Raw genomic sequence first — 144,179 nt, 5'->3', positions numbered from 1 at the left:
TGTTTTCCATTGCTCTCTTCCACTCTGTCACCATTTAAGAGCTGGAGCTCTAATGTAATTGCCAACCATATGGACAGATGGTCCCCTTATGCATGTTTATCATGTTACACTGCACGTTCAGCTATCTTTTAATTTGTGGAACCTCTGTCAGCATGCTCTGCATTATGGTTGAAGCGATCATGATTAGCTGATTGCTATCATAGCCACAATGTGCAGTCTGTTTTAGTGCTTTCAAAGGAGAGAAGCGGTGAAGCAATTACTGCTGTGCTTTTCTGAATATTAAAAAGTCATCTTGTCCCCCACCACACCCACCCCCCCTCTACCTCTTCTGTCCCTCTCAACCCGCCCGGCCAGCAGCAGATGGGTCCCCCACATAAAGAGCCGGGTTCTGCTTGAGGTTTTTTTCCCTGTTAAAAGGGTGTTTTCCTTGCCACTGTCGCCTTTTGCTCTGGGGGTCAGGCATATGGGTTCTGTAAAGCATCTTGAGACAATTTGACTGTAATTGGCGTTATATAAATGAAATTGAATTGCATTGAATTATTGAAGGTCCAGGCTGGTCAACCTTAAAACCACAAATGGGTTGTGACGTGAAATTTGAAAGAAGAAGAAGTGTACAGTATAAACATCGCCATTGACCTTTGCAGGAATATGTTTAAGAGTTGCATAATACCCCAATTACATACATTATTCAATAAAAATCTTTCATTTAAAATTTTGCCCCACAATTGTACTTTTAACATTGATTTAGTTAGGATTCAGGTCTGACAAAGAAGCAATTATAACCTATTTAACTGCACCACTAAATGTCTGCTGTGTCATAAGTAATACACACTGTGATATCACTGAATAAACTAGCCGAGTTATGACAGACTGTAACCCCTGTGAACACTCCAATAACACTGGAATAATTCACTGTATAACATGATGCATTCACTGGCATGGTGGTTTGTTTGGAGGTTCATCAGTCACGTCAGTTTCCAGCAGATTACTTCTTCTCAGTGGGAGCAAGATCTTATTACAGCAGACACACTGATTATGAGCTCTCCTGCCTCGCTTGTACCTTCAGTGTAATTACTTCTGCCACTGAGGCTACAGTATGTTTATGGTCCCGTTTGTCACTAGTTAGCAAAGTATCTCAAAAAAAAAAAGGAAAAAAAAAAGAAAAACTCTGCTTAGATTTAAGTAGGATTTGGTTTGGTCCTGGCCCATGAAAATAAAAATGATTGCTTTTTATGTGAGGTTCTGTATTTTTTTTTTATATAAATTGTTTCTTAATAATGCAGGGATTTTAGACCTTTTCTGATTTTTTTTTCTCCAAACACTGCACTTCCTGCTCATTTTCTTATTATTACAACTACAAATCTACAGGACTGTGCAGCCTTGGCTCTGGTGTTCACACTCGCTTTCTCATATTTGGAAGAGCTGCTGGCCCGGCACCGACTGCCGAGCAAAATGTAAGAAAATCTCCAATGAGCAAAGCAACAATAATGTATTTCACCACTGTTCCCACTTTGTTTGAGTGGATATCAGAGAGCTTTCCAGTGCATGACACCAGCAGGTATTATTGTTTTGTTTTGCTTAGTTGTTTGTGAGATAGCTGAAGTACATAATGCAAATGCATGCTGCATATGAACATAACATGCAAAGGAAAATGTCAAACGCAAAGTTGTTCTCATGTAATATGCATCACAGTGCAAACTCGCTCTTTATAAAAACTGATAGCAAAAGTGGATCAGCTCTTTTACTGCATTATTAGCAATTATCTAATGTAACTGTTTATAGATTTATCTTTGGATTCGACACAATACTGACAATGAACCACGGAATTGGCGGCAGGGTTGAGGTGTTTCTGGATGTGTGGGTGTGCCGAGTTTCCCCTCCTACAAGCTGTAAGCATGACTGCTGGAGGTGAGGAGTGGAACAAGCAGCCTCCATCGAGCCAATTCAAAACCGCACATATAGCCGACATGACAGCCAATCCTGTCAGCTGCTCACAGTGTCACGCTTCTCATCTGTGTTAACAACAAACGCTCGATCTCACTGCACAGTAGAGGAGGTGGACCGTGTCTAATCTGCCAAGTTAAAGCAATTATTGTAGAACTAGTTAATGAGCTCTTAGCACAGAGTAGAATGGACAAAATCAAACATCACAAGAAGTAAAAGAAAAAATGTGTAAATAATACCAGGTGGTGTTAAATGACATGGAGTGCACTGATAAGAAATGACTGTACAAATAGTGTCGATTCCCTCAATGTGTGATGAGTTACTGATTTGAATCGATAAGCTGTCCGAAGTATAGAGAGATACTGATTGTGACTTTTCTGGGGACAAGGCTGGGATGCAATCACATCACTGTGATGCCAAAGCCCAATACAACAAGTGTATTTTTTTTTAAATGTTTGTTTCTCACCATGAAAGGTCAGGAGGTCGAACCTGTTTTCAGGTCAGTGCAGCATCGTACCACACCTCCTCCCTGCCTCTCAGTCAGAAGAAAAGAAACTTCTCTTGCATCATACCAGTTTGTCAATAATTATACTGTATTTATACCATCACGTTTTATATTAAAGTGGTGAATAGTGCAGCAATGTGTAAAATCTGCCAAGCATGTCTTCCTGATAGCTGGTATCCAAGTATTAATCTTCCAAAGTACTCTCAGATGCCTGAAGAAAGAGCATTAGCTTTCTCTTTTCTCCTGCAGGACGGGCACTTATAAAGAGCTTCCATTTCTCACCACGCTGCACCATTTACGCCTTAAAAATGTAATTCATTCACAAATCTTTATTTCTCCCCTTTTTCCTTTTCATAAGCTGGTTCTATCTACGCATTATGTGGTGCTACTGCTTTGAATTGCAAAATGATGATACAAACCAGAAATGAAGAGTATTAGAACATTTTGGTTGCATCTGATAACGCACCAACAGTTACTGCAATAAACTGATGGTTTAAAATTTATTGTCACTGTTTCCTCCTACTGATTGAACCTGTTGAAACGCACTGAGCCATATTACTACAGCGGCACTCTGAGCGCTATATGAGCATCTCATACACAGACCTGCTGTACTAGCAAATACACACAATAGGGCCAAGTGAACAAAGTGGGAAAAGCAGTCTTCTGTGAGTGGGTGCTGACCATCTACATGAACAAATTCACACTAACAACCCACAAGGGGGGACAATAGAGAGGGGGAATGCAAACAGCAATAGACACAGTTGCTCTAATCAATATTTTCCTAGAGGGAGACAGAGAGTCAAACAGAAAGTTGATTTCAGGGAAGCAACTGTTTCTCCATAGGGTTCTCAATTGACACTCATTATCTGTTGGGCTAAAATAATCAATCCATACACAGATGGCTCCCCAAGTGGTTCAGCCTTCCCACAGTGTGTGGTGCAGGAAGAGCAGTAAAGCAATCTGCTGGCTCTCATTATATTGGTAAACCTAAAGGAAAAATCTTTTGCATCAAAAACCTCACAAGAGTCCTGCTTCGATACCATCAACAATGACCATAGACTGCACGAAAAGACGGCCGTGGACATCATTTACCACTGACTCACCAATGGCACACTCATGTAAATGTTATTACATGATCCACAGTAGCTCAAAAACGTTCATCATGTCTTCTTATTGATACTTTAGTCTCTAATTCTTTTGTTCAGACATTAGGTGAATGGATAGATGTTATTTACCTTGCTTGACAGTTTCGGCCAACACTCTCGCCTTCCTCAGAAGCGTCTCACTGACAGCATGACGTGTCAGCCGGCAGGTTTTGACAGCAGGCATTTGCGGCCCAGTAGAGTCGCCAGATGCGCTGGACCAACACGCCCACACCGTAATGGCATGTCATGGTGACCCCAACGGACCCGATCATCCCACCAGGCATGCTGCATCCCCCGCCGTCCTATTTCCTCTGGAGTATGGTGTCCCAGATGTGGGAGAGCATGAAGCCTCCCTCATCCCTGTTCATGGCTCTCTCCGCCCACCTCCTGATCTCCATCACCCACCCACACAGACCAGTACCTGCTTTGGACTTCAGAACATCCAACAACACACAAACTCTCAGTAGTCAGAACATTATATGAACGGACCACCATCATCACAGAAGGACAGGACAGGACAGGACAGGACAGGACAGGAGGAGCAACACATTCAACAAGCTCTCACACGCTGCCAGTACCCCAGGTGGGCCATCAATAAAGGAATCCAACAGGTAAAAAACAAACAGCAAAAAAAACCAAACAGGCATGACAACAATAAAACCATAGTCACATTACCGTATATCTGGGGGATCACAGAGCCCATCCAACGAACCATGAGAAAACACAACATAGGCACCGCCATAAAACCACACATGAAACTTAGACAACTTCTAGTGCACCCAAAAGACAATATCGAGCAGAACAATAAGTGCAATGTCATCTACAAAATACCATGCAACTCTTGCAATAACACATACATCGGGGAGAACATTTCACACAAGGAAAAAAGAACATCAGAAGGAATGCGAAAAGGAAACAGCAACACGACTCACAAGATCACAGAAAGAAAAGGCACTACAGGAAAATCTCAAATCTGCAATATCAGACCACTGCAAAAGGAACAATCATGTTATGGACTGGGACGGGGCAAGAATCATCGGAACAGAAGAAAACAAAGTGAAACACTGGATTAAGGAGGCGATGGAGATCAGGAGGCAGGCGGAGAGAGCCATGAACAGGGATGAGGGAGGCTTCATGCTCTCCCACACCTGGGACACCATACTCCAGAGGAAATAGGACGGCAGGAGATGCAGGATGCCTGGTGGGATGGTCGGGGTCTGTTGGGCTCACCATGACATGCCATTACGCTGTGGGCGTGGTTGGTCCGGCACATCTGGCGACTCTACTGGGCCGCAAATACCTGCTGTCAAAACCTGCCGGCTGACACGTCACGCTGTCAGTGAGACGCTTCTGAGGAAGGCGAGAGTGTTGGCCGAAACTGTCAAGCAAGGTAAAAACATCTATCCATTCACCTAATGGCTGAACAAAAGAATCAGAAACTAAATGATCCACAGTAGCCATCTAATAGTCTCTGCATGATACACCTGAAATCACTACTTTACTTAGGTTTTCTAGAGTAACTCGTTTGGCTGCACTCTTGGTGTTTTGGATTCTTTACATTGATCTTTTGTTTTAAAAAAAATCCTTGGAGGAATCACTGGCAGCTCCTTCAGATTTGAAAAATTGCCTTAATGGTCTAAATGAGCTTTTTTCAATTAAGACTTTTGCCAAGAAGAAGCCCCATTCTGTCTCTTAAAGACTGAAAAAAGTAATCATGCTTTTAACATCACTTTGTTAGATTTTTGAAATTCTTTGTGATGTGGGTGTAAAGCAGTTGTCTCTCAAAGCGTGACTACTCGTCCTGTAACAGGAAGAAAAAACACAATCACATTCTACCGGTATTGATCTCGCCTCCACTGGCTTCCTGCCCGTTGCAGGACTGATTTTAAAGATTCTAAGGTTTTAAATGAGTTGGCGCTGCCTTATTTAGCAGAACTTTGTTGCAGCCCAGTTAGAACACAGAGACCGACCAATCAGACGCTTGGGAATTTTGAGATCTTGGCAAAAAAAATAGAGGCAATCGAGCCTTTATAGTGGCAACTCCTAATCTCTGGAACATTTACTGCTCAGAACTTTAGTTCTTCTCTTTAGCATTTGATTTAAGTAGAGCTGACACCCTTATCATGTTGTATTGTTTGTTTTTATTGTATTTCTCTGTCTTGTAGCGTGCTCATTTAACTAACACTTGGTTTAGTAGTATTTTGGGTATTTCCTCATGAACCACTGCAAAAAAAAATTTAATATGGTTGATGTAGTATTTGTTTTTCTCCCTATTATTACATTTGCACATGAGGCAGAAAAAAGAGCCCATACTCAGAAATATTACTATGACAAATTGAACAGCTACTCCTTTAGTGCTGCCTGGCCAAAAAAAAAAAAAAAAAGTCACCACTTGGATTTAACTAAGCAAACAGGTAAGAACCTTCCATTGGATAATTACTGCAGTGATGAATATGTTTCACCAGCCAACACCTTATTCAACCCTAGCTGATGCGGTGAGGAACTTCTCATTTCTTAAACAACCATGCTGGAAGACATATCCTGTTGCTGTGGAAAGGATGTTCATCTGTTTCAGAAGGGTCAAATTTTATTCTCCTGCATCTAGCAAAGAAAACAACTAAGGAGATTTCTGAAACTACTAAAATCAGGTTAAGAACCATCCAACGCATTATTAAAACCTGAAGGATAGTAGTGAACCATCATCTTCGAGGAACAAATGTGGTCAAAAAAAATCATGAATGATCATAGTTGGCGAGCACTTAAACGTTTGGTGAAATCAAGTCATAAAAAAACAGCAGTACAACTTAGGGCAATGTTCAATAGTGAAGCAAGAGCATTTCCCCACACACAATGCGAAAGGAACTCAAAGTACTGGGACTAAACAGCTGTGTAGCTCTAAGAAAACCGCTAATCAGCAAGGCTTATCAGAAAAAAAGGGCTTCAGTTTGCAAGGTAGCATAAAGATTGGACTCTGGAGAAATGGAAGAAGGTCATGTGATCTGATGAGTCCAGATTTACCCTCTTCTAAACTGATGGGGGCATCAGGGTAAGAAGAGAGGCGGATGAAGTGATGCACTCATCATGGCTAGTTCCTACCAGCCTGTGGAGGTTAGGGTTATGATCTGGGGTTGGTCAGGTTCAGCAACGTTATGTTCCCAAAGAATGAAGTCAGCTGACTACCTGAATATACTGAATGAAAAGGTCTTTCCATCAATGGAGTTTTTCTTCCCTGATGACATGGGAATGTCCCAGGATGACAATGCTAGGATTCATGGAGCTCACATTGTGAATGAGTGGTTCAGGGACCACGAGGCATCACTTTCACACATGGATTGGCCTCCACAGAGTCCAGACCTCAACTCCATTGAGAACCTTTCGGATGTTCTGGAGAAGACTTTATGCAGCAGTCTGACTCTCCCATCATCAATGTAAAGTCTTGATGAAAAAATGAATCCAAATCTGAACAGGAATAAATGCTGTGACATTGCAGAAGCTTACCAAAACACAGCAAATGTGTGCCATAATCAAAGCTAAAGGCGGTCAAACAAAATATTAGTGTGTGACTTTTTTTTGGCTGGGTAGTGTATAATGTGGGTAAAAATCTAAATAAAACAAAACATTCTTTATATTCTTGACTTGAAGCACACCACAGTAGAGGAATTGCCCTTGTCAGGCTTTAAATGAGATTCAATTGAACACCAACTATGGAAAAATCTCATTTGTGCACATAGTGCTGCAGTCAGCTATAGTAACCAAACAGACTAGACAGCAAAGTTGGATTTTGTCTTGACCCAGTTTAAATCATGACATGAGGAGTAACCCAGTGGTTGTTTCTTAGATGTATACATGGTTCAAAGTGTAAGAAAGCAGCATCATTCATATTTACATTGCTGTATCACCAAATGACTGACCTTAGATGTCCCTTAAACATAAATATTAATGAACTTCTAGTATGATTTTTGTTGCATCTAAATTGGATCATAATATTCATTTGGGAGATCAGCGAGTCTCAACAAGCAGCTGGATTGCACCACCTGATTCAGTTCAGCAGCATCCGTCTCATCTCATCAGCAACCTCCCATCGTGATCCTTCCAGGCGACAACAAATAAATTCTGAAACTAATTAGTCATGAAGCTGGAAACATGGCTAATTTTCTCACAAAGCAGATCTCGTGATGTTTAAAAATTGTTCTAACTGTATGAATAATAAATTGCGACTACAAATCTCAAAAACTCAAACAAGTTGCAGTTGCTTATGGCTCATATCTGGTCCACTCTGTTAAACTTTAGTCATGGGATTCTTGCTCAGAGATGACAACATAATTACCTAGCTCCAGGCAGACTGCAGGCTTTTATAGCAGCGTGTGACAGCTACTCATTGACCATCCAAATTCCACTTGTTTTGCTATAACCTCAAACTTCAGTGATGACGGCTTCCTGATGGGGTGCTTTTATTTTTAAACAATCAGACCATTTTTTTTCAAAAACTCCTGCACCTCAAAGTTATATCAAGGGTATATTACTTCAGTTAGGTGATTCCAGCAGTGTTGTTCTCTTTGGTGAGCTCAAGCTTGCAATTTTCCAACATCCACCAATGTAAAGTTTTATAGCAACAATGCTTTTTTAAAATAAATTTAGCAAAACAAATAACTTTACAAACTTATTTGATCAAATATTAGAAATGAGATCTTATTGACATTTCATTAGCGGCGATGCCATCAGCATCCTCATGATCCAGGCCTGCTGTCATGCTACTTGGTACCACTTTGCTGCCTCTCTGTTTACTTTGACATAATTGCAAAAATCAGGCAAATTATTGTGAAATCAAGTTAATCAAATTCCAGCTGCTTCCTCTTCAGATTTCATCAGAAAATCAACACAAAAGATGCCAAGAGACAGCTGACTTTTCTGCTAATTTGTGTTTTCCCGACTTTAAAGGCAAGATGTAAGAGCAGAACTCTCCTTAGACACAAATGCAACACTCCCACAGTATTTTAATACATTAACACATACAGGATACGTTCTGCTGCAAACAGAAGTCAGAATCTTGACCTATGGCTAACTCTCACACCTCAACTACCAGGAAATTACATTTATATATTCCAAATCATTTTCCCCAGGTACATTGTTGGCAAACATTATCTCTCCCCGAGTTATGCTCAGAGGCATCATTTTAATGAAGGTTACATGCATCCTATACCTGCTCACTCTCCAGCCCTCTGCCTAAAGAAAATGCTTTGATAGCCACTGAAGGACACCATCTTCAGTGCACGGCCATACTGCCATAATTGTGATAGAATTGCATATGAAATCAACATTGCATTAGCAGACAATGTGCTGCTAAAACATGAAAATGAATATGCAAATTGGGCTTTTTAAATTTGAATTTAAAGCAGCTCAAGTCATGATGATGATGCCCAAACAAAGAATTGACAGTGAAAAAAAATGAGCCCAGCCAAGTGCACAGTACCTTCACTTTTAGGAGACACAGAAGCTCCAATATGTTCCGTAAGAGACAAACATGGGAACCTTGGACCAGACATCAATTGCTGAATGCAGTGCTTTTGATAAACGACATCGACAGGTTTCACAACAAATCAAATGTGGTCATTATGTTTGGAAAATGATGTTTTTACAAGGGATATAATGAAGTCTGAAGGAAAGTGCTGCTTTAAAATTCAGTGTTGGCAGATGCTGAATTCCCACAAACTCGTTAAATATCCACTCGTACATAATGCTACATTTAAAACTTGACACTTGTCATTCCAGTCCAATTTGGCCACCAAGAAGAGAACGACTCGAGGCAGAAAAAAGGCCACATTCCAGCAATTAAAAAGCTGATCTTCACTGATTATGCAGTTGGAATTCATGTTGTTTGTACCTTATGATCCAGATTTGCATTAGAATTCCTCCAAGCAGTGGCTTTGCACCAGACTTATTATGACTAAATCCATCTATACCACTGGGAAAGCTAACATTACAAGGCCGAAGAGAGCTTTAGCACAATATCCACATCTTTCCGATCTTAAATGGGCTAAGAGAGAGGAGAGATTGCTTAGATTTTGTCTAATGAACACAGCATGGCCTTAGAGTTCAGTATTGATTCTGCAAATCCCACTGAAACTTGAAACGGTAGCAATCAAATGAAAAGTGACATGGCTGGAAGACTCGGGGTGGACATACTGTACAACATGAGAATTTTAATGGGATTAGCTTGGAACAGACTCCCTCCTGCACATATCTGGAGGCAAAGTGAGAAAACCCCATTTCACAGTTTTTCTCAGGTTATTTCTCAGAGTTCTGAAAGCGAGGATACCTAACTAAAACAGCAACTTTTGTCTATGTGTGTTGTTTTTAAATATCTTGTTGGGTGCATCCAGGAAAGTCAGAGGGGAGCAAAATGATTTAAAAAGTTGAGTGAAGAAGAGGAACAAAAAGGATTTTTGAAAAAGACTCGACTCAGCTGGATGCAGTGATGGATTACCGTCTGTGAAACGAGCATTCAAGCAATTTCCAGGTGAAAGAATCATTGCCAAAATGAAGTATACCTTTACAAATCTAAAAAGGTCAACACTGAAGTGAGTGAGACAAAGTTACTGGGAGGCTCATTTGTTAGCAAATGCAGCATCTGGGCTGGACTGCCCCTCTGGATCGTCTACCTCTCTCCTCTGCTGCTTTGTCTGTTTGGCTTGTTGTACTTTGCAAACCACAAATAGACCTACAATCATCCATTCACTGCACACACACAACCGACTTACTCACCCTGTTATTAATTTGGTTATTCAGGTTCAACAAATTACTTTTTGCCTCAACTGTGGCCTCTCCTGTTGGTGCCAGCCTTGAGCCAGGTGGTAATGAAAGAAATTATCCCATCTCCTCTGCGTGATTATAAAATGATCGTCATGCAAACCCATATTTACAACTGTTTAATAGTGTTGCAGCATAGGGCTCAGATTAATAGCAGGAGATATAAGCCATTGATCATCACCTCGCTTCATTCAACATTCATATCAGCATAACCACTGGGTCATGAGTGGTGACAAGAGTGAAATATTCCTCAATGTTTTTGCAGTTTTAGTTGAGTAACTGGGTAATTCATCACTGAGAAAGTCTAAACTTACTGTACTTTACTATGGTTTTAATGCCAACCTACTTTGGCTGCGTTTCATAAAAAAAGGGGAGAAACAATAAGTTGAATATTCAGCACTTTCAGCGTTGCACCGAATCTAGACATTTATTTATAGTTTTGCCTTTGTGCTCTGTTCTTTTGTCCACATCCCGGTTTAACTATTGCAAGAAGATGCATGTGACATTTCAAATAAGCCGTGGGAAAACATCTCTAGAAAGTATTGGTTTGAGTAAGCACTGGAAAGAGTGAAAACGGGTGCAAACAGCTGTACTTTTTCCTATCTTTAACTATACTATTTTCTTTCTTTGCTGCGTTAGGCAGGCGACTGCAGGGGCTGTTGAGAGCCTCCGACTCCATTAATAACTTGTGCAGTGGGGACCTATTATGCAAGTCCTGAAACCCGAGAGCCAGTCACCTGTTCTGCTACCTGAGCCCGAGCCCTGGAGACGGAGGAGGAGAGAAGGACAGCCTCGCTTGAGCTGCCTGCCTGGAGGACTCTACTTGAATGAAGGAGGCCTTAAGGTACTGCTGGGAGCTCCAGACAATCCCTGGGGGCTGTTTTTTAACCAGCACAACTGAACCAGGGTCGTGTGTGTGGAGAATGAATGAACTGAGAAATATCAAGATTCACTCGAGCGTGTCCACCAGAGCCATCGCTGTTAAACTCCTACCAAGGACTCGCCTTCTCTTTCACTTGCACACTCAGCTTCTTTACTCTCCGGCAGACTAACTTGGGCTCACAGGGTAATTTGTATTAACATACTGAGCCAGTTGATGGGCTTTTTTTTCCACTTCTCTCCTAGAGGCCTTGTCAGCTGAGAGGAGTTTCCACTGGAGCTTGAGAAAAGACCACAGCTACCTGATGACTGCACTGATCTGTTATACTCCTGACTGAACGCAGGACGGCTCGTGTGGCAGAAGTTTGCTGGAAGAAGTGGTTATATCTGTTCCAATAAGAGGGGAAAAAGTTGATGCCTTAGCCTTCACACTGCTTTACAGGTAAGAAGTCTCCACTATATGTACAGTAATTGTTGGACAGTAGATTTTAGGTCAGCTTCTAACAATTTGATCTGCTTTTGACTGCAACAGTATGTCAAACTTACACTTTCTAAAGGAAAAAAATAGGAATAAATGTTGTAAGATGTGAGGACAATCTGCCAAATGGACTTTTCAGGACTAGTAGATGTTCATACTTTACATCATAGTCAATCTGTAGAACATTCACAGGTTGTTTTTACTGTTTTAGATGGGACAAAACACCCACAAATAAGCCTTGGCATAACTGGTATGTTTTCCTACCGCGACTTTAAACAGATTATGCTCCACGTGACCACATTCCAGTCACCCATTACAGCATGCTGGACTCTTAGTGACAAACTGCCTTAATAGAGAAACCGCTGTGTAACTGCAGCAGCTCAATACAAGAAGCACGTACTTCATGTAGTTCCTACGTCATCCTTGTAATCCAAGACTCACTGATCTATAGGTCATACGTGTTCAGAAAGCAATATGACTTAAGAGCCTGCTTGAGAGTGAAACATAAGGGCAACTATTTTTCATACCTGTGGTGATTTCAAGATCAGTAGGTAGTTCTTGTAAGTGGAGGTTTTTTCAAAAAGAAAGGGGCAGTGTGCAAAGGAAAGACTCTGTGTGCATATAATAAAAGGCTTGGATAATAACATGAGTCCACGACAAAAAATAACCTCAGCTAACGCCAGCACATATGACACATCAGAATACCAGCATTTTGTCCAAGAGCTCCCTCAGTGAGCCTCATTTCAACACTGTGCTGCTATGATGGGTTTATCTCTCATGTAGCCACAGCTCTGCACAGCCCGTCTGCTTCCTAACCAGCTGTAGGGCCCATGGCCTCCATCTATGTTCCTGGCACTGTCCGGAGCACAAAGGTTTACTCAATCACTGGTTTCCACACATGCAACAATAACAGCAACATATAGTTGCATCTGCCAAATACAAACCCTGTTGGCTGTCTGTGTGTTGTCAGTCCGTTGCTCACAAACACACATCCTGTTTCTGTTTTTCCTCACACATATTTGTCTCCATCTCAAACAAACCCACTGGTGGGTGCATGTGGTTCACTTTTAAAGGATAAGGCTGGGCGTATTCTGTATGTTATCTCAATAAATCCCATGACAAGACCAGAAACAACAATGTGCCTGTCTCTAATAATACTCCATCATGCCAAATTGTTTTCGGACCGGTCAGAAGTCACTCTTTAAAAATCTGACAACAAAAATGTTTTTATTTGCTCAAAAAAGTGTATTTTGTGAGACACTTTAGCACTTTAGATTTTAATAAACATAACCAGAGATGTTACAAGGGCCTCACCACTTAAAGAATCCTAAATAGAAATCTAAGGCAGACTTCTTTAACCCTAAACGTAGCAGGTGTGACACACGTTCCACGCCTTTGCCCAAAAAGTCAACTGTCTTCTTTGTACCAGTAAATATCACGCTAGTTGTGTTGCTGCACTGATGCAAGGAAAATTTCATGAAACTGCACTTTTGTAGAAGAAGTATAATCTGCTGGATAAAATGTCTTTCAAATCCTCTTTTGGAGCAAAGCCACCAAATATTTAAGCGCTTTCTGTCAGATTTAACTGATTGTGTACATACAATTTTTTATGTCCCATGCAATGACCACTGAAAGTGCAGTTACTTCTCTCTAACCATTATTTTTTTATAGAAGCATTGTCTTGTTCGCCCCAATAACCTCCAAGAAATGTTAGTAAGATGGCTGCCGAGTGGAGAGAGTTAAAAGTTAGGCGCTGCAAGCCTCAACCAAAAAAAAACCCACCAATACGATGAGGTTGACAGGAGACTACCACAAACAAATGCACCTCAGTCACTTTGTGCAAGCAAATCTTTACAACAGCCAACAACCTTCAAACAATCTCAACTTTATCACCTACCTCAGAGTCACAGAGAGGTGTCCATGTGGTAACCAGGAAGCACAGACAAAGGGCAGCTATGATGCCAAAAGCACCTGAAATACTTTCAATTAGAGGCTGGGTCATGGGAGGAGTCGACCCAGTTCTGTGTTGGTGTGTTCAAGAGCTATGAGGGAATACTGAATTCACCTGAACTCGTGTGTCCCTATTACACCTGTAAAGGAATATGACAAGCAGATGCAAATAGTGTCGTTGTAGATTTTTTTGTGCGATCCAGTCAGCTGGCAAGTATTTACAGCAGCAGAAAGATGTATTTAGTGGCTAAATTAACTTGATAGACAACAAAGGAACATGTCCATACATCTTAATTAGATCACTTGATTTTGGTATTTTCACCACCACAGCAGTTTCAAATGAACACCATTTTTTGAAACATATTCCTACACTTAGATTTCTGGTGAGGGCTATTGCATGTAATTCGCAAAATTTTCTTATTCACCAAACCATCCAGTGACCCTTTTTGTGCTGTATGTAATCTGCATTCCAGATGTTTCTCCAACAAAGGAAAAATATATATAGATATATACTAAACTCATTAATGCACATATAATGCATGCACTATTTAGCAATATATAGAAATAATATAGTACTCTTTTGCTGTCATATGCTGTTTAATGTTAAAAATAATCCATCTTTAGCTGAGGGACAGTTGTCACCCTTTGGGTCCATTGTTTCAGAGTTCATTTGAGATATTTATGTTTCATTTTTGAGCCACTTGTCCTTCAGAATGCCTGCTCATATACCCTCACACAAACAAAGTCCTCCCCAACTCTATTTTTGAAGGGTATAACATCGTAAAAATGTTCTTGCTCCTCCGATTACACTTGCTGGTGGAGAAAAAGATGAAATCAAAAAGAATAAATCAAAGGAAAAATTGTGTGAAACAGTGAATGTATAAATTTCTATTTCAGTGTTGTTGTTCAAGCTCTTGCTCCCGTCCCATGTGATTCACCTCAAAGTGGAGCACACAGGGTAAACACAATTACTTTCCTGTATTGTATGCACTGCAGCATTCATGCAAACATCTTCACAGGCCAATAACATGGTTTAAATGTGCAAGCTCTCCCTGTGATGCTGTATAATGCTGAACGAACACTCTGCATGCTTGACAAGTTCATTTAAATGGTAAATTATTCTTCCATTTTGTTATAATCTTGGTTTTATTGACCGTAATAACTACATTGGGCTTTTTACAAGCTGAATGGAGAGCAGTGCACTTGGTGTATCATGATTAAAAAACTAAATTATGTTCAGTGTTGAATAAAATGAGTTGATAAGCTGATTCCTTTGCGTGCTGAAACAAAAGGCCTAAACATTTAAGCTATTGTGCACTGTTAAGGAATTATCCAAAATATGCCAGGCAAGCACGGCAGATAACCACGTTAGGAGAGTCATCATCAGCCGAGCCGAGCAGCAGAGCGCCAGAGAGGGAGAGATTTTTCTTTAGGTGCTGATAGGTGGGAATGAACATGGCTCTGAGCATGGAATAAATGATGGAATGATAAAGTGGAGAGCATAATGCAATACTGAAGTGCTAGCAGAAATATTATATTCTGTGACAAGATAGGTGTACTTTTGTGATGAGTAGGTAAGTCTGGTAATTGTGTTTCATGTTGAGGAGTGTTCCTTTGAAGTGGACTTCTTTTTTATGTCATGCAGCCCAGTTAAAATCAGAAGCAGCGCCGCTCTAATGCTTTTCTTTCTGTTGGGAACTGACAGATGAAAAAGTAAAAGACAGCCGACCAGTGTCAGTGGGTTTCCACAGCTGGAGATTCCTAAGCCTTTCGACATCCAGCATCAATGAGGTAAACAGCTTTGGGTGTACTTGTCTGTTCACCCAAGGTCTCATGACCTGGAGAATTACTGACAAATTCTGACTGTACACATTGCTGCACTCATTACTATGTGCTTTTGCATTTTTTTTTTATTACTTAAATATGCAAATGGTTTTGCCTGAGGGGGGAAAAAATACATTGAAATAGATATTTAAATGCTTTTTAAAATGTTTGTAAAAATGATTTGAGCCAGAAACCTACTACACTGGCATCCCTGTTAACAAAAAATACATATTCTGCAACAAAAAATCCATATCTGACTATCTAACAAAATGCAGCTTCTTCCCTAATTGCATAATGTTGGATCTCTGATCTAATTAGATGATGTCCTCAGATTTCCATTTTCTCCGATTTACAGCAGCAATCAAGCAAGAGGCAAAGTCATTCATTAAGCTAAATTATATTTGTGTGAAACTCTCCTGGTATTTGTGTCTTGGGGATATGAGTCAACAAAAGAGTTGTTTGAGGATGATGTTTTATTGTTTGCCCTTCAAACAGAGAGAGTAGGAAAATGTTAACCAGCAAGATATCCTTACAAAGGAGGCAGGGAAGTGGGTTTAATTCAAGTATCTGTTTTTTTTTTTTTAACTGAAGTGAGAAACAAAAATAGAGCAGACAAACTGCTTTGTTTTGTTTTGTTGTGTTTTATTTTCCAGAGGACAAATCTGGATTGTTCATTTTAAATGTCATGGATAATTTGTCCCCACATGCTGTCCATCAAGTGACACATTGTCATGGCAACAGCAACAGCTAACGAAATAAGTCAGGTTGGAGAGCAGAGAATAAGTCCCACCAATCACATTATGGGAGCTAATATCTTTGTATTTGCAGTCTGTCTTGGTTTCATTTCAGTTTCACAATCTTTCAGTTTGTAGAAGACTCAATTGTACACTCAGAGCAAAACTGTGATATGAAGCTTTTTTTCCCCTTTCTTTTCTCTATCTTTTCATAGCCCTCAAGTAAAGACATCACCGCTTCACTGCACAGGAATGTCCTGTCATGGGGTGTGTGGTGGGGGCAAGAGGCGAAGGAGAGTGTGTCTCTTAGAGCAATAACACAGTCCGCCTACTCTCAGACTGCAGATAGTGGATCCTTCAGTGGAGTTTCCAACTTGTTTAAGACTGCAAGTGTCCCAGGGAAAGAGTGCACAGGCAGTGTTTTCTTCCATAACCATCACAGCCCGGAAGGTCCAACCATCACCTTCTATCTCAAAGGACTTTTTGTGTCCATCTGCTCCAACACGGCCTGTGAATGTATCAACTCTTCCAGAACTACCTGAAACCTTTGGAAAAAGAGCTGTATCCATACCCACCATGAGAGTCTCCAACTCCCAACCGGACCCGAGCAGACAGAATCCTACTGTCTTGAAGCCAAATGAGTTCAGACAGGCCTACTCACCAGCTGATGGATTGGCAGTGAGAGATCCAGGAAAGAGGAAAGTACAGCTTGTACAATGCAGAGTGAGCTGCACAGAGGAGGGCAGAAAGCAGGAAGCTAAAGGTGGCTCAGTAATGAACCTGTTTTCCTCACAGCCTTCTTACCGATCTTGTATCCATCATGAGGTGCCTCTGAGGTGCTCCAGCTCCGTTGTGTTTTTGGACAAGTCACTTTGTATTTCTCTTGACGAACTGGAGGGAAGAAGAGCAGGTCAGCCCACTTTGTATAGGTCTGCTTTGTCTGTTCGCCTTAGTGCCTCATCCTGCCGGAGATCCTCCACAGATAACAAACCAACCAAAACAAATGAGGGTTACAGGAGAACCAGAGCGGCCATGTTGGGCAGCAACAAACGCAATGGCCGAGAGACTACTTCGGGTCACTGCAGAGGCCCTCTATCAAAGCACTGGGGCCGCAAGGTCGAGCAAACAGCATCCGCTCGTGGTGTTAACAGCAAGGCTGATGCTGCAGACACGCAGCACCACAGCGCTACTTTGGGAATATTGGCATTCAGAGGGCCAAGTCCCTCAAACACAAAGGCTGGCAGGCAGAAGGGGAATGCAGATGAGGCAGGCTTCTCTGCTCGGAGCAATTTCAGGCGCAGGCAGAACACTTTCAATCCTGGCCCAGGTATGAATTTCATCACCTTGATTCAGAAGTGAAAATCTAAAGTACCTATGCCAATTGATCTGTATATTCCTCTCAGTGGCTCGTATATTTCGAAAGCTATTGTAGATAAGATCACATTTCCGAGGTATAAGAGCAAGCAGAATGTGCCACGGTGGTCTTAGAGGGAGGAAAGACCATTTTTTTTCACTTTGCTTCTCACCTTTCGATTTATACCTCATGCATTGTTAATAGATCCACACATAACCTCCACACTTCTCCTACTGTACATTTACATTGTTTAAAATAAATCCCAACTGGTATCAGCAGACACTGGATTCAGCTGCAGATTTAAATAAAGTGCAAACACTTTTATTCATCCTCCTCTGACTTCCTAAACTTCATATAGAATCTAAAGGTAAAAATGGCAACTGCGTATATTAATATGAGGCTGCAAAATCTGCAGAATACTTTATATTATTTTGAAGAGTCTTCCTCTGTAATCTCCCAGTATTTTGGTTAGGATGGGCTCAAGGTTATATGAAAGCTGCATAAGGAAGTATGATTTTGTTAAAGCCACATCAGAATTTGCTCTGTGAGAGGTTCTAATGTGTTAAAAGGGGTAATTAATGCAACATACTAGTCCTTATGGAACTGAAGTGGTATGATCAGCAGACATGACATTTTGCATGTTGTATTCCATGTTTTGGCTTCTAGAGGTGGCAAGAAGACTAAACATTCATATTAAAGGAATAGATTAGCGGTGTTTGCTTTCTTGGAAACAGTTAGTTCTCAATTTTGTTTGCAGAGTAAATAAGCAGCTACACATTGCAGTCAGTCAGCTTCTATTAGCTTGGCAAAAACAGCTCCTCTGGCTCTATGCTTACCAACACCTCTAAAGCTGACTTTATAGATGAAGTTGTGTCTCATTTCTCTTTTGCTCCACCAAGTATAATCTGTTTCTCGGTTTTCAGTCTTATTGCTCACCTGAGTTAACAAGTGCAGCTTGGCTATAGTTTAACAGAACAACAAAAGAGCACTGTATTGCATATCCAGTATTATATTACAGCCACAACATTAAAACCATCTACACTCAAATTGTCTAACTTGTGCTGCCAAAAGAGTTATGAACCAGCAGGCCATGGATAGAGGACTTCACGGCGTGTCCTGTGATGTGTGCACTGCAACATTGGCAGTGGATCCATAGGGTTCTGTAGGTTAAAACCAACACATCCCGCAGATGTTTATTTGGATTGAGGTGAAGGGAGTTTGGAGGTTTAGTTTAGTCTAAGTCTAACCCACAGTTTTCTGTGGGTTGGCAGAGCAGGGGTCGGGTGTGGACTTGATCTAGAGCAATGTTCATATGGGTGGTCCGTGTCAAAGCAGCATCCACACGAACGCCAGGACCTAAGGCTTCCCAGCAGACCATTGCAATGTAATGAGCTGATAAATGTGATTCACATCACCTGTCAGTGGATTTAATGTTGTAGCTGATGGGTGTGTATATGCAGTGAGGAGGCCTTTGCAGTACTGACAGTGGAGGTCACAGACGAAAGGACTCAAGAATGTCTTACCTGCCTGCTTTGGGCTACCACATGAGAGACAACTGCAACGCATCACTTTTTTTAATTATTTAACTCTCTCAACACATTACACGATTTATTTCCATCCCACATGTACCATCCAACAGTTTTTTTCTTTACAGTGCCATTCTGTTCACTGGACATTTATTCTGATGCCTGAAGGCCAAGACATATCCTCTAGCTAGAGCATGGCTAGTGACATTATATTGTAATGATGCTCTACATATATGCCACATGGCCGTTTCAGAGTATTCATTGGAGCTATATATTCTACAAATGGTAGAGGAATGGGGTTATGGGTGCAGGATGGATGCACTGTCATCTTTTACATTATTCATAGGCCACACTCATGTTCCCTTTCGGTGTTTTCTCTCTGTGAGTTGTGGGGGTAATGTCTGTGTGTGTGTGTGTGTGTGTGTGTGTGTGTGTGTGTGTGTGTGTGTGTGTGTTGTGTGTGTGTGCGTGCGTGTGTGTGTGTGTGTGTGTGTGTGTGTGTGTGTGTGTGTGTGTGTGTGTGTGTGTGTGTAGGTTCAACTGAAGGTCTGTTAATTTACTTCCCTCTACAGATGGTAAAAGCTTGGATGTAACTCAAACATATTGGGAAAACCGTAACTATAACTCAGTCTAAGATCTGAAGAAACTGTATAAAAAAATGTTTAAAAAAACTGCAGAAATCCGCTTTGAATGATAAGGCTTCCCAAATTAAATTTCGCTTCTCTTTGTGTCTTTCAAGTGGACTCCAGAACGAGTAGCAAGGAAGCAGAAAATGGAAAGAAAGACAACGGACGAGAAGAGGGCTGCTCAACAGAATCCCACACAGTTTCCACTTCAGATAAGACCTCTTGTTCCGACTCCCAACAGAGGACTGATCCTCTGGAAGGTGCACGCAAGACTCTCAGCCTCAAAGTAGGAGCCACATTTCTGTACTGTTTTCTAAATCACAGTCTTTTAAGGAATATGCTTCACACTAGCAAAAGGTTCTCAAACACAAAACTTCAAAATTGATGACAGTTTTGCTGGATGTATTAAAACCTGGATACTGGACTCAAACGTAGGTCCCGCCCACTTGAAGGAGAATTGCTCACCTGGTACAATACAATGATATTGCATTGTATGAATCCATGTTTTCTCCTAGTTCAGACAAAAACCTCACTTTTCAGTAGGCCTCAGAAGGTTTTACTTATCAGGAACTCATTTGAATTAAGAAAAATAATAAAAAGGAAAAAATAAACTTGTCATAGTAAGCCAGTCTTGTTTGCACTGTGGGTGTCAATACATTTCTTTTGTCATGGTAGTGAATGGTAGAAATGCTTTTTGGGCTGCAAGGATTTTTGTTTCATTGCAATACCACAAGTGTGCACTGGGAGAAACTGACAGCAAGTCTGTTCCCAGTTCTCTTAATACACCCATGCCATATACCTTTTCTTCTTCTTGTAGTCTTCATCCCTAACGAGCAGTTTCTTGGATTTTGCACTGCTCCCTCAAGCCACAAAGGGCTTTGTACCACTTTTTTCACATATGGAGTAGTACTGGGGCGGCACAGTGGTAAAGTGGTTAGTGTTGTTGCCTCAGCTAGAAGGTCCTGGTTTTAAATCTTGGCCCGGGATCTTTCTGTGTGGAGTTTGCATGTTCTCCCTAGCTTCCTCCCACAGTCCAAAAACATGCTGAGGTTAATTGGTGATTGTAAATTGTAGGTGTGATTGCAAGTGTGCTTGGTTGTCTGTTAGCAGTGGAGGTCATAGTCAAAAGGACTTACCTTGTTTTTGTGTTATCTCATGAAAAACATCTACAACAAAGCCCGAATGGACGGGCGACCTGTCCAGGGTGTAGCTTGTAGAGGCCCTACAGAGAATAAAGTGGCATATAGATGATGTATGGATGTATGGATGTATGGATGTATGGATGTATGGATGTATGGATGTATGGATGTATGGATGGATGGATGGATGGATGGATGGTTGGATGGATGGATGGACAGATGGATGTAGTACTCCAAGAACCAAGAGAGAATTTCCAGCAAGCAGATCTTGTGCTAAAAATGTTTGTTTTAGAATTTACTGTATTTGTATGTATTGGAACAAAAGGTTGGGGAAAAAAGCACCAAAACTATGAAGCTTAGTTTTCATTTTGGGCACATTTCAGACACTATTTCAGCTGTAGGAGGTATTAATTTATGCAAGTTCTAGCAGAAAAATGGATGAGAATATCCAGTGACAAATTGTACCGAGCTTCTTCCACAGCTTTTGCTCAGAGTTAAAAACCATCAAAGAATGACTAAAGCCAGTGAGGATGAAAATCCCCCAAATAATTGCTCCACAAAGTGCAGAACTATGACTGATGACATGAAGGTCATTTGTGGAGTCAAGAAAATATGACGACAAGCTGTTTGGTATTGTGCACAGTGCAACCAGGGAAGATGGAAAATTGAAAAGTGCAGTATATATGAGATATGGAACCTTAAAAACCTTGGGGAGTCAAGTCTAATATATCTTGACTATTTCAATTAAGGTTTCCCACACAGAGAATCTTAATGTGTTTACTGTTGGAATAAACATTATCACAGCAGCAGCAGCATCTCTTCAGGGGGGATTTTTACACTTGGAGAGATTTCTTACTTTAGTTTGTATTTGACAGAGCCTTTGCCAAATTGAGGGGGAATAAAAAATACAATCTTTAATGAATACACAATTTTCCCCTTTTTTCTTTTCTTCTTCCTTTTTGAAAATTTGATTTCAGCTTCTCTTTCTACTTAATTAATTTACCAAGTTTTTTGCAGCGTTGTGAGGATTTCTAAAGGATTCGGCTTTCCCCTGTGTGTAAAGCTCTCCTACCTTTATCTCCACTAAAGCTGAGCATAATATTTCCATGTTGCCTACACCTCCTAGCTATTACAAGGCTATGAAGAGGATTCTCCAAGGTTAAGGAATAGATTAAGGATATTTTCAGAATAGATTCTAACCCCGTGAAGATTTTTTTTTCTTTTCACAGGATTAGTGTCTATGAGTTATACTGTACTCTTCTCACCAACAAGCAGCTTACTGTATCCCCCACCTCTTCATCTCAGGAGGCTTTGGAGCTCTTCAGGCCAGACTTCATCAGCCGATCTCAGGGTCGGGTGAGGAGGTTGGAGCAGAGGGCAAGGAGAAGGAAAGCACTGCAGGACTCCAATGCAGACCTGGTGCAAGGCCTCAGGGAGGATCGAGGCACGCAAAAGAAGAACTGCACCACACCGGACCCACTTAGTGGTAAGTAGAGCTGAATAACTCAGCGTGAGATCTGGGGAAGCAAAGGGAAGGCAATTAAGTAGAATATAATGTCACCTCTCCCCCTGCCCAGTGGACAAGCAATCTGAATGTTTGGGTTCCTGCTGTCAAACCACCAGTGGTGACGGCAGTAAATCAGCAGCTGTAGGTCACATGATAAAAGACCTGTGAGTTGTGGTTGCAGAAGTGAGGCATCAACCCTGGTGGCGACAGCAAGCAATTCAGCACCATCAGATCAGATAGTCTCCCAGGAGCAGGTCCAAAGTGGGCCTTCGTCTTCTACATCGATCTTTTGCGACGTTTCCTATCTCTTGTTACGTCACTTCTTCTGAGACAGATGCATTGATTAAATCTGGACTGCTGGGATGAAGCGGCCCCACTGGTGGGTGTAGTTTTCTGAAAACAAACATATGTTGTAGCTGACCACACACACAGTGGGAACCAAAGGAAGAATTAAAGAACTTAGAGTTATTTTTCAAATCAAATTGGTATTTTAAGAGGCTATTTGTCAAAGCATAATTCATTTTAACTTAAAATCATCAAGGGAAAAAAGAACATTTTAACATGTTATTCCCTTTATATTGGCAGTGTAATGGCATTTATCCAACTTTGCTCTCTGCTGGTCATTATCTAGTACTGCAGATCAGTTCAAGCTCTATAAGCAGGGAAAACACACAAGTGCCGTTCTAAAGCAGAGAGAACATAATGATCCTTTTATTGCGATGTTGTTGTTGTTGTTGTTGTTTACATCTGCCCAACATGGTAGAATAAATGCAGCAGAAAAGCATCCATTCACAATGCCCATCAAGAGCAAGAAAACATACATCTATCTATCTCTATACAGATACAGACACAATTAAATGTAGAACTGGGGTCCACAAATAATGTAAAATTGAGATTACAGAGTACTGTTTGCATCATTTTTGTGCAAAAAGCCTTGCTTAAATCACGGTTTCTCAAAAATGTGATGTCTTCCCTATAATCATATGGAGATCAGTGAAGGTGAAGTAAACATTACATAGAAAACAACCAAAGGTAAACAATAATAGATCCATCTTGGTAGTTTTCAGAGCTGTTGTGTTATTGTAAGATATTCATAAAGATGCTGAAGTTTTTTGTATAAAAAATGTAGCGAAAGCACTTTTTTTCTCAGCAGTTTTAACTCAATAGTTTGTATCTGTGCTTTAGGAAGATGTAAGATTTTAAAAACCTGAACAGCAAATCGGACAAGTTCTCTACGTTTCTTAGATGTGTTTTGACTTTAACAACACAAACAGTTTTACTACTAATTTATCCCGCTGTATTTCTTTTATTTACGGAAAATCCAACCGTACTGGATGCCTGAAAGCCTCACCCTTTAGTCAGGCACAAATAGAGTCAGAAGGCATACTATTTCAAGTAATGAATGGGCTCCAATTTAGTTTGGGAAGGTCACTGAGGAGTCATGAAATTAGGAAGTGTGAATAGCTCACAGTGGTCTCTGACTGAAGTCTGAGGTCTAATTACGAACAAAGAGATTTGGAGCTGTTGACCTGAGCAGTGGCACTCTGCCAATTCACTTCAGTTCAATCTGTGAGAGACAGAAAAGTCAGACCAAATAGGTTGTACGTCTAAACAGAATATGTGTGTGTTTGATTTGTGTCCATGTATGTGTGTGTGTGTGTGTGTGTGTGTGTGTGTGTGGGTGAGTGCGTTAATACAGAGCTGTCTGAAAAAGAGAGATCACACGGCCCTCAGTGTTCATTTATATATGCAAGATTCATTTACATATTAATTCTTATTTGTTATTCCTGTGCGTTTGTGTGTCTGTGTGTCTGTGTCTTTGCATGTGTGTCCTAGATAACCTTTTCAAGCCTAGAGAGAGGTCTATATCAGGCAGAGAGATGCAGCTGAGGTCCAGACGGTGAGTTCTCTAGACCGAACCCAAGTCAGACGATGTCACTCTGCTTCTCCTCGCTCTTTGTTATTTTATTCATCACAATCCATCAAGCTTGTTTGTCATGTCTAGCATGCATGCACACAAAGCACATTCGCACATCCGCGTACTGTATGGATACAATAGATGTCTGACACCCAAATGTCTTGGCAGGAGATATGAGCTACCCTCTGTATGCCTTATCTCTTGCTTTTTCTCTCTCTTTCCTTATCTGGAAAGGCACACCTGATCAGATGACGGCTGCCCATTGTAATTTTTTTCCTCAAAAGCAACACTATCTGACTTGGAGGATCTCTTAACAAATTGGCTGTAGTTGTGGGAGTGAAAAAGGAGTCTGTGCAAGACCTGTTTATCAGTGGATCCAGGTTTTTTTGTTGTTTTTTTTTTTCCCGGCTGTGGTCTCGCTAGATAAAACCTCATCTGTGGTATGCCAATCTGCTGGCATGGCTCAGCCACCCTCAGACTTCTGATATTCCTCTGCCCTGTATGAATTTACCTTTTTTTGTGTGTTTGTAGAATGTACAACAAGCTGCCGGAGGTGACAAAGAAAAAGGAGGAGGAGAAAAAGAGGGCTGTGTCACAAACGAACAGACTGCGAGCAGAGGTCTTTAAAAAGGTAGAGTTGGGGTGATTTTGGTGCAAAAATTATTTCTGGATTCAGTGATTAGTGTAAAACCTGTCGACTTTAGAAACTTTAATTCAGAAGAACAGAAAATACAAACAAATTGTATAAGTTTCTATCACATTTCTTTACTATTTAACATCACACCAGGGCCTCGTTTTTAGCTCTGGATGCTCTTTGCGGAGCATTTGCCACCCAGCAGGTTTGAATTTAACATTTTTCTTTCAGTTTCCATGGTACACAGACAGCAAAACTGCACTTAACCTGAAATCAGGCTGAACCCATATCGTCAGCATAACATATTTTTTCAATGTTTTTGACTTGATTTGAGAACCATCTCAAAAATATATATGTATATTATTGCAATTGAATTGAAGTCTAGATGACATATTCATTTTGAGCAGATTACATATGAAGTGTCTGCGTTCATTGGGATAAAATGGTTTGATCAATGTCCAGCAGAGGTCACTGTTTGACTGCTAAAGCCAGCTGCTGTCATTTATCATACTGGACACACACCCAAATAAATACACATTCAGCATTCAAGCATTCAGGTCTACTTTAAACATAAATTCTCCATTTTTGCATGAAATCTGTTAGTTTTTCAAACTCAGAAAACAATAAAGAACATTCTTATCACTTCAACCTGAACCAAACCATCACTATGAAGCCCTTTCACTCCTTATAACACTATGGGATTTTATCTTTCATCAGAACAGAATCCTCACTGTACGCTATCTTATATTACTGATGTTAAATAATGCTGACATTTTACATAGGGGCCCCTTGAACAGGCAGTTTCCACATCCTCTTAGAGCGAGGGGCAAACGTGACAAATGAATGATATATTTAGGACATGCCGTGTCAGACACATTCATTCAGCTTCACCTGCAGGTGAGCCTTCACTCAGTCTCCCATTATAACCTAAACCAGAACAATGAAGTCGCTGTCAGTCAGGCGAGATGTGAAAAATGTGAAGAGATATCTCCAATCTCTTACAGATAATTACACAATCGTGGTGGGCTCACATAGTGTGGGTGGAAGAGAGAGAAAGGACATGTGTATTTCTTTTCTTTTTTTCCCACCATGACCTCTTTGAAGACGATCCGAAGCTGATTGGCTTCTCTCTTCTAGGTTAACTATGGACTGAACTTGCCTCAGGCCTCCTTTAATTTTTAAAGAAACGGTGAATCAACAATGAATCAACCTTGTATGGTTTACTGACTGTGTGACGTCAAATGGCTGCACGTAAGAATATTATATTTCTTTGTGAAATGGAGCAGTTATGATGCCGGTGTGACCTCACCACCTCCCAAATGAAGCCATTAGCTGGGCCCAACCACAGAAATTCAGAGAAAAGGAGTGTGTTCCTCCCCAAGAAAGACTGTGTACTATAGAGGCCTCATTTTTATCAGAAAGTCTCCACCACACACACACATATACAGAGAAGGAGCCTCACGTCGGGGTCTGATAGCGCCAGTTAGAGGGTGGGTGGGTTTTGAATGCTGGCTGAAATGAGATTCCAGCTGTTGGGTGGTACTGTAAGAGGAGGGTGATTGCATAGTGGGGGTGTATGGTCAGATAGCAAGCTAGAATTATACCCCCGCCTTGGCTTGGCCACCTCAGGGGTGAGGCTGATGGAAGCCGAAGCCAATTTAGCCGTGGGAGTCGCTCCTGTGTGACGCCGAGCTGCTCTTAAGAGGCTGATGGAAGGGAGGCGTGAGTGCAGATAGATGTGTTTCTGATCTATTTTTTATTTTTGGGGAGAAAGTCATCAATACCGTTTGTGTTTTTCTTGTCTTGCAGAGACTTCTGGACCAGATTCTGCAAAGATAAACTTGACGCTGAAAGGAAAATGAGGTCAATTCACTGATCAATCTTGGTCTTTTGATTTCTACATATGTATTAAAAATGGCATGTCATGTCACAAAGTTATTCATCTACCAAAATCAATGCCGTGCCTGTGCATAGGTATTTCACTAAGGCTTCATTTCTGTTTATACCTTGTTTGCACTTTACATATGGCAATTTTCTTTATTTGTAATATCAATATGATTTTGTTTGACATGTAACAGAGAGACTTATAGATTTCTGTTCATGACATGTTGACAGATTAATATTTTGTTGACCACAATCATGCTTAAAAAGTATTCTACTGATAAAAATTGTGTATGATGTGAAGGGCGTAATTATTAATTGCTGTTGTGTACAGATATTGACAAAGCCCAGCCTCCCACCTCCCACCCACATGCTCATAATTAAAAAACGAGATGGGCTCGCCACTTGAAATATTAGTCTTATTTTCCTGCTCAAGTTAACGCCAGTGATTAAATGGAGCACAGATTAATCATATAATTTAGCTAATTTCTTTCTCGATAACATCCTTCCTTATCAGCAATACTACTAATATATTGGCATAAGAGATAAAGGTATTCCAAGGGTATTCTGTGTTGAGGGGGTGTCATTTTCGTGGAAATTGAGTGTTAGGACTATGAGCAGAACACCTTGTCTGTGTCATTGGTGCAGTACTGTAGGTGTTCATGAAGTGCGATGGGGAGGCTACGTTTCGTCATTGGCTTCACGTCTGCCTCGAGGCCTCTGGAACCTCCCATCCGGAACAGTGGAATTTCAAGCTAATCGAACTCAGGAGACACGCGGCGCCTGTGAAAGAGGCCTTTGTCACAGAGCTCCAAACCAGAGATGACACTATAATAAGAGAGGAGACTCCTGAGCACAGCCGGGGACCACAGTCCACATATAGCCTGCAAAGGTGACTGACATCTCAGTGGCATTTAAACAGAGCCTGCTGGGACGAGGGGAGAGCGGCCAGAAGGACGTGTGCAGCACTTTCCCACGAAAAGCACACTCTGTAAACACAAACTGTTGTGGCAGACTTTTGCTGAACCGGTTGGTTTGGAGTAAATACAACTTTTTAAATCCCCGATAAAATGCTTGATTAAAAGTTTCATAAAAGTTGGTGTGTACTCCAAGGTTCTTTCCGTTCACAATGATCGGTTGTGGTGCACAGGTGTAGTAAACAGTGCTGATATCTACACACTGGGTCATTTAAAGGACTAATCCACATGGGAGAAGAGTTCTGCTGCCATGTAGGCTCGTTCCACATGGTGAGCAGGGGCTGACAGACGGTTGTATACAAGGAGACGGGCTGTTGTCTGTCAGCATCTCTCTCTGAGGCATCATGTGTCTGTATGTCACATCGCTATCTGTGCATAATGCCGACTGTGCTCTGAGGCCTCTTGACTGGCTTCCCAATGGCCTTGACTGACTCATCTGCCCTGAGCGTTCGACTGATACGCCTGGCTTAGAAAGAAAAACAGTGGCTAAGTTTACGAAGCTAATTGTATATGTTCTGAATGTTTTGTCATAAGGTATTTCCCTGGGACCTGTATTATCAGAACATCTAGCCTCATCGACATCTCTTTCTAGCAGGTGACCTGGGATTTAGTATGATTAAAATCTACCCAATTAAAATCCACATCGTGTTCATGTGAAGGCCTTGGAAAAAAAACAAAAAACCAATAATCCCGGCCCACCAGGACCCATGCACCAAGCCTCTCCTATGCTTATTATAAGTTTTCTTTTCACACTGTACCTTTTTGTACTTTTGTAATATTCTATTCTATTGTAAATGCCAGCAATTTAGCACCTTATTGTAAATACTAACAATTTTTATACCTTTTTTTGTAATTACCGGCATTTTATGCATCATATTTTCTATTTCTATTTCTTCAACCAGCACAATTTGCATGTTAATTGCACAACCATTTGTGCATTGTTTCCTTATTTCTCTTGAATGAAACATGTGAACTACTGGATACCTTGAATTCCCCACAAATACCTATCTATCTATCTATCTATCTATCTATCTATCTATCTATCTATCTATCTATCTATCTATCTATCTATCTATCTATCTATCTATCTATCTATCTATCTATCTATCTATCTATCTATCTATCTATCTATCTATCTATCTATCCAACAAAAAAAAACAATGAGTCATTCAAAAGGACAGAACTAAATCAACTCACTGTGTGTGAGACAACTAAAATCTCCAGATATACTGTGTGGGGTTTTAATGACCTAAGTCAAAGATAACTCAAGACAGCCCAAGCAAAGTAGTGAAGCTTTATGTTTTTTTTCTTTTAGTCTGTAGCCTCACTGGTAATGTGGAGTGAAATCACACCTGCACAGAGACATTTGTGATTTTTTTTTTTTTTTTTTTTGGCTGCAGCACATAAACACTAAAAAGATTAGACTGAACCAGACCAGGTAGCCTGCACAAAACACAGATGGGAACTGTGTAATGGCAGTTTGTTTGTGTATATGTGTGTTTCTGGGTGTGTGTCTGGACACAAAGATGGAGAAAAATTGGAGGCAATTTCTTCCTCAGGGTATATCAAAATGAGGAATGACTCTTTTTTTTTTTTTAAATAGAGTGCTCACTGAGATTGAATCATGTCAGTTCAATCAAAAGCTTATATTTGCCCTCAATCACTGCAAATGCAGGTTGTGCAGATAAGCACGGTGTAAGTAGTCACTGCTTTATTTCAAATCTTAGCTCAAAGTTTTCCCAAAGAAACATTATGGTTCAACAGGTTAAAAGCTTACCAGTTTTGAGATATCAGCTTGTAATCCCATCAGCGTACATGCATAGATTTCCACTCGTCACATCATTTCACACAGTATTTTCCAGCAAATTACATCTGAGGCTTTAGTCAAACTATCTAAGAGCCCAGGGCCCTGTTCTTAAGAAAGCTGTTTTTGTGTGTTTCTGAGGCAGTATCCATATTGTAGTGTTTAAATGTGCTACATAAATAAAGTTGACTTGACTAAAGTTGACTTATTTCTGCAAGAAATCAATACATGATCTAGTTTGAAGCCTTACCCACTGATACACCACTATCCTGAGGGGGTGGAGAAAAGCCACATATGTGTGTCCTGATAACACAGTGTAAGGAATACACACAAAAAACACTAATTACACACATCTTGTTTTAGAATGCTATGCAAATCTGGCTCTGTTTAGCTCTGAGGAGTCAAAGGAAGTTCAAGAAGGAGACACAAAAGATAATGAATCTGCAAAAAATTGTTCTAAACAGTCTTGCATACATCAACTAGAAGGGAATGTGCATTGTGCAAATTATTAAACTTGCTATATAGTCTCCATTGCTCTAATCTGTATTCATTGCATATTGCAAGCATTTAGTTTATTTTTCTTCTTCCATTGCTGATAATGGTAGTTATATATTTTCCTGCACACTCTGTTCTGTTGTTGGTCATGTAACTATATTGTTCTTTTAATGAAGTGAAGTTTAATACATTTCAAAAGGTGGACCTACTTCTGAGGTGACAACTAGCCAGTTAAGCTACAAGAACAACTTTACCAGTTGTCTATTTTTATTATCCAAGATAAATACATTTTTTAAACTGGTTTCCCGACTTAGGCCTCCATTTCGGCATCAAAAACATGATGGGAGCAGAGAGGTATCAAGTCAAAAAACGTGATCATGTGCCAAAAACTGATTTCTATTTGCGGTAGCATGTCGTTTATAATCCTGAGTTTATATATAGGTTAAACACCTCAGAAGGCATCTGGCTGTGGTTTGGGATTAATATTGATTCAGGTTTGCACTGTGATGAATTACTGTAAAAATACAGCCAAATTCTAACAATAGTGTTCTGTTTTATTTATAGTGTCAAAATTGTAAAATCTGATACTTATTTGGATTCAAATAGAAGAAGGACTTGATTTGTGCAGCTAAGAATATTATTGATAATTTTACACTTTGAGACAGGCCATATTTAAAAGTGTCAAGGAACAGCTGTGTGTAACATTTGTAAAGGTGAATTCAGAATTCCCTGATAGCGCTTGAACACATCACCATAGAATTGGGTCGACTCCTCCCATGTTCCAGCGCCTAATTGAGGGTATTCAAAGCACCTGTGGCATTATTGCTGCGTCCTGATTGCCGTATGGGCTCATGTCTGTGTCACTGAGGTAGGTGATAAAGTCAGGATTGTTTCAAGGTTGTTGGCTGTTTTAAAGATTCAGTGTCTTTGCGTTCATGTAGTAACTGAGGTGCATTTCTGTGCACAGACTGTTGACTTCATTGTCTCATATTTGCTTGGTTTAGGTTTCCAAAGCAAAAGTTTGTCTTCCTTTTGGGAATGTGGATGCTGCTAACCCCCTCACATCTGCATGGCAATACACCACAAACTTTCTGTAATATGTAGAAATTAAGACCTTTTAAGGGAAGACATCCCCATTGACATTTTTATTTTTCAAAACCCTAGCCATCTAGAGTCTGATAAATAATATAATTATCATTTAATACAGCAGCACAATAGCTAACCAGCAGTTTAAATATTAAATAAAGCAAGTGAATAACGCTATGCTACATTAGCTTGCTGTCGCACTAGCTAGCCAGCTAGCTAACCTGAATTCTCTGGTGCTATTGGCGAAACAGCTTTGCTGGAAAATTAAATTATCAATGGAAATAATGTAACGTTATAACTTTTGTCTGCAGCTCTCGAGTTATATATTAATTAGCAATAATAAAACTGTTAAAAAGAAAAACAAATTTCTGTGTGGTGTTTAGCATTCATGCTGCTGCTAAAGTCCGAGCAGCATCACAATTTGCGAATATAGTTAATGCTATGTATAAATAACACGTTTTTGTAGTTTTATTTTGTACATATCGCATTCATATTCAACATATGTTTATATTTTAAAGCAGAATAAATAGTTATATGGGGCCATCTTTCCCCTGTTTAGCCTATTAGCAGGGTAACGGTCGTCAGGCCTAACCGGCTTTAGGACCCAGCGGAATGTGAACGCACATGGCACGGTGTGGCTGCTCCGGTACGAGTGGAGATGGTGAGTCCGCTTCACTACACTCAACAACATCCTCTCATTCTGTCTGCTCTGTGGCTCCCTAACTAAACCTCACATGAGCGACACCCTCACAGAAATATTCCACCACCCCGTGTCTCTGCATCGCCAGACTAGTTTTCTGCCATGTGTTTGTAAGGAAAACTTTCTGACAGCCTCTCTCTCGGAGTGACAGCCTGCCGCATCTCGTTGGAGTCTGGGTGGTGGAGTCTGTTTGTGTTTTTCCACCTATGTGAACTGCTTTGACCCGCATCTCCATCCTGTCACCTGTGTCAAGTATCTGGAGGTAACGCAGCACGACCGGAGCGCTTTAACTCCCACTACCCGGTTTCCCCTCACCGATACCGGGCACGATGAGGAGCTGGAGGCGGCGGAGGAACTTTGCCTTTCTGATCTTCGCCTTCCGAGTCTGGTGCCTGTCCACGGCTGCAGAAAATGCTGACAACACGGTTTACAACAAGCAGGAGGGTAAGTAGACAATGCAACTGCTTACATTTCTGTCAGTCAAGTCAGTTGAGTGATTTTCGTGTTGTGCTGGAGATGCTGAGCACAAATCTGAATTAGATTTTTGGGTCTTGAAGACTGGATTTCATTCATTCTCTATGTCACTGGAGGATAGAAGCTCTGGGTTTATAGTAGGGATTCACACACAAACACACATTTCTCTTGTCTTAAAGCTCTGCCTCATTCTCATGCTGTGCAGTTCACACTTGGGGCAGGCAGCTGTTTATTTAGATCCATCTTTTGTGCTCAGATGGAACAATAAAAGGAAGTCAGGCTGCTGTCGGATGAACAGATGAGTTTAACATCCAGGAGGATGCAGCTTCAGCTGTGGGTTGTAAACATAAACCAAAACAGGAATGCTGTTTTTTTGTGTGTGTGTTCAGCTGCTAAATTTAATCTACTGGGTGAATAAGCCAGAGATAACAGGGTATTGTGTGTTTTTTGGGCAGCGCACGTGTCACAATATGAATGTGTTTGTGTGGCAGAAGCAAGATAAAGACAGAAAACAGAAGTACTATAAATACCATAACCTGGTAAAGCACAGGAGCCATTACTGTTAAACTGCCAGGCTAATTTCTGGGGTGAGTCCAACATAATTAAGGTTAAAAAAAAAACAGCTCTTAATAATTAATCTCTTCATTTAGGTCAGTAAAACACATTAGAAAAAAAGCCCTGCACAGTTGGAGAAGGTACTATAGATGCACAATGTTAACAAGGAAATAAAAATGTCCATATTTTCAAAAAAACAGAAGTTTGAGACTATCTTAATAATTTAAGACATTTCATCCATCAAAAGTCAAATGCAGTGCATGCCCACAGCTCTTCCCTAAAAATTGCACATACTGTTTATTGACTCTGTGCTAACAAACACGAAGCCTGGAGGTGCATCATTAATAGCACTGCACAAATTATAGCAAAGCTTCCCCGAAAATTACCCAAGCTTGCAGAGAAGTAGACGGATGCAGCTCGGGAGATGTTTACCGCTCACATCAGCTCAACGTGGGGTCATTAAAGCTCTCACTCACACGGGTTTGCTCGTATATAGATGCTGGAGGTAAAAATAGTTGTAAGGGGTAAGAGTGAGTGTTGAAATAGGGCAGCCTCTTTGATGTCAGCCCAGTATTGACTCCAGCCTCTGTCTGAAATGTTTGTCATGGCCTCCCCCTTACCTTGCTTCAATGTCCTTATCATGCTGCACTTTGTAAGTTGGTGTGCGTGGACTTTGACGTGAGGAAGAGTTTACTTTCAGGAAGACTCTCCTCCTTAGTTTATTTATTCAGAAATGGAGATTTTTTTTTTTTTTTTTTGCAGATTCAGTTGAAGTGCACTTAGTTTGGACACTAAATGTGACATATGCTGCACAGCTGGATTGGTATAACATGGAAAAGACCCAAGCAAATGTATCACAATAGATGGAGATCCTAACTTCTTGACAGCATTCGTGTTTTTTCCAAAAAGCCCCACAACATGTATTTCCGCTTGGTCACAAATCCCTCTATTGATTGCAGGAATTATGTTTGGATTAGTAGCACGAGGACAGAGTGAGATGTTAGAATCGAGCTACAAAGTCCACAGAGGAAGGATGTAAAGATGATTTGATGGGTTAAAGTGCTGGACTTCAATAGATATTTCAGTGTGCTTCCTACTGACAGTCACGTATAATTCTTCTAATCATTGCTCCCCAATGTTAACCAGTGAGTTGTTCTATTTCTAACCAAGGTGTTTTTGTACCTTCATCTGACTAAACTGTAACCATAGCCATGCTAGATCAGAAAACAGATTCAATGATATGTTTTGGAAGCCACTGTCAAAAGATCTTACCCTGAAGATGGGGTCATTGTGTTCTAAAACCTTTATTGTATATGTGTCATTCTGAAAATGAGTTTCAAATCATGCACTTTGTTGTTTTAATCCTGTCGGCAGGCTTGAAAGACATGTTTTCTTCTTAGAAATTTGCATAATTACCCAATTTTTCTGAGCCAGACACTGTAAAAACAGGAAGAATTGTGAAATTTTCTGCTTTCCTACAGACCCTGAACTGTGACGTGTGGGTGCATCCGTTATAATTCACCAAATCTCAGCTTTAAATTGTGACATTTCATCAAAATCACTTTATTCTACACATCTGATTGAAAAGATTACCAAAAACAACCCATTTTTGAATTCTCTCACCATCTAGCCATAGTTGCACTGCTTCCATAGATGTGCAAGGTTTTATGTTGCAGTAAGAGATAAGCCCACAGTGAATAGAAATATGACGGGAGCAAAAAATGCTCATAAACTGGGGTTCACAGAGTTAATTTGAAGGAGTAATACATTAAAGTAGAAGTAATGGAGAAAAATGTCTTTAGCTGAACAGAATTTTAATTCCATAAATATCCATTTAGCCAAAATGGTTTGGGTTAACTGTGCCCTAAATCCGATTCAACTAGTTACTTAACTTAAGCCAGATTTGTGAGTGACCTGCCAGAACCAGCCAAACTTGGGCCATTGCCATGAGTTGACACTTACCCAAAGCTAGCCTGAGTGCAGCTAAATGAAACAGATTCTTAGCCCAACTATGTACCCTCCAACACACTGCCACTGCTACATCTACTGCCAATTCAGGCAAACATATGTGAACCCGAGCTGACTGACATTTGGTCTTGCAGTGCCAGAACATTTCTGAGTGTGCCAGCACTCAGCTGCAATCAGCTACCTGGACAGAGTTCAAAAACTGTTGTGTTAGCAGTTACTGAAGTAACTGATGCATCACATAATAAGGACTTTCTGTGGAGGGATTTTGAAAGTGTCCTGCTGAGTATATTCTGGCATTGAAGTCAGTAATAATGTACGGCTGTGTATTGTTAAAAGAACTACTGTGCAAGTGAAGTGCTGGATAAAAAGCATCATTGTAGAATGAAAAAAAAAAAAAACAATCCTGCCTGAAAGGATACAATCAATTGTTAAGTACCACAGAGGAAAACAAGGTGATTAAGAGGTTTTATGCTATTGTAGCATTCAAATCTGCATTAATTTACTCCGTCACATTGTTCATCTTTCATACCTAGAACCTGAAAGAAAAGCTTTGTTTTTTCCTTCACACCTGTTATTTTAACACCAGAAGAACAATAGCAGTAAAAAAAAAGCTGACTGATTGCTCCTTCACTGATTTTAAGAAAACTAACTTATTTCTTGTTTAAAGCACTAGAGTTACCACTTTATAAACAAAATTTTTGACAAATGGTTAAGTCAAAAGTCAGATGATTAGTAGTTGCTCCATCCAGCCACTCATTAGCCTTCAAGTAAGTTGTTTATATTAGTGACTGGACTATTGAGTACATTTGAAAACCAGTTGTGTGTTCTCATGTGAAGTGCTATTGCCTTTCAGAGCTTAGCTGCCTTCTGAAGTTCTCCAGCAAAAATGAAAGAAGCCCCATAAGGGCAAGAATCAAGCAGACTATGTTTACAAATCTTTGATGAATCACTCTGTCTGTGGCTCACTAACTCTATCTGACTCTCTTTGTTTTGCTTCTGCAGATCAAACTGCTTTTCCTAATGGTCTGATTTATTTTTTTTCTTCTTCTTGTTTTCTGGTTGGAGGGAAGTCAATAAATAATTAGATGGAACCAAATGACCTGGATTAGATTTGAGGATATCATCTGGTCAGATTGAAGTGTCAGACAGAATTAATTAGAAAGATTAGAATGTCTGTGTTGTCTAAACAAACTGGTGGAGAGGAGAACAAAACCTGCCCCGAGTGCCCTGAAATACATGGAAATTCATGCACGCTCCCGTTGCTCTCTGAGAAGCATCACCCACCTTTCAGCACAGTTTCCTGGGAAGTAACTCAAACCCGCTCTGCAGTCTGTCGTGGAATGCTGACGTATGGCCGCCGTACGAGTTAAAACAACCCCTTTCTGCTAAAGCCATTTAGGAAATAACCTCACCCTGGTCTGTCTTTCAAACCCTTGGGGTGGCTGTCGCTTGACATTTTGAGGACAAGCTGGCATTGATTTGTTGGCCACGAGGGAAGGACAGACACCGTTAGAAACGTCTCCCTCTGTTAAGCATCACTAGTCATTATAGCCATCAGTGTGATTTAGCTTCCTCCCGCTATGCCTCGGGGTGACAGGGTTACAGATATAATAGATAAGCTAATGTTATGAGATGGCAACATACCGCGGCACGACATACAAAGCAGCAGCATGAACAACTCGGAATCTGAGGAGCTACACATGGAATAATGCTCTGAGCAGTTCCAGATGTCATTAGCGAGGAAGGGAAGATATAGGGGAGGAGGAAAGAGAGAAAGTATGTGAGAGGTGGATTGTGAAACTATGAGAAATCTGGGTGACAATAACAAAGCAGCAGACCGCCACCTACAGAGCGTTGACAGACAGCAGTCAGTCATGTGTTGGATGGTGGGTGCACTTTCCTCCTAATTTGCATCAGATTTCAGGGAACCAAAAAAAAAAAACAGACAGGTGTGAAGGCAGTCGCTTACCTTTACCACCGTGATTGAATGTCATACTGTCTCTGAAGCTCAGATATTTTTGTGGGACAATTTCTTTTGCAATGAAGAAAAAATATGACTTTATAGCAGAGCAAAGAGAGGCTGAAAGGAATAATGAATAGATAGAGTAGGAAGGGAACATGGAGTCACTCCTGTCACAACTTATCTTTGAACAGCACGCTGTTATTTATGCTAGAATGCAGAGCAAAGTTCTCACATTTAAAATGAATGAGTGACTGGATGTGCAGCAGAAGAAAAAGGGAGTGTTTTGGCTTGCAAAAAAAAAACCACGGTGAACATATGAATTCTTTGGAGCTTGTTTGTTTCTTTACCTTTCACAGACCACCTTCCTCAAGAAATATTAGGTTTCGCTTAGACGAGAGCGAGGACAGCAGAAGAAAGTGGACTGATGGAACTACATGATTTGAGTTTAGGACTCACGCAGTCGCACAGCAGGCTGGACCTCCAGGTCACCCTACATCAATAATTTCACAACAGAAAGGTCACCACGCCTCTGTGTCAGTGTATTTACCTTGAGATGTTGTTGATTGGATCCAGCCACGCTCTTCAACCATTGGCCTTTATGTTGTTTTGATGGAGGCTGTTTTGAGAAAATATAAGAAGTGCACACCTTTTGCAAAGAAAGACCGGTGAGGCAGAGGTTGGTTGTGGATTCCCTGCAGCATTTGGGGCCTCTTGATCCTTATTTGTGTTGAGGAGGTGGAGATACCTGAATTTTCTTCAGTGGAGAGCACAAAAGGTTTTGCTGTGCATGGTTGCATCTGTTTGAGGAATAAAATGACATAAATAAAAACAAGCCATGTTGGTAGCTCTGTTAAGCAGTGCTTTAGTCACATGCTACGTTAAGCATGCTAACACAGTGCAACAGGAAAACCAAAATCGGTGGGAATTATCCTCAGGGTATGATAAACATATGCAGAAAATTCCATTACAGTCAGTCCAATAGTCGTTGAAATAGGACCAAATTGGTTGACTGAGCAGCTGCCCGACTGACCAGCTCATGACATTGGCATCTATAGAACCATGAAGCTAGCATGACTGAAAATCCATACTTCGTTGAATCCCCTCACGAATGGCTGTTAGGTGACCCGACATGTGCGATAAGTTCCTGTTAATCCCCAAATCCTCCGAGCTCAAATCCCCATAACGCTGAGACATAATGCCCAAATCTGCACGAGACAAGACAGGAATTGGCTTTTCCACTGTTGCTCCCCCAGGACGGGAACAAGACACAGAAGTAAAGCTCACTAACTCGCCCTGGGAAGTCTCGTATTACCATTATTTCACCGTGAGCCGATGATTGCTCCATCAGGCCAATAATGGGGTGTTCTGTTTGGAATGGACCAGGGAGGTCCCACATCCAGGATTAACACCTTCTCAACTCACCACTAATTACTCCAGTGTGTCATCACCGGGAAAGTGAGTGATGTGGGAACCGATAGGAGGAGGGAAGTGCTGAAATGAGGCAATGAAGGAGCACTCGAACTCAACCCCTGCGAAAGGCTGTGGGATTGTCTGTTTTTCTGTGTGGTTCTGTCTCTTTTTCTCTGAGTCTCAGTACTGGCTCTCCCGCTGTGCATAAGAGGCTCATAATGTCAAATATTAAGCACCCTTGTTTTTCCTCTCTCCCCCTATCCGATTCTGCTTTAGACAACTTCTGTAGGCAGAAATCTGGAAAAGGAGGAACAAACAAGCATAAAGCACAAAATGTGCAAAGGTAGTTGAGGTAAAAGTCAGCATTCATTTGTGGTTTCACCCAGAATTTAAACCCTGACCTCTCGAGCGAAAGTCCTCTATCTAACCTTTCCCACCACATCCTGAGGGGAGCACTACGAAGCGAGATTAATGGGTTAGCATATTCAGCCTAAAGCCAGAATTTTCAATGTCATGAAAGCAATCCTCTTGTAACCTGGCTAGATCACCATGGTAACTTATGCTGCACTGCTAACCTGCTCTGGTGGAGGTTCTCTAACGTAATTTAAATCTAAGAAGTACCACCATTTCACCAATTCTAGTCCTGATGATATTCTGTACATTTTCTCTACAAATCTGTTGACCTGCATGTTAGAAAATCGACTGAATGAAGCCGTGCAGTTAGAGTAGTGCAGACTCCATGTCCTCTGTTGGCATGGGAACCGATAATGCATTCAGTTGGTGATGCAGAAAATGCCTAAATGGTTTAATCCTGGTTCATGATTTGCTGCCAGGCCTGTTTTACACTGCTGGCACTGCAGCTAATAGAACACAGATTAGAAAACAGATTATACTACTAGTATTAATCACAGACAATTTTCAGTCGGGTACATTCATTTAAATTTGATTTGGGCCAAATGTTTGTAAGTGATTTTTATATATCCTTTATTATGGGACAGTGTCAAACCTAGATGCGCTTGAGTATTTCGTTTAAATGTATAGGGTTCAAAACTTAAAACAGTAATGTGCAGCTGTCATGGTAAAACAAGAAAAGCACTCAGAGCACAGTACTCCACCAAGGCTGCTCAGTCGTTGCATCATTTCCGATGGATTAAATCTTTTATAAAAAATGACCTTGAGCTCAGCACAGGCGTGTGTTATGCGTGTGTACGTTATGTACGGATACCGAATCGCGTGACCTAACGATGTGGTGGGCGGCGAGTTGATGGGCCTCGGAAACACCTCCACAATTTAATTAATTGTTCCTTGTATCCTTTCCAATGGATAAGTCCGCAGCGGTCGATTTGTAGTAGGATTGCAATCGTGATCGTCAGCACGCAGCTGCCGCGGTTTTCATTTGTTGTCATAGTTACAGTGACACCGTGCTGCTATCTTAGAAAGATACAGAAATCTTTAACAAATCTGTGGATCCAAACTATAAGCTGCATCACTGCCAAAATCTAATCGCTTGGTCCTTGTGTCATTTCCGAACTTCCCTGAAAATTTCATCCAAATCCATTAGTCTGTTTTTGAGTAATGTTGCTAACAGACAGACAGACAAATGTAAGCGTATCGTCACATAACTGCACCGCGTTCCTCGGCGAAATAATAAGCAATAGACATGAAGTGCACTGAGTGGTAAAATAAATACATTAACATGCCTAATTAACAATTTTCTACCAGCGTTCCCTTCATGCATCATTTGCATTCACAACTCATTTTACAATCATTTATTTTCACATTCGTCATTGATCTCCATTATAACATGTTCCTCTTGATTGAAGTAGACCACACATGGTTGATCCATTTTGTGTCAAATTAAATGTCAAACGCACCCTTTTATGTTAGTGCGCACAGAGACTGATGAAGAAAACCAGGGTTAATAAAGAAAGTTGATATCTGCAGTCAAGATACCTTTTATCTTTGCTTGGGGTTTGAGGTTTTGTTAAGCCAGCTTACTAAAAGGAAGCCTGGCTATGTTAAGCTTGAGTTGCAGATCTTTTTGCTATTGATGAAATGCGAAATCTGAATGGTGACAAGCCCTGTGAATTGCAGAAATCTCCTGTCATGAGCTACATTTTCTAAAACCTGAAAATGGAGCCAGGAGGATGTGCAGAAGTTTAGTTTGCTCTCTAACCACTTGAAATACAAAATGCTGAATAGGTATTATGGATTTTTTGGTGCAATGAGGGTAAAAAGAAATGCGGCCTGTGCTCTAAAAACAAATGTTTGCATCAATCTTTTTGAGTTACGACAACTTCTAATGAAATTATGTTCAGCCAGCCGACCTTACTGAGTTAAGGCAATTAGTCTTTCCTTTACAATCAGTGGTATTTTAAATTACCAATTACCAAACAATTGGTGGCATAAACACACGTTTTTCAGGACTTTTTCAGGAAATCCTGAACTGAAAGTGGAGAAAAAGTAAGTTACTAAGCCAGTTTATTTCATTTACTACAACTTCAATTTTCTTTTATATAGATTAATGCAGAAATTCTAAATATACGTAGCATTATGTTGTAATTATTAGCATTATGTTAAAACCACCAAAACGGTGTTTGCAACGTAAAGGGTTAATATAAATCAATGAGTTTGATTTTTTATATTGCAACCATGCATTGAGTGAAGTTCAGGCAGCTGGTCTACTAAATTACTTCATAGAGTGTACTTTTGCTTTAAGTACAGTTAGAATTTTAGGTAAGTAGAAGTAACTAGTGGTGAAATGGAAGCTGCAGGCATGAAATGATTTAGTCTCCGATTAAAAACAACAAAATTGCTTGGAAAATAACTTCTTATCTTAAGAGTATTGGTTGTTGGTTTGTTAGTTGCTTACCACTTTGGTCCTGAATCAAATATCTCAACAGCAGTAGGTTTCAGGATTGCCGTAAAACGTTGCACAAACAATCATGGTCCCTTGTTGATCCTATGCCTTTTCCATTTATACTACCATCAAACTGGCTTGTCATTGGTTGCCATGAAGATGGTGCTTAGGCCAAAGTTCTCCATTAACCTGTGGACTTTATCTACATCATCTACAAGATACCTTTGAAATCAAAGTCTGTGCATGGTTCCCAGATGATGTGTGCTAGTGACTTTGGTGAACCTGCCTACATCTTGTATTTTGAATTTTGTGCTAATTAGAATACTAGAACACTCAAGTCAGAAGGTGAACATGGTTAACAAGAATGCCATGACCCAAATCTATGCTACTCACTGCTTTTTAATTATCAAATATATTCAAAGCAGACAGCATATATGCTAAATCCACCTGATTTTACTGTTGATGCACATTATTCCCCCACAGTGCAGTGCATTAATAGAAAATGGAGCTGAAGCTTAAAAAAATACCTAGAAGCTATGAAGTAGATTTCTACCACAGATATGGGGGGAGCCTGAAACTTGACTTTATTATTCTGACCCTCTAACATCATTTCCAGATAAAGCGCCTAAAAGATATAAAATATTTTTGAAGACGGCGTCTCCAAGTTTGCCTTTGAACGGCACGAGTGCCTGGAAATTGCATTTTTGGCCGGTGTTTTTGTTGAGTATCCTGCAATTTCCATGTTATTGCTGGACAACGTGAAGCAATGTAGTATAAGCTGGCCAGTTTGTTATACCTCTCAAGATGAAACGCGAAGATGAAAAACACATTTGTACATTTAGTCTCTACATAGAAGGGAAGGCTGTACATGTGTTCACGGGGAGATTTCTTTTCAGTTGAAAGTCTTTTGCTTTGAAGTTGCTTATAGCATCAAACAACATTTCATATGCAGCAAAGTAGCACTTCTGAGAGCTGCAGCTTGACTCCCTTTTTAAACAATGCTATTACTCCTTTTGAATGTCTTTTATCAGTCTGGAAACATCATACTGAAGAACTGTGTCAGCAGCAGGGCTTTTTTTTTCTCTTTTTTTGCTATTTAGAGAGGATTCATCAGGAGCCTTTTAACAGGAGGAATTGTAAAATGCTGTCTTTGATGTGCTGAGAGGAAGAGTGTCATTTGTGAAAAGAAACCCAATCTGTAGTCCTGAATTTCACACTGTGACGAGGCTTGCTGTAACAACCTGTAATATAGTAGACAGTCCTCAAGATTATGTTGGTGTTTGACTATTCCTTCGAGTGTCTCCGACTTGCTGCTAATTAAATAAATGCCAGGACAACCTCACAGGTATCACTGCCTAATTTATGCCGCGGGAGTAGTTGGATGTCACTTTTACTTCGAGGAACGGCTCAGTTAAGATAGTCACGAGCTGCACTGTGTTTGAAAGCGACCTCATTCACAATTCTCTTTGTTAAAGGCTCTTTATTTCTGAGGGCACAATGTAGGTGCAGCATCCGTTGCCATATTTAGGTCAGTGGTGTTTTCACACGGAATCAGTAATTAGATGTATGTAAAAAGCTCGAGTAAGGTGTTTGTGGAGCTTCTCCCATTTTTGACCTGAAATATCAAAATGTTTTAGCATCTTTTAATGTTCAGATTTAATGTGTAAGAGAATTTTGAACCTCCAGCACCTGAGGTAGAAGTAATAAAACACCAAAGACACTCGGATCTTCAGTGAATCTGAGCACTTGAGCACCGCTCTTCTTGTCCTTCTTTTCCTCTAATTCTTGGCTTTCTTCAGAAGCTTATTTCAAATACAACACATGTGACTGTGTGTGATGTGTAGATAAGTATAAATTGCTGCATTTGGAAATATAAATGTTATTGATATAGTGCCCATCCTAATAAGTTGTAATGGCTGTTAATTTCATGGATCAGTCCAACATTTAGTGCATCTTGCTTGCCAAAGTGTGGAATTTACTTACTCTACGCTCGCTTTCTTGCCAAGAGTTAGAAGTTCAGTACTGCTCTCATGTCTGTTTGTTTAAAATAAAGTTAGTCAGAACACGGTTAACTTAGTTTCACATTAAGACTTGAAGGAGGGAAAAAAGCTAATCTAGTTTTGTCGGAAGGTAACAAAATACACCTAAAACTCACAGTTGATAAGACATTCTATCTCATTTTTTATTCTGTATAAACACATCAAAAGTGCAAATAAAGTCAACATAGTTTTGTAGAGGGGTTACTTGACTGTGCATAGTAAATTCATGTGTAAGATGGTTGCCTGGCAACCTCATACTGATAACAAGACCACATGAAAACACTAGTCGGCTAGGAAAGAGTTCTGCAAATGGTACTTTGTAAAACTATCGTTTCTCATTTTTATTTTTTGCTGCGGCTAAAGAAAATATTAATTCTGAGCTGTAGCAGTATTTGTGTGCAATCATTTAAAAAAAATTTTTTTTTTACATCCAGCCCAGCAGTTTTCCCCCTATTTATGCTAAGCTAACTATTTGCCAGCTATATCTTCCTGTTTAGCAGATATTATAATTTTGTCATCACCTCTAACTTTAAGCAAGAAAGCAAACAAACTTATTTCCCAAATGTCCAAAAATTGATCCTTTGTAAATATACACCCCTAATATAAATACACAAGGGTTGTTAAAAATGCCGGAACGTAACTGAATGTTGAACAATGTATAACCTTTCAGTATGCAACCTTTTTTCAAAAAATGTATAATGTGTAATGTTAGTGGTTGTGTTGATTTGAAGTAGGGCTGAAAAATATATTGTTTCAGCATTGAGGTTGTGATGTTCACATTTGTTATAGGCAATGTGAAAAAGACAAACTAACTCAAGTGCATCCCACTACAACCTTTCTTTGCTGCTTGATACAAGCTAACTTGCATGTGTCTCTGAGTTAAGGTTTCTTGGATACGTAGTTTTCTTTTACTTGATATAAAAGACAGCATGCCCCACAAGTGCACAGAGAAATGAATTCACTGAAAAGAAAGATTTGGTTGCAAATAGAAAAGTAACTTATTTCAGCTACAAAAAGGATGATATTTACCAAAAACAGATTCTTTTTCAGCCACTAGAACGAATTTACACTACAAATTGCACCACAGAGGTCTGTTTGATGGGTGCAAAGCCAGGTCTGAATGTCATCCAAAGCAAAAAACTATTTTGGATGCCTTCACCAGGGTCACACCATAGGAGAGAGGATCCAAATGGTGTTCACAGCTATTTTTAAATCACATTTTGTTTTCAATGTAGATACACTACCCCTACAAAAGCAGTGCTTCCACTTTGTCAACATGTCAGTTAATGAATAAAACATTTAGGAAAAAAACAACCTGCCCATGTGAATAATAACACCTGTCCCATGTCCATTGCCATTTTGTGATCAGTATGGATGATCGATACAGCAGGCACTCTCAGAAGTGGTTCTGGGTTACATCCAGATTCTCATCGCATCCAATTGCAACAGTTGAACTCACCTCTGCTGTCTCTAGCTTATTAGCGTTTTGGCACAAGACCTGGTTCTGAAGCCATTTGTGCCTGAATAGATTCATGGTACCTCTGTCTTCCCTTAAAGCAGCTTTGTAGTGACCAAGATTCACCTTTCTGAGGTCAGATGCGTCACGGGGGGTCGACTGGAGGCTTTGAGGCTCGGTTTTGCCGCGCAGATATTGACCGTCAAAGCTTCACCATTATCAAATCCATAATGAGAGGTCTCATCCTCTGATCCGCTGGTATTAAAGATCTGATCGCTGCATTGAGAAATAGCTCAAGTTGTGTCTCCAGGGCTTTGTTGTGGCTTCTCGCTTTTATTTTTGGATCCTTTTTCGAAAGCTGCTGACACCAGATATGGTCAGGAGCCACTAAGATGGAGGTTAGCTGGCAGTTTGCAAGATAAATGACCCGATTCCACAAATTTTGCAGTGGGGTAAACCGCCATGACCTCCTCTTGCCCCCACTGTTTCTGCCCTTTCACTTTAAGGTTCTGTTTACATCACAAAGATTAAAGTTTATTACGTTATTTTACCATACATTATAGTGATTATAGTGTCACAGAGATGAAATATTAATTTTGTACGGTTTTTATTTTTAGAAATGTGAATTCTTGCTGATTTTTTATTTTTTTTGTTACAGTGTGATAATAAACTCACTCATTTAGATTTTTTGACTGCAGGTCAGACAGAAAAAGCTTTTCAATATTTCAACTCGAGCTCCAGGAAATTATGGTGGGCAATTTTCCACTGTTTTTTACTTTTTTGCAAGCCAAATGATTAATAGATCAGTCAGTTTTATCAGTTATGGTTTACATAATTATATTAAGTGTATCACTTTTTCTTTTCTGTTAAAAGGCGCAGGACTTGGTCTGTATGCAAATGTTGTTTTAGACTCTAATCAGATTGCAGAAGGTCTATGAAGTCCCACTGTGATGTACTCCCTGAGCTCTTTGCCTATAGATTGCCACGTCCTTCATCCACCTGTTCTGTCCTTGCTTCATTGTTCTGCTTTTCATCTCAAGAGAGCAACTCCATGATAATATGGCTGATTGAGCAGAAACAATAGTAGGAGGAAATAAAAAGCATTCTACTTTGGATGAAAGAGGATGCAGATAATTCTGCATATAGGCATTTTTCAACATACCATCTATGCATGCACAACCACAACACTGAACCCACTGACAGGTGAAGTTTATAAGATTGATCTTCTCATTACACTGCAATGTTCTGCTGGGAAACCTTGAGTCCTGATATTCATGTGGAGGTTACGTTGACATGTAGTCTTCCCCAGCATGACAATGTGAGCTGCCACACAGTAAAAACTGCTCAGGAATGCCTTGAGAAACACAACAAAAAGCCTCCATAGTCCCCAAATCCCAACCTGATCGAGCGTCCTCAGGATGTGCTGGAACAAGTCCAATCCGTGGAGGCTGCAAGGATCCACTGCCAGCAACACAATATCAGGCAGGGGTATTAATGTTGTGGCTCACCCTCAGAATACAAACACTGTTCACCACCACCAACAACAACAACAAAAGATAAATGGATAAATATGCAAAGTGATCAGGAAATGTCTGTGATGCATCAGGTAAAATACTAAGTGTACATAATGAGGTTGGTTTTTGTCTGGAGTCCAGCTGCGGCCTCCATTTGACTGAGGTAATTGTGGTCCATTTTGTTTGTTTATGTTGTTGGCTATGTCACTTCCCTGCTGAGTAAAGTGGACATCAGCCGCTGTTTGAATTCACATTACCTAACAGATAATCAGTGATGCAGTTCATGCTCGGAGTGGACTGTGAAAATGGCTTTGTTGGATCAAAATGGAGTTGGGTTTAAAAAGATATCTGGTCTGTGAGAGAAAGATGAACTTGTGTTTTTGAGATGTATGACCCGCAGCTCATTCTCCTTTGTGTCCAATATGGGGGTCAAGCTGAGACTGGCTTGGCAGTTATGCTGCTCTCCAGGAAACATATGGTATTAACCCAGTTTTAGTTTGAATGCAAAAAGTTCCCAAAGACTATAAAGCCCATGAGAACGATGATAAATATCATATTTCTTTGCGGTTTGAGAGGTAGGGCTTCTTTTTGGGTAGATGTTGCATACTGAGAGCTTGTACACACAAAAAGACATGCGCAGTACATGTACTGATTAGTTCACATATTAAAGGGGCCAGTGTGCTTCAAACAAAGCGCTTGCCAGAACATCAAACAGCATCTGAAACCTTCGAATTAGGGATGCTGCGCCAAACATCGAACACAGTGACTGGCCAGGTGTGTGGAGGAAAGAAAACAGGCAGGATTTGAACTTCTCTCTCAAATTTTCTTTTTTCAGACTTCACACAACTTCTTCTTGAATGTAGAAACAAGTTTAACATGATAAATGCCTTCAAGGAAAGCTCGTCTGAAAGCGAACGCTCGTATCCCCATTTGTTCATTCCACCACTCTGTGACAGCAGGCTTTTCACCACACTTTAGAGTTTGGCTCTTTAGAACAACTATAAACACTTTGTCATCCTCACATGTGGTCTGAACACACATTGGGCAAACCAGCTGGTTCTGGGCGCGCCCGGCTTGCAGTCCCCTCTCTGTATTTGTAACGTTTAATGAACGCAAACTTATTTAGCATGTGAGAGATTTAAATAATTTGTGAGGCAAACCGCTGGAAGTGTCAGTCTTTTATTAACAAGACGTCTGCCTGTTTTTTCCTTTTTATAGCTCGTCTTTAATGGCACTCTAGCCGCAGCCTGTGGTCTCAGTCATGCTGCTCCGTCTGTCTAACGTGGTTTTTCATGCACCACTAAAACCAACAAACTACCATCGGCACATGTTCAAATATCCCATTAAATGTAGGAGGTCCTTTTTATGCCCTTGTTAGCTTATTATGCGCTGTGAATAAATGGAGAGTCTGGGCCACACTGAGAGTGCGGCGCAGTCGCCATCCTCATATGTTTGAAGTCGAAGGAGTCGGCGCCAAATTTTGTCTTCAAAGACGAGAGACATCAGACTTTAAAAAGACAAACTGCTTGGAAATGAAGACACCTCCAGGCGGGAGGAAGGGTAAACAAAACATGTCTGATTGTAGCATCGCTACTGACTGTACCATCGTGTATGATGTTGCACATGCAAATGCAGACACACAGATGTTTTGCTGCAAATCTCCAGGGATTAGGAAACATGCCTAGACCTTAGATCTACAGTAAATAAAGACGCAGCCCTCGCTCTTCGTCTTACTTTGGGGATAGCGGGAGTGTGAAACCTCAAACAACCTCCTCCCCTCCTAACAATCTCCCTCTCCTCCATCTCCACAGCTCCTCTATGGGTCTATAGCATTTATTGGGCTTCACAGGAAACCTGCTGGGCCTGCTACAATGCAGACATGCTCAGTGAGGCCGTGGGAGCATTAGGGACAGTCTCAGTTGTCTGTGGGAGAAGAGGCAAGCGAGACGCTGAGAGAGCAGGGGGAATTGTGACTCTGGTTTTCACATTCTGCTTGAAGCACCGATAGGGTTTTGAGTCTTATGCTTTTGCTATATATACATTTCTCATTGTTTGCCTCCCAAATGAGCAGCCCTTTAAGAGCCAATTAGCATAACTGGCTTCTAACTTTGCTAATTTAACTTCAGTGAGAGTTTAAAAGAGGAGCAAAATGAGATGTTTGAGAGGAAATGGAAGTGGAGAGAAGCTGCTGTGCTCATTTCTGACCTACTCTATTAAGTGAAAGAGGGGAAAAAATAGAATATAAGAAGCGGTAAGGACAATTTCATGCTGCCAGTTGTTTTGTTTTTTTTAAAGACAACATTCCCATCTGGAAATATCGCAGAGTTGCTTATAAACTGCGTGAGAGCATCTATTATTGATGTTCTGTCTGCGGCTGTGGTCCTGTTGCTGAGGTCCTTAGGGGGCCGGCACATCTACTCACAGGAACAAGAGCGAGCTTTTATTCTTTCTCTGCAGCACTGTCCACTGTCTCTAACAGCTCTGTGAGGCTCCCCTGCCTTTGTTGCATTAATGGTGTCCTTAATTATTGAGGGTATCACACAGCAGCTTCCACCCATTTTGCTGACCCCTTTTGTTTGGTGTTTTTAGCGCTAAAATTTCATCATTTAGGCTAATCTACGCACATCATCTTTTCACAGGAAGTAGTGCAGACGAGGTCGAGCGACGAGGGGAGGCGACCAAACCACAACGCTATGGGACCACCGTACCTCTGATGCTGAAGGGCAAAGAGCACAGACCTCTCAGCCAGCTCACAGCCGGGGTAAATACACACAAGACCATTTAGCAGCACTAGCTTATTGGTAATAAGCTGGCTCGGATGACAACTGAGCTGGTGCCAGTTTGCTTCCAAGAGCTCAGCCAAGTGCAGATGTCTGGCTTTTTTTGTTTGACATAACAACAGTATATGATTCCCCCTCCTCTGTTGCCTGCTTGCTTGACTTCCTTCTGCAGAAAGTCCCTTCTTCTGCTCTGTTTATACTGCTCGTTGTAGTTCCTCTCCTCCCTTTGCTCCCTCGCCTTTGTTTTGAATATGTCCTCCTTTGTTTGTTGAACATGAGCTTGCCCAGTAGGCGATACATAATGGGAAATTGCTCCCGAAACTCGGTTTGTCAAGCTAGCATTTCACTAACCCAAAGCTGTGAGGAAGATTTAGGGTGCGCGAAGCCACCTCGATTGTGTAATGTCTTTCTGTAAAGTAGATTAAAACATGTATGTACAGTCAAATCATCCCTCTGGATTCTCAAGATGTGTGTTCTGAGGCAGCAAAAACTGGTCTGTCCCACTTACTACAGCTGGAAAAGAAAATGTTTCGAGACTCGGCATCCCCCACCACAACCTAAGGAAACTTTTCCAGAGGAGGGAAATGCGTAGGTGTTGAGAACTCCCAGAGCAATCAAACATTTTTCCTCATGCAGGGAAGTCACCATCTCAGAGAGCTGTTTTTTCCAGCCTTCTGCTTCCCTCTCTGTAAGGCCAATAATGTTAATTACATGACCGTCACATAGGCATGTGGGAAATGAAAATGTGCACTTTATGGTGTTAATTATGCAGCTACTTTCAGCTACAGTAGACATGGTTTCCGATCAGCTGCTGCTGACATACGGTGTTTTTGCAATAGTTACAATACAGTAATCTCCAAATTGACCCCTCCTAAATTAAACTGACCACAAGAGCAGCTGGCGATTGTCTTATCAGAGATTGCTGTGAGACTTAAACCTCCTAGGATAACAGATTTATGTAGCTGCTCCTTGTGCCAATAGAAGGTTATCAAGAAGTCGTAAAGTATTGCAGAGTCATTACTTACTTTCTTTGCTGGACGGGTGACGTGACACAGACTCTCTACACACACTACTTACTGCCACACTTTACACACAGACTGACTGACTCAGTGAGCTGCAGACCAGAAAGCAAAGTGTTAGCCCAAAGGCATCGGCCAACAGTCCCAAGAAACACTGCTGTGAAAGAGCGCAGTACATCTTGGATATCAACAGATGATACATTAATCTATATCTATTCCTCACTGTGCACTTGTCCGACCATTTCTGCCTCTCTGCTGGCTGGGACTCTTGAATCCTTTTTTAAACATGTTTTTCTTTGGTCTGATGAAACCACTGGGTCTCAAGTGTGTGTCCGTCCCGCCGCAAGGACACAGCTTCAGCCTGATAACAACTATTTTCTGAAAAGCATCAATTCATCTCAGGGCTATTTGTTGGGAAATTGCCGTTTTGAGATTTGACAGAGTATTAAATCTCCAAATGACATTTGACATTGTGAGCGAAATCTCCTGCATCGCCGTCACATCATGAGTTCCTGCAGCTATAAATCAGTGGCAGCAAAAATACTCGCATTATATCGTCATTACAGTTGTTCCTGCAGTGAAAAACATTCGCTCTGTCAAAGAAACTTCTCATATTGAACTTCTAGTTTAGGTTAGGTCTGAAATACTATCCATGAGGGATGTCATGTTCCATTTTTTTGCTCCCAAAAGATTGTGCTGATAGTCCTAATCTGGTACCATTTTCTTAGATAACACACTTTTAGTGAATTAATTTTTTTAAGAAAAGTCAGATTTTTTTAATAAAACACATTTAAAACAGGAGTTAAACCAAACCACGTTATAAGCCGATAAAACATAAACACAATGACTAAAAGACGAATCTGAATAAATAAAATAAACTGAAGAAAATTAAGACACAAGTCAAAAGATGAATTCAGTGGGTCAAGCTCTACTTGAATGGATTAAAATCAATCAGATATATATATATACTTGACAACTAGATACCTCTACAATTCATTAAGAAAAAAGACAGTTTTTGCAACCAAGCTATTCCATAGTGTTCCATAGGTGGTCACAAACCTTATTGAACAGCTCCGGAGGGCAGGGTCTGAAATGTTGCATTGAGAGCGTGTACAGTAGTGATGGGCTGCTCGTCAAGCGTGTTGAATTCAATTACCCTCTCTGTAATCTCTATGGCCTTGTCGCTGCGGAATTTTTACTCTCTCCTTTTAGAGTATCTTCCAGTGTGTTGTTTCGATTTTAAATCAAATTGGCTTGCTAGTACAAGAGGCAGTCGGGTTGTTTTTTTTTCAATTTAAAGTATTTTGCCACTGAAGACTTTTTAGCCATGTTGAATCACAGATTGTGCTCTACTTCCACATTCCAGTCATGTTATTGTCAGTAATGCTTCTTAACGTGGGTTGGTAAACTGCCAATCGAAGAAGGCTAAGAAGATAAAGAAGAAGAAAAACAACATAAAGATGAACAAGAGAATGATGATAAAGATGAAGTAGAAGCGTGCGTTCCTTATGCAACACCTGTGTGACAGTGGATTCAAGTGCTTAATAGAGCCGATAGCGATCACTTTAAAAAAATGCCATGATCAGCCCCAATCATTGTGATCAGCTCAGGACATTCTTATTATCCATATCCAGTATTTACTGTACCAGAAAAGGAAATTTAAAGTTGTTCTCCTAGTGGATTTCACTGCATCTTTGTCAAAGATATGACAGAAGAGCATCTGGTGTAGCTGTCAACCATGTAGCCTAACAATTTCAACCAAGAAGTTAATCAGTAATTGGCTGTTTCCATCATGTCATGGCGCACATCACAAGTAGTTCTCCCACACAACAGCTGTAGAATTGGTCACCTAACAGGAGTTGCAGGTGTGCAGCCAGTCATCTGACACCCTTTGGCTCACAGCTCCCTGTGGCGGCTGCTCCTCGTTCCATTTGCAGAAACGTTCGCTGCTTCCTTATGTGTGTCATGCGCCGACTTGGGAAGTGTAGTGTGGAAGCTCTCTTCCTGTTCCTCTAACACTATTGTGCATCGCTGCATCCTGCCTTTTTGTGCCGCCCGTGTCACAAAGTAAGGTGAAGCTTCACACGAATGCTGATCCAGAGACAGGATGGGTGAGATCCGAGCCCCACCTTAACACCTCTGATGTATTTCTGTGTTTCAGAGTTATCCTGCGTCACTCCGGCTGCTGCTAACTGCGGAGGGTGAACAGCTGATCTTGTTGCTGGAGAAAAATGAGTGAGTTTTCTTGTGATTCATTTTAATTCTCATTCCATATCCATTAATATAAACACCAGAACAGAGGAAGCTTTATATTTATTGTCTTAATCACACACAAAGCCAATAAATAAACCCATGTTCCATTCTGTGGAGGTATGAATGCAAGAGGAGGAGAAGTTTGTCTGGGGCTAGGCTATGATATAGTGTACTCAAGGAGGGAGAAAATAATATGTCCCCTAGTGATTGGACTCTTTTATGGTTCAGTCTCAGAAGGACAGGGAGATGAAAGCTGATAAAGAATAAGGCAGAGGAGAGCTCCGAGGACATGCTTGTCCTCCCCTTCTTTGCTTTCCCTCTCCTCTCATCACTTCCCTCCCTTCCTTACTGCGAAAAATCACATACTGAACTCTGAAACGAGGGGTGGGGATCATGTGGAGGTCATAAATATGTAGATACACACACATACTCACACACCATAGAGAAGAAATGTACATTGAGAAGAAGGATTGCCGCTACGCCTGGAAGAAAGGCCAAGTTACACATCCAGGAAAAAATTTGCAATACCACGAAAATGATGGTATTACTGATTCAGGTCCTGTTTCTGCCAATATTTCTTATTCAGAGAGAGTGTAGACATAATATTTTACCCGACTGCTTTGGGAGACAGATATTGACACTGAATTAATGGACTTGGTCCGTGAATGGTCAGATCTCCATCACTGGGAACTCAACAAACTCAAACCGGACTTCGGAGATTCAAAGTGCAGAACAGTGTGTGTCTGTTCTGTTCTCTATTTTACATTTGACAGCTGACGGTGCCGAAATCTCTAATCTCAAACTCCTAGAAAGAGTTTCAAGAGGTTATTTCAACAAAGAACCCTGTAAATATAAAACCCCTGTCCAGAGATGACACCCTTCTTAGAAAAACACTGTCCCGACTCACCCCCCCTCCATCCCTTGTTCTCCACGCGACCTCTTTTGACCTCAGCATCAGCTGTGAGTCATCTGTCACCACCCGTCACCAGCCCAGGAGCGTGCTGCCATTCTCATCCGGCCTGTTCGCTGTCAGGCCAGATGTGTCCTCTGATATCGCTTCACCAGTTCAGCCAACTCAGAACAGGTGGTCTCTGACCTCAGCGTGCGTCTGTTATGTCGAGTTGGCATCCGGTCAGTCTGGGGCAGAATGAAAGATAAGGGACGTATGAAAGAGAATTTTAAGGATGTAGAGATGCCTTGAGGTTTTTCAGAATATTTTATAGTGATATTCTTCTTTTGGCGACACTGAGACCTTTTCTGATGTATATATTTGTCTACATTAACCATCTGCCAGTTGCAGTACGTCAGAGGTGTGGTGCAAATTTCTTTTTTTTCCTTTGTCCAAAGCCGCCCTTGTGGCTTTGCTCGCTGGTGCTTGCTGTCAGTGCAGATTTCTTCATTGCATATTCCTTATAGCAACGTCTTTTTTTATGACGCTGCAGTTCATGGTTAATGCTGCAGGCCTGCATGTTTAGAAATTTTAGTTTTTTTTAAAGAAGCTTAATGGGAAGGTTCAAACTTTCCAGGTTATTATTTATTAAAAACTGCTTGATATTACTTCAGAACATGCCTGTTATAACATGTACCTCATTTTGTAGCAGCAGCAATCAAAGTCATTGTATAAAGGCCCTTTTAAGGAACCAAGCCTTTTGATTCTCTTCCAAATAATGACGTTTGGAACATAAAATTCTCAGGGCACATGCTTGAAATGGTGTCCAAGGCACCTGCAAGTTTCTGTTTGATGTAGTATTCCAAGGTAGCAGCTAATTTGTGAATACTTAACTCAAAGTAAGCATTGTTTTGCTTGGATGGCTCCATGCATTGAGGAGGTGAGGAACACAGAAGCATTACACAGTAGAAGTGAACTTCCATGCTGCTTTAGGGGAAATGTAGTGAAAATATTTAAGTTTTAGGGGGTGAAAAATGGCAGGATCGAGGGAAACGGAACAAATGACCACCGAGATGAATCTGAATGCAGAGGAGGCTTTGTGCTGGCAGGTTTTCCGTGAAGGCTCATCCTTTCTTTGCTTAAATCTGCTGAGCCCATGCAGTTTGCGCATTTGGCACCGCTGCAGAGCACACCTGTTCCAAGGCCAGTGTGAAATGATCTCGGTCCTCACCAGTATACACACCGTACCAGATCCAATTAATAAACTGCTGTTTGTTAGCCGCTTGGCACCGACCCAGGAAATCTTGGCTATAGCCAGACAAGTACAGATGTACTGAGAAAGGAAATCTGTGGGGGTCCTGTGTGTGTATCTCTGTGTGTTTTTAGGTGGTGTACATGAATGTGGAGTCTTTTTGTTTTTGGACACCTTGGAAATTTTATTGCACAAATGACGTTGAAGTTAATTTCCTTCGGTGGTAGAGGCCATCTCTTTTGTGTCATTGCTGCCCACTAGGATCAAAATGTGAGAATACAAAAAAAAGTAGCATAAGTGCAGTAGCTGTTTATGTATTTCACAGACTTTGTGTCGCTTTTACAATGTATAACCATGATGACAGCTGCCAAAACTAGAGGTCTGCAAAGCTCAGTTCAAAATGTTTGTGAATGTTGGTGCCAAAGAAGTCAGTTCAGGGTAAATGTTAGTACCGTTGCGCTCTGTTACTTCAGATTTTTGGCCGTAGTCAGCTCTGTACCTGAGCAGCACATTTGGAAGTGACTTAGGTCAGCCTCTTTTTTTTTTTTTTACCTCATTACATACTGACTTATATTTTCCATATGCCAGCTCTTTCAAAATTGGTACCTTGACATGGTTTAAAAGGAGAAAATGTTTGCCCATTTTCATAAAAGCAGTGGGAATGACCTTGTCATATGCGATATTTAAGACTTGACATGTTGTACAGTGCAAACAGAGCTGGACAGACATGCAGACTTGTGCCAGCAGCGGCTGCTTTGAAGTATAGCATTGATCAATGGCACAGTTGGCCGGCTTCAAATGATTAATGGTGGTCGTATGGGACATTCCGCATTAGTCTTGATTAAAGACTTCAATACGACTGTCTGGGGGACTAGGAGCCTTGTGTGTGTGTGTGTGAGAGAGAAAGTAAAAGAAAGAAGTGGCAAAGAAATACAGCTGTACCCATCTACTGAAGTATTCCACAGTTAATATTTTAATTTATGTTTTCTAAGACCCAGTATTTTTAGAGATTGTTCTTTACTAGAGCTGACATGAAGAGCCTTTTTCATTGAAAGAGATTGTATTCAACTTATATAATGATTAATAAATGCTTATCTACTGAATGTAAATCATTTATTTTGCATACTTATGTTTCACGACTAGAGAAGAAATCAAAAACCTAAGATTAGCCAATATTAGCCATGAGCAATGACAAAAACCTCTGAGTATATATTTAATTAAGTGACTGCATATTTTATAGTTTATTGTTTTACTTTTTCATTTGTAAGAGGAGCAATGTGTTACGTCTTAAGAAGGTTACATAGTCTTGGTTTAACAAAAGAAGCCGAAGTACTCAAATGTTCCATGTTGTCTAAAACCAATCAAATATGACCATATTTGTAATTTAAGAAACCACAATCTGCCAAAATTACAGTAAAACAAACATCGGGAACTCTTTACGGGGTGTAATAATAAAGTGAGATTAATAAGGTATGTTGAGCCTAAAGCTAAAGAGCTCTTCATCAGAAAGTGAAAGTGGCTCTCTCTTAACCTGGCTGGATCACTATGGTAACGTATGCTGCAGCTAACCTGCTCTGTAGGAGGTCATATTCTCTTCTCTTCCTGACCATATTCTCTATGAGCAATGCAGATTCTCCGGTGGGGGAAACGCATTATATTTGCAAACCTGTTGAGGCGTACATTAGTAATGTCACTCAAGGAAGCTGTGCAGTTACAGCAGCACTAACTGTATGCAGCGTAGTGCCACAGGAACGTACATGTATTCAGCTGGTGATGCACAAAAAGCATACATATATTATTATGTTTGTTCCTGATTTGCTGCCAAGTCAGTTAATTTATTCATTCATTTAGAGAATCGGTTTTAAAAAAATAATAATACAGAGAATTTGAAAAATGCTGAATATGGGATCCAATAATCAATCAGACCGATATTCTGTTGAGCTTGAATTTGAGCACTTGATAGTTTTGTAGTCAGTATTTTGTCATATTACTGCATTTTGAGTCATGCCAAAAAGTACTTAGGTTTGATGCCCATACTATAAAAAATAGGCTTCTTTTAATTGTTTTTAACCCCAAATTTTTGAATAACTTACTGTTATTTTACAGATGCTTCCTATTTTGTGAAATGACAAATAATACCTATTAAAATCACAGAAAAAAGTATCAAGTACTCTTAACCATTACTGTAACTGTAAACAATGTCCACATGAAAAGTATGTAAATCGCAATTTAAATTCAAATCTGCAAAAATATTTTTATATACAGATGTTTACTATTACTGGAAAAAAGAAAAGTATGTGAGCGACTTTTGGTAAATGACTGATACTATCTTATAAAATCCCAGAAAAAAAAAAAAAATATGTGTTGACTGTAAAAAACAAGCAAAAAAGAGCCAAAACTTTGAATATTGTCCATATCAGTTTGTGGCCCAAAAAAAATGCTATTTTGCTGTATTTAAATCTGCTAAAAATATCATTATTTTACAGATATTTGCTTTTATTTTCAGTTTTTACAGCTTTCTAACATTACATTTTTCCACTATCGTTTAACAAATTTGTTCTGACACCCTTGCTGTCAGTTTTTTTTTTCCCCAGATTGTTTAATTTTATTTCTTTACATTGTAGCATCTTCTTCTGAGCCTCCAGCTCTTGAACAGTGAACGCAGCAACATTAAATGCCACATAATACACGTTTTTTAATGTGAAAGCAAAAACACTTAATGGTTTGTTTCTCAATACAAATACATTTCTTGTTGTGAAATGCGTGCTACGGTTGCTGAATATAGTTTACTAAAGAAATACAATCTAAATCATCATTGTGATTTACCTCAATCCCATTCAAGCAAGTTGTTTTCTTTATTAAAATAACCCCTGTTTTAGCTTTTCTCCTTGAAACACAATGAGCTGGACGTGTTCGTCCTCTAACTAGCTCTCTGCACAGGACCATGCGTTTCCCGGTGAGAACATTTCCTTTCATTCTTCTGTGTGGCAGGAAAGAAAAGAGGAAAGAGCCGTTTTGAAACACATGGCCACATCTAAACAACATCATTATGTTTTCTGACAAAAAAAAAAAATCCCCATAGCAACATCCTTGGTGTGTTTTCCACGGGAAAGAAGATGCACTCCATTTCAATAACAGCTGACAATGCCAAGATCTCTCTCAGTGTGTGGCACCACATGGAGGTATATTATCACCCAGTCCATTCACGGAGGAGAGTCTTAGGCCAAACAAAGAGAAATCCCTTTAATTGGATCTGTCAAGAGTATGAGATAAGTTGAACTGTGCGTGACTCTGTCTTTCAGCCGCACTATTTATGTGGAAACGAATTGGCTGCTTCGCGTGTTTGACTGTCAGCTCCGATGCCTAATCAGGCTCGTAAAACAAAGTTTGCTTGTGCAACTAGTTATTAATAATGGGTTTCCGTGCAGTATAAATAAACACGTGCTGACCTAACCACCTGAAGCCTGTCAGAAACTAGGTGGACATTTGGTTTTGAGGACCAGCAACTTTACAAGCTGCACTTTTGACAGTCTTCTCCTCGTCTTCCGTCACTTCCTGTGCTCCTGCGTATCCGTGGTCAGGTTGTTGTGATGCTTTCTTCCTGTCACGTCTGTCTGTATTCAGATTTTTTCTATCCTCCTTTCCTCCCACGCTTGTGCTTTAGCCGAGCAGCTCCTCTGTCACCGCGCAACCTGAGATCCTGTCAAAGCCACCAGCGGGGAACATTGGACCTCAGGCTGCCGTTCGATGCCAACACATGTGTACTTGGACTCTGGTGCCAAGTCTCTGTATGATTTTCCTTTGGATTGCCAAGACAGTTTGTTGTGCCTGTCACAATCAGTTCACGCGTTATTAGGTTAAACGCCAGTTACCTACCTGCGAGGGTGGTTTGCATTGGCTGTTTTGCTGCACCTTGCTTCATTGTGTATGCCAGTTGCTCTCTTATTTCCCAGTATGATATGGCTTAATTTTTCAGATATGTCACTTAGATTCCCAACAGCACTACGTGAAAAAGCAGAGACTCCTCGCTGTTTTAAAGGAACAGTTCCACATTTTGGGAAATATGCTTCCTGGCTGAGAATTAAATGTGAAGATATCTGAGCAGCATCTGTGTGTTCATGTCAAAAATGAGGCACAAAGTAGTGATTGACTGATATGGTGTTTGTTTGTTTTTTATATATCCTTAGGGTTAATACAGGCCGATAACTGATATTTGGATCTGATATACATTAAATGTAATGTTTCAACAGCATGTGATGGCAGCGAACCTGTCATTCATAACTAGGCTTCTTCATTAGTAAGGGTGGCTGTAACTGAATATGTAAAATAAAAATAGGAGTGACTAAATTAGGAAGCTCAGTTTATCTCCTGCAGTTATTTCTGCTGTTCTACTCTATTTTCTGTAATCTTTTATTACTCACTAAGGTACATATCTTAAAGCATTATCGTTTATTGTTTTCCATACTCTCATCTCTAGTATGGATAATCAGGAAAATGCTAAATATCGGCCATGATAATTGGTACAAAGCACTAAGAGCGGATACAGAAAAAAATTTGCCTTGCTCTGTCGAAAGGTGACAAATTCAACCTTAATAATCAGTTTTTTGTTTGAATTAAGCAAATGAGATGTAGCATTTATAATTTATTTCTTCCTGGTTGCTTGACAGTGGATTGTCTTTTCAGACTACCCGTTTTTCTTTTTGCATGCAGGTTAACTGCTGTGACTAAAGGTCCTTTACCTGCTCTTGGCTTTTTGTCCGTCAGGTCGAAAAACAAACTAATTTGGCAGTCACAATTCCCTCAGTTCATGTGTGAGTGCATGTGTGCCAGAGACAATTCCCAGAACACAAAACACACATCTTGTCTGTTGGAGTATCGATCTGATTGTCAATTCCACCTCTTCCCCCCCTCCAATGACATTGTAGTTGTAGTTTTTGTTAAGCTCAGAGCACATAGTAATCGCATTTTGCCTCCTGCCATCTTTAATTAGTTGGCTGAAGAGTTTGTGGATAATGCAGAGCGCCCTTGGGGAAAGTTGCCCAGTCTTGAAGGACGGTAAGAAAAAAAAAGGAGAGAGAGAGCAGTCTCAGGTGTTGCTTGAGGAAAAGATTAGAGTGGTAGTTTTTTTTGACCAGCGGGATCAGAGCCAAGCTTGCTCAAAGTCTCTCTTATAGACTTCTTTTTTTTCTCTTTAAATCTCTCCCTATCCTCGGTTCACTTTCTCTTTGACTCCCTCATCCCATAAAAGTGTGATTGATTTTTCAGACTTATAAATCTGTGACAAGATTAGTGATAAGCCATTTTTTTGGCCAAATTATACTCTACGGTGATTTTGCAACAAAGAAAATCACATGCTTCAGAGTTTCTGTGTGCATGCATGTATTTTCTGATGCTTCATGGCGACACAAATGCATACAGTCTAGAATTTTGGGGAATGATTTTCTGAAATGTAATGCGTTCCGGGTATTGCTGTAATTGTGCTTTCAGTGAAACAGTTTAATGCATTAATGCACTGATGTCAGCACATGGCATCATCTATTTGTTCCCTGTACAGACCTATTTTTAGGGCTCTGTAGCAGCAGAGAGTATGGTGAGGGTGTTGTCACAGCACTTAATCAACATGGCGAGATTGTGTTTTGTAATTTTTGTTCCCTCTTTCGCTATATATTTTCATTTCTCTTTCATGCCTGGGAACAGAATGAAACATATCCCAGCTTTTAACTATACATATATTGTACACAGAGTGGGCCATTTGTCAAGGGTGCTAACAAGGAGAGTGCTTAGGATCATATGAGTGTAAGCGATTTAATGTAATGTTTCTGAGCACTTTCCAGACAGTAAGAGCCTCTAAATGTGAACGCAGATGGATGCATTTGCAGTCTTGTTCACAATTTCATTGAAAAAGCTGCACCTCACACCATGTGATATACTCAATATGGTGAATGAACTATTGCCTCGATGTAGGTGAGCAGAAAATCTATTATCTGCGTTGGAGTTTTCAATATGGTGGAGTGCGGTTATAGATGTTGATGATGCATAATATCCGTATTTATCCTGGGCGTCATTTGTCTCCATCAGGAGGAAACATGTCTTGAAGAGCGTGGTACATAAGTGATTGTGTTACCTCGCTGAGCAGTGGTTTCTCAAGATAATAAAATGCACGTGTGATCGGTGCATTGTCGTGCATGTTCACACAGCTGTTAGTGTGCTGTTTGTCATGAAATCACACTTCCTAGGCTTTCAAATCAGCCTGCAGTAGAGTATATCATAATGACGCTTCACACACAGCCTCCCAAACCCTTCGCTGTAAAAGCTTGTTGTAAAGGCTTTAATGAGAAATCCTTTCAAAGCAGAAATTGCTTTGTGTGTGATTCACATCCTTTTCTATATCTGTGTATGGCACAGAGAATGGGTCAATTGTAGTGGGCCCATGAGAAATAAGGACTGTTCTGCTTCAGACGGCACAGCTCAGCAGCTGCTTCACGCTCCGACTGGTGTTTATCTGATATGGTTAATACCAGCAGTAGTGCTCACCATGCCATCGTTCATATAGGTGATAGAAGATCCAGATTATAAGGATTGTTGCGATCACTGCAGATGTTCTTGAGCTAAAGCTACAGATCTGCAGCATTATCATGTATGTTGCACATCCATTCAGATAATAGTCTGCCTCTCTGAAATCATGTGTGCCAGCTAAACGTAGTACCACAAAGTGCCTTATGCATGCAATAACTCTAGCAGGTCACATACTGCAGATTTCTGCACAATATGATCAAGGGTTCACCTTTAAATCTAACCATTTACATAATGGGGACTAGCTTTTTGTCCCCCAGAATGGGACCTTATTCCACCTGCAATATACAAGTAACATGAGTAATTATCACAGAAGGCAGCTTTGTCCACACGTGAGGAAGTGTCGGTTCACAAATCCAGATGTGCCTTTTGTAAACAATGTAGACTGGAAGTAGATCATTACTGATATGACTAATAGAGGGGATTTTTTTGCTGTGTTGGCTCTATGTTAAATTTAACAATATAGTGAAAGCAGGACAATGTAAATGCAAAAACCAGTGGGGACTTTTTTGTGTGGAAAAATGCATTGACATACTTTTACTGTTTGGACAATAAATCAATACATAAAAAAAGTAAAGTGATTTTATTTTTGAAAAAGGGAATATAGGAGAAAACGACACATTTATGGCTCATATTTATTGTCTAATTTAATTGTAAAATGTGTTTTCTGTGATTGAACTGGTAAAAATCCATTTTTAAGTGTTAGAAGGTTTTTATATTTTTCATTAATAGTTGTACTGTGAACTGTGTTAACCCTGATTGTGATATATGATGTTTTCCTATATAAGCTATATTTTTCTACTCTTTCTACTTTTCTACGAGAATATATCCACACCCACATTCATTTTACTCACTCCCATTTTTGTACTATTTGCATATCATTATCCTGTAACCCACCTGTATAAATAAAGAATGACAGGGACCACCTCTTTGTAACTTACACTAGAAGTGTCTCGTTGCACTGAGTGGGTTACCCTTGCTGCAAGTACAGAGAAGCCTCCGTGTCGTTCATCACAGCGAGCGGTTCCTGGTTGGAGAGTGAGCCGCTTAATAGCGCTCCTCTCTGACATTAAGAGTAATTCCAATTCAGAATTTTGACATTTTTACTTTTTATCAGTTCTGATAATATTTTACCCCCCAGACTAATTGTATATAACAATCAGTTTGATAAGGAAAAAGCAGTCAAATGATCAGTGGGCTGACTACCCAGGTATAGGCAGCAGTTATAAGCCTACCATCGGCTGCATTTCATCTGGTGTTCTGCTCCCCTTCTGTCTAGAGGTTACTGTTTTCAAAATTCCCTTCTCTCTGGGAAACGACAACAACATCCAGATAACAACCTACTACCCTGAAAATTTCAAGTTTTGCCAAGTATTTGGATCATGCAGTCAGTCAGCCCTGCTAGTCTTTCTGTTTTGTTCTGTTTTCTTCAGTGAATTATCCTTTTTAATGACAGTTTTTGCTTCACCGGAACAATTCCCCCGTTACCATTTTGCAGGGACACCATCCTTGCCTTAGCTCCGCCAAATATGATTGGGATGGGTTTTTAAAAAACGCAATAAAAACTGCAAACAAGCCAATTTTCCCTCCTATAGCAGCATGATAATGAGGTCTCTCATTCGGCTGCTCATATTGTGCTGCAGAATGTTGTGGCTATACAAAACTAAATGATCAGCTGTAGACAAGCAGCAAAATCATCCAGAAAGTTGCCACTGCTGAAAACTTGTTCAGCCTTTAGAAATCAGAGTGAACCAAACTAAGGTTGAGTCATTTTTTCCAAAAGTGTATTGTGCATTTTAAAATGTCATTTAGCTAATTAAGGTCAATGAAACTATGATGTTAACCTGAACCAAGAACTCTTAACATGGCACAGGGCAATCCTCCATCCAGATATTTTCCATTCAGATATTTTCCTCAGAGTGTATGCATCCAAGGATATTTGCCATCACATACTGATCAAGTTTCTATAAAAACTCCCCCTAATAAATCATTTCAAGTGTAAAATCTGAAGTGGTCTGATAATACATTTTAGTTGAATTACCTTGAAGTTAATGAATGTAAAACGTATATATATACACTATAGTTCAAAAGTTTATGGTCACCCAGACAATTCCATGTTTTCCATGAAAACTAACATTTTTATTCATGTGCTAACACCATCAACACCATTAGCTAACACAATGTAGCATTAGAACACAGGAGTGATGGTTGCTGGAAATGTTCCTCTGTACCCCTATGGAGATATTCCATTAAAAATCAGCTGTTTCCAGATAAAATAGTCATTTACCACATTAACAATGTCTAGACTGGATTTCTGCTGAATTTAATGTTATCTTCATTGAAAAAAAACGGCTTTCCTGTCAAAAATAAGGACATTTCTAAGTGACCCCAAACTTTTGAACGGTAGTGTATGTCCACTGAATTCCTGTATAATGTTTTACATTTAGCAATGTTGCTGCTTTCCCAGCTCTCTGCAATTAATTTCGTCACTCTAGTGTTATTAGAAACAATAGAGAGCATTGCCAAACCTACAAAAATTAAATCAACTTTATTAGAATTAATCTTTTCAGGCTATTACTACCTCACATCTTGAAAATATAATGTAAAGTTTTGACCTTTTGGAAAACCAGTGACATATTTTCTAATCCTTTTACAGACCTTATTGAGAGACCGCTGGCTTTATGACTTCTACATTCTGTGGTCAGTGGGTGAATAAAAGTAGCGTGGCAAATATATTTCAGGCACTGACACATGACTGTTCACACTCCATAGGTATCAGTGAGCAACTGGGACCTAAAATTAAAGCTCTGATTAACTTAAAAGCGCTTTGTCGCTTCACCACCCGTGGCCTATCCAATAATCGACACCTCCTGCTCAATACCCAGCAACCACGATGACTTATGTTCCACAGCATCAGCATCACCAACAGATTGCTCACCCTGATCCTTATGTTAAAATGATACATCAGTGCCAAGTGCAAGTTTCCATCCACACTATGTTTGCGGGGTAATGGACTGGAGAATGACAGATTGCGTGCTATTATCTTATTGGAGAATCAGTGCAGCATCCATGAAAGTGTAAAGAGCAGGTTTAATGACGTGAGACATTTTTTAAGAGGAGGGGAAGAATGCCTCATGCCGTCTGGGACTGCAGAGATGATGGTCTGGGACGTGCAGTTGGCGGCGCAACAATATGTTATAATAAAGCAGTTGTCTTACGCTGCACAAGTGCTCCTTTGCAGTTTGAAGTTGTCCGTCTGTTAAGTTAGAGGATTTCAAACAAAAGTGTGGGATGGCATGCATGCATGTCACTGTGGGAGAGCAGGAGTTGATTCATCGTGATATGCGCCACTTATTTCATGGATTTCTTTTTTGTTAGGACAGAAAGTGATGACATAGGAAGACAAAAATAAAAGGGAAGAAAAATGAAAGACATCTTTAATGTCTTTTCTGCTCAGCTCTTAATTGCATATTTCCCCTGAAGACAAAAAAAGTATGGCTGAACAATGAGGCTGCCCAGGGGAACCACCATAGATTAATTGGACAGATAGAAACCCTCTGACATTAACATTTATGCATTTGTTTACTCTTTTTCAATGAATAATAATAGGCCACCTCCCTTGAAGATCCCTAGTCTCTCATTAGTTCCGGTGTATAGTTTGTTATGGATGGGAATATTAAAGCGGCAAAAGCAGAAAAAACTCTTCATTTCAGTTCTGGGCAGGCATACAAAAACTATTTCCAGAGGTTGTTTAGAGAACTTCTTTCTCTCAAAATTTAATGAAGATTTGATGCTTCTGCACGCACTTGTTATCTATATTATCAACGCTAGTGTGCCGATGAACATTAAAGAAGGTTAAATGGCCTTTTGTTGTGACAAATGGTGCAAAAGATACAATTTACTGTATGACATTTTTTCAGTAGTTTGTATTTTTCAGTGATTAAGTTTAGAAGATCTGTCAACTCGGCTTTCATTTTTAAATGAATTACTTATGGTTCCTCTTTTTTTTCCCCCCTGCTGTCGCTTCTTATAGTAAATGACCCACATTAACTGTAGATGATCTTTCAATTATAATTTTAATAATTTCAATTAGTTTTCCGAATAGAAGTAATGATGTAGTATGGAGGAGTTAAGTGACACCCATATTATCCTCTCAGCAAAACAACACGGATACAGCAGCTTCCTGAATCCGGATATTGTCATTTCTTTATTGTTAATGTGTATATATAAACATGTAAATGTAATAATACAGCAACAAATTTCCATTTAATCCAAATGCACTCAAACACAATAACTTCGAGAGATACTTTAAACCCTGCAACTATAGTTGACTCCTCCTCACAAGTTAATTAGTAGAGTTAATATAAAGAATACAATGAAAACAGCAACAAAATTTGCAAATTTATGGGTCAATATATAATTGCGGGACTTTTTGTGACATAGTTGACAGGTATCATAGTTGACGTTTTTGCTGTTTTCAAACCTAAAATCAACATAACTAAACACCACATGGCATTTTTAGAGAAAGGTTCTTCTAAAATATTATGTATACAATTGAGTAAAATTGAAATTGAAAGTTATTTATAAAGATATTGTAGTAAACCTGTTGACATGCCATAAATCCACACTTGACTCACACACTACTTTATATTAAATAAGTCAGAAAGCCTTGGAGTCTGGCCAGTCTTTTCTTCAGGAGGAAATGACATCATGTGGAGCAGGTCATGTGATCTGGAATTAACACATTTCCTGGAGAGGTGTTTTTTGTAATGGGGAACTTATGATATATTGATATATTGCCAAAAAAGAAATATCTGTCAGATAATCATCTCAACTTAATAAAAAGAACACAATCAAAACAGTTTTTGAATAAGCTCGTTTTATTATTGTTTTGCTAATTAGAAGGTGGTTGTTGTTAAATTCGGACGGTTATTTAGTTGACATTTTAGTGATGTCCAGTCATTTTTTATTAATAAGTGATTGTTTCCATTATAAATAATAATAAATAATTATTGTATTATAAATAATGATGTAATTTGTAAAGACATGATCATAATTAACATAAAAAAACACTTTAAAAAAAATTTGATAATGTATGCAAGATATATCCCATAGACTTCAAAATCATTATTTATTGACCCATATATATAAAAACAAATTTTAAGAAAGTTAAACAATAGAAATTCTAAATGGAATCTTTGAAAGTCAATTGTTTGTAAATGCAGACAACACTTCGTGTTGATTGAGGATTTCCTTAGTTTACTGGTTACCGCACTGATCAAGCACATATTTAGCGCTCTGCTGCCAAGGGCACATTTCAGTAACAGCTTATAATATAAAGAGTTTATGGTTCACTGCTTGTTAGTGGTGCTGATGTTGCCCTGCAGGCAATTCAAGCTTGTGCGATCATCATCTGGTGCCCAGAAATGTTTTTTCTGTACTTCTTTTGTTTGGGTAATAAGAAATTCATGCTCTCCTTCAGCCACACATTCCACATTAACAGCAGTCTAATGTTTAGCTTTGTACGCTCACAGCATTAATTACAACAAACGGCCTCGTGGTGCAATATGCGGACAGGATACAAATGCCAGAGGCTAATTCTGCACAAGATGGACAGGTTGAGCCTGCGTTGTAGCAGCTGACCAGGTCCAGAGAGAAGTTCGAAATCATGCACGGGGCTCACGCTTATTACCGTAGATGAGCGCATTTTCCCCCACACTGATTTGACCAACTATTCCCTTTAAAGGGAGCATGGGCAATATGGCATCATGCTCTTTTGTACAGTTACGAGGAAAAATATGTTTAGTGTGGGAATCATTTTATGGTGTTAAATATTCCGGACGTGTAAGCCAGCAGCTATGAAACGATTCATTCTTTAACTGCTCTGCTGTGCCTCGCTGCTGTTAGTTGTGGTGGTTGCCGTTAAATTCACACACACACACACACAAAAATGATATAGCTTCAGTACAAATTGCAATATTTCACACCCAAACTGAAGCGCGTTTTCATTAGTCATCCAAAAAGGTTTGGGGCTCGACATCACAGCATTTTTTTAATCCTCATTTTTGTACCTGCGGCCTTTCATTTTTATCAAAATCCTGTTATCAGTTGTTAAGACTCCATGGTAGTAAAAAAAAACAAAAAAACAGCAGTGCCAGTTGAAAGCAATGGAGAAGAAATATCTGAAAGGTTGCAATCACTGTGCTATAAAAGAAAATACAGCCTTTTGGAGATATAAAGAACGTACTGTATGTGAGCGAGAGAGGTGAAGGCATATTCAGAGGGAAGAAATTGACTCCCGTGATCTTTGAGACTTTCACATGCTGTACAGTGGCTCTGTCAGCTTTCACTCAAAAGCTGGAAAGTCATCAGGAGAGTGGTGGAAAGATACCTGCAGTGCATCAGTGTCATCAAAGTATCTCCTTTTTAGACGGATGCTGTCCATTTCCCATCAGTCACTGACCACCGGCTGCCTCCAATCCCTCCCTATGGAGAAAAATCATACCACCACACCGCCACATCCCATCATTTCCTCTTATTACTTCCTGTCAACCACCATATATAATCTTTTATGTCGCCTACATGCTCTGTTTTATTTCTTAATAGGTCATAGAAGAAATCCTATGCTCTGTGATGTGGTTTATGCAGGAAAATTTATGTTTTGCTTGTGGTTTTGTTGTTTTCAGAGGATGTGTGTGTGAGTTTTTTGAGAGAAACAGCCTCCACTAACTGTATCACTCTACTATGATTCATCATTCACCTCTGCTTTCCAGCGTAGGGAGCCTTGTTTCTCCCTCTGTGGGTTGTTTTACTGATGTGATGACTTCACTCGCCTTAGGCACCACATCACATACACAGCCGTGACGCCCGAGGTAAAGGACGCAGACAGGGAATGTAAAGGCAAGTTTTTATTTGGAGACAAACAACAAGAACGTGAGCACAACCTATGGCTCTTACTCATCACTGTAGCTTGTATGTTGCGGGCCGAAGTCATTGGTGCATTTGTGTCTGCAGGGCCGGTCTTTGTGTTTAATCATTCTAAAACAAATTTGGTGGAAATGTCTCAGGAAATGGTCCCTCCCGATTTAAAAGTGAACAAGCTGCTCTTTCTGTGACTTTTATCCAAGCAGGCAGGGATCTTGACTCATTAAGGAGCTATCTTTGCTTTGGTCAGTCAGTATTTAAATAGGCTTGGCACGCCAGCCTACTTGTTTAATATTCATCCGCTGCCTGCTGGAGCGTTTATATTAGAAAATTCTTCGTCTACTCTCACATGAATGTGACTTTTTAGTCTCGCTTATGGCTAAGGTGCGCGGCCAGTTGGTCAGCTGGTCAAGCAATTTGATCCCGGCTGAAGAGTCTCGACATGTATTGGATGGATTTGCAGGTAATTTGGGCCTCAGAAGATGAATGTTAATGACTTGAGGTTGATTAATACTTCCTGTGTTCAGATACGTGTACCATAAATGTGCCAGGAACACAAATGGAGGTAAAAACAAATGCATATTTTGAGGAGAAGCTGTCTGAGGAGATTATTCATCATCCCCACCTTGATAATTGATCATTAAAAGAATCGTAATTGAAGTAGTGCCGCTGGACGTAGGGGGTGCTTTCATTCATACATACTTTCCATCTACAACACAGCGGGAAATTCTCCAGATATCTTGTGCCGTGTCCACCCACTGTGCTCAGCACTCCTCAGGAATAATTGCACTGACACGGTGCTACAGTCGAATCTGTCATCTGCTGCTGCAATATATCCTGGAAAAAGTGCAAAGTCATAGCCAGACTTTCAGAAACATCCACAGGAGCCTTGTGTGCTTTTCTGTGTTTGAGACGAGGGCCAATGCGACATTTTTGGTCTAAACAAGTTGGTACAGATATTGTAGGTGCAGGGGAGGAATCGTTTTGGTGGTCTTGTGGTATCAACTTTCTACTGGGAAAAAAAACTCAACATCTGTGTGACGGACTGGAACAAAGTTTACCACAGATATTCATTCTTCCCTGAGGATAAATCCTCTTGACTTCAGTCATTTTTTACTCCAGTGTGAAATGTCTCCAAAGCTATTTCATTAAATTTGATACAGACAATCGTGCTCCCCAAGGAATAAATTGTAATAAGCTTGGTGTTTCCCCAGTGCTTTGTAATCCATCACCTGGGCCTCAGCTGCAAGAATCAAATGTTGTTATACCAACATGTTAAACTAAGATGGAGAAAATATTAGACATTATACCTGCTTCATATCAGTAAGTGGCACTGCCATTCTGATGTTGGCTGGTAAGTTAAAGCACCTAAATAGAATTCCACACCTTAAAGTTTACTTCCAAGCATTGATTAAACTCCAAAAACCTGTATCTGATCATCAAAATAACGTGAAAATTATCCCTCCATGCTTCTAAATGGTTTAGATGTACCTCCACATTTTTGTGCCTCCTTTTCCATGACTGAATGTAACAATTGCTCCCTGTCTCCATCTCCGTCCACCTTTCCACTGCTCGTTTGCAGCTCAGGCACACCAGTTTACCCTTAACTCTGCGTAAACACTGTCACACTATACTACTGTAGAAAAAAGCAAGTTGTAATATTGCAATAAAGTAGCCTTACATGCTCAAACCAGAAACGGATTCTGAAAAAGGACAGTAATACAGGTAGATCCACTCTGGAAATTGACAAGATTCTTTCCCTAGGTCTGTTTCTTATGAAACCCTGGCAATCTGAATCTGTGTTTAGTGCAAATACCATTACATTGGCTGCTTATTTTGCTCACGATGTGTCTTCCAGCATATAAAAAACACTCCACGGGTATGTTAACAAGGTAAAAAAACTTGATTTCCATCGGAGGGGTCTTTAAATTTTACTGAGATTACCTACTTAAACACAGATCGGACAACTGATAATACAGTTAAAATCATAAAACTGAGTTTTATCTGTGAAGAAAAGGTTCGCTTTGACTTTTACAGGCCGCAGTTGTAGCCAAGAAAAGCACAAATGGACATGATGACTCTTTTACTAAACCAGTGAAGTAGACTGACAGAAGGCACTCCTTTATTTCTGCAGTTCAGGGGATTTTTCTGTTTTCCTCCCTCGCTCCCTCATCCCTTCTCTCCCTAGTTTTCTCTGGCTTTGTACACCAGTGCACCCACCACAGCCAAGCCTAAGCTGAAGGGACACTGAGCTGTATGTAAATCAATTTGGAACGCAGCCGTATGTGGAAATAGAATTAGACTTGTCAGCCACACCTCTTTAGTTCCTCCTCTCTTCTTCATCTCCCTCTCCTTCTGTAGTAGTCCGCTCTTTTTTTTGGAGTTTGGCATATGCTGCCATAAGTGGCTGGTATAGGAAGGCTTAGGGTTAGGCTTGTGGGGGAGAAGGGGATTAAAAGAAATCACTGAAGTTAGCAGTCTTCAAAGGAAGCAGAGCAACTGCGAGAGGAACCACGTTCCTCTCAAATGGCTTCATGCTCAAGGGGATTTGTGTAATGGTGAATTATTACATGAGGCATGGAGTCACATATATGTAATTGAGTCGCAACACTTTAAAGTTGCACAGAACATTGTACTCTCGGCGCGCCTGAGAGAAAGGTGATATTAAAAAACTTTGATTCATGTAAAAGACGAATGCCTAGTTTCAGCTTCATCGATTAAACTTGGCGTCTGCTCGGTTTTATTTGTTCCTTTCCAATAAAACTCATCAGAACATGTTTGGCGCAGCGACAACAACACTTCTATCTGCCATAGTTTCCGATATGGCAGAAAATCAGATCTGCTTTTTTTTTTTTTTTTTTTTTATGCAGCAGAAAAAGACAGATTCTCTCTGGTCTGCTGTAATGAGTTTTTCTGCTTTTCTTGTTTGTATGGACCCAGCATTGTGCTTGTCATATCTCTGGCAGCTATTCATCGATTGCTGTGTAGGATAAACTTTATGTTTGGAATCCACTTATGTCTACAGATGGAACATGGATGCATATATGGTTGTCTGAGACATCAGAGATCAGAGGTTGGAGGTTAAAGATCAACTACTGCAGCAGCAGAGTGTGTGTTCTTGCAAAACACATGTAGGAGTCTCCTGATTGAGTTTCACTGGAAGGCTTCTTTTCAAATATCGAATCTTGTTGCCAATTATATTCCAACAATATAAGCATGAGCAGCATACTAGACTCAAAACGCAAGCGTTGAAAAGCTATTCATCCGGCTTTCTTGAAACAATCAATAATTCATGCAGTAAATTAATTTTCAGAGAAGTTAAATTAATTGTGAAAAGTTCCTAAATAAAAGAGATTATTTTTTAAGACAAATAACCTCCCAGAGGTACTGTTAAAGAGCCGTCATTCATCACAATTAACCAGGGCGACTATTAGTGAATTGTTAATTAGATGTTGGACTGTGTCTAATGAATTGCAACACACCCAAGGAGTGCTGAGTTGTATGGTTGCTGACTTAAGTAGTTAGAGGAGATTTATATAATATTTTAGAGCAATAAAATGTAACTTTTCTGTCAGTAATGTCTATAGTAACTAGTACTATGGCAACATCACACTTCATAAAGCATTTTACAACATATTCAACAACTACATCTTTAAAATGAACTCACAGTTTGATGCTAAAAACCTTCATTCTGAAGACACGTTTCAAAGACATGATTTTTGCACATCCATTAGCTGCTCTGCATTTCTGTTCCATTCATAAATTTCACCACCTGCCTTGTTGCTAAGAAATTAGGTATAATCACATTAAAATGTTGATACTCAGACAGAAACCGCTTCTTTTTTTCTCCTCTGTAACAGTTGTACGGGGAAGAATCACAGAAATGACAATCTGTTCTCAATGCACATATACTCAGGAGATGGTAAAACCAAAGGCTGTTTTTGAAGGGTTGTGTGAGTCCAACAGCTCAGATTTATTTCTCAGTGTTGGGAAAATAAAAGGCAAACAGGGAAACATTAAAGCACACCAGGAATGGGAACCAAAACGCGTGTGATCCTCAGCGTGGTCATTTTGGCCTGTGAAAGACACACTATCCCACACCACGGAGCTGAAAGGTAACCAGCGAGGGCAGAGGAAACTGTCTTCAAACACGCAGTAAACATTCGTGGCCTCATAAACTCTGTGTACTCCTGCCAAGGAGTTGATTACAGGGAGATTCCACCATGTAAATCCTTCAGCTTTTCTGCAGTATGTGCCGTGGTACCAGGGGCCACGCTGCCCTAAGCTGGCTTTCCCAACATGTCCCCAAAAATACGGCACGGGAGCATTTGCTCGGAATTACGGCTCACATGACACAAATCCCATCTTTTACTGCAAACAAGGCATTTGGAATTTGTTTCAACTCAAACATCACAGTGTTGTGATGTTGTCGTTGCACTGCGGCTGTTTATCAGCGTCACCTTTTAAACAGCTGCTTTTGCAAGTTCAGCATGAAGATACATATTTAGCGATTTTTCCATTAAGCATACACTACCCTCTGATGTGCCTTCCATTTTAATGAGACATACCGGGGCTCCTCAAAGTGATTACTGGCCGCTTGGCTTATCAGATTTGGTTTAGAGCTTGCTAATGGCATGATAAGGCACATTAAAGCGATAATAAGTATTTAATGAAGTTAAATGTGGTCAGGCTCAGGGCACAGAGGATTGATCCTTTTTTAAACAGGTCATAGAAAAATTAACTTTAAATATCCAGATAAGATGTTAAATGGTCCTGAAGTAGGCAAAAAAAAGTGCATTATTCGCTTAATTCGGTCTCATCTAATTCTGGTTTTCGGCACATGGAAGCTGTGTGGGATGGCACGGCTATATGGGGTATGTGAGATTCCCTCTGCGATTTGGCAAACACTGCATTCCACATTTTAATTCCACTCCAGCTCCTCTTCTGTCCTTATGACAGGGCAGTCCTGTGCTTAGCAGGTGAACTTAAAGTGAGTGTTTTGCATTAGAAATGTATGAAAAGTTCTCACCCTTTTCCAAAGTTACAGTTGTAGAAATAACTGTCACTTCTCTGGGGTTTTCACCTCCCTCACTCTCTTTCTGTTTCTAATACATGCACACACACTCACTCACATCCTGAGATCATCCTGCCTGATGTCAATGTGATTATGCAGCTGCAAAAGATGGGTGTTCCTGCTGCTCCTTTGCCAATGCTCGGGGTGGGGCTCCCTGTGTCCATCTGTTCATGGCCTGAGGAGGAAAACACATACACGGTGACACTCGGTTTAAAATATGTCCACCGACACGCAAGCCAATGCAGGAAAACGCACATGCACAAAATAATTACCTCAGCAGGGATTCGGCTCAGTCATGCTGAATGCCAGGGGATTCAAGGACACGTTCAAGTCACCTAATGAATTCACAGAAAATCAAGTCTCTCCTAGACTCAGAATGCAAAGCATCTCGTCCACATCATCCAGAAAATCCTTCCAAGTAACACAGAATCTGCATTAAAAAAGTCACCTAAGGAGTTTTCTTAGTGCCCATAAAACACAACCTGTTTTCAGTGCAGGTTTCCAGCGTTGCAAAAAAAAAGTGTTTGATGTGTCTGTTCCGTTTTTGTTCTCTTCTTCTTAGGGGTCTTTTCGCAAGCCATTACACCGAGACGCATTACCGGGAGGATGGAAGTGCAGTCACCGGTGCTCACAACTTCACGGTATGACGGCACTCAAGTGCTTTTGACATTTATGGTCAAGTTGGCGTGCAGTGGTACTCGGCTGTCACGTTGTAAAAACGGACCCTTTGAATGTGTTCTCCAAGACAGATGTTTTTTTCCTTTTACAGAGGATCAGGTTTTTGTATTAAAATATGCACTGCAACTCATGCATTAGTTTAGAATCAAATATAGGGTTGGAATGAGATAGAGTTTCGTTGTTTTTTTTCATTGCTTCAGGGTGATCCAGTGTGTATTTTAAAAGCCCCTCGCTGTTGCTGAGCAGGACATCCATCCTGTGGCCTACTTGATGATAAGCTGTCTTTTATGCCGGTTGTTTTTCAGCCAACATCGCCATCAGGATTTTATTATGGAATCCCTTTTAAGCAGTTGATGTATTCCTGACTGCTTGTTTTATTCTCTAGCTGTGTCAAAGTGCCTGCTACTCTTTAGAAAATGAAGAAAAGATTGTCGTTTTGAATTTCGAGTACCTGTCAAGGCCAGTCATTGTAGCACTTGAAGGACTGAAAACGGTTTGTGTGGCTCCCAAAAGCAAATCTAGGCATAACTGATTCTTCTCTGTGTGATATTTTTACTTAACATGACAGCAGGTTGATGTTTTTAGCAGCCATTGTGGAGGAGAGAGCCTTTTTTTCTGGTTTTGCAGGAATATGTGATATATGACTTAGCCAATCACCATGAAATCACAATGTTTAACTGATCAGCAGTGAGGACCGTTTGACCGCTTGGAAGAGCAGTGTTTGGTAATTCGGCCATGACTGACAAGTCAATTTCTTGCAAAGCTATGCAAACAATTTCCCAAACACTGTCTCTCTCCCCTTCAATTTTGCATGGGAGGATGTTACAAGCATTGCATCAGGCTGTCAAATAGACGTACTGTATTGTTTTAGATAATCTTCATGCTGCTGCACATTTTCAAAACCTCAAGTCTACAGTCAGACATGTGCTTATCACGGATCAGTTGAACTGTAAAAAACAAAACTGATTCTATGAATTATCTAATACAAAGGAATTACTGAAAATTTAATGGTTTTTCTGCTGCTTCTCTAACCTGAGCTGAACTGTAAATCTAGATTTAAATCAACTTCTTACAGGAAGCAGCTTTGCAGCAGGTCAGTAATTTATGCTGTGCAGACGAACATTATTCAAACCTCTACGGTCTTTGATTTGAGTATTTCACTCAGTTTAAGCATCATATGGCTCCAGAAAAAGAGTTGGAACAAGCCCATGCATGATATATAACACGTAATTCTTAAACTCTGCATGAAACAAGTGGACGTTTAAGTATTTAAGGGGAAAGAAAAGGAATAAATTGGATGCTGAGAGGTTAATCAAGATGTATTGTGTCTCTGTCCTGCTTTTCGTAGCTTCAGGAAATATTTCCAAACTAAATATTTCACTTGGAATGCATTTAACTACTGTAAAAAAATTCCAGACACGTCGTGGATAGAGAGAGGACGATCACTGTTGCTGGCTGATGTTTTCTTTTGTAAAAAGGTGAACTAATCTAGGTCAAGCACAGTCTAAGCACAGAGCCTTTGTCAGTGTTCTATTTTTACACTTAATCTAATGAATTTCAGTTCCATTACCACCTGGCTCAGCAGCTTGTACCGAATTTGTCATACAGAAGTTGTTGCAAATGATTGTGTTTTGCAAAAAAAAAAAAAAAAAAAAAAAACACAAAAAAAATCTCGCCCTAAATTACTTCCTCCTGGGGTCCAGTATCGTGGATGAGAAATGGTCAGCACAGCGACTATAGACGGTTGATTTAAGAGGACTGGAGTGCTGCTAGACACTAAATGGAAGTCTGTATTCCCTTTTAAGGAGAGTCATTTCCTCTGCGCTCCTTGTGCTCAGACAACAGTGATTTTACTGTTTCTGAGGAGCCCTAAATGTCCTCTTTTCCATCTAGCAGACCGCTCTGATGGAATAATGAATTTTAAACAATTACCATATTACTGTCACCTCCCATGCCTGTCAGTTTTCCTGCCTCTCCCTTCAACTGTGTAGGTTGCATTACTTTCAAATGGCCTGTTTGTATGACGAGGGAGAGCGGGAAACACTGCTCTACAGAGCATGCTAATTTAAATGAACATGAGTTGGGACAGCATCAGCACAGTTCCACTGTTTCTTGTCCTCTTCTGCTCTTTTGAAGTCAGGTAAGAGCCACGGGAAATGCGACAGTTTTTTTTCTTTTAATATAATACATTTTTAATCACATTATCCATTGGGTGAAGCTTTCATTACATAAAGTGTTTTCATCTCCAGCATGTAAAGGTTTTTCTTTTATTGAACAATCTCTTTTAGAATAACTGCTACTACCATGGGGAAGTGCAGGCGCATGCAAACTCTGATGTTACCCTCAGCGTCTGCTCGGGCCTTCGGTAAGGAACACTTGCATCATTTTGTATTCATGCGGCATCTCACGCTGCCCTTTAAGTGCTATTTGCCACTGCAATGTTTATATTTGTTTAAGTCACTCAGCACGGCGGCCCATCGCTCTTAAGCTCCTTAAGCGTCCTGTCAGTAAGTTGGTGTGTGACTCGCAGGAATTGGAGAAAATGTCACACCTCATTGTCTTTGCTCACACAGGCAACCACTAAATATCTGCACTCATTTCAGCAGTAATTGGCATCTTGCTGTTGCTAATGACCAATTTGAAGTTTGTTTTTTTTTTTAATTTAGTTTTTTATTGGGCATTAACCAAGTCTTAACATCCACAGTTTCATCTACTGCGTAATTAAACAGCAAGAAAACTGTTTAAAAATGTTCAATTTGCCATTAGGACCACACTAGTGGCTAATAATATAGAACATTTATTATTGTTACTAACAAAGAGATAAGATCATTTCAAAGAAAAAGTACAAACTAAAAGACAGGTATAACGTGGAGCCGACCTGTGAATATGAAATCACTTTTGTGCAGAAAGCCACAAGGAGTTTTAATCTTAACACCCTGTGACTTGATAAAAACATGCTCCATAGTTTCCTTTGGCTTCACTTAAAGTGTTCTTGTCCAAAAAGCAGCACCTCAGCTGTCACATATTCCATTAGAGAGAGCCACATTCAATCAAATTCTGCATTTGAGAAATTGGTCGTGCTTTGAAGCTTTGTGTTCAACCCTGCTGCCGCTGTCTCTGCAGAGGCTTCATCGCACTTGAAAACAAGACATTCATCATCGAGCCGATGTCTGGCCGTGACACCGGGGCCCACTCCATCTACCGGGTAGAAGAGCTCAGACTGACCCCAGGAGCCTGCGGCCACGGCTTCAACATGTCCTCCGTTGCCCCTGAAAACCACATCAAAAGCCCCTTCCAGTCTTTCCACACAAGGGTGAGACGAGCATAATGCCATTTTTAGTGCAAGTCTTGTATCAGAGCCACTGGATATCACAGTTCAAAGCCGTGTTATCATTGATTTGAGCCTTATAGTATTTCATTGTCAAATGTTTCCGAAGGGGAAGACCGACCATTCAAGCTGATGAAAGATAAATGGGCGTTTGACCAAAGATGAGAATATTGGCGAGCCTACCAGTTTGGATAGCGTCCCTCAGGGTGTCGCCTTGGGTTTGACACTCGTTTTTATCTGTGTTCAGAGTCCACAGTCGAGGGCCCATGCAGAAAGTTTGGCCAATGATTTGCATGGAGCAGGTGCAATATCCATCTGCTCCTAGTTCCAAGCAGTAAAACCTCGATTCATGTTGGGAACATACCTACATACAGTACTTGATGACCCCTGAGTAATACATTAGCTCGACTGTGAGTTTTTAGAAGAGAATTGGTTCTTGGGACATTGGAGAATTGGGAAATTGGAGTAAAAGAAGATCACTGAATGTGGCTGTAGGATGTGATATGTCTTTATATAATCATATATCCTGGCTTCTCTGAGCTCCTGTGTACAAGAGTGAAATCAGATAAAATTAGTGGCTGAGAAGAAACCTTCCCTTAAAGAAATAGGGTTTTGAAAAACTATTCACTTTCTTGCCAAGAGTTAGATGAGACAGTACCTCTTTTATAATAAGAATTTACAACTAGCAATTGCTAGACTTGGTGTAACAACTGGAAACAGGTGGAAATAGCTTGAGTAGTTTGATCCAAAGATAACAAAATTTGCCGACCAGCACCTCTAGCACTCATTTAAAACTTGTTGGTCTAACCCTCTGAACCCTAAAATGCACCAGCGGGTTTGAAAGGCATGTTATCTTTTAAAAATCGCCAGAAATCCACTATTTCATCACATTTTCAACTTTTCTACAGTCCTTGAACTACTCATCAGTGATTCTGTCGTGAGGCAAATCTAAGCTTAAAATCGTGATATTTCATCAAAATCATCTTTTTTTTTTTACAAAAACAGACAATAAAATAAAAAATTAACCATTTCTACTAACAAGATTCCATTAGAAAAGATGAAAAACTCTGTGCTCGTCGGCTCATTGGTGAAGTCATGATTGCCTCAGCTGCGACCACCAGTCGTAACAAAAATTCAAAAAATTTTCAGCTGAACTGCATGTTTTGTTACTACAGACAAGATGAGAGACAAAAGATATCTGTAGTGTGTTTTCATGTGTGCGTCAGAAAATAAGTGTAGTGCATGTTGATTCTGGACTTATTTTTTGCAAAATGAATAAAAAGAAAATCTGCTTTTTATGAGTCAATATATAATTGAGGGACAATGAAAATCTATGGCATATACCGTGCATACATTTTTATTAAAAGTAGAATTACTAACACTTTTTATGTTCATTATGATCGTGTCTTTACAAATTCCATAATTATTTATTATGGAAACAATCACTTATTAATAAAAAATGACTGGATATCACTAAAATGTCAACTAAATAACCGTCTGAATTTAATAACAACCACCTTCTAATTAGCTAAACAATGATAAAATGAGCTTTTTCAAAAATTGTTTTGTGTTCTTTTTATTAAGTTGAGATAATCAAGACAGATATTTCTTTTTTGGCAATATATCAAATTTTATAGGAAAAATAGCAAATTGTATCTGTGCCCGAGAAATCCCTTTCAACTAAGTTCCCCATTACAAAAACACCTCTCAAGGAAGTGTGTTAATTCCAGATCACATGACCTGCTCCACATGATGTCATTTCCTCCTGAAGAAAAGACTGGCCAGACTCCAAGGCTTTCTGAGTTATTTAATATAAAGTAATGTGTGAGTCAAGTGTGGATTTATTGCATGTAAACAGGTTTACTACAATATCTTTATGAATAACTTTCAATTTCAATTTTACTCAATTGTATATATAATATTTTAGAAGAATCTTTCTCTAAAAATACCGTGTGGTGTTTGACTATAGGTGGAAATGTTGATTTTAGGCCTGAAAAAAGCAAAAATGACAACTGTTACAAAAAATTGCAATTATGTGTTGACTCTTACGATTTATGGCAATATAGCAGTGTCATACTGCACAAAACACATTTTAGAATTCTCTTTAACTCTAGGTATGGTTTCCATAGAGATGTAAGACTTTATGTTGTTGCTTATATTGCAGTGAAAAATTAGCCCACAGTGATTTGTAAATGTGACAACAGCAAAGAAAAATAAATGTGTAGAAGCTGCTCAGGGGTCAGAAGGTTAATTCATACAAAAGCTGGTAGGTGGATTTAGAAAGAGCCAAAGTAGTTGTTTTCCTGTTTCCATGTGTATACGCTAAGCAAAGCTAACCAGATGCTGCCTATAGCTCATATTTACTGTACAGACATGAGACTAGTATTGATTTTCTCATCTAACTCTTGCCAAGAAAGCCAATAAGTACATGTCACAAATGTCACACAATTTTTCAGGAATTACAGGTTTGAAAGGGTACATCTGATGGCTTTTAATCCTGGAAAACAAGAAGCAATAAAAGAAGTGTACATCTTTGGAAAGAGCAAGTAGATTTTTATTTTCTGCCAATAGCAATACATTTCTAACATGCAATATCTGTGTTCTTTTTTGCAGCATAAGAGGCATACTCAGAAGACGACCAAATATGTGGAGCTGATCATTGTTGCCGACAACAGAGAGGTAATGCACCCGCCTGACTTCCATGCACAAATATGGTCTTTCACACAGCAAATCTTTATAGTGCGAGCAGAAAAAGCAGGGTAAGCTGTTGTAACAGTAGAGCGGGTCCCACTGGAGCTGCAGAATGAGGTGAGCGTGCAACAAGCGGTGTGGTCCTGTGGCTGCGGCTCTATTCTGACAGGAAGTTCTGTTTTCAATTCCTCAGCGGAGCAGGCAGGAAACAGGAAAAAAGCCGTGTGGATACAGAAGAGTCCTCCATAAGCACTGACAAGCTCATTGTGGGGTTTCCTCCTGACAGCCCTGCACTAATGCTGCTGACCTGAATGGAAAGAAAAGAAATGAAAAAAAAAAAGACGAAGGGGGATCAAGTATGTTGTTAGGCTCAGATTTGAAGTCCAACATCAACGCAGGTGGATACACAGTAGGGTGGAAATAGAACGTCTGACTTTGCTGCAGTTGGGATCCAAAGCTTTGCAAGCTGTCATATCTGCCAATGTACCTGCTCCCTGTGGTTGTGCCATTCGTCTCTCTAACACTGGGAGATTTTTCTACACCCAGATGGTCACAGCTTGACAACCCGCCTAACACACAGAAAAACATATTGCCTGTGAATAGTTTGAGCAGCTCATTCATACAAAATCCTGCCTTTTCTTGTGGCATTTTATGGTTTTTGTGTGTCTCATTTATGTCTTTGTGAAAACACCTACCACTGCTTGTGGGTGTAAATTCTCATTTCTGCCACTGATTACATGCAAAATTTTGTTTTCAGTTTCAGAAACAAGGGAAGGACTTGGAGAAGGTGAAGCAGAGACTGGCAGAGATAGCCAATTACGTAGACAAGGTAAAACATCCCCTCTCCTTTGCACAGGAGGGATAAATCACTTTTTAAAAATAGAAATATTGTTGGCAGCAGAGATTAATGGGATGACAGTGTGATATATTAATTTCCTACTGAAGCAGCTGATCTTAGTGTGTCTAAAACACTGCTAGAGCTGTGGATGTGGAGGTAGCAGACACAGTGGGCAGATGGATTTACTTTAGGGAAGCATGGAAAAGACACGCTCTGATCATATGAAAAACATGAAAAGACAGAGTCCCTCTGATGCTCACTGGAGAGAATTCACAGCTGCCATAATGAGGAATAAAATCATCCAGTGAACTGTAATCTGAGCTCTGTGTGTCTCTGAGTTTTTCTTTCCACACCGACTCTCTCTGCTTCTCTTGCTCCCCAGTTCTACAGGGCCCTGAACATCCGGGTGGCCCTGGTGGGTCTGGAGGTGTGGAGTGACTCTGATAAATGTCCCGTCACCCAGGATCCCTTCACCACCCTGCACGAGTTCCTAGACTGGAGGAAAGTCAAGCTGCTGCCTCAGAAGCCTCACGACAACGCTCAGCTCATAAGGTGGACTTTTTTTTTTTGTTTTTGATTTAACAGAAGAAAATTAGCCCAAAATAATCAAATAAATGTCCATCTTGACACTCTGAAACAGATCTTTAAAGGCTATAGTAGCATTTTTTGCTATTTTCTAGAGAATACTGTGTATTTTTATACGAATTTCCGATCCTGTCAGCTGTTTTCCATTAGATTTGCTGTTGTAAGTAAATCAGTTTGCAGAGACTTGAACATCTTGTATTTGTATCTTCAGCATACGGACCTGGATGGTTATGTTTTTGTTGCTTGTATCATGATCTTGGCAACTGAAACTACTTTTTCAGGAGGCCAAGTTAAGATATGCAGCATAGTCAGCAAATGCGGTACTAAAATCACACATCATATCAAACCAAACATTTCTAAAATACGTCAGAGTTTAGTGCTGTGAATTTTTAGTAAAAGAAGCTGCATTAATTAAAAAACAGTAATTAACAAGCTAAAATCTGCAGAATCACTGCTGTGATCATGACTGTTTCTTCTTTAACGTATTTTCTTCATTTTTTTTCTCTTTGCAGTGGGGTTTATTTCCAGGGCACCACCATTGGCATGGCGCCCATTATGAGCATGTGCACAGTGGAGCAGTCTGGAGGCATTGTCATGGTGAGTAATAAAACCTTCTCGCTGCCTCCACCCTCCTCTTCCTCTGTGCAGCCTGATTGTATCAGCGTGGACATTGTTCAGACTCGGCCGGCTAACACAATCCAGACGCGATTTACACAGTAAAGGTGTTCGTTGTTTGCTGGAAGGGCACTTATGGACAGGTCTGCCAGGAAGTCATGCTTTAAAACATAAAGATATTTATGCTGGCACTCCCTTAACGTTACCACAAATAGCCCCATGCATAACGCAGTATGTAAAAATATACTCTCAGAAGGACTGGGCTGGAAACGCGCACACACTGCGGCCATTTGAAGTCTTGCAGTCATGCAATCAATCCTTCATGTGGCCACTCGTAATACCTCATTCAGGCCCACACAATGATGCAAGTTAACCCCCTGAACCCCTAAAGTAACCAGTGAGTTTGAAAGGCATGTCATTTTATAAAACTTTACCAAAGTACACCATTTTTCAGAGCCAGAATCTGTAGAAGCTAACAAAAATCGACAGATTTTCAAACAGTACTTATGTTAATTGTGTGAGATGCAGTTCTGTTGGAAAAATTTACCAAATGTGACCTTAAAATTGTGACATTTTCTGTAAAGTCCAGCACTGTGTTTTGCATTTCTCATTTTAAAATTCATAAAAAACTGTTTGTAATACACTGATTCTATGAATATGTATAAAAATTGCCATAAGTGCGCCATTTATGGGAGCCAGAGTCTGTAAAAGCATAGAAATATGCTGATTTTTTTAGGTTTTCAAACAGTCCTTATGCTAATTATGTGGCTTACAGTTCTGTTAGGAAAATTAACCAAATGTAAGCTTAAAATCCTGACATTTTACTTAAACTCCCGCACTGTCTTTTTACACTCTAAATTCCACATTTCATTTAGAAATTCATTAAAAAAAAAAAAAAAAAAAAAATTTGCAATACTCCGATTCTATAAAAACATATCCAGTACAATATTTAGAAAATGTAGCACCAATATTTTTATTCAGTATGTGTAACGTCTATGGCCACTTGGAGAAATGTGCATGTTGATTCCAGGTTTTTTACAGTTTTTGGAAAATCAATAATTAAACTAATTCAGCTTCTTTTTTTTCATGGTTTATGGTATGATAACTTTATTATAGGCCATGTTTCCATTGATGTGCAGAACTCCATTCTGCTGTAAAAGATGCTTGATGTCCAAAGCGTTCAGCCAGCGTCCTTCACAATCTTCCTCTTAACCTCCTCACACACTGCCCAGCTTTGGTTAGTCATCAGAAATGAAAATAAATTCAGCGATACGGATGTTTCAATGTCAGTTAACCAACTGGCACAAAAAACTGAGGAAGACAGAGACGAGAATGAAATTAAAAGTGTGCGCATGCGGGCAATTAAAAGAGACAAAGAGGTTAAACCGAAACGTAACTTTTACCCGCTAATTATTCGATGTAATTCAGTGTAATTCTCAGGTTTGTCGTTGTGTGAGGATGGTGGCAGCTGTGTCGTGAATGAGCCCACTGCGGTTTGAATGTGTGCTGAGTAGACCAGCATCATACTGTATGCGGATCAGCTGTCTGAAGGTGGTATAAAAGGGGTTGGTGGGGCAGCAGAGTAAATCAAAGGCCACAGCTTTTGAGCAGAACCGCATTTACATTTTTATGAGATGTGATAAATTGTTTATGCCAACTGGTACAGAGTGCGCATTTGAATCAGAATGCATTTTTTACACATAACCGTGCATCGCCTGTGCCACACTGGATCGCTGCACATTGTAAATTCGCTGTCTGTTAGGCTCGTCTGCCTGTTATAGCACTTGACACCCATGCCAAATCACAAAGTGGTTATCAGCCCAATGCCATTATGACTAAGCCCAGATGTGTATCCCCCATTAATAGATATGTTTTCTGCTATGCTGAGGCTTCTCCAGATGTTTGTCTTCCCCATTACTTACACAGAGCAGATGGCCTGGACCGAGATTACAGGGCCACATAAGCAGTTAGAGGGTGGCCAGAGGAGATGAACTATTTCTCAAACCATACATTACCATGTGTTAATCTGCTCCAAATCCTCTATTTGATCCACATGTTTGTTTGTTTTTTATTTTATACCTTATAATGTTATTTATTTTTACTGCATTGGTCCGTTTATCAATGTGCTTTTTCATGTGGTGCAGTGTTCTTGTATGGGAGTTATTTTCTCACATGGCTGGAAATAATATCAGAGAGACTATCGGAGCCTTTCTCGGTTGTAACCCACACGACAAATTCCCACCATCACAACAGTGGCTTATGGCTGCTTCAAAGTAATGACTGTGGCTTCCAAGAGTTTCCTTCATTTCTGCTGACTCTGGCATTGCGCGTTATTGTGAGGAGGCACTCAACTGTGAATTACACGTACAGTATAGCCACACACTACAATGGGAAACATGACAGAGGCGGAGGAAAGTGTTCCCATCCTTCCTGTTATAAGGAGGGGTGTAGCTCCCCATCATGCTGCTCTTTAATCAGAGCAGGAAGTGGCCTCACTTGTTCTAAACTCTGACTTATGACCTCATCTTCAAAGGAAATAAGTGATTTTCTCATATACATTGCAGAGAACCGTAGTGAGATGCACAGTGGTATGTGGGCGGCCTTTTTCTCAGGGGGTTGCTAGATTTGAAACGCTGAATCATGTTGTTTCATAGCTGTTTCAGATGGCAGACGCTGGAGCAACCAATTAGCTTGCTCGACGATCTGGTCTGCACAACATATTCAGGTTTTGGAGGTTTGTACATAACGTGCAGAGAAGTTAAATTATATCCTGGCATTAGTTACACTCTTACACAGACATGCAGGGATGAAGGAATCTGCATTCAAAATCATAAATATGCAAAGTTTCAGAAATGTGTTACCTTTGGGCAATCAGCTGCTAACCAGCTGCTCCTATTGATTTCATATGTGCCATACATAAATTAAATTGGTATTTCTCATCTAATGCTCTCCTTCAGAAAACAAATAACTACAGTCAGGTCCATAAATATTTGGACAGTGACACGATTTTCAGCATTTCGACTCTGTACACCCCCACAGTGGATTTGAAATGAAACAATTAAGATGTGCTTTAAGTGCAGACTTTCAGCTGTAATTTGAGGGTATTTACATCCAAATCAGGTGAACGGTGTAGGAATCCATCGTCCAACACACTTGTTTTCTGTGGTCTTCCAGGTCTTTTGGTGTTGCTGAGCTCATCTGTGGTTTTTTTTCTTTTTCAGAATGTAGCAGACAGTTGATTTGGCCACAGCTAATGTTTTTGCTATCTCTCTGATGGGTTTGTTTTGATTTTTTCAGCCTAATGATGGTTCATTTCACTGATAGTGACAGCTCTTTGGACTTCATATTGAGAGTTGACCCCAGCAGATTTAAAACGGAAATACCAGACTTGAAATGGACTCTAGACCTTTTATCTGCTCCTTGTAAAGGAAATAATGAGGGAATAACACACATCTGCTCATGTAACAGCTGAACAGCCAATTGTCCAATTACTTTTGGTGCCTCATCAATATGAAGAGAACTTATAAAATGTGTTGTAATCCCTACACCGTTCACCTGATTTGGATGTAAATGCCCTCAAATTAAAGCTGAAAGTCTGCATTTAAAACCCTTCTTGATTGTTTCATTTCTACAGAGCCAAAATGCTGAAGATTGTGTCAATGTCCAAATAATTATGGACCTGACTACATGTTTCCCAAAGCGTCTAACTACTACAGTGTATTGGACTGTGTTAATGTACATGACAAAAAATGTGTACTGCAACTTTACCTCATTTGTTGCTTTGCGCCCTAAACCGCAATTTGCTCAGAATAATGTATTTAACTGTCTGAACCTCAAGCACTTGCAGGGTGTTATTTGCTGTAGTCCAATTTTTACTCGCTGTAAGCTCAATTTTCACTACAATATCCAAACTACAAAGTCGTGCACTTCTAGAGAAAGAGCACAAGCATGGCTAGAAGCAGAGAGGACTCAAATGTGTTCTGTGCAGTATGACATTGTTATAATGACATAAATCAGGAAAACTGAAAAAAACGAAAGGAGAATTTCTTTGATTATTTAGGCATTCCCAGGACACATGAGATTTCTAATCCCTGCAGCGAGTTCTGGCTCTACTTTGTGGTTTCCACCCAAATGGATTGCCATTAGTGTCGGGTGTAAACCGGGCAGCAGAGAAGGGTCGGTGACTCTCTTGGCTATAGACATTATACTACTTACATTTTGAATTTGTTTCCATACTTGTTCTCTGTCTGGTCTGTGCAAACACAGCCTTTAATTTAGCCAGAAAATCTCTTAATTTGTGTCACATGACTTTTGGTTACAGCTGAGTCACTAATGGATTTGCTGTTCTGCAAGAGTGCAAAATATTTAGTTTTTAGGTAGAGCCAACACTTTATTTTGGGTTATTTTTAAATGAGACATGTGGAATGAAGTTAATTTGATAAAACATCACCATTTTTAGCCCTGATTTGGTTACATTTCATGACAGAGCAGCAGGTCACCGATGATTCATTCAATTCTGACCATAATAAATTGTGTAATTTTGATGTATTTTTTTTTTAAGTCAACATGCCTATCAAGCCCAATGGGGGGATTTTGAGGTTCACAAGGTAAAAGCAGAGTTTTGCAAAAATAACACAACATGACTATATCGTCACAGTTACATTTATTTGTCATTTGGTTCTATCTGTTTACCACATTTCCAGTCTCACCTTTGCATACACACTACACACAGACTTATTTCTCAGTTACCCTCCACTTGTCTCTGTCTGCCTCCACACAGCTCGTCCGTCTTTAAAACTAGTTGAAACTGAAACTTCCACCTGTCTCTCATCATTCATCGCTGTCTGCCTCGTGAAGGGCAGTTGTCTTGTTTATCGATGCAGCATCAGGTCATACAGCGGAGCGTTTATGGAGCTTCCTGCAGTAGCTGTTTTCACTGGCAGCAGGTATGATTGGGTTTGCAGCGGTAGTGGAATGGCAGATGAATACAGGCTTTCATGAGGAGACTGAGTCATAAAAGAAGGATAATGGGGGCAAGTTGGACAGATACTCAACTGTTTTCTGAATCTGCAGCCTAAAATGCGTCCTCTTTGAACTTTGCATTTCCTTTCTTCCTTTTTTTCCTTTTTCATGAATGATGGTGCACTTGAGTTTTGCTTTTCCTATCAACTAAAAGCTTGCTCCTGTAGTTTTGTGCATAGTCAGACTTACAGGATGCATATTATTGACATGTTCTGGTCCTTTTCTGTCCATCGTAGGATCATTCTGAGAATCCTCTGGGTGCAGCAGTGACTTTAGCACATGAACTCGGACACAATTTTGGCATGAACCACGACACTCCAGAACGCGGCTGTGGCTGCAGGATGACTGTTGATCGTGGAGGCTGCATCATGACTCCCTCCACAGGGTGAGATTCTGGTGATGTTTTTCAAGCTTTATGACTTAACCCTCATGTTGTCTTAAGATCCTGTACACTTCCCTTGTCCTCAGGGCCAACAATGATCCGCCTCAACTGAGCCTCTGAAATATAGCAGCTTAATTGAGTTTTAAACGAAAAATATATTTTACATGAAGAACCAACCTGTCATGCATCACACACTTTGCAAATGTCTGGGTCTTTTTGCTCTTCAGAGGGCAGAAAGACTGTATTTAATCAGTGGACACCACTCGTTTTTATTACATCACACATGTTATAACGGTTAAGTCTGCAAACAGGGAGGGCACAGTGAAGGAGTTTGTCCTCACTGGAAAGTCGGAGGTTCACCTGCTGCTCTTCATCATCTAATGTTTCACTGTCGATGCTTCCTCTTGCTCCATCACTACCTGCAGCACTTCAAACTGATTCACTGTCGTAAAATTCCGAAAACGACCTTGTATTGTAGATGCATTTTGATGAATGACAGCAGTAAGTACTAAGCTCACTGACAAACATGTTGGCTTTCCTGTGACTACTTTATAATGAAAGTTAATAGATGTTTCGCTAGTTAAATGCTTTAAATGTGACACTGCAGCAGGAGGAAATCTTCAGCAATAGAGTGACTTAACAGATATTTATTTACGTGAAAATTTTCAATATTGCCACTTTACTTTTTCTGACTAAATTATCGGTTCCCTCTGCACCTGAACCAGTCAAAAAAGATGAACTAAGCTCCACTAGTTGCACAGATTGGATCATTTTCATCTGTTGTACGCAGATGTATGGGAGAGGGCTCGAACACACACACATACACAAACACACACTGGCTTGGCTTGAGACTAAAGGAGCTGCTCTAGCATTTTGCTCGTGTTGCCTGGGTCGCTGAGATAACAGAGCTGCAGCAAGAGATGGACTCTGTGACTGTTGGTAAACAGCAAGCAGATAAGGCAAACCCAGAGCGCAATACCAGATTTCACCCTTGGTCTGGTGCCAGTCTGGTTTGTCTGATGGTGAGTCTCACAAGCCACAGATGTGTGTGTAAAGGACGAAATCCAAAACACAGTGAAGAAGACAAAAAGCACAGTTAGTGGTGTTAGTCAGATATTTCCTATTGAGTTGTCAAACTACAAAAAAAAAAAAAAAAATGCTCATAAAGGCCCACACAACAACATCAGCCCTGGCTTACATCTGTCCAACATATTAATTATATGGGTCAATATATAATTGTGGGACTTCTTGTAACAAAGTTGACATTTTTGCTGTTTTTAGGCCTAAAATCAACATGGCTGACATGATTGTTATTAAATTCGGACAGTTATTTAGTTGATATTTTAGTGATATTCAATAATTTTTTATTAATAAGTGATTGTGTCCATAATAAATAATTATGGAATTTGTAAAGACATGATCATACTGAACATAAAAACATTAGTTTTGTTACTTTTAATAAAAATGTGTGCAAGATACATCCCATGGACTTCAAAAGTCCCTCAATTGTATATTGACCCTTATCACTGGTGAGTTAAATCGTGCAAACATAACACACACTAATGGAGATCTGTGCAGTTTTAGAATATAGCAAGTTTGGGTTGACAGATCTTATGAAACTTTCCGACATGTGCTGCTGCAAATTAGATTCAGATAAACTTTAGCATGTTTATTTTACATAGAACAGGACTATAGATTTTGTGCCTCATAGCTAATTGAAAGCACATTAGAGAGGGATCGTTTAAAGGCCAGCAACAAAACTACATAAACGCAGTTACAGAAGAGAAGAAACTGTTGATTAGTTGGATACAAAAATGAAAACAGGCTGAATGGATGTGTAGAAATTCGTAAATGTAGCTGTTTGCAATGCAGAACTCTTCAAAATTAAATTAACTTGCAACATGCTCAGATATGGAAAGCTATACGTGTGAGTTCAGAGCAGGAGAACGTGTGAAAAGTCCCTGTGGATGTTTGATTTTACTGGCGCTGGTTGTGGCTGTTGTTACTATCAAACACACTAAATGCAGCCAACAGCTGTTTTCAATTATTCTCATAAATCAGCAGAGGCATGGCAGAAAAGGCAGGTTTTGATCCGTTAAAAATCCCTTGAAATCGGCTGACAGACACACAAACGATATAACTTCTCGTGTACCCGGTTTGTTCCAGGAAACCTTGAATGACCTTTTCCTATACAAATTGTAAGTAGGGAGGGGAGGCTGTCATAAACTGTGCTTGTTTGTGCAGCCGCTAGCAACAGTGAGCTCATCCCGCTGCTCTCGTATTACAACTTTTATTACAGCAGAAATCAGAGAGAAAGCGAGTGAAGAAAATACATAATGTGCACCGAGCACCGCTGGATTTATGCAGTGTAGTTTTTGAACATGAACTCGGCATTCTTGACCTGATGGCTCCGCTTTAACCACCAGCCAAAGCTCTCGAATGACGTCATGCGGAGAGTTTAGAAAAATGACCGCCTCATCTAAATGGGTTACAACGAGTCACGGTGTTATTGAATTCTTTATAATAGAGTAGGTTAATGACCCACAGGATCTTTTTTCGGCTCTGTGCTGCTTAATTTTCAGATTAGACACGTTAATAGTTGAGAGAGATGATCAGTGAGCTTTTCTATTGAAACTCACTCCTCTGATTGCTCAGCAGAGGATGTAGGATTAATCCATACGCTATAGTACGCTGACATTTTGACAGGCAATATTGTGTTGATAAACAGACACCAAGTATCAATATTTCCCTATTCATTCATTAATATTCTAATTGTGCATTGACCATAATTTATTGCAGTCCCTGTATTTGTAGTCAGTGAAGACGATCATTGATTTTTGGAGTTGCGCGGTCAAATAGCAACGTGAGATGAAAACAGGAGATAACAGTATGTGAACAAGTCATATACTGAGTTAAGAGAAATCTTTAAATCATTTTTTTTTGCAGCAAATTAATAGACTGCCATTTTGATTCTCGTCTGTATATCAGACTAGCTCTTTTATATTGATTTTTTCATCTAACTCTCACCAAGAGATTTTACAGAATATGGAACTATTCTCTCAACAAGTGGTCAAACAAGTAATATGAAGACAGTCGTCTACAGTGACAAGTCTGAAAACGCAATGTAACTTTATTTGTAAAGCAGCAAGACAAATTCCTTTATTTGAGATATACTGTATTGTATTGCAAAATATAATTGAAATAACATGGCATGAGGAAATTTAAATTGGCACATTTAGGAAAAGAACAAAAAATCATATAGAAATCAACCACCTGTTACTAAAAGAGGTCACATCCTTAATTATGCAAAACTTTAAGCCTTAATACAATTTAAACAAATGTACAATTGTCATGAACAGGGAACTTAGCAAGAAAGATTAAACGTTTTTATGTACCAGTCTGCAAACATGTGGATTTCTGCTGTAGTTGGGCATTTTAACATGGAGGTCTTTTTGGATTCATTTGCCACTGGGCCAGCCTCAAGTGGCCATTAGAGGAAGTGCAGTTTTTTGTCACTTTGGATTTGGCTTTATTTTTTAGTCCCGTTGCTGCTTGGTTTTTCCAAATAGAAAAGGAAAAACAAAACTTTGGGGGGAAAAAACCTGTTGTACACTACTTGAACAAAGTGGAGCATTTAGCGGCCTAAGATCCTGATATTTCCCTCAAGAGCTGGTGGAGACCAAACATAGAGCTAAAAGGAGTTAATATTGAACTTGTTGGGTGGTCATAACCTCCAAATAAATGATAAAGCTGTTCAGTGTCTGCTGGATGTGTAAATATGGCTATTTTTGTATCATTAATATGGTGTTTTTTGCTTTCTATTTCCGAAAACCAGTTAATTGCACTTTAAACTCATTAAAGCCTCACGTTTTCTTGCTTTGTTTTAAATTTGCTATTACGGGAGAGGCATCAACTGTGTTGCTGAGGTGCTTTGTTGTCTTGATTGTGTCAGTTTTTGCAGCATCAAAGCTCATAGTTAGAAGTTTGTCTTGAGAAACATTTTGCCAGAGTTCCTGAGCGAGCTTCAAAACAAAAAATTACTTAAAAAAAAAAAAAAAAAAAAAAACTTACAGGAGTTCAAGCTTGACTTAGCCGGTTATCTCCCAAATTGAATTTCCTGAACTATCAGCCTGAATTCACAGTTGCCTGTTGACAAAACTAATAATTTCACAAACCAATCTCGAACTCATTTCCCCCATCACAGATCTGGTTTCTGTATATATATATATATATATATATATATATATATATATATATATATATATATATATATATATATATATATATATATATATATATATATATATATATAAATAAGCAACCTGCTTTGACCCTCGTTCCAGATGCCATCAGAATGTTAAACACTTGGTTGTAAAGCTGTGTAGCTTGTTTGACTGTGTGTTTGGGATACTCTCAGCTTAGACTTGCTAATGGAGGAGAGGACAGGCTGCATCTAAATGACATGATTATCAGTGACGCTGCCAGCTGCAATCAGGGCCAGGGCACACAGAGAGAGATCCGCAGAGAGGTGCTTTATGCCTGGATAGACAGCCGAAGCGAGGAAGCTGTGGTTTCATTTGTCTTTTATCTCCCTCAGTGGTAGAGCAGGAGAAGACAGATAGAGGTGAGAGCAGAGACAAACATTAGACAATGAAAGAATTATTTTCGGGGTACAGATGAAGACCTATGACAGGTGCGTGAGCCACAAAGAAGTGGCCATGAGAGATTCGTGTCTTAACAAGTGAAGATTTTTGAGGGACAGAGGAGAGGAACAGTTCACATGGACGTTTTGAAGTGTCTTTTAGAAGTTGAGCTAAGGGTTGCATCATATGATCGTGGGCAGAAAGCTCAAAAGTACTTCCCTGTGTCTGCAACAGGGTAGAATGATGAAGCGCAACAGGGGGCTCCGGTTGGTTTTTGAGGCCAAGAGGTAAATAGTTTGTCAAGACAATATGAGGGACCTTTGTGACTCTTGTTATTTTCTCATCAAAATGACAGCGTGCGAGTGAAGTGAGAAGGTGCAAAATGTCATTATCTGCTGTGGAGAGGAGGAAGAAAGCTGCTTAGGTGCCTGGTGGGTAAATATTTGCAGTAAATTTAGCTTGTGTTTAGTCTTTTTTTTTTTTGTCTTTTCCCTGATATTTAATCACCATAGGCTCCTCCCGGTGTTGCGGCATAACATTTGCTGAAAGGTCAAACACGTCTCTCTTGCTTAGCTCGAACTAAATGCATGTCAGGCTGTAGAGCTGCTTAGAGAGCAATAGAGACAGTGTGATGTCCGTCAGAGGGCCCACAAATAGAAGAGCCCTTTATAGCCTTCGTGTAACCAGTGCGTCTGCTGTTTACAAACCTGTTTCACTCTTCATCCAGGCTGGACTTTCCTCATCTTCTCAACACACTGACCACAAGTGTTGAGATGGTCAAGCAGGAATCATCTGCACTGCACATATGGCTGTAGTTTAAAGAAAAGCTGCACTAAAGACTGTCTCAACGTCTCAAAAGCTGTAAGATCACTTTTTTAGTCTGCCTGCTTTGCTTCTTTATTGTTTCAGTAAGTGGGTCATTATTTAATTGCGGGACTTTTTGTAACATAGTTGACAGGTATCATAGTTGACATTTTTGCTGTTTTCAAGCCTATAAATCAACATGGTTGCCTATAACCAAACACCACATGGCATTTTTAGAGAAAGATTCCTCTAAAATATTATATATACAATTGAGTAAAATTGAAAGTTATTGATAAAAGTATTGTAGTAAACCTGTTGAAATGCCATAAATCCACACTTGACTCACACTACTTTATATTAAATAAGTCAGAAAGCCTTGGAGTCTGGCCAGTCTTTTCTTCAGGAGGAAATGACATCATGTGGAGCAGGTCATGTGATCTGGAATTAATACACTTCCTTGAGAGGTGCTTTTGTAATGGGTAACTTAGTTGAAAGTGATTTCTCGGGCACAGATACAATTTGCTATTTTTCCTATAAAATTTGATATATTGCCAAAAAAGAAATATCTGTCATGATTATCTCAACTTAATAAAAAGAACACAAAACAATTTTTGAAAAAGCTCATTTTATTATTGTTTAGCTAATTGGAAGGTGGTTGTTATTAAATTCAGACGGTTATTTAGTTGACATTTTCGTGATATCCAGTCATTTTTTATTAATAAGTGATTGTCTCCATAATAAATAATTCTGGAATTTGTAAAGACATGATCATAATGAACATAAAAAACAAATATTTTAACTTTTAATAAAAAATACATGCAAGATATATTCCATGGACTTCAAACGCCACTCAATTATATATTGACCCAGGTGCAGTTCCCCAAAACTGTATTGATTTTTTTTGTCTTAACGGGGAATTTCACCACCTTTTAAAGCAGCACATTTTGTATTGGAAGTCACAGAAACACTTTTATCAGCACATGATCTGATCCTTCTTTAATTTCAGATCATTCTATGAGCTTGTTCAGTCAGTTTGTTTTGTAAAAGAGTAGCACGTTCACATCCTCTATACGTTAGGTGATCCCTGAATTCTATTCATGGTTTAACCTTTTTTCACAAGTTCCATTTCCAATTTATCTTGATTTATCAGTTTACCACTGTATATAAATTAACTGACCAAACTTGATCACCCAATTTGGACAGAAGGCTTAACAGCGTTTTTTGACGATTGTCACTGATAGTTCACTATAGAGTTGCATCATGGGAAATGTAGGATTTATGGAGCTTGAGCCATACTAGGTGCAAAGTTTAACATTTCCGTCTCTGCTGCTTCAATTCTGACCATGTTTTTGGGAATGGTGTAATGTGTCTGTACTATCAGTTTAAGGCGTGCCAGCCAGATTTTACAGTGAATGCTTTGTAAATTAACACTACGAAGTAAAGCTATGCCAACTTGTCATCCCTCCACTGATTTTGTTTGTGTATATGTGAGATTTTTTCCTCTAAACTTTATTCAACACAAGTCACTTGTTGAATGTACTGGCCATAGTGTTCTGTCATTAGCTGGTCAGTGTAGTTCCTTATTTCCGGCTGTGTTCTGATCGGATGGTTTGTAGATGTGGCGTGTAGCGGCATTTGCCCTGTGAGAACTTGATCCTAAATTCTTGAACCTGTCTGAATTTTGCCGCAGGCTGTCTTTAGTCAGCAAAGCTACAAATCCTCCACTGGTGTACGTGTCTCACAGTGCAATCAGGAGCCGCCGTTTCGGATTGCCGCCCATAGATTTTATTTCTCTCATGTCTGAAAAGTTACATCTCAAACAGGCACAAACCACACAGTGTAAGGGGCGACTTAATTCCCCAACTTTATTAAAAGGCAGTACAAAATCACCGCAGCGCACCTTTATGCCATTAATTTCAGTCCAATGTTTCACTTGATAAGCGGGTCTGTCAGTCATGTTGTGCAAATGGCAGATCATGAGATTGTGTACACGGATCCATGATCTGCCAGTCACTGAGGAACTGAATGCTGTCAAGTGGGGGAAGGAAGTGTAAAAATGGTCTGCACTAGATGTTGGTGAATTCATGCGTACATATGTGCCTGTAGATGAACTGTTCTAGTCAGGAGTAACTGAAAAACACTTCATTTAATACAGTTTGTGTTGATGTGCTTGTTTTTTATTCTTATTTTAATTTTTTTGAAACGTAGAACAAGACTTACATTACAAGATCTGCAAAACAAAAGCACATTTATATAAGACTAACCATAAAATGAGTGCACATTTAGTAAGACATATGAGTTACAGAGTGGGTGTGTGCTGTGTGGATTTGTACAACTCTATGCAATCTGGAGGTAAATATATACATGCAAAAGAGAAAAAATAGTAAAGAAAAATAGATTCACTGCATGGTGCAACTAAGAAAACCAGTTTCAAATTGTCCTCTGTGGTGTACGTATACAAAAACACTGAGCAGACTTGATTCCAATCTTGCATCAAAATGGAAAAAGGAAAAGATCCAAGTGACCCATAAAAGAGGATTCACCACCAGTGCACAGAGGGCAGGAGCCAGAGCCACAAAAACCGCCCAACTGGCCTGCATCCAAACAAGAACTATGACATCTGCATTCACATCTGTGGGAAAAACACCAGCGAACAGTGTCGGAAACACACACGATGGCTGCATTCATTGCTCGTGCACCAGTATAACAGGAAAGGAAATGCAGTCGAGCAACTCTTCCTCAGCTGTCTGAGAACACCACAGCAAGATGCGATCAGACAGTCCCAGCAAGAACAGTTTGCAGACAAACACATGGAAAAGGATGCCATAGCTCTAAAACCACAGGCACAGGTCTGTAAGAGTCTGTGCTGCAACACAGGAGTTAAGACAAGTCACCCGTAGTGGTAGCAAGAGTGGTAGAGGTGATGGAATCTTGCTGTGAGTTTGCTGTGATTCCTCTTTCTGTTACACCGTTTTGTTGAACTTTCTGCATTTTTTATGGACTTCTGGCAACAGTTCAGCTTTCCTTGGCATAACCTTTAAATTTGTCTAGTGCAAAAGTACATTATATGACAAAGCAAAGCTCAGAAAACATGTTCAGTGAACCATGAATCGAGTTAAACAAACCCCACTTTCTTTAAAACAAGACATGTAAAAGTGAATATCTGTCATTTAAAATATCCCATTAGATTAGACACAAGCAATAAAAATGCAAATAATGATGGATGTTTTCCTCTCTCTCTGTGATATGACAGCTTTACTGACTGAGTTTACTGCTAGTCAGTGAGACAGCACCGCACAGTTTCCTCTGTCGGGAGCTCAGATTTATGAGGTCGTATAACGCTGATGAGATTAAGATCTTTAACAGGGTGTGTTACTCCCAATGCAAATGACATATTTGCCTTTCAAACAGTAACGGCAGTCAGAAAGGGCCTGACTAATTAGATTTTGCGTAACAGTTGTGCACTGTCAAATTAGTTCCAGCCCAGCAAACCACACCTGGAGAGGGTGCAGCACTTTAAACCAATATTATCCAGGGGGAAGCCTACACTCTGTGCTCGGCTAATTTCCTGGACAGCAGAGCAGGCGTGTGGTCTCAGCTGTAATAATACACACCTTTGACGTGGGACTATTGCAAAGTAAGATCTGCACACTGGAGCTGATCTTACATTTCTAGAAAGCTGCTGGTGCCAACAGGGTTGTTGACTTTAATCATTTTCATTTCTTACGACTGAGGTATTTCCTTTAAATACAAATTAGTGCACAAGAATTGCAGCACATGGATTTTCTAACTGATTAAAAAAGTAAAGGCCCTTTTTAGTATGAGGACTAGGGTGTTACATGGAGACACAGTTGTCTGCAAATTATCAGCGTTTTTAGCTTGACTAAGGCTATTTTACTAATATAACTTAGTTTTTTTGCTTAGTCATAGTTTGGGCTGCACAGTGGTGTAGTGGTTAGCACTTTCGCCTTGCATGGAGTTTGCATGTTCTCCCTGTGCATGCGTGGGTTTTCACCGGTGACTCCAGCTTCCTCCCACAGTCCAAAAACATGCTGAGGTTAATTGATTATTCTAAATTTCCCGTAGGTGAGTATGATTGATTGTCTGTATTTGTAACACTGCAATAGACTGGTGACCTGTCCAGGATGTCCCCTGCCTTCATCCCAAGTCAGCTGGGATAGACTCCAACTCCCCCACGACCCTATTGAGGATTAAGCGGTGTATAGATAATGGATGGATGGATAATGGATGGATAATTTTATATATAATAATTTTTTTTTTTTAATTGCATTATGACTTGTGTGGTTACTACAAAATGCATGACATGCAATGAACGTGAAAACATCCAATCAACGCATTTTATTCATTATATATAAAATGAGATGCCTAACGTCTTCAGCCACCTAAAGTAATTCACTACTTAAAGCTAAAGGACAAAATACAAGTTTGGGAACATTCTCCTTCAAAAGCATCAATTTCAACAAAGGTGTTTTTTTTTTATAAATAATCTTGTGTTAACAAATGTGTCATGCAGAAAACATCTGCAATCCAGTGGGCCTGCGGTGGGTATAACTTTAACATTTGCTCAAAGCATCTTCACATTCTATAGTGGAAACAATGTAAGCTACAAATGTTTTGTTTTTATAAGGAAAACTTTTCCGGGACAGTTCATCTAAAGAGAAATAACCTGCATCTCAAACATTCGCTTCACTTGCACAGTGAACAGTGCATTTATTTGAAAGTTCAGCCAATGGCACAAACACACTTGGGAAGCAACACAAGTCCTTGATTCTGCATTTGTGCTCATTTGCGATGCTCCTTCGGTGTATCTGCTCATTGCCATGAAGAACTGCAGCAGTCAGTGGGTGACACAGACATCCATCCCTATGCACCCTGTCCGGCTGATGCTGCATCTGTTACCAGGATGGAGTGGGCACCTGTTACCTGGAGGAATGTCGACTGCAGATTAGCGGTGCGGCTCAATTATCAAAGCCCCGTTGATGTACAAGCGTCGGCCACATTAGACTTGAGTTAAAGGCAGATCATTTAGAACGATTTCTTGGCTCCCACCTTGGCTGCTCGAGGTGCCCTCTACTTTAAATCCTCAAGCTTATAAATGACAAAGCACGTCATTGAGCACTTCCGCAGAGTTGTGTTTCATTGGCTTAAATGTCATTTCACTTCTTCTAAAACCCATCAATAAGATTTCATTAGTTTCTGTATATATCTTTGTCATTTTAGCTTATTGTGGAATCAGTTGGAGAGCTCTGCAGTGTACTTTAGTGATGATAGTGAACACATGGTTGAACAGGTCACGGATGACAGAGTGTGTTTTTGATTCATGCTCCAAGACTGTTGTAGAAAATACGTCAATGATCCCCACAAACGGCTCGTCCTTCAACGCATATGCTGTCTTCTGCTTTTGCCTCGAGCACAAAGCATAACTCTATACGTACTCGTGATCTGAATTCATGTTGTTTTCGGCATACATCTATCCACTGGGCCTTGCTAGTACTTCACATGTGGGTCTAATTTGGTCCCACGAAACCTGCTTTTCCTTTGTAGAAATGTAACTGACAAGTGTCCCGACTTTCACCGTTAATGCCATTTTATTGAGAGCAGACTCTGTTTACCCCTTATTCACATTCCACCGCCTCTCCTGAAGCGTGCCTGTGTTCTGTTATCAGTGACAGCCCAAGCTATTTACAAGGGGCTTGGTCTTCTCTGTGCCATAGTTTGATCTGCATAGTCTGCCTGTCCTTGATTTCATGCATGTTTCTGCGTGTACGGGACAGCAGAGCACTTTTTCTACGTGTGTTACGGCGGTAAAAAAACTAACAAGTGGATTATGTGAGTAGACAAAGGTGGACAGAGACAGGTAGATTGGCTTCTCGTCAGTGAAAGATGAAAGCGGCCGACATTCAAAGGTGGACGGCGTGAGTGAAGTGGAGGCAGCGGCTTCACCCAAGGGTGGCCGTTAGAAGAGGATGTTATTCTGTGTTCTTTGGAAATCTGTGTTCTTTTGGGGGAGAAAAAAAAACATATTTCTTTTCCAGTGAATGCTTCCACTGTTATCTCCATCCCCCTCAGGAGGAGCTTCACTATAGTCAACTAACAGCAGTGAAATATCCATGCAGTTGCAGCAGCCAAATCCCCCTCAGGCAAAGGCAAAGCATCACACATCCCTCCCCCCACCTCCGTCCAACGCCAGCCTCCACAAACATATTCTGTGTAATGTTGAATTTTCACAAATCTGCTCTGTCAAGCCCTGAGCTTCGCAGACAGCCTCCACGCCCCGTTGCGTTTGAAGACCCCAGTCAATCTATCGCTGCATAAGTATGTGTATGACATGTTTCCGTCTGAAGTCGAGCTTTTCAACCATCCAATGCCAGCTCCTTTTCCCTGTGCACATGTCTGCCAATCCTCTCTGCTGGCCATCGCTGCTCACCACCACACATCCTCCCATGTCCTCTTTTTGAAGCTAGGCTGTGCCCCATGATGACTGTTAGAGCTGTGAGATGCACATTTTACACCCCAAAGCCCACATTTCTGAGTGTTTTTGTGATGCTTTTCCTGTTTTTGGTGTGGTCAAGCCTTGGCCATGTTGCTATCATACACTGGGTTGTAGTACAATGTGTCCTGTGATTTGTGTTTCATGTATTTTTAGAGAGGTCAAAGCAGGACACAGGCCAGCGATGATGTTAAATGGTGGCAGGTTTAGCAATGTTTGAATGGAGAACTCATTGGATAATTTTTAGGTCATTTGTTGTGTGGTCACTTTACTTTATTCTTGTTTTACATCTCTTAGATGTCAGTTTGTGTCTTTTTAGTTAATTTGGATCTTGTGGTAATCATTTTGAGTCTTTTTTGGTTGTTTGTTGCTTCTTTGTGGTCATTTTGAAGGCTTGTACTACTGCTGGCCATCCCCTTGTCTCTAGCTTTGGCTTAGCAGCAAGATTTTTATATTGTCCAGTAATTCTTTCCTTTCTTTCTCTCTCCATGGACATTTTTCTACCCCCTTTGTCCTTGCCTTTCTGCCTTTTGATTAGTTTCTTACCCTACTGTGTCTGATTCTTTTTCTCTGTTTTACTTGTTTGCATATTATTTTTGTTTTTCCATTATCTCACTCCCTTTCTGTGCCTATTTATCCTTGGTCTTTGGTTTATAGAGTCGCAGGATCTCCACTCTTGCAGGGGGACTATTCCCTCGGGCTCCACTGCTGTTATTGGCGTATCGCACAGTTTCATCTTTACAGTATTAACACTTTCTTTCTTTCAATGTGACATTCCATTTCTCTCGCACTAAATTAGACGTTAGTCAGCACTTCAGGTAAGTGATAGCGGGGAATGAAATTAATGCAGTAGAAATTATGTGGTTTCAGACTTTGCTGTTTTATTGAGGTTCCACATACACACATGTCCTTGTGCACAACATCATCCACATCCAACATACCCGCCGCTCATACTTTTCCCTCCAGTCAGTTTCTTAAATTGTCCCTCTCTCGCTCCCAGAGAAAATGTTTTTTTGGACATTTGATGGCCCGTTTATGTATTGTGTAGGATAGAAAATCCATTGAACTGGCGCTCATACAATGTCAGTAGACCATTAAATTTGTGCGAAAAGGCCTCCTGAATGAGCAGATTGAACAAAGGTCCCAGTGAAAGCTCCGTCTGTGTTCTTGCCCAGCAGAATGATTGGGTTCACTTTTCTTGAGATGGTTTCGGTCTTATATTTTGATTTTTATAATCTGTCTTCATTCCCTCGTGTCAGTCAACCTTGTTCCTTCTCTCTTCTCGCAGGTATCCATTCCCAACAGTGTTCAGTACGTGCAGTAAAAAGGACCTCGCTGCCAGTCTGGAGAAAGGCGTGGGCATGTGTTTGTACAATATGCCCGAGGTCAAGGTGCTCTATGGAGGACAGAAGTGCGGCAATGGCTACGTGGAGGAGGGAGAAGAGTGCGACTGCGGGGAGCCAGAGGTAAAGTTCACAGCAAAAGACGTTTATCCTCATCTGCCTGAGTGGAGTGGATCTGTCTCTACCACTGGGCAGCTCTGTGAATGTGAAACCATGCGAGAAAATAGCAAATGTTTTCAGTCAGCCTTCCCTGTATAAAAATCTATTTGATGAGTTTGGTGAATTCAGAAAACTTCCAAAGGGTGGTCCTTTTCCCTAGACACTTACAGTAAAGTGCCTCCTCAGATCAATATGTTCAAAAGTAAGGAAGGACTGGGTAGAAATGAATAATGCAAAAAAAAAAAAAAAAAAAGAGAGAAACACTGTGCACTTTTCTAGGTTGGTGTTTCTCTTACAAAACTAATTGTCCAACAGAAACAATAGTAACTGTCCTGTAAGCAGCCATCCAGAACTACTGGAAGTCTCAACAGCTCACTCAGAACCCCTCTAACAAACCGCAGCAAAGTACAACTTAAACTTTCTCTTGAAATTGATGTTGTTATTGTGACTTAAAAGCATTGAAACCTGCTGTGCCAAACAAATCCTCAAAGTGCAGCAAAAAAACCACCCTAGGCCTCCGATGTGAGTATTTTATTTACATCACACCTTCCCTCCGTCTCCCACATGTACCGAACAGGGCTCTGACAGGCTGCCACGCTGATGTCATGTCTTCGTTGAAGGCCCATTAATCAAACCACTGTCCAACTGTGTGACAAAGGAAACAAACAAAAGTGCAATGGGGTCGACGCTGAAACCAGCCTTATTTGGCTGTACCATCTGAACAAATGGGCGCGCTCTGATACCTGCGTTCATGCACGCTTTTGTTTCTTCGTCATACACTCTGCAGGGAACCCTGGGAAATAAAGTGATAATCGCATGCAGCAAAAGAGTATCAGTCAGCCAGAACCGAGGCTGCTCTACATCTCATAGTGCCCAAAACCAGAGGAGGATTTGATGGTGAATATAGCACTCAGAATTTCTTAAGGATGATAGATTTCCTGGGGAATATTAGGTGGTAAAAATAATGACAAATGCCCTTTACAAATTCAAATTGCCTGGTTTTCCAAACATCATTTAAACCCCATAAATATTCAAGAAAAGCAGCTAATCCTTCTTATAATTAACACCTCTACATCTGACACATATTCCCACGTTAGATTATCTTCTTCTCCCATCTGAATCGTCGTCAAACATATACACGTTTAGCTTTGACATTTGCAATTTCCTGAAGTTATAAATACCTAAACCTCAAAGATCCAGATCAGTATTTGCCTTTTGTTGGCTGAGAAAGAAAATAACGCTGGAAACCTTAAAATGAGATAAGAAGCGTTGATAAAATATGCATCTGATAGATTTAAGAAACAGTAGTACCCCGCTGAATTTTATATCTTATTTTTTCAGCTGCTATTTACTCAGGAGATTCAATGAAGAGCTATTAAGCTGATAAGCTTGAAATATTAATATTGTAAGCATGAAAGTTTAACCCAGAGATTTTTCTGAGGTTGATGCGATGTGATCAGTGAGGTGGTTTCTCCAGAGAAGAGTCTTCACTCCGCCGGTCTTGTTGAACTGCAAAAAACACACAATCCAATTACAGTCGTTCTTGTAAAGCAATGTTACACTGGGATGTTTATCTCCCTTGCAAATTATATTAGCGAGCCCTTTCTAAATTACGTCTTTAAACCCGACTGACTCAAGAATGAGTATTTTGGTAAATGGTATAATGACTGTGCTCTCCATCATTTAGATGTTTTAGTGGAGTCATTGTGTTTGACCACCAACGGGCCGACTTTATAATTTCTCTGTCAGTGTGCCCCTCTATAACCTCCGTGATGTCACCTCACAGGGTCTGCTTGTTTGATCTGCAGACCCACTCAAACCAAGAGATGAAAGCAACCTTTTCTCTCCTCTTTAAACAATAGGCTTACGTCAGGGCCAAGAGGTAAACAGCCAGACTCATAAAACCACACATCCACTGAAAATTAGATGATCCAGCTGCCTCTATTTCCCAGCCTGCAACACATTTCAGCATTACCTTGGAGCCCCATAAGCAAAAACAGCTACGCTGCTCTCTGCATGAGTGTGTCATGCGTGACACTGTTTGGCATTCAATAAAAGATAACCACCTCACTGAAGACTTTTTCAACTCCTCCTGACATATCCTCTTATCGTCTTGTTGTTTCTTTGTGAGCTGATCTTGTCATTGCGGCGTCTACAATCTTCAAATCCCACTCCTGCTTCTCGGCACGACACCTTAATAGTCCGCTCCAACACATCTTTGCTTTATCTACATCAAATCTCAGCGGAGGTCTGAACACGCACCATTCCAAGCGCCGCACCTGATTTCTATCTTTTGCTTCCTCTGTCTCAACCAGATCTCACATTTTTGGGTCACTGCATGGAACACGCTTCTCTTCAGACAAGTCCAAAGGTCTTGAAAAATCCAAAACACATGAGTTTCAGTTCATATATCTCCACTCAAAGGTCTCCAGGTCAGGGCAGGCATCTCCGGACAGGAAGGCTGCTCCCTCTGACCTGGAAGCCTTGATCTGACAGCTGACAGAGGATCTTCAGGGCGGTGATCAGCTCCACATGTTGTTGTTAACTGTTTTGTTTTCTTTGCTTCATTCCAGGAATGTATGAACCCATGTTGCAACGCCACCACATGCACCCTCAAGGGAGATGCCGTGTGCGCCCACGGACAGTGCTGTGAAGACTGCAGAGTAAGAGTTTTAATGCAGGCCGGGGTCACTCTCACATATCCTGCCTCTGATTTGGATCTCTTTATTCTACTTTGTATGCCCTTATGCCGTCTGAATAACTGAAAGTTCTGAAATTGCATTTTGAAAGCTTTCTGAAACCTTTCTGACACTCTGTTAATTCTTCATGGAATGTTATTAAGAGGCTCGTAATACTCGTGAATACAATTTAATTTCTCAGGTTGCTTCATTCCAACTTTGCATGCTTTACCTCAATAGGCAGGTTTGAATTGAGGGCAAGTTCAAGTTGGATTTCCTGAGAGTCGCCTCCACCAAATTATCATTGAAGAGGATTAAATGCATTCATTGTGTTTAGAGCTTTACACGAAGGCATGTTTGACCTCACCACATAAGAAATCATGAGACATCACTTGGGTACAATGTTCTTTATGAGATGTAGCCTCGTATTCTGTGTGAATAGCTCATTTTGAACATGAAAATGCCGGTGAAAGAAAGAAGTTAAGTGGTATTCAGCAAAACACCGAGCATAAAAGATGCAAATAAAGTTAAATTAGAATCTTCTCTAAAATCATTGCAGACATTAGTTTACCATTTTAAGTGGATTCTCTAATAAGAAGTGGAGGCAATCATTATTCATGGTGGTCATTAATTAAGGCTTCACCTGCAGTTTTAGTTTAAAAAACCATCAGTGATGCAGCCAGGAGACGATGAAAATACTTCTCCTCCTTGATATCATTTTTAAGCTTGCAAGCAAAACGGCTCCATGGATGGCACTGAAATATATCAACTTCTACTTAAAGGATTGCTGCGGACTTCTGTACCGACGTTCACTGACATATTCTCACAAACAGTCTTGTCATGTTTGAGTGAAGACACAATGGAACGTTTACAAAGCCCCAAAGCTATGAACAGTTAGATGAAGTCAGCAGGGTTGGGGATTTTGTTTCTCAACCGGCCTCTCAAATGAAATGTTTGTGTTTACAGCTCAAGCCGGCTGGCACGCTCTGCCGAGAGTCCAGTAACTCATGCGACCTGCCAGAGTTCTGTACCGGAGCCAGCCCTCACTGCCCAGCCAACGTTTATCTGCATGATGGACACGCCTGCCACAACGTTGAAGGCTACTGCTACAACGGCATCTGTCAGACTCACGAGCAACAATGCATCACCCTGTGGGGACCAGGTAAAATCTGTAGCCACTAATAAGCTGAGCTGTGAGCATAATCTCTGCTTTTATAAGGGAATCCCTTGCTTCATTTTTGATGATTTTATTGTCCTTGTCTGTCTCCACGCAGGAGCCAAGCCTGCGCCTGGGATCTGCTTTGAGAGAGTCAACTCTGCAGGGGATCCTTACGGGAACTGTGGGAAGGACTCCAAAGGCTCCTTTGCCAAATGCGACGCCAGGTAAGACTGTGCAGCTGCACCGATGTGGTCGAGGTACAGGGAAATCACTGCGCATAACACAACTAATTAGCTTAAGTAGTGTCATTAGCAATCATCATTATGTTGTGAGATCTGACATGTTATCTTCAAACAAAAGTTTACATGGTTGAAAAACATAATTTGAGAAAGATAGCGGCTAATTGCGGTCTAAGAAAGTATTCATGAGTCATTTCATGCTATTCTTGTCAGCTAATTGTTCTGAAGATCTTCTCCCTTTGGGTGAATTCTGTAATCAAGCTCTTTGTTAATTGATGTAATTGCTTTAATGACCGGAGGACTGAAGCACTGCAGCTCTCTTCAGCACTCTTTTCATCTTTTTCTCTCCACTTACTTATCTTTGTCCATGACTGACAGGCCAGAGTGAGGCCTTTTTAATTAAGAGTCGCACTGTATGTTTTTTAAAAATGTTTTTATGCATGAACATGTGTTTTCTTATGCATGTGTGTTGTACGCAGGGATGCAAAGTGTGGTAAAATTCAGTGCCAGGGTGGATCCAACCGGCCAGTGATCGGTACAAACGCTGTGTCGATTGAAACCAACATCCCACTGCAAGAAGGAGGCCGTATCCTGTGTCGAGGAACACATGTTTACCTGGGTGATGACATGCCGGACCCTGGACTGGTTCTGGCCGGTACAAAGTGTGGAGACAGCATGGTGAGTCATTAGTGTAGTGTTTCAATGTAAAGAGAATTTATTTGATTCTTAACCCTCTGAACACCAACCAGTTTCCCTCACTGTGGGCTCATTTTTCACTGCATTAAGAAGTCCTGCATCGCTATGGAAACATCACAACCATGGCTAGAAGTAGAGAGAACTCAAAAATGTGTTTTGTACAGAATAACATTTAGAATGTCATAAATGATCACCAAAAAAACCAAAAACACTGAAGATGAATTTCTTTGATTCGATTTACAAAAATTTAAAAACACCGACATCAACATGTGTCAATGTTTTTCCAAGTGCTGCCAAGTGTTACCAATACTGGGAAAATATGGTGACTCTACATAGTTTAGAAATTTTACTACTTACATTTCCTTTGTTTTCATATGTGTTTCCTATCTGCTCTGTGTAAACACTGCCTGCAGTTCAGCCTAGTTCACCCGAAAAGTCAGTGAATTTTTTGTCGTTTGACTGTTGGTTACAGCTGAGTCAGTAGCATCTCCTAGGTTGTGTCGAGAAGTGCAGAATTTTTGGTTTTTATAGGATCTGGTTACAAACTTTTTTTAAATGGAGGAAATTGATTAAAGTGATTTTGATGAAATATTCCGATTTTAGGCTTAGATTTGGCTGTGTTTCTTAACAAAACTGAAATTTACACAGGATTAGTTCAAAGACTATTGTTTTTATAAAATATCATGCATTTCAAACCCCTTAGAGAATTAAGATATTATTTCTCTGTGAGACTCCAAATGAGTCAGAGTTAGAAGAATTATGTTAGCACATGAATAACACCGAGTTTTCATGGAAAACATGAAATTGCCTAGGCGACCCCAAAATTTTGAACAGTAGTGTATAGGCCTTTGTCATCTTGAGGGCATCACAGCTATTATATGATTGTTTCCAATGTCCTTTCATTCGCTTTTGCGCTGGTTGTTAACTTGTTGTTTAATATCCTCTGACCAGAGGAGGCAGCTTTATTATTTGTCGTCTTCAGAGATCCCAAAAAGCTTGAAACTCTATGAACCTAGTGTAGTATTCCTTAGAACAGATTCCCCAGAGACACTTCTTATAGAAAATGTCTAATAAAGTTAACTCCAGAGTGAATCCAGTGATCCATCTGTACACATCATGCTTAGCTCTAAACAGGACCCTCATAGCAACCAGTTGTTTTATTAGGTGTGCCTCTCAACTTTTCTTCGACTATGAGCTCTCGTCAGAACCTCCCTCCATACAGAGCTGACGTCAGTCGCTTCTCCTGCCAAGCGAGAGGCCGCTGGCTTTGGGCTGGAGCGCCTGCCAGTTAGAAGATCTGTTCTCAGTAATGCATTAAGGGCAAACTGGTTACGAGAGCATATGAGACGGAGCTCACGTGGGCAGGGTCGCCAACGTCATCCACTCTTCCATGTCAATAAGCAAACATTAATTTTTAAAGCAAATCTATTGAACCAGCACAGACTTTGGGCTCATTAGTGCAAATGCGTCATCCTTCACCTGATGCTTCCAGGTGAAATGTTGCTGGCGTTATTAATAAAAGCTCCAGAATCTTCCACTTCTTAGTTGTCTGTGATAGATTTTTTTAAGCATCCGGGACCTTGAGCTTTCTCATCTTTTCCTATAATACTGAAAATGTTGCACAGGTTTTGACACAATCAGTCCACATGTGCTCCTCTGGAGATATCCATGATGTCTTCTCAGTAGTTCTCACAACTATTGAAGATGATTGCATCTGACAAACCCCCTTGCAGCTGTGGGTTTAGCCTGTGAAAGGCCTTTTTTGGGGGAAATTTGGTCGGCCTGGGTTATGATAGAAAATGACTAAGGAATTTCTTGCATGCATGTCGAGATAACATGCATTTACACACATTATCAAAAAGGAAAGCAGATACCTGTAGAGATCTCACAGTCCTACAAGTCCTCATAAGCTTTTACATTCACCACAAAGGTACTTAGCAACAGCCTTTTGGTCCCGCTTTGAGCTTTGTGTGCAAAATGCCCAGCAGCCAAGTCAGCTGGTCTCCTGGCTGCTGTCGCACAGGTCACCAGTTAACTCTACACTTTGTTTGGAAATCCTGATGGCTTGAAGGTGGGTGTTTGTCATGGGCCTTTGTTCCTCTCAACAACAACAAAAAAAAGGTTTCGTATTTTCCATGCTAATCAGGGCATTAAGTTGGCAGCACATGGCCTGCCCAGCACTGGCAATTTGAGGAAGATGAGAGCTTGAAACTGCTTTCCTAATGCAGGCCTTATTTTCGACATAAAAGCAACTGGCAGCTGTGCTTTTTCCAGTCTGCTGTTTTTGTTTGTTCCAAAGGATACACAGCGTATTGTGCCTAGTGCGTCATCGCCTCCTGCGTTGCATTAAGCTTCGTGATAATGTGCAGCGCAGATACCTGAGTGCTGCTCTGCAACTATACCTGAAAGCAAAATTGCACAGCTTAGTGTACACGTGCACCAAACATCTCTTGAGTCATTGTGTCAGGCTTTAAAATTGCATGTAAATTTATGGATTTTTAATTCAACTCCCTAATACAATACAAACACACAGGGCAGGTTACAACTCTCACATTTGAGTAAGACAAGACAAGCAATTGTACAACTGTGCAACAGATGTTTGAACATTCTTCTTCCGTAATCTTCATTTTTGCATTTGTCTTCATCGCTTCTCCGTCCTGAAATGTTTAATGATGCTTTCCCCTTTATAGGTGTGCCTGAACCGTCAGTGCCAGAATGTCAGCGTCTTTGGTGTGCATGAGTGCTCTGGCAAGTGCAACGGACGTGGGGTGAGTGCAAAGTACCTATTAGCTGTGCATTTACTGTTAAATTATGCACTGTAGCCTGTGAAACCGATCTACAGACCTGGTAGGACTCTGTATGTATCCATTTAGTCGCTTTTGGACCGGCTGAACGCTCAGGTGGCCGCCTTTCCACGCTGTAATCACAAACAATAGCAGAGCTGCCTGTGAGTTATAGCAGCTGCTCCTATTCTGTACAATCAATCTTCATTGTCCTACTGAGGTTAAATCAATCCTGTTTAACAGCATCATTTAGGATCTCCTTAAAGTGTTGTCCATCATCTTCTGACTACACAGAGGGAGAAGATGCAGCTCTCCAGCAGCCCACAATGGCAAATCTGCTACAATCTAAAAGTAACACTGTCCGCTCAGAAATGATCACTTTTCTCTCATAGCATCTCTTATCTATAATTCATCAAAGGACACTTTTATGTTTTATTTACTCCATTGTTTAGCTCTGTGGCTCACGCATTCACTACAGGCTCCTTTAGCTCACAGATACTAGTGAGCTTCGAGATCATATGCAAGGAGAAATCCAAGCCATGATCCTGAATTTATTATTATTATTAGCTTATAATCCATCAAACATCCCTGAAATAAATTAATGTGTAAATAAAAACTAACACTCAGCCACAAATATACGGTGGTAGCTGCCTGCCGATTGGCTCATGGCAACAAAAACAATCACATTAAAAATGACTTTGCGAGAGAAATGTTTTCACATTAAGTGTGTGGTCTTGAGCTGCATCTTCCCTCCCGCAGAAATAACTGCCCAAACAATTTTTCTGCCATTTTGTCAAACACCTCGCACAGTACGAGACCTGACTGGAAAAGTAGTACGTGTCTGAATTTACTGTTTGCCTGCAATTCAGCTCAGTTTAATATTTCAAGACATGTATTGACTGCACCCAGAGCCGTCTGTTTTGGTTGCTTATTAAGAAGGTTAAAAGCGCTTTTCTTTTTGTTTGTTTTTTTGTTCTCCATGAACCCAGATGTACTACACATCTTCAATAAACAAATGCATCCAAATGTTTTTTTCATATATCAAATACACTGATATAAGAAACTCAAGCAGAGAGCCTGATGATATTGTGACATTCGGTGTGTGGCTGTGGTGCCATCTTATTACCATTTTAAATATGCAAGATGTCCCCAGACAGAATAAATTATTTATTGCTTTTACAAAATGAGCATAAAGCGGACATAATCTCTCTGTGTAACTGTTTTTACTATGCATCTGCATCTCAACAGGATTTTCAAGAATTAGGTGCCTACTCGCATTTCATTTTTTCTGCGCGTGTTAATTCCACATTAAACATGAAGCAGATGACATTGCCCCTTTTTCCTTTGCTCCAGTGTTTCTTCATGTTGTATTATAATAACACTTCTCTTCACACAAACATAAAACTCCCCCAAATCATGCCTCCCTCCGCGCCTCCGAGCCTCCTCCAAGTGCCTCTTAACCCCGTCACCCGGTGTGAAGGAGTGTCCATAGCCTGGAGGCAGGGAAGGCACTTGACTGTATGTCTGTGCTAGATGTAAATCCCTCACAGCTGCACAACTCCCTCCGTGCCTCCCTGCTTCTCCATCCTCCCTCCAACTGACAGCTGGATTGCGTTACCTCACCAGGGAATCCTCCTGGATCAAACTTGTGCTCTGGAAACCAGACGCTTCACGGGATGGACTCCCCCATGTACATGTTTTATCTATTATGAGTCTTAGTATGCACACACAGTGTCCTCTTATACTGAAAGAGAGTTTAATTTACAAGTACTCTACCAAATTGGTGTTAATCTTAGATTGACTGTAAAGGTTTCATCTACTAGTATATCTGGAGTTTAACTCGTAGTAATATAACGCCTTTTAAACCCATTTTGATTCAAACAAAAATAGCAATATAACATCTAATATACAGTAAAACTCCATTGTTTTCAGGTGTGTAACAACAAGAAGAACTGCCACTGTGAAGCACACTGGGCCCCTCCGTTCTGCGAGAAATCCGGCTTTGGTGGAAGCATTGACAGCGGGCCAATGAGACTGGCAGGTAGTGTGGACATTTTAATCTCTATCCTCACTCATCTAGACAGAAAGACAACAGCGCTAACAGAAATAAACAAGAACACAAAGCTGCACCTTGTACATCTTTTTCTTGCCGACTCAGTTCTGGATTGATGTTTGATTTGGACCCGAATGTAACTTTTCCTAGAACAACACAAACTCCCCATCCACCCAGCAGTACATTACACTGTAGTTTTATAAAGGAAACCAGTGAAGAGCAGATAAATGTGAACTGTGTTTGCTGACCGTGGCCTAGCTGTAACGGTCTTTGCGTTATGTCCTGTCATTTTTTTCCGTGCTGTAGATGTGCGTGTGTGTGTATTAATGTGCGTGTTGTCATATATGGCATCAGCCGACAGCGTGATCATTACTGTGGCAGTCCTGGTTACGCTGGTCAGCCTGCTGGTAGCTTCCGTAGTCATCTTTCTGAAGAGGAAGACTCTGCTGCGCCTCTTCTTCACCAACAGGAAGAGCACGTTGGAGAAACTCAGGTAACACGTCAGCGCAACAATAGAGCAACGATGAGGTTTGTGGCATTGTGTTGCAGAAAACCTATGAAGAAATTTTAATTCTTAAATTAAAGTCACAAGTTGTCTCTTTTTAAAGTAAAATTGTTAATAGTACAACAATTTATTGCTTTAAGTCATTGATTTTAAACCTCTTGACATAAATTTTGTCCCGTGTCTTTTTTTCTGCCAACAAAAGTCTGTTAATTGATACTTTTCATCACTTTTTACAGTGACATTTAACGTGAATATAGATTTTCTAACCCTGCTTTTAATAATATACCAACAATGAATTCATATACAGTAATGATTAACAATTACCAATGTTCAGAGCTCTTGACTAACATTGCACCAGGATTAAAATCACTACAGGTAAGATGACAAAATAATCTCAACTCTTTTTTTTTTTTTTAAAGATTATTATTCTTTATTTTACCAGGTAAAATCAGTTGAGAACAATTTCTCAATTACAATGATGACCTGGCAAGAGGCCCCAGCAGGAAGAAAAATAACAAATAAACAATACAAAAAAGGACGCACAAGTGTTTAAACAAAGATTTAAAACACCCTAAATTAGTGCTAGCAATTCAATAAAAACAGTCAGCAACTCATGAGTGAAGACTTAGAGAAAGCAAGTATGTTCTTGAGTTAAGATGATTTTTGTCATATTTTTATAAATTTTTTTGTAATCTTTCATCGCTGAACATTTTTTGCTGAGCTTTACAGTGAGTTTCAGCTTATTGTTTAGCTTTATTAGTTTGGTTTTATCTTGTAGTTTTTGTTGCATCACTGCAACAGCAAATATTTAAAAAAAAAAAAACACCACTAAACAGCAAAGAGACACAGTTCATAGCAAGCTGGTGAACATGGAACAGTTGAAGAGCCAGATATTTCCCTCAGGACAAAAAGTGAGCAAGCACTGGACTTATAGGTGGAAAGAACATTCCCTCCAAATGATCTTCCTTCACAACCGGTAGCAAGCTTGACATAAAGTTAAAAGGTGATGCCGTGTCAGTCACACATTTTTTCGTTTCAGCAGCCCTCAAGGTGGCTAAAAAATGATCATTGTAGTTTTAAGTGACTCTCTGAAGTGTTACATTTGATATTTACCCCAAATCCCCAGGTTTGACATGCAGAATGTACTTTAAAAATCACCAAAATTACAGCAATTGCAGCCAAAAACCAAAAACTGACAGAACTGACAAATTTTCATCTTTCTGACCCTCCTCTCTCTACTCGTCTGAGATGCACCATTCTACCGAAAAACTTCAACCAAACTCCAACCTTAAAATCTTGATTTTTTTCAAATTCAATTTATTCTACATGTCACATTTAGAGATAGGTCAACAATAAATTCTGTTTGAAAAAAAATCTTACTATTTTTATTTTTCATGACGTCAGTGTTCGAAAGACATTTTTGAGTTCTAGTTTGTCATTTCCGTAGATGTGCAAGACTTTATATTGCAGCGAAAAATGAGGCCACAGTGAGTAACAAGAAAAGCAATAAGAGAGCACAGTACTCTGCCAAGGCTGCTCAGTCTTTGTATCATTTCCGACAAATGAAGTCTTTAATAAAAAATGACCTTGCACTGAGCACAGGCATGTTATTCACGTGTACGTCATGTATAGATACGGAATTGCGTGACCTAAATATGTAGTGGGCGGCGGGAATTGATGGAACTCAGAAACTATTTCATCAATTGTTCCTTGTATCATTTCTGACAGAGAAGTCCGCAGGGGTGTATTTGTAGTCTGATCGGAATCATGTGATCGTCAGCAGGTAGCAAACGCAGCGTTCACTTGTTGTCATGGTTACAGTGACGCCGTGCCACTATCTTGCAATGATGCAGAAATCTCTAACAAATACATGGATCCAGACTATAAGCCACATCACTGCCAAATTCTACAAAAGGAAGGAGGGAGGGAAGGAGGGAAGGAAGGGAGTGATGACTTAAGGAAGGAAGGAAGGAAGGAAGGGAGTGAGTGAGTGGTGAAGGAAGGAGGGAAGGAAGGGAGTGATGACGGAAGGAAGGAAGGAAGGGAATGAGTGGTGAAGGAAGGAGGGAAGGAAGGGAGTGATGACACAAGGAAGGAAGGCTTCCTGTCTATTTTAGAATTATTTTTAAGATTTTAGTGCTTGTTTTGAGGTGTTAAATGGGTTGGCACCTTCTTATTTATCCAAGGAAGGGAGTGATGAAGGAAGTGATGAAGGAAGGATTCATTCTCATATGCCGATCGTCACATAACTCCGCCGACTTCCTTAGCGGAGTAAATATCCCCAAAATGTCAAATGGTCAAAAAAAAAAATAAGAGATGTGGCCTTTAAACTCTTTTGTTGTGCCCATAGATCCGTGGAAACCAAGAGGCCAACGAGCCCCATCAGGACTGAGTCCATGTACAGACCAACACCAAGACGCAAACCTCCACCCAAACCCTCTGGAGCCAGCATGTACAAGGTTAGTAACTCCACAGTGTGTCTGTTGCTGCATCTAACAGCTTTGTGCATGTGTTTTGGTGAACACTGTTTGCTCATATACACCCATATATTTAGCCCATAAGAGTGTTTGTGCTCATTTCTGTCATTTGATTACTCCTGTAACGACATCCTGTTAGTGGACTCCACTAACCTGCAGCCCAGCCTCAGCTCAGAGACGCCATGTTTCCATCCTTGTTGACAAAACAAGATGAGAGCTGGCTGGGTAATTGATTCAGCCTCACTATATCTCTCTCTCTCCAAGAAATATTAATTACAGTGCTTTTGTTCACAGGACAGAGACAAATTTTAACTGAGAGATTACTCCATTTAAATGAGACTCAGGATGTTATTATTCGAGCCCCTTTAATATTTATTTGTGATGAAAACATTTTTTTTCCTTGAGAGAAGAGAGCAGATTTGATTGATTCAGGCAGAGGAAGAAAATAGGTGTTGATTTGTTTGTTGGAAATGATTGCTTTTAGTTTGGGTGACAAAATAAAGGCACGAGCATTTATATGCATGAGTGTGTGTTTGATCTGATTTGTGTTTGCGCTCGTCTGTATCGGCAACAACTTGATGTAAAAATCACGTCTATTATTAGCGTAGAAGTTGATCTGGTTTATCTTTAATAGTCTGCTGTGTATCAGAATGACTGTATGAAGCAGCCTGTCCATTCTTATTACTGTGACGACTTCAGCCGCTCACTGATGTCCAGATGTCAGTCAGCATCACAGCAGCTCTTTGAATACATCTGCATTGTGAGAGTCTGTGTGAGTGTGTCTGCATGTGTGTGTTGTCCAGCAGCCAAATCCTTTCTGGCCATTTTAGGCGTTATTGGTTTGTTCTGGATCGGAGGGCGAACAGCTGGTCAGGACATGTGGTCGGACTCTGGCTTTTACCATTTTAGAACATCACATTTAATAATGTTGTTTTCAACTTTTATGACTGACTCTGACATCAGCTTTTTCACACTAATGCAAGCTTAATGACGTGAGTTTACTTTTACCTTTGATGGCTCCGCTGCATCTTAATATCTCAGGTTAAAGCTTTTCATTACATGAGCTGAGGAATGCAACCAAATACTTTCTTCATGATCATTTAAACCTCTGAATCTCAAGCAGTTTCTGGCCATTTGTACTCACTGTAGGCTCATTTTTCACTGCAACATAAAGTTCTGCACCTCTATGGAAACAACAGTAAAGAGAACTCAAAAATGTATTCTGTGCAGTCTGACACAGTTATAATGCCAAAAATCAGATTTTATTTCTTTGATTACTTATTTTACTGTAATTAACATGTGCGCCATTTTTCCAAGTTGCTGTTACAACACTGGATAAAAACGGTGACTCCACAAACTATACATATTTTACTACTTACATTTTTACATTATAATGTGTTTCCATACTTGTCTCCTATCTGCTCTATGATTTTTGACAGCACTTTTAAATTTGACAAACAATTAGTTCTGTTGTCAAAACCGGATTCTTTCAATTGAGGCTGTTGACACCTGATATATGACGTTGTTAATCTTGCTCTGTATATTTCCTTACAGTTTATATCTTGTTGCTATTTTTGAACTCTAAAGCGCTTCGGTCAACCTTGGTTGTTTTTTAAAACGTGCTATATCAATAAAGTGGACTTGACATATAGACACAGCCTGCAGTTCAGCTGAAAGGTTTATGATTTTTTGTCATGTGACATGTGGTTGAAGCTGACCCACTAATGGTTTCACTGTTGCCCTGAGGAGCACATAATTTTTATTTTTTTGCAGAATTTGTTTAAAGCAAACAGTTTCTTCTTGGTATTTTTTTTTTAAAATGAAGCATGTTGAAAGTAATTTTGATTAAATGCCCGGATTTCAAGCTTAGATTTGGTTCATTTTCCTAACAGAACCACGAGTCACACTCGAGTACTTCAAGGACCATTGAATATTCAGTGTTTCTGTTTTTACACTTTCTGGTTGATAAACTGTGGAATTCTGACAACTTTCAAACCTGTCAGTGGGTTTTAAGGTTCAGTGGGTTCACATGCGTACTATTTGTTGAATTAATAATCATTTTGTCTAACAAAGTGTCAGAATTTCATTAGTCTGTTTTTACCTACCAAGACCAGACATGCATTAAAAAAAATTAATAGATGTTTCAGATCCAAAAGAGACTCAAATTCAGCCCAGGTGTGGTCGACCCAGATGGATACAAACACTTCACACTCTGTCTCACTTCAGAAAATAGATTTTTCTCCTCTGATGATGTGCAGCATGTGATCAGAGCTGCTAATGAGTCTGGTTGGTACAACTCAGGGAGATACAAGCTGATAAAAATACTTCAAGTTGTTGCTTGATATTTGGTTTTACTTTCATCTGAAACTGAGTAAAGATGGAAAAAAAATTTGTAGCCACACAGCTGCATTCTGGAGATACAAGATTATCTAAGGTTTTAAAAGTCAGCCGTGGCTTTTTTCACAGAAGACACTGAACATGTCACATTAGGAAAATACTTTAAACTTAGATTAACTTTACTGTCATTCAAGATGTACACAACAGTGCATATTTGAATGAAATTACGTTGCATTGGCTCATTGTAATATAAAGAACACTATGTATCCTCCTATAAAACAACAAGGTTTTGATATGTCCATTGTTCTGTTTGTATTGTTTGTTTTCCATCTGCTATCCTTCTATCCCCCCTCTGTTTTGGGGCGCCCAGTTAGCACAACTGGTTAAGCAGGCCACCCATAAACAGGCGCTATAGACCCGACGCAGTGGCCTGGGTTCTCTTCCAGCTCACAGCCTTTTGCTGCAGGTCTTCCCTTATTCTTCTCCCTACTTTCCTGTCTGCCTTTCTACTAACCTGTCTAATAAAGCCAACAAAAAGGCCAAAAAAACAACTATAAATAACTATAAAAAAGGAATTGTTTCAAAATAACTGCAGCAATAAATATAAATAAAAATACTAAGTATAAAAAAGTGATGGTGTAAAGTAAATTAATGAGTTTCAGTTTCAGGGTTCCTTTATTGTGCATGCTGCTCACCTTCATAGAATATCATAACTTGTGGAATTTGCTGAAGATGATTTCCTCTCATCCTCTTTTCAGCCGTCTCTCCTGAGTGCAGAGCCTCTTCTACCGCCTCACAACTTCCACTCTCACAGCCTGCGCAGACTTCCCCTCTACCAGCCCCTGCACATCAGCCAGCCCATGCACATCAGCCAGCCCCTGCACATCAGCCAGCCCATGCCTGTGTCTCTGAGTGTCGGCCAGCCCACCCTGCCTCCTCTGCCTGCCCACCACAGAGTCCTTCCTGCCCACACGTCCCTGTCGCCACCTCGAGTGCAGCCTTTTCTCAGTCTGCCACGCCAGCAGCCATCGTACCGAGCCGACCAGGTTTGTTTTCAAACACTTTTGATGAATGCTTTTCATACAGCACGACTTATGCCGTAATGTGACTGGCTCAGATCTCCACTGCAACTTCTACAAGTTTGCATCTTTCACTTTGTCATAAATTCTCTTCTAATAGGTTATAATGGGAGTTTATTTCTGTTGGCCACGACTTCAATGGACCATATATATGCCATAGCCCATTAAATTCAAGTTGTGTATATTTTACTGTACATTACTCCTGACTATTTTCTAAAACCTGCCATAAGTTTTTACATAGATTTTCCACAATATCTCGGCAACCATCAATTTTATTTTATTCTAATAAAGTGTGAAAATAACCTGCCAGAGACTTAAAGCTTGCTTGAAATAGGTCCAAGTGAACATTTCTTTTTCTTTTTTTTTCTTTTCTCCCTTGTTAAAGTTACATTTCTAGTGGATCTCAACAAATCCTTGGCATTTAAGGACACTCTGACATCTTAGATTTGATTCAGCTGCTAAAAATGCAATCTTCCTCAGCAGATGAAGTTTACTTAGTATTTATGGAATTGCAGATGTTGGCAATTTCCATTTTTCTCAGTGCGTTAAGCCCACCTCATCCACGCTGGCTTAAAAAATGGAGATTGAAGGTTCATTCTTGACCTTGGATGAGATGCCGACTGGATCAGAAGTCCTTAAAGTTCTTAATTTGAACATTGAGCGGCTCCATGATTAGTGGGGAGACTGCATCTGCTGAGGAAGATTATGAAAGCTTCAGAGCAGCTTTCGATATTGTGCAGAGTTAATTTTGTAAACTATGGTTTTCAAGGTCAAGACAAGTTATCAGTAAATAAAAATCACAAATGTTGATGTTATAAAGCATAAAAGTTAATTTACTCTTTCCTTAGATGTCATAGTTTCCCTCAAAATACAAATGAAGAGTTAAAAATCACCATAAACTACCATGTGACAGGAACTTTGACAATAAATATAGCAGAAGAAATGCTCACTGTGATGGATTACACATGTCAAGCAACTCTAAATCTTTTTACTTTCATAATATACTGAGATTAGCAGAAACCAGTGGCTTGGAAGGTAGAAATTAATCTGAAAAGCTGTAAAAATGAGCTGCAGTAATGTAAAATATATGCAAATTGCAGTTAATGGTCTAAAACTTGCACAGCCACCTGTATGGTCGTTTCTAAAAGCTTGTAGCAAAGTGTAGCAGAACTTGCTGCATTTCTGCACTGCAGTCTGTTCGCTTGCCCACATATCGACAGCAAAATCCAATCTGTCTCCCTCGCTGTGACCCAACTCCTGAGTAAGGCGCTGCTTTCTGCTGAGCCAGCGGTATCGGATGCAGTGGAGATAGTAAATCCATCTGTCTGCTCCGGCGCTGGATCCAAATCCTGATCCGCTCCTGTAATAGCGCGGCGAGGAGAGTCGCGCTGGATGCCGACTCTCTGTGAGCCGCAGCAGGGTGCATGGGGGAAACTGGCAGATGTGTGCTGCTGTTCAACAGAGGAAGACATTAAAGTTGCGATGTGACACTTTGTCTCTGTTGGGGAAAAGAACACAACATAATCCCAGATGTGGGAGCAGGGTGTGAAGGATTTGGAGGTAAGCATGTAGAGATTCCTCCAAGGTTAATCATTCAGATTAGCAGCAGCAGTGGTGGGAATTAACTGATCTCATATATGCAAGTTAGTTTTCGAATTTATATTTCAGATTGGTTAAAAAAAGTGTGATTCGCTAATTAGAGTGAATTTCAAAAAAATGAAACCCAACATTTTTGGCTTGTGACTCCTTAACAAAAATGTTATACAGCCATGGAAAAAAATTATTAGACTACCCTTGTTTTCTTCAGTTTCTTCTTCATTTCAGTGCCTGGTAAAGGTGTATTACATGAAGAATACAGTGAACACAACAAAAAATGCAGCTGATTACATAATACTTTATGTCCTGTTTGACATGCTTAAACTTAATTGTATCCCAGTGTATATAAGAGGCCATTTCATGTCATCAGCAGCACTGCACATGCAAATGCCTAGAGTGGTTTCCTGCTGGCACTGCTGGAAATTGGCATGAGGGAGAGACAGGTTGCGAAAAAAATGAAGATCTCAAAGACAGCCATTCATTACACCAAGAAAAAACAAGCCCAACATGGTACTACAAAATTACTAGTTGGTTGCAGCAGGAAACATCTTTCTACCCTCCAGATGACGGTGCACTTGTCCATTCTTGAGTCCGGAGTCATTATCAGACCTCCAGGGACCTTAAAAATGAGTGGACACTGTGGAGAAATGTGAATTGTTCAGCAAGGACCGTTGGAAACCGACTTCTTGAAGCTGGTCTGAAGTCACACAGAGCAGGAAGAAGCCCTTCATCAACGAAAGGCAGAGGAAAGCCGGCTACTCTTTGCTGAGGATCACAAGGATTGGACTGTTGATGATTGGACTAAGGTTCTCTTCAGTGATGAATCCAGTTTTCAGTTGATGTCCACTCCAGCCACTCTAGGGCAAATGCAACTGTATGAAGAGCAAATGAACCAGGTCATGTACAGGGCTACTCTTGAAAACAAGGATGGTCTAATAACTTTTTCCATGATCGTATCATTTAAGTTCCTCTGTCTTATTTCAGACATCTCTGATTTGTTAACAGAATCACAAAAGATGCATTTATACACCGAACTTCTCAAATGCTTCCATTTCAATATGATTTTTTTTTATCCTGAAAAGTTAGAATTCTATCTATCATAGCTACATAGCTGCACTAGTCAAAACTATCTTCACTTCATCTGCAGTGCAATTTACAACTATTCTAGACCATACAGAGCAAAATTTCTGTTAAAAAACATACCTTTGATACTTGAACTATATTTTGCTATCATTGTTGGAGTTTACTTAAAGTATTTTTACATTGTTGTATCTGTATGTTGATTTAAGTAAAAGACCAAAAGCCTGTACTATGTAGCAAGTTCAACATACTCGGGATATCTTTTAATTATCTGCAATCAGGAAAAGAGGTCTCACAAAGCTGGTTGTCAACTATAATATTAGAGACATAAAACAATTTTAAACACATAATACAGACTAAAAGCAACACAGCTGCAGCAGCCAAAGGGAAAACTTGCAAAAAAAACCTTCAAGTGTGTAAGTTAACAGGGTTATTATTATCGCTACCAGATTATAGGCCATAAGTACATCTGACTATAATTACAATTATATAGTCTATTAAATGAATGTGGTACTTACATGTATTGTTCTTGCATGTAAGACAGTTTTAACCTCATTCTTTCAGCTGCAACCCAGGCGGTGCAGAATATAAAAACTTAATTGAAAGCACTAAGTAGGCTGATTGTCATATTGTACAGACATGTAAGTGTGTATACCTTTTATGTATTTCTCACAAGAAGAATAATGTATAATCTTAAACCAAGATGAGGAGTTTCTAATTAAATACAGGTTTGCTGCTGCAGCTGAAGAAGAGAAAGCTGCAAAAAAACTGCAGACTGAATGTGTAACTAGTAGGCTTATCAATACCACAGTCTCTTTGTGTGTAAGTTGCTTAGAGAAAGATTCAGATTAATTGTCATAATAAAGAAAACTACAGATGCAGAAAAAAAATGACAAAACATTAAAGAATGAACAATCAAGCAATAAAACTCAAACTATCTTCATGATGATGTAAAGGATGAATTCATTAATCTCACATTCAGACTCATTTTAATGGCATTTAAGACACTTTCAGCTGTATTCATTCATCTGACAACCTGCAGGTGTTAAACAATCACAGGAGCAGAACAAATATAAAACATCATTCAAATCGATAAGTACACTTGCTCCAAATCCTGTGAGGTCAACAAGCAGGGTGTAAGGCTTTACTGTTTTAATCAGTGTCTGCTTGAAGATTATATGGCTCTTCAAAGGCAACAATAAAAAGGCTTTGAAACCACTTGCAGCTCACTATCTGGGCACAGAGCTCTGCAGGATCTTCGAGGAATAATGAGGTTGCTTTCCATAAGCCCTGATTGGTCAGTAGGTGGTGTTTTAATGCATGCTGATGTGTTATCTCCAGCCAGAAACCCAGCGTTAAACCTGAAGTTACCTAAATCTCCTCAAATCCTATTTCATGTGACAGATTTTTTTTTATTATTTTTTTTTTTTTAATTTAACCTTTATTTTATCAGGTAAGCTAGGTGAGAACTGGTTCTCGTTTACAGTAACAACCTGGTCAAGAGGCGGCATACAAGAAGATGAACAACAAATACAGGTTACATGTACAACAAGTGTGGTCCTGAAGTGTTTCTCTAGCTGATTTTTTTAAACAACCAGAGTGATATGTATGAGGTGAGTTTTAGGGATTGTTGCCGAGAGTTCCAGTCATTAGCGGCTGAAAGCTGGAATGAGGATTGACCGAGAGTGGTACGGTCTTTGGGAATGTGGAGATTTGAGACTGTTGGAATGAAGAGTATGGGTGGAGTTATGAATGGTAAGAAATGAACGCAGATATGGTGGTGGTTTACCAGTGAGGGTTTGTAGATGTACAGAAATCAGTGCAACTGTCTGCAGGAGTGAAGAGAGGGCCAGTTCACCAGTGAGTACAAGCTGTAGTGGTGAATGTTGTAAGGAGCTCCGGTAGCAAAGCAGATGGTAGAGTGGTAGATGGTGTCTAATTTATGGAGGAGGGTTTTTGAAGCAGATGTGTATAACACATCACAATAAACAAATAATGGAAGGACTGTCATTTTAACAAGAAGGAATTTAGAGGAGTGTGTTGATGAAGAAAATACCAGACATTTTGCTACAGATACTTACCATCACGTGTCACTCCATTTCCCACGGTTGTCCACGATTCTTTTATCTTTTATTATGTGCTATTGTCTGTCAGATCCCCCTTTTACCTTTTGTTGTCACACCTTTGTTATTTGCAGTTGGTTACCAGACTTCTTGATTCAATTACCCTTTCGTTCTGTTGTCTTACCCTCGGTCACTGATTAGCAACCATACGCAAATTAGCCACGATTCACTTTGGTAGTTACATATACCCCCCTCCCTACCCTTTGATCCATCCTCTGACATGTTCCTTTTGTCTTACCCTCTGTATTTATGTACAGAGCCCTCCCTACCCCTTGATCTGTCCTCTGACATTCCTAATAAATATGTACGCTGAAAATGCTCTGGGTCGACTTACCTTTGCAGATCCATACTCTGTTTCAGTAAATCCACCGTATTATCGGAAATACCAATAAAACCCACTGCTACAGCAAACTTTGAAGGACCAAGAGTGAAGTATCTTCAACAGCGTGAATGAAATTTTGTTATGGTAGAGAAAGCTAATTCTGGAGTTAACTTTGGATTGCAGAGTACTGATATGTGTTTCAAATAAGATTGAACAATCAAGTCAAATTCCCAGATACTTCTAGGAGGACACAGATTGAATCTTAGTGAGAGAAGTTTGATCGGGTTTTCGATTTGTAGGAGGTTTCTGTTGAAGACCGTATATTTGGTTTTGCTTATGTTTAGTGTCAGAAGGAGATCGGAAAAAGCGTGCTGAATGTTAATGAAGCTAATCTGTGGCACAGATAGGGCAGTGTGGAAGGAGGAACTAGATGTATAGACAGTGGTATCATCGGCGTACAGATGAGTGTTCGAATTGGTTACGGCATGGGTTATATTGTTGATGTAAATGTTAAAGAGTGTTGGTCCAAGTATTGAACCCTGCGGAACTCCTTTGTGAGTTGATAAAGAGTTTGAGAGAAGACCCTCCACCCTCACTGACTGTATGTGCACAGAACAATAGCTTCTGAACCAACTTACACAGTTCTTGGAAAGACCAAAATTTCTCAGAATATTTCTTCCACCACTGAGTACTAGAAACACCCGCTATCAGATCCAGTTATGTTTGGGTTTGTGGAGTTCATATCAAGCATTGCAGTCTGTCACCCTTGATTGCAATGAACTCATGCCAACCAAAGATGTAATTTAGCAGAAAGGCTACTGTTTGCTCTGTAAATTGGCTTCACGCCACCTGCCAAAACAATGAAACCCAGCTACCTGCTAATATCTACAAGCTCATTTCACTGCAATAAAGCAGATGGAGCGAGTCAAAACGCCACATGTAGGTCAGAAACAGCCGAGAGGATTCTGCTGAGATTTATAACAGGCCAGCAAGGACATACAGGACATCAGTCATTAAAAAGGAAGTGTAATACAAGCTTATTGTAATACTTGACACAAGCTCCCCAGCCCTCTGTGCCAATATGTCTTATTTTAATCGACTTCTTTTCTCGCCATCTTTGTCTTTGTGCTGTCTGCACCCCATTAATATCGAGGTGCTTCCAGAGGAATATCCTACATTTGTTACAATAAAAGAAAACTGAGTGGGAGCAGAGAACTTCACAAGCGAGTCTGTTTTTTGTCATCTTGTTCCCACTGAAGGAAAAGTACTGAAGGATACTTGTAGTGCTGAATAAATATGAACAAAATCAGCTCCAGCTCTGTTCAGGTGCACTGTTAAAGCAGACTGCAGCATCATGTCTTTCTAAAATGTCATCTTTTCAGGAAATATTTTGCTTTTTGCCAGGCGACCAGGCATTTTGCAGGGTCTCCGGTGGCTTTCGAAAGGTGCTTGTAAGCTCATAGATCTTTCTTAAGCCGCAGAGGATAGTGCAATCCTTCACTGTGAATTAAGACATGTGGCCACATCCAGGTCTCCAGTTACACTGTGATGTTTTCTGCATGAGAACGCACACAGGTCCTGGATTATTCTGGCATTTCAGTGGAAGCATCCGTCCATTTACATCTTAGCTTCCTTCCTGTTCACTCCTGAAAAACGGCCGGATTTTTAGACGTTTTTCCAAAGGAGTTGTTTTCTCTTATTATTTCTCTTATTAGTTTGCCAGGAGTGGAAGTGCACTTATAGTAAAGATCAGAGGGTGGTCCGCTATGTGTGGACACTCTGTTAGCTTCAGTTAAAATTCACACAGTCGGATTCACACTAATTGGATCACAGGAATACCCTGCTGCATACATTTTATTACCCCAAAATTTCAGCAATACGAACACTATCCACATGGGACCGTAGCATGAGTTTAGAGTAAAACAGACCCGCTGCGCCGTGAAGGAAGCTCAGTCTGATTAAAGCATCATAACACCTTAACCTCTTTGGGGCATCTCATGTTTCTAACTGCATGTGAACAGCTTTGGGCTGTTATCTGCACAATTTGGCACATTTTGAGTTTGTAAAACATTTTTTTTCTCAGTTGAGACGCTCCTGCAGTGCACCTTAGCTAATGAATATTGCATGACATGAATAAAATCTTTCTTTTGTTGTTTTTAGAGCTACTTACTGATTAAAATTGCTTATCGTAGCTGCACGGATGTCAGTATTTACTGTTTTGCTTTGTCCTCTGTGATAGTAAATTGCATGTGAAGAAAGAACTGAGACAGATTTGCAATTTTGGATTGTTTTAACAAGATAAGCAGCTTGGACTGTGGAAAAATGAAGATTTTAGTCATTTTTTTTGACATTTTATTGATCAGAATCATTTGCAATTTAATCAAAAAGATAAACAACCAGATATTCCTTAATGAAAACACTCACCAGTTGCATCCCTAATTTTGTTTTTCTCTCGCTTATCTGCACTTGCATACACAACATGGCAAAAGTGAGGGGGAGTAGAGATCTGCACAACATTTTGAAGCTGATCTTTGGGGATTTGCAGACAGGATTCAGTCTCTTGCGCTGGATGATGAAGTCTGGCTCACAGTTTCCATCACATCACAAAGGTGGTGGATGATGCTGAAGCCTGGCCTTGTGCAGGCAAGTCAGGTTCTCAGACACAAAACCTTTTCATCATAGGCTTTGTGTGATGTGCAGGGAGACAGGAAAGGGTCAGTCTTGTCACATGGCATTCTGTTATATATATCGGTGTGGACCGCAGTATTAAGGTTTCTCCCTAAACCACAAAAGTGTATGGACGGGGATTTCTACATGCTTGTCATGTATGTGGAAGGAAATGTGGAGAACTCTGGCATGCAGTGATATAACGATCACTCGTGGAGGTTATGTGGTGAGGGTTGAAATCCCCGTCATGCAGAGTTCTGCTGACGTGAACCACCGCTGTATCTGTCCTCTGGTTCACGCAACGATGCACACTCACAGGTTTGTAACTCTGTATGTCGATGTGGCAAACTCAGTCACGTCTCAGATGGATTCATGAATGTTTCAAACCTTCCAGTTCTCCAAGTCTTATCCATGCATGATGTGGATTTTTTTTTTTTCTTCCTTGTGCAGATTAAGTTAAGGTCCGTGTGTGTGTGGTGGCGTGGGTGGGGAGGTTTGTGCATATATATATATATATATGTGTGTGTGTGTGTGACAGTAGCTGGGCAGCTGGTAGCAGATGTTTATCACCCCCTCGCCTCCTTGCTGTAGATTAGTAACACATGATGGCACCTCATCCAGATAACCTTCTACACTCACACAGCGCTGCTACAGAGGAGGAGGAGGAGGAGGTTTGGGATTCATGCTGATAACACAGTGCCCTCTTGTGAAAAGAGTCTACTTTCGTGTCCAGATTGCTGCTGCACAACCAATCCATACTTTAAAGGAGTTAGAAGGTGTTTCTATATGCTGCATATCAAGATAAGAGAGTAAGAGTTTTGCTTTTTGTTTTCTTCTTCTCCAGGACTTTGACAAGCCCAGCCCACCCCAGAAACCCCTACCTGCAGATCCACTGGGGAGGAGCTCTCGGCTGGGTCACGGTGCCACAGCAGCGGGGGTCCACATCCCCGGGACTGGAGCCATTCCTATACCGGTCCCCACTGTGCCCAGGCCTCCACCCAGCATCCCTTTGCCCAGCAGGTTGGTGCAATGTGACAGGAATCGCATGTCTCTAAAGCTCTGTCTGTTCAAATGATGGCTTTTTGTCATTTAGTTTGTTACAGCTTCATTCAGACATGATAGGAGCTGCATAGAAAGAGCTTCCTGCGTGAAATTTGGCACCTGGTGTACCAGAGGAAGCAGTGGCAGCGCAGGAAAGTAGTGATATCAAGGAAGAGAAATGGTTTCTGCTTTGTATTACATACGGATTTCAGGTTATTTTTTCCATTAAAGCCCATTTCCAGTAAGGAAAAAAAGTTTTCAGCCTAAGATGTTGACACCATTTCTGCCTTGGATTCAGACTTCCAGCTTTGTATTCGTACCAAAACTAAAGAACCAACCCTGTCTACTCAGAATTGGTTTCCAGTTTGGAACAGGTGTGGCTGAATTCCTCCAATATTACAACTTGTCATTGTGTCGTGACAAGTTGTAACACAGCAGCTTTTACTGTGTTGGAGGAGAATCCAAAGCAGGCAAGTATGCTAATCTGCAAGTGGGCAGTGGATGGAATTAGAGATGGGACCAGTTTCCTCGCACACTAAAGGAGGCAAAGATGCACAGTTATTGTGCATCTAAGCTATTTTCAGGCATTAAGGGATCATCTACATGGAAAGAAAGAAACTTCTGAAGATAGAATTTTGATGATCTGAGATGAGATTTTAGGGGTTTAATAAACAGCAGGAGATGAACATGAATTAATGATCGTTCTGAGCGTGAGGGACACTCATTCCCCTTTTCTTGCTCATAAATTTCCTGATGAATGTTGTCACCGATTCCATCCTTTTTAGACTCTTGTGACACTCGTTAAAGTCATGTTTGCTCATGTAAAGTGTGTGACTGCTGGTCTGACTGTTATTGTGTCATTGTGATTTTGAGAAGACATTACTTCAGTATTTAACATATAAAATGACTTTATATTTCTTACATGAGTTTGTATTTCACACTAATCAACATACATGTGTACTGTGCGATCCTGTTGATTGCATTTAGGAGCACAATTATTCAAAATTCCTGCTTTAATGAAGTCACGTGTTCGTTTTTCTCTTTCAGACCCGTGCCGGTGTTGCCCTACAGACCACCAAAGATTCAGGAGGACTGCTGAGCTCTTGACATCATGGACAAAATAGATCTCCTACAAAAAGAGGGAGACTTTCCTCTATTTGCACTAACTGGGACTCTGTGAGAACTTTCGGACATTTGGGGAAGCGTCGCGGAGTTTCTAGTGAAAGGGGGCTAACATCTCACCTCGGTGCTACGCCTCTAAAAGGTGCTTTGTTGTCCTCGCTCAGGTACCAATGAACTATTTATCTATTTAAGTATTTAACATCGATGTTGCCGGTTTGTGGACGGAGCACTCTGACGAAGAGCGACTTTTGGGAAAATTATTGAAAAGAGGGAAACATGGTGTCATTTCGGATATTTCTTTTGCATTCTTTAGTGATTTTTATACTTTTTTCTCAAATGAAATGCTGAAATATCTGACCTTTTTTATAACCAGTGATTTGCTTGAATAATAGAGGTGTAAAAAGTTGGACTTGGATGAAGATAAAGGGAAATGGAGCACGAGCTTGTGGCCCGCTGAGCAGTGTTATCTACTTTTCTATTTTTATGATGTATTCAATACCAAATACATCATCAGTATCCAGTGCTAAAAAATATATATTATTTCAAAAAACACATCTGCTTCTAGATGAATCATCTAAAGGCTGGATGGAAATGGTTTAACTCCAACTGAAGCGTCAAGACTACATTTTTGTTGCGAGATTAATCTGATCCGCTCATTTTGCAGCCTCGCCATCGGGCTCCTTTATTCCCTTATATGTTCACTTTTGCAGGAAACCAGGAAAAAGTACTTTTTCACACATTTCACACTGGCTCTGACATAGCGCTCGGGGCATGTGCTGGACGCTCAACGTGCTCTGATGCTGGCAAGCGCTGCAGAGTGTCAACAGATTTGACAGACTGATTGTGTTCCAGAGAATTACACCTACACCAAATAATTCATCGTTAATGCTGGTGTCTGTATGTTTAACGTTTACGCTCACTTTGTCCTCGGGTGTGCGAGTCGAGCCGGATGACTTCAGCGTGTCCAACGAGATGTTTCACCGTCTCCGTCTTTGCTTTCACAACGTTCCTTTTTGGATTCTGTGTGGCTTCACTGATTATTCATGCATTCACGGCATCGTCCATTAGATCCAGAGCTCGGCGTTGCACTTTGAGTTTAGGCACTTTTTTCTTGATGTTATTTATGTGAGGAGGGATTCGACTGTAAACTTGACGCCGCCGTCCTTTTATTCTATGTCGCTGTTGGCTTTGGATAATGCATTTTTTGTACTTGCAGTGTATCCAAATGCAACGCTTGTCTCTTCACCGCCGCGGAATGATTGAAGTCCTGCACACCTGCATCGTGTTTGTGTACAGAAGTGTACAAGTAAATGCTTTTTTCTTGTGTTCAGATGTGTTCAGAGTAACTGCTCTCCGCTGGAAAAAATATTTGTGTCGATTAACTGTTAAATGTTTATGCCATTTGTAAATCCTAAATGTACTGTTTATTATATTTTAAGTGTTTAAAAGCCATTGTAAAGTGTAAATATTGTATGTTAGTTATCATTTTTCTTCATTTTTTTGTTTTTTTTCAAGCACAGTAATGTAAGAACAGCTTTGAGGCCGAGCCCCCTTTACACTGGGTCGTGATCTTGGACTAGTTCTGACCTCCGACTTGTAGGCCAGACGCAAACGTTACAGGATAGCATTTGAATTAAAGGATGAAATCAGAGCCAAATAAAAGTTCCTTTATGACTGTTTACAAGAGGTTGCTGTAATTTTATTCGAGCTTTGATTATATGAAGTTCAAAATGCCACCCAGCACAAAACAAACCACTAAAAACAGCCACCATGACCAACAAGGACTTTAATCATTTTGAACATGCATCATAAATCCTAATACAAAACACATACTGGGACAAAAGAGATTTTAGAAAAGACAGTAAAACTAAGGTTTGGTCCTTTCAATCCTCCTTCTAATGAGCAGAAACCAATGACTAGTGAGTTACGTTTGAGGTATGTGTGTCGTTTTCACAATGACTCTTCATATCGAAATCTCACGGTTATTCAACACTGCCACCTGTCAGACAACACTGGTCATTACAACAGCTGATCTGCCTCCCCTTTCTGAGGGTTTAACTCATTATCTTACTGTAATGTACTCAAACTGCAGATTGAAGTTGCCCTTGAGGTGTGATTAAGAATCAGCTCGCTATAACACTCGTTACCATAAGAATTTGAAAACAGGGAAACCTCAGAGCCTTAAACTGTCCTTAGAGTGAGCTAAAGACCATGATGAAAGAGAAAGGAAGTAACATAATGCATATCTGTGCTGATAATTATCTGAAAATTGCTAATTTGGACATATTTTAGCATCTAAGTTATGTTCAGGATAAAGAAAATGTCCATAGCAGGTATTAAGTAGTGTACAAATTGGTATCACCACTCCACATACATTCTTAACATAAAATTTGGGCTTTGAAGGATCTGTGCATGAAATGTTTTCCAAGTTGGCTCAGTACTGTCTTGATTTACACTCACAGGTTGTTTCAAAGGCAACTGTAAGTGTCATTTAGAAGATTTAATTTGCATTATTTGGTGTTTTCTTCCAAATCATATGATACTTTTATAACTGGTGACATTATTATAATATTAGAGATATTTGTTTTTGGATTTAACCAAGGATAAATGGAACTATAGTACAAATCAGCAAGTCATATTCTACTTAAATGCAATAGTTTCCTAGCTGCATCATCAGGCTCTCTAAAGGCAGCCCAACAGACCAAAACAAAACAGCAATCAGTGTTTTTTTGTCTTTTTTTTTTAATTACTGAGAATAAGGAAAGTGAAGCACTAAAGTTTGGCTTTATGTTACCTGTTAAGAAGGTCTGTAATTGAAAAAGCCTCAGTGAATCACATTGATGCAGGCGCATGTGTAGCACAAACATAGCAGTGGGTAAAAACACTTATTAAGCCTTATTTTGGTCACCTTTTTTTCTGAGATTCGACTGGTGATTTTTATAAATTATTCTTTCTTTGTCACCTTTATCTTTGAAATTGCAGTTATAGCTCTCTCCCTGTTCATTTAGATAGGGGCCTTTGTCAGCCCAAAATCACTGCCCTGGGTGTTACCAAGATGGCTGTCCAGACTTACCCATAAAGACTCTGCTATGGGGGATAAAAAAGGAGGTATAATATGTCAAATGTTGACCTTTGGGTTTGCAGGTTTGTAGATTTTATGACCTTAAATAGAGCTGAGCTAGCTGGTTCCCTCTGAATCCTACTGCAACATTGTGAGATGCTGCAAACTAAATAAGTTTCCTAGATTTATTTATTTTAGGGGAGACCACTATATTCAAAACTTTGAATTCAGTGCACCAAATTTTAAGTTTTCAACCTGCACAAAAATAGTGTACAATTTGATATAATACATTACTGACATGGTTACTGTGTAGTTTTAATCAGGCTGGTTTCAAGTCAACACGACGGCAATGAAGAGAGCATCTTAACAGTAACTTAATGTACAAAGGTTATTTTATCATAGACATAACTGATGTACAAATGACCGAATGCAGCTTCTCATTTAATTTAATTTTGGGCCCGTATCAAAGATTCTTTTAATGTTTTAATCAAACTATATTTTTTCTTTGTAGATACAATTCTAGCAATTTGAAGACTTTTGCAGGTATAGCAATACTGTGGAGGCTGAAAGTAGAGCAGGCATGAGCGCTAACCTGTTACAGATTTTCTTTTTCTGGCCCAACCTTTGGTTCTGCAGAAATAATTATTTCAGTTGGTCAGCAATTAAAAAATCAGTTCTCTTATTTATTAACCACAGTTGACAAATAAGAATTTTACTCCATGTGCAGCTTGTGATCTTTGCCTGTCTGCCAGTTTATATTGTCAACTCTAAAGCCCCTGACTGTGTGTGTGTGTGTGTGTTGGTGTGTGTGTGTGTCATCTGTTGATGACCGCACTTCTATGGGATTAGTGGCCACATGGCAACACTGGGCTGGCCGCCTGGTGAGCCTTTCATTTGGCTTCACTTGCAGAAGCGGTGTGTGTGTGTGTGTGTGTGTGTGTGCTGTCCAACAGTTTACTGAGAGCGGGAGATTTCCAAACTTCATTTCTGTGGATCTGTAAATGAATTCTGCACCAGACAGACCGGGAGGTGACTTGTGATGGCGCAGGACGTTACCAGTTTAAGCGGAGAAGACTGTTTTGAGGGGAAATCGCCCTGTTGTTCAGACTCCGAAGCTTTGAGTCAAGGAGACAAAGAATATGATGACATCTTGGAGCTTAATCAGTTTGATGGACTGCCTTATTCCTCCAGGTTTTACAAACTGCTGAGAGAAAGGCAAGAGCTGCCAGTGTGGAAAGCAAAGTGTGAATTCATGGACACTTTGGCCAAAGGACAGTTTGTCGTCGTCAGTGGCTCTGCCAGAACTGGAAGGAGCTCTCAAGTGAGTACTGTGGGGGTTTTTGACACTTTAGATTACACTGCCATGGAAAATATTGCACGTGTCATTCATGCAGATGGAGATATTCCAGACCTTTTTCTATCAGCTCATAGTGGGGAAGAAGCTGTGATGTAAACAACTTAATTTCCTCTTATTTTGAAACAGATTCCTCAGTGGTGTGCTGAATTCTGCCTGTCAGTCCAGTTCCAGCACGGTTTGGTGGTTTGTACGCAGATTCACGCACAACAGGCGGTCGACCTCGCCTTAAGAGTGGCCGACGAGATGGACGTCAACATTGGTCATGAAGTTGGCTACAGCATCCCTTTGGAAACATGCTGCACTAATGACACAGTCCTCAGGTGTGGTAAAGCAGGGATTTTTTTTTTACTTTCAAACATAGATGTATGTAGCTTTCTGTTTCTCTGTTTCCTTTTTGCTGGCTTCCAATAACGCATGGTCATGACACACTGCTAAGTCACCCCGCCTTCACTTATTCTCAGGAGGAAAGTGAACAAAAGGCTCTGGAGGCTCTTTTGAGGGGCTCCTCCACAGCTGCCCGGCTCCCTGTCTGCCCATATGTCACACTCCCTCATGTGGGTCTCCAATAAGTTAGCTGGGGAACAAAGAAACTCAGCACTCTGAGGGGAGGGAGATAAAATAAACAGGCAGCTAACGAGTACCACAGGATCAGCTCCCCGGACTAATTATTAGAGTAAATTACACTAATAGTAGCAAAGCTGAAGTGGAGACAAAGTGGCTTTCATTAAAATGCCACTCTAAATACACTGTTCCACCTTTTTCCCCTCCTACACTTAACCCTAAAATAAAACAAAATTTTATATATATATGTATCTATATGTGTATGTATATATATATATATATATATGTGTGTATGTGTGTGTGTGTGTGTGTGTGTGTGTGTGTGTGTGTGTGTGTATATATATATATGAATGATAAAAAATGCTAATTTTACAAAATATAACTGATGTATTTTTGCAACAGTGGGTTTTACAGGGTGAAAGAAACTTGAGGATTTATTTGAGTCTGTGAAATGTAATCCAGTGTGGTTTAAGTGCCTCTGCATGTATCAGCTCTCCTAATGTCAAGAATCACCACAGGTACTGCACAGATGACGTGCTTCTGAGAGAGATGATGTCCGATCCTCTGCTCGAGCGCTACGCTGTGGTGGTTGTGGATCAGGCCCACCAGAGGACCGTAGCCACCGATGTTCTCCAGGGTCTGCTGAAGGACGTGGCCCTGCAGAGGCCGGATCTCCGTGTGGTCATCCTCACAGCTGTTGAACCTGCACCCAAACAGCTGGCCCACTTCACTGGATCTCCGCTGCCTGTGATTCATCTAGAGACTTTGGGTGCAGGAGAGGTGGTGTACAGCAGCACAGGAGACAGCTACTTCTGCTCTGCTCTCCGCCTCGTCTTGGAGATCCACCACTCTGAAGAGAAAGGAGATGTTATTGTGTTTCTGGTGACGACGCAGGTAAAAATAAAAGCCCCAAAGCATGACTGATAGAGTCTGAAAATACAACTTTTTCTAATGTTCCTCTGTGTTTACCAGGAGATCGATCTGGCCCATGACATCCTGTGTCATGAGGGCCACAGTTTAGCACCTGATCTGGGTGAGCTGCTGCCTGTTGCTGTGCATCCTGGTCAGACTGGGAATCTACCAGTGCTAGGGGAGGAGGAGGAAACAGGCCGGACGCGCAGAGTATTCCTCACATCCAGCCCCAACGAGGACTTCTTCTGGGCTCTTTCCTCAATAAGCTTTGTTATTGATGCAGGGCTTGAGAAAAGATATGTAAGTTTGTCCCAGTTTGTTGTATTTTAGAGGCTGACATGCTGCTGATAATGGAGAGACCCTGTATAAATGCAAGGATTCCACCAAGATGCTGACAAACTAACGGGGCATTCATGTGACTGGTGAATGAAATAGTGCATGAATTGCTACCCAGAAACCCTGTGGATAGTGAGACAAAACTTCAATGTTTTCAAAATAATTTTTTCAAGGTTTGCAGTGGACATATTAGGTACATTTTATGCCTAAACTTTGGACACTTCCCATTGTTGTGGCTGAAAATATGTACAATCATGATTTGTGTAAATGTTTAATGAAATGTCTTTACATATAATTAATAGTGGAAGATATATTATAACACTTTACTTGAAAAAAGCAGCATCAGAAAGTACCACATTAAAATAATCTTAACAGCTAAATCCATAGAAAGTATTATATATTATTTTGTTGATTATGCTGATACATTGATATGTAAGTAGCATTTTTAATTCTGCAGTTACTTATTATATTATTGCCTTTTTAAAGTGCATGCATTCTATTTCATGAACTGACAAAGCTTTTATTTTGGAAGTTACATCTCCATCTGCAAAATAACCAGTGATTATAGCTGTCATATCTGCAATATAGTGTATGTGAAGTATTAAATCCTTGAGTAAATGTACTGAGTCAACATAATATGATACTGTTGCAGGTCTACAACCCCAGAATCAGAACAAACTCCGTCATCATTCAGCCAATAAGCACAGGTCAAACTGAGAGTCGTAGACAGCTGGCAGGTCCAACAGGTGAGAAGCTCCACTGATACAGAACATTTCTTTAATATGAATCTGTGGCTGCCAATATCCTGCTGCTGTCCTGTTTTTTTTTGTTTGTTTGTTTTTTTAACAAAGGCTCTGTGTATCCTGTAGGCAAGTGTTTTTGTCTGTACCCAAAGGACAGACAGCTTCCTGCTCAGATTCGGCCACATATCATGGAGTCCGACTTCACCTCCACGGTGCTCTTCCTGAAGAGGATGGAGATCGCTGGACTGGGTCACTGTGACTTCATGGACAGGCCAGGTGAGATAAGTGACAAAACAAACAAAAAACAGAACGACAGAGGATATTATTTTGGTGATTTATGTTAGGTAAGCCCCTGCTGTTCTTTAAGGTTCACCTTCTCTGTACTGAAATGAATTCTGGGTTCAGTCAGTCCATTTCCCTTTTGTTCCAACACACAGGAACTTTGTTTTTTTTTGTGTTTTTTTATCGGAGGGCAGCGAGCCGTGCTTTAGCCGAGCTGACAGCTCCTGTTCTGCGAGCATCCTTTTAGAGCTGACCTGCTTCCATGTGCTTTTGTTCCCCCAGATTTATTCACCCCCACTAACAGAAACACACTGAGCCTCCCATTAGCTGATTAGAGCGTAGACATGCTGGAGTTGGTGTGAGGGAGAGTGGATGACAATAGAGAGCAGCTGAGGCTTCATCCCATTCTCTCCTCTTGTTCTGTCTCTGTCTCTTTGTCCAGCGTTTCCCGAGATGTACATCAAAAAACATGTTTGTTACAAAAAATAAAAGATTAAAAAAAATCAATCTCATTTGCACATTGAAAGGCTTTTCATTTTGCATAGTGATGCATGGCAGATGTTGGTGAGGATTATAAAATCCTAATCTGCTGCTGCCCATTCACTTGGAGCATTCCCATCAGGGGGCCAGTGTGCAGTTAGGGATTGTCCCAGTGGGTCACCACTTTGGATTACAGTTCAGGCTGCATGAAAATAGAAAAAAAAGGACGATAGTCAAAGCATATTTGTGCGTGATTAATAATCTCTCAGTTTAAATACTAGACACTTGTAAGGATGTGTGCTCAGTTACACTCTTCAGGATTTCGTTCACAGTTTTCCCAGGGTTTAATTTAAGCTGTGCAATTCAAAAACCTCTCCAACCCAGATCCTGGAGGCCTAATGCAGGCTTTGGAGGAACTCGACTACCTGGCAGCTCTGGATAACGATGGAAACCTGTCTGAGATGGGCATCATCATGTCTGAGTTCCCCTTGGAGCCACAGATGGCCAAGACTGTGCTCGCCTCCTGTGAGTTTGACTGTGTCAGCGAGGTGCTCATCATCGCCGCCATGCTAACAGGTAACCTGCTGACCTGGCATTAGAACACGAATACACAGCCCAAGATCTCATACATGTACAAAATCATGTTTTCAGTTTATGTATCAAGGAAGCAGGAAGGGTCAATATACAATTGTGGGACTTTTTCTAACATAGTTGACAGGTATCATAGTTGACATTTTTGCTGTTTTCAGGCTGAAAACTAACATGGCCACCTATAACCAAACACCACATGGCATTTTTACAGAAAGATTCTTTTAAAATATTATATATACATTTGAGTAAAATTGAAAGTTATTCATAAAGATATTGCAGTAAACCTGTTGACATGTGATAAATCCACACTTGACTCACACACTACTTTATATTAAATAACTCAGAAAGCCTTGGAGTCTGGCCAGACTTTTCTTCAGGAGGAAATGACATCATGTGGAGCAGGTCATGTGATCTGGAAATGTTTTTGTAATGGGGAACTCAGACACAGACAAAATTTGTTATTTTCCATATAAAATTTGATATATTGCCAAAAAAGAAATATCTGTCATGATTATCTCAACTTAATAAAAAGAAGATATTCAAAACAATTTCTGAATAAGCTCATTTTATTATTGTTTAGCTAATTAGAAGGTGGTTGTTATTAAATTGTGACGGTTATTTAGTTGACATTTTAGTGATATCAGTCATTTTTTATTAATGATTATTTCCATAATAAATAATTATGGAATTTATAAAGACATGATCATAATGAACATAGAAAACATTTGTTGTTGTTTTTTTTAGTTTTAATAAAAATGTCTGCAAGATATATCCCATGGACTTCAAAAGTTCCTCAATTCTATATTGACCCGTAACGTCTAAATATCACATTTGTTTTGTGAATTTTGTTTCTAGCACCAACTTGCTTCATGATTCCTTCTGCGGAGCTAAAGCCAGAAGCAACTCAGTGCCACATGAAGTTCCAGCACCCAGAAGGAGATCACTTCACCCTTATCAATATCTACAAGGCCTTTAAGCAGCAACAGCAGGATCCATGTGAGTTTAGAGAGCATTGGCTACATAGAAATACACAATGACGCACATTGGATATACTAAGAAATCAGTAAATAAAGGAAAATCCTCATAACTGGTACAAAAACAAGTTTAAGTGCAGGTTTTTGATTATTGTCACATCCCACTGTCTTCTTCACTGACTCTTCCTTCCTGTCCTCCTCGGATAGACTGTAACGTGGAGAAGTGGTGTCAGGATTTCTACCTGAACCACACTTCTCTGCTGACGGCCGACGCTCTTCGCACGGAGCTCAGCGACACCCTGAAGAGGATCGAGCTGCCCATCTCAGTGGCTGCCTTTGGATCCCGGAGCAACACCATCCACATTAAGAGAGCCCTTCTAGCAGGTTTCTTCATGCAGGTCAGAATGCTTTCACCGTACCGCTCAACAAATATGCAGTACATTTATAATATCTGGGTGGGAAAATCTAATAGTTATATAATGCCCACAGTTCTCCAGTATGGAATCACTGGAGTGCCATAAAAAAAACTAAATCTGTAAAAAAAAAAAAATAAATAAATAAATAAATAAATTTTAAAAAAGGAAATAAATGTGTAAATACAAAGAGGAATAAATAAAATAATAAATACAAAAATAAATCTGTTAAAAATAAAGAAATAAATGTGTAAATATAAAGATGAATACATTTTTAAAAATTAAATAAAAAATATGGAAATATAAAGGTAAATTTTGTCTTTGCTTATCCCTTTGTTTTTTGTTTTTTCCTTTTGTTTTTCTATTTTGCCATTGCTTTTTCCTTTTTGCCATTGCTTTTACTTGATGTACTGAGCTGACAATCAAATAGCTTTGGGTGGGGCTTTCTGTACCTTTATATTTCCATATTGTAATTTTTTTTATTCCTCTTTATATTTACATATTTATTTCCTTATTTTTTAAACAGATTTATTTTTTATTCATTCTTTTATTTATTCCTCTTTATATTTACACATTTTTTCCGTATTTTAAAAAAAATGTATTCCTCTTTATATATACACAATTATTTCCTTTTTTTAACAGATGTATATTTTATTATGGCACTCCTGTGATTCCATACTATGGAGTATTCTATAGGCCTATATTTAAAAAAAAAAAAAAAAAGTAGTTATAGTTTTTTCTAAAAAAAAAAAAATCTCTATTATTATTATTATTATTATTATTATTTAGCCATAACTGTGGTGCCCTTCTGCTTTGTTGCCTTTAGCTCTGCATACCCTGAATGTCATTATTTTTAGTATTTAAATTGACAGGTCAGAGTACTTTCTGATCTCAGGCTCAAACTGACATTTATGTTTCATCAGCGCTTGTAAAACCAGCTGACATTTCAAATGAAGCACCTTCACATCTTCCACTTCAACTGCATTTATGTTTCACTCTTAAACAGATGTTTCGGCTGCTTTAATCTCCGACTCTTGCAAAAACAGCTAGATTTTTTTTCACCACTTATGCATCACCTACCTTCAGTACTTTGTCTTCAGCTGACGTTTCGCCTACTTTCAACACCAACCCGTCCCCTGCCCCTTTAACGACTCAGAACATCTCAGAACTGTTCAGAGTTTCTGCCCACTTCTTTAGGTGTTTACCCTTCAGCCGGCAAACTGTTCTTTCAGTACATCCTCTTCACTATAAACTTCCAGAATCAGTTCATCCTCGACACCTTAACTACCATTTCAGCTCCTCTCAAAGCGTCTACTTAATCTGAATTTGAATCTTAAACTGCTTCACTCCTCTCACTCGCATGTTTACATACAAATCAACACTTCTTTCAGACCTTCTGTTCTACCTGCCATTCCATAATCTTTCAGTATTTTGACTTCCACTTCGACAGTTTTAGTATTTCAACTATTTAACACATTTAAACTTGAAATTTTTTTGCAGCAAATATTTTATTTAGAGAATTTAGCCATTTTAGCTATTTCATTGCATACTACTGAAGGCAAAATTAAAAAAACATATGATGCATTTTCTATTTACTTGCACCCGTTTTTCTTTGTGAGTTCATTTTCTCGGACAGTGACTCCAGTTCTGGCTCTGATTTCTCCTCAGGTGGCTCGGGATGTGGATGGATCCGGAAACTACTTCATTCTGACCCACAAGCATGTAGCTCAGATCCATCCTCTGTCTGGCTATGGAGCCAAGAGCCCCAAGCTGGGCCTGCCAGAGTGGGTGCTGTTCCATGAGCACTCCTTCTCTGAGGACAACTGCCTCCGAACTGCAACCCACATAACACCAGAGGAGTAAGTCTCAGCTTTGGAAACAGTTTGTACGTCTTAAACCAGGGGTGTCAAACTCATTTTAGTTCAGGGGCCACATACAGCCCGATTTGATCTCAAGTAGGCCAGACCAGTAAAATCATAACATAATAATCTATAAATAACCACAACCCCATATTTTTTCTTTTAGTGCAAAAAAGTACGTTCTGAAAAGTTCACATTTAAAGAACCATCTTTTTACAAAACATTAACAAATTCAATTTCAACAACATTCAGCCTCAGTTTATCATTTACACATTACAATTTCCAGGTCACAGAGTGTCTACAAAAGAACACAACATTTAGGTATCTGGAACTGAACGATACAGTATTTTACTTTAAAAAAGACAAAAAACAATAAAAACAAGACAAAATATTACAAAAATGAGACACATAATGACAAAAGAGAGACAAATGACATGAAACAATAAAAAAAGAAACAAAAAAGTTACAAAGCGACAAAAAAATGGACACAAACGAGACAAAAAATTACAAAAGCGAGAAAAAAACGACGACACCCAAAACACTGAATAAAGCAAAACACAAAATGACAAATGAGACAAAAAGCACAAACGAGACAAAAAGGAACACAAAACGACAAAAACATTAAACGATAAAAGTCAGACAGAAACAGACAAAAAACAACAAAAACAAGGCAAAATATTACAAAAATGAGACACATAACGACAAAAGCGAGAAACAAAATGGCAAAAAAATGAAAGAAATGACATGAAACAATAAAAAGAGACAAAAAAGTTACAAAGCAACAAAAAAATGGACAGAAAGGGGACAAAAAATGACAAAAGCATGAGACAAACCATAAAAGTCAGACAGAAAAAGACAAAAAACAACAAAAACAAGACAAAATATTACAAAAATGAGACACAAAATGACAAGAGCAATATAGTATTTTACTTTATGATCAAAACAACTTGTCATGGTCTAGGAATTATTTTAAATTTATAGTTTTACAAATGTACAAATTTCAGTTAATGTCTTCTCTGTAATTTTTACACTTTATAAAGTCGTCCCGCAGGCTGGACTGGACCCTCTGGTGGGCCGGTTTTGTTTCACACCCCCAACTTAATCTTTGCACTTGTGTTGCATTCGAACATCTGACTGCATGCAGTTTTGCTAAACAGACTGCCGTCTCTGGCACCCAGCAGACCACTCTTGTATCTTCACATTTAAAGAGGCTTAAAAGCAATCAGACGGACACATTCCCGTTCCCTTTTGAACCACATGTAAAGCTGCAGTTGAGCTGAGACTAGTCGTGCTGGTCGTGGTGGAGGGGAGGCATTATAATCCTGTTCTGTAGTATCTGCTAGTTGGAAGGGGGATTATGGATTGCACAGATCCCTGGGAATGTGGAGCTGCAGCTTAATGGAGGAAGAGAAAGCTCTGGAGCCTTTGTTATGGCCTCTTAAGTTCCACATCCTGGAATGTGTGAATCCGTTCATTGCGGCTCAAATAACGTGAGCAGCAGATGTACTGTAAGTCTTCTCTCCAACACAAGTGGGTGCCACTCAAAGCTGAACCAGATTGAAAACGGGTTCGCAAATTGAAATTTACATCAGTTGTATTCAACACAGCTTAGATGAACTAAAATAGAGAGACACAAGAGTAATGCAATGTTCTCTCCCTTTTGAGGTTCATTCAGATGGCGCCGCAGTATTTTTTCTACAATTTACCATCCAGTGAGAGCAAAGACATCCTCCAGAACATTTTGAATCATGGAGCTTCTCAGTACCAAGAAGAGAAACCCACGACGTCCCAAGATGAACCCGAGGAGGACCAGACTTCTGAGCGCTGTGTTATACAATAACAGACCCACTGTTCCCAGTGGTGATGATGGACTAATCAGTAGGAATCATTGCACTGTAGCACATTGGATGATTGCAAAACTGATCGTAGGATTTCATTAGATTTTTACGAGTTACTTCCTTTCATCTGTGCCTCTCATCCTTCCATTTTATCACACAATCATCTTCTGTATTTATAAGTGCACTAATATATGAAATTTCTAAAGCTCATTTTCACTACCTGATTACTTTATGTTTGTATTTAATCCTCCTGTTCAAAAATGTTTCAGATTTTAAAATGTCATTTTTTCCTATTCATCCCCAGTGAGGTTTATAATTTAGATTTACAGTCCCGGCTGAATCTTTTTAATGATTCCACAGCCTCACATCCTGTCTCTCATTTTTATGACTTACCCTCAGTTACTGTCCAACAGTCAGTCACCCACAGCACTGAGGGTCCAGGCTGATTAATGAGGTGCAGGGACAGTTTGGACATGCCTGCAGCTCCATCTGCTGTGGATACAGTTCAGTAACAGCGGGGTGACCCAGTTCACTGACACCGCTTTGAAAACATCATGTCCCCACTTCAGTGACCCACTGCCAGAACCCACAGGGCTCAGTGTCGCCTACCCACTTTAAAAATCTTCCACTCTGAATTGTGTCAAACATCGGTCCAGAATGTTAGATCATACTGTGTGTTTGTATCTAAAGACTTGATGAAAATACCTTCACTTCAATGGGGCTGATCAGACGCGTCCTATTAGCGAAAGAGCACGTTAGCCTTTTATGAGACAAACAATCAAAGATACAGAGTGTAAAATTTAAAAAGCTTTTATTCTCATCTCACAGCAATCCATGCTGATATAAAGTCACATTTATACGTACAGCACTGTGGACAAACTAGCCTCTTGAGTTTGCATTGAATGTTGCTGAACTATTGCACACCGTTGCTGTGGAAAGCAAATAACGCGTTTGAACTTATTGTAGCCTCTCGGCCGTCACTTCACTCCATTTTATTCACAGCATTGTTGATGTTATTGAATATCAAAAACACCAATCAGTCATATTTAAATTAATCCGTCCCTGTGCTAAATGATTTGTGTCTTTTTCAGCCCCTATGTGCAGAATTTTTTATCAAGACATTTGTGTAAAAATGAGACAAACCAGGTGACGTTTGGTACAGTCAGAAATAAATCCTACACATAGGAGCTTTACATAAGACCCATAGCTGCTTTAGCAATAATAAAATTAAATACTGTCTTCTTGAATTTACAACTCCTCACAAAAATGTACAATTGAAAAAATGTGATGCAAATGTTATAAAAAAGATGAAATCATTTTAAAGGCGCAGGAGGTGAAATTAGCTTTGAAACAGTAATTCAGAGTAGGACAGTGTTGCCTGAGCATGTGATTGTTATTATCTATGACGATGAATCATTTGTGTCACAGCATCTGTAAAGTCTTCCGAGTCTTCCTCAAAATGTAGTCTGGAAGTGATTCAAAGTCTTCTCCTTATGATGATTTTTGTGTACCTGTGTCGTCACTTTCTGTTTCTGGGGTGAGCTGCTGCAGGAGTTCGATGTAAACCTTGACACGGCTGAGCAGAGGTACATTTTTCTCAGCACGGAGGAGTTTTGAGTACACATTCTTGTAGGTTTTCAACAGCTCCTCATCTTTATTGCTGTAAGAAACAAAAAATTAGTCAGTCTGGAGTGAGAATTGCCAAAGTTAAAAGGATATTAGATACACAAGTGTAGCCTAATTCCACTTCCATGGTGTGTTGCCCTTAAGGCACAATTATCGATGTACTTTTATTTTGAAAAAGCCTTCATTTTAAAGTTCTCTGCTGACCATTGTTGCTTCCTGTTCGCTATTTTGATGTTTACCTTTACACACGTCTGTGCTGTTCTGGATGCACGGCTCTCTACTGTGTAAACGCCACAGAGGGAATGTCGTAAGTAATTAGCTTCCTTTTTGGACTGACTGGTTAAAGATAAAAGGATTTATTTACATGCATTTATGTTTGTTTTACTCTGTTTTTGTTGCAGTTTTCACTCTGTTTGTGAATGTAGCACAATCCAAGGTGGTGTACAACCGGAGAATGTAAACAAAGCTGTCGACGTATTCGTCCGCTTCGCTTGCTAACTACTTCCACGTAACCAGTTCCAACGTAACGACGAAACGCTCCTACGAGAAACCAGTGCGTGCAAAAGTTCCGAGGTACGTATTGAATATGCACAAACCGGCATTGAGGGAATGAATATGCTATCTCGGCTGCAGTCTGAATGAAAGTGGTGTGATGCGAATTTGCATCAAGTGGTTAATAGAGGGTTTCAGATTCCTGCTCACCTTGGTTTCCGTTTCATTGTCGTCATCAGTTTGATCAGCTGCAGCAGCAGAAAAGAGAAACTTGGCTCAAACACGCCAATTAACTTCATCACTTCCTGGAGGTTCAGTCCAGATGTGGGACCACTGGCCACATCAGGAGACTCTGCCGACTCAGCAGCGTCCGATTCACTCAGCTACAGGGCAAGAAATAACAGGAAAAGATGGTGTCGGTTACAGCGTGTGACAGAGAACGGGCAACTAAACAAGGATGAATAAGTACAGCAGAGCACTCCCATCGGCTACTCTGACACTTACCTCTGTCTGCTCCTCCAGCAGCTCTTTATGAATCAGCTGGAAAGCGAAACGAGTTTCTGTCATGATCTCTATTGCTCCAGTCAGGCTCTTCAGTTTCGCCGCGTTGCTGCTCTGACCTGTAGAAACACAATAAAAAGCATCACTGTACGAGGCGTTGGAGACAAATGCTCCTGTGTTCTTCAATTCGATCCTTCTCTCACAACAAAAACCAACATTACTGCCAACATCTTATTATTTCATCATGACGAATAGCCGCTCACCTGCCATCGTAAACTCAGCAAAAGCCACCCTCTCCAGCAACGTGCGCAGCAGCTCGCAGGGTGCATCTTTGAGGCTGAGGAATAAACAGACAGCCTTGCTGTAGTGAAGCTCTGCCAGGCTCCGATGCTGCTTCCTCAAGTGTTCATCCCCCACCTGTCACACAATTAGAGCCAGAAACACAGACATCTATCAGTGCACCGGGTAAGTAGGAAACACAGACATCTCATGCTATTCCTATTCTTCCAGTCATTGTTTACTGTTTTTCTCCACTGTAGGAAAACATAACAAAGCCAAATGGATAAGATAATATTCATAAATTATCGGAACAAAAAAAACAAAGTAAACATTAAACAAAAAGAATGTTTATATAACTGTATAATTTGACAGTTTCTAACCTGGTTGCGAAAGCAGCTGTGGTACATAGAGGCCAGGCGGTGGTGGATGGTGGCAGCTCTGTACTGATAAAGCGGCTGACGAGCTGATTCAGTCTGCAGGTCACAGTACTTGAGGGACTTCATCATTGCTTCGGTCACCTCCCGCCCAATCTTGGATGACACAAACAGCAGCGAATGATTTCAAGTTTAATTAAATGTCTAAAAGTTACCGATGCAGAACAAGAGATAATAACAAAATATATGTATCACCAGAGTTCTGGAGACAGACTCGGTTTCTAAAGTGGAAAACTGCATGGTTTTTAGAAATGTGTTAAAAAGTTTGACTAAATTTGGAATATTTGTTTATTTTTATAGGTAACAGAAGTGTTCACCTGCTCCTGTGCCTTCCTGGACAGCGGGGCGTAATCCTGCAGAAGTGTAGCCAGGGTGAAATAGGTTGTGGACAACTCCCAGTTTACACTGTCCCACACTGCTGGGTGGTTCTCTCTGCTAGCCAGTGACTTCATAGCTCGCAGGTAGTAGTCTATGGCCTGTGGTTAAAAGAATGAAATGAGATCAGCAGGACTGAAGACAGAAGAACAAATACAGTTCCATTTAAGTGAGTACTCAGTGCAGAATGTAAGACTTTAGGAATCTGATGTGGCACCTTGTTGTAGTAAAGAGCCTCTTCAGGTGAGAACTCTCCTCTGCTCTGGTCGGCAGAGATGGCACAGTGGGCCTGAGCACAGATTCTCATCAGCCTGCCCGTATTACACAGCAGTAAGGCCGTGTTGGTGCTATCCCCGATTGCTTCAAAGTCGTTCATTCCTTTCTCGAAGAAGGCAAAACTCTTTTTCCACATCTCCTGCTCTGCTACAGACACCGATTTCTTCGCTAGAGGGGAGTGGGAAGAGTAGAAGGCCAGCAATGCAATTCGATGAACCATTTTTACTCAATACTTTTGCTGATCCCAGCAGAGAGTGATTGTTTTTTGTTATTTTCATTCCAGTGTGAAGCAGTTTAAATTTCAACATTACTCAAGC

At 40.1% G+C, this 144,179-nt stretch overlaps 4 protein-coding genes across 9 annotated transcripts in view; 3 read left to right on the top strand and 1 right to left on the bottom strand.

The window, feature by feature from the left end:
- Positions 1-11,112: 11,112 nt before the first annotated feature.
- On the top strand, positions 11,113-27,950 carry LOC111566908 (uncharacterized). 4 transcript variants are annotated; one of them, XM_035947000.2, is made up of 10 exons: positions 11,113-11,245; positions 11,527-11,722; positions 15,414-15,499; positions 16,482-17,593; positions 19,886-20,058; positions 22,217-22,397; positions 24,255-24,318; positions 24,868-24,967; positions 26,780-26,833; positions 27,500-27,950. In XM_035947000.2, exons 4-9 carry the CDS (start codon positions 16,843-16,845, stop codon positions 26,807-26,809), a joined length of 1,299 nt encoding a protein of 432 aa, XP_035802893.2. In that variant the 5' UTR covers positions 11,113-11,245; positions 11,527-11,722; positions 15,414-15,499; positions 16,482-16,842; the 3' UTR covers positions 26,810-26,833; positions 27,500-27,950. The 4 variants fall into 4 exon arrangements, 3 of the variants coding, with proteins under 3 accessions (XP_035802893.2, XP_035802892.2, XP_023123490.3); XM_035946999.2 differs by having other exon boundaries at positions 26,780-27,950; XR_008604274.1 differs by lacking the exon at positions 24,255-24,318 and having other exon boundaries at positions 26,780-27,950.
- A 3,790-nt stretch (positions 27,951-31,740) lies between these two features.
- Positions 31,741-128,152, top strand: adam12b (ADAM metallopeptidase domain 12b). 3 transcript variants are annotated; one of them, XM_055018862.1, is made up of 24 exons: positions 31,741-31,874; positions 32,167-32,357; positions 48,792-48,913; positions 52,113-52,186; positions 73,479-73,557; positions 75,883-75,959; positions 76,718-76,907; positions 79,536-79,601; positions 80,371-80,442; positions 80,834-81,003; positions 81,549-81,633; positions 86,910-87,058; positions 100,302-100,479; positions 103,089-103,178; positions 104,160-104,355; positions 104,468-104,576; positions 105,071-105,269; positions 107,978-108,055; positions 110,003-110,111; positions 110,430-110,616; positions 112,979-113,087; positions 116,201-116,488; positions 125,154-125,329; positions 126,398-128,152. In XM_055018862.1, exons 2-24 carry the CDS (start codon positions 32,243-32,245, stop codon positions 126,447-126,449), a joined length of 2,970 nt encoding a protein of 989 aa, XP_054874837.1. In that variant the 5' UTR covers positions 31,741-31,874; positions 32,167-32,242; the 3' UTR covers positions 126,450-128,152. The 3 variants fall into 3 exon arrangements, with proteins under 3 accessions (XP_054874837.1, XP_054874838.1, XP_054874836.1); XM_055018863.1 differs by lacking the exon at positions 31,741-31,874 and having other exon boundaries at positions 31,885-32,357; positions 110,478-110,616; XM_055018861.1 differs by lacking the exon at positions 31,741-31,874 and having other exon boundaries at positions 31,885-32,357.
- A 2,262-nt stretch (positions 128,153-130,414) lies between these two features.
- Positions 130,415-141,874, top strand: dhx32b (DEAH (Asp-Glu-Ala-His) box polypeptide 32b). Its single transcript, XM_023285540.3, has 11 exons — positions 130,415-130,854; positions 131,017-131,210; positions 131,970-132,345; positions 132,424-132,663; positions 133,352-133,445; positions 133,569-133,718; positions 134,589-134,780; positions 135,651-135,791; positions 135,977-136,167; positions 137,851-138,041; positions 139,707-141,874. Exons 1-11 carry the CDS (start codon positions 130,573-130,575, stop codon positions 139,879-139,881), a joined length of 2,226 nt encoding a protein of 741 aa, XP_023141308.1. The 5' UTR covers positions 130,415-130,572; the 3' UTR covers positions 139,882-141,874.
- Positions 140,674-144,179, bottom strand: part of edrf1 (erythroid differentiation regulatory factor 1) — a 13,452-nt gene continuing 9,946 nt past the window's right edge. Inside the window, exons 19-25 of the mRNA XM_023285534.3 lie at positions 143,804-144,030; positions 143,529-143,687; positions 143,158-143,307; positions 142,762-142,915; positions 142,502-142,617; positions 142,208-142,380; positions 140,674-141,539 (exon numbers count right to left, since the gene is read on the bottom strand). Coding sequence (XP_023141302.2) covers positions 141,371-141,539; positions 142,208-142,380; positions 142,502-142,617; positions 142,762-142,915; positions 143,158-143,307; positions 143,529-143,687; positions 143,804-144,030 — 1,148 coding nt within the window. The 3' untranslated portion in view covers positions 140,674-141,370. The remainder of the gene's footprint in view (positions 141,540-142,207; positions 142,381-142,501; positions 142,618-142,761; positions 142,916-143,157; positions 143,308-143,528; positions 143,688-143,803; positions 144,031-144,179) is intronic.

The sequence above is a fragment of the Amphiprion ocellaris genome, chromosome 16, assembly GCF_022539595.1.
Source record: "Amphiprion ocellaris isolate individual 3 ecotype Okinawa chromosome 16, ASM2253959v1, whole genome shotgun sequence".
Classification (NCBI taxonomy): Eukaryota; Metazoa; Chordata; class Actinopteri; family Pomacentridae; genus Amphiprion; species Amphiprion ocellaris.
This window is presented reverse-complemented; position numbering and strand designations above follow the sequence as displayed.

What these genes read in the sequence shown, in the direction of transcription:
- adam12b (XM_055018862.1), top strand. Translation starts at nt 32,243, where the DNA reads ATGAGGAGCTGGAGGCGGCGGAGGAACTTTGCCTTTCTGATCTTCGCC. An exon ending in GCGACTGCGGGGAGCCAGAG is followed by an intron (nt 100,480 to 103,088) that starts GTAAAGTTCACA and finishes GCTTCATTCCAG; the next exon opens with GAATGTATGAACCCATGTTG. An exon ending in TTTGCCAAATGCGACGCCAG is followed by an intron (nt 104,577 to 105,070) that starts GTAAGACTGTGC and finishes TGTTGTACGCAG; the next exon opens with GGATGCAAAGTGTGGTAAAA.
- dhx32b (XM_023285540.3), top strand. Translation starts at nt 130,573, where the DNA reads ATGGCGCAGGACGTTACCAGTTTAAGCGGAGAAGACTGTTTTGAGGGG. An exon ending in ACAGCTGGCAGGTCCAACAG is followed by an intron (nt 133,446 to 133,568) that starts GTGAGAAGCTCC and finishes TGTATCCTGTAG; the next exon opens with GCAAGTGTTTTTGTCTGTAC. An exon ending in TAGCAGGTTTCTTCATGCAG is followed by an intron (nt 136,168 to 137,850) that starts GTCAGAATGCTT and finishes ATTTCTCCTCAG; the next exon opens with GTGGCTCGGGATGTGGATGG.
- LOC111566908 (XM_035947000.2), top strand. Translation starts at nt 16,843, where the DNA reads ATGAGAGTCTCCAACTCCCAACCGGACCCGAGCAGACAGAATCCTACT. An exon ending in ATGCAGCTGAGGTCCAGACG is followed by an intron (nt 24,319 to 24,867) that starts GTGAGTTCTCTA and finishes GTGTGTTTGTAG; the next exon opens with AATGTACAACAAGCTGCCGG. An exon ending in GAGCAGAGGTCTTTAAAAAG is followed by an intron (nt 24,968 to 26,779) that starts GTAGAGTTGGGG and finishes CTTGTCTTGCAG; the next exon opens with AGACTTCTGGACCAGATTCT.